The sequence below is a fragment of the Argiope bruennichi genome, chromosome 5, assembly GCF_947563725.1.
Source record: "Argiope bruennichi chromosome 5, qqArgBrue1.1, whole genome shotgun sequence".
NCBI lineage: Eukaryota > Metazoa > Arthropoda > Arachnida > Araneae > Araneidae > Argiope > Argiope bruennichi.
Window position 1 is genome coordinate 64,312,558 of NC_079155.1, and position 121,896 is coordinate 64,434,453.

Below are 121,896 nucleotides of genomic sequence, written 5' to 3' on the forward strand. Positions count from 1 at the left end.
CGTTAAAGATCACTATTCCAAACAGAGACTTCCCTCAATTTATCTACTCATTACTGATTTCTTCTCGTCTGTGTGCCTCTGAATTTATAGCTATTGCAACAGGCCGATCTTATGTTCTAGAACAAACTTCGGAAAGGTCAAATATCTCAAATATTCTGAGCTTTTATTTTTGTCACCAAATTTATTGCCATAATCGGGAGTCATTGATTCGGCATCCATTCAGCAATCACTGCTATACCTGAAAAGCCATTTTTTTTATAAATATAATTACTGTGCTGGGAAGCGATATCGCAGATTCATACTAATATGTTGTAACTATTCATAACTTGTGCAACATTGTTCGTTTTGTATCTTAAAATTTTAAAATTTCTCATAAGTGTAAAACTTTTCCAATAAAAAATCAAATTATAATTTTAAGAGAATTTAACTACAACGCAAGATTAGTGAAACTGAAATCTGCCAAAATAAAGTGCAGAGTGAAATTTAACTGTGAAAACTATTACGTACAATAGAAAAAAAATATCGGCGACAAGTTAAGTAGCTTGCGGGTATCAATTAAATTAAAGTGCGCTTCAATTAAAGTGCACATAATAGAAGTCAAATTTCCGAAAATAGAGAGTATTTTTTTTTTAGCCCAATGCCAATATTCCAGTGAGAGTAGCTTTATTTATAGAAAAAGAAAAGAAATTACTATATAATTATTACTCTTAAATAAATTTACTTCAATAGCAGTAAATTTGTAATTATCAAAATTGCTTTTTCAAATTTTGATTATATGTCTTTTTAGTTAAATGTCGTTTTACCTCACTCCTTTGAATGTCATATGAATGGTGTTTAAATATATTTTGATATCTTGGAAGAAATAAATATATTCATTTAAACTTTTATACTTTTCAAATAAAATTAAAATGACAACCCTATAACTAATATTATCGATATACGAATTACAGTTATAATCAAATTTATTATTAGTATAATTTACATTGTAAATTTTTGTACGTGATAATTTCGGTGGAAATTAATAATGAGTATTATTTTTAAAAAACATTGTTTTATATTTTTTCTTGCTGGAATTTAATCCTCGAAAATATTACTAGGAATTGGAAAAATATGGAAAAATAAAACATACGCTTTTAAATAATCAGGGAAAAAAATTACTTGTAATAAAATTCAAATTCATAAAATTACTTTCTCAAACAGTCATAATTTTTTAAAATTGTTAAAAATATATCAAATTTATATTTTATTGGTCGGAGAAGAAAAAATGCCATTGTTTCAAAAGCAATAATTTTATGATCCGTGAGAAAATAACTGGTAAGATCGAAAATGAATTATTTGTGTTTCGTTTTCCGCACAGATCTACTTTGATCTATTTTCAGCATTTCTTTTGAAAAAAGTTGATGTTTTTTGGATTGGAAATTTTGATATATTTTTTATTACTGTCTATCAGTTATCCATTTTATTTATTTATTTTTGCTTATATTACAAATCTAAAAAAGAAGGGAAATAGTTATGTAATTTTATGAGAAGAAATAAATTATCCTTGCGTTGTTATTGAAATTTATCCTAAGCCGTCCGTCGGGTATACGGTGAAAATATTCCAGCAAACTCAGTAACAAATAGCGGCCCTTTAAACGAATACGTGAGAAATAAAACACATCTGAAATGTACACAGAAATAGAGCTTACTAAGCAGCAAATAGATTGTTAATTGTTAAGTGTGTGTGTGTGTGAAACATACGCAGAAATAGAGCTTACTATGGTAAGCAGTACACAAGCAGCAAATAGATTGTTAATTGTTATGTGTGTGTGTGTGTGTGTGAAACGTACGCAGAAATAGAGCTTACTATGGTAAGCAGTACACAAGCAGCAAATAGATTGTTAATTGTTAAGTGTGTATGTGCTTGTGCGTGTGTGTGTGTGTGTGTGTGTTTCAATTGCTTACGATATTGCTTGTTCCTGCCGTTTTACTCCCAAAATAAAGAAAATACCTCAGTTTCAGTTTTTCGCCATTTTGTTAGAAACAGAACTACAATATGAAATTTCAATAAACAGAACTGCAATAACTTCATCAACAGTTAATATCTAATTCTTTTTAAAACTAAAATAAACATGAATAAATCTTACACCTTTCATATTTAATAAATAATTTTCAGATATAATTGTGTGTCACGCCCAGAAGCTTAGCTGCATATTAGAAACTTTCAAACAGACACGATCTTATCTGCGAGTCCCACAGAATTTAATTTAAGCATTCAATGAAAAATACTCATTTGATTAAAATAAAACTATTCGTTTTCACAATTTCGAGTTTATTTACGCTTTGTTGAATACGAAAATTGAAAATTTCAGAAACATGTATAATCTTTGTTTTTTTTTTAAGCGGTGTCCGTCGTTTTTCATTTAATTGTCATTATTTGATGTTCAGTCACCAATAAAATTAATGGGATTAGATTTCTATGGAGTTTGATATTCAAAATGGAATTTATTCATTGACTTCACAAGGGTTTAAAAAATGTATTTTCTTTCAATAGAACATTTAATAAATTCAAAAAGACGGTTTCCTATGTTAAAAAAAGGTTTTAACTTTTAATCAGATATACTTTAACAATTAAGAACATAATAATGCATAATAATGCGTTATTTTATACTGAGATTATTTCCGGTACTGCAGTCATAAAGAAGCTGGAGTAGTCTCTCAGAAAGTTTCTCGCCTGCTCTTTAATAAAGGTTCTATCCCAGCAAAAAAAAAAGCATATGAATTTCGGAGTAAACCGTAAAGCCTGCGAGTGCTCATACTTTTATTTTATGAACCCGAAACTATGTTGTTGTTGTTGTTTCTTATGGCACTTGCCATGGGCAAACCCGCTGTTCGAAGACAGCCGATTTTAAGCCTGAGGGTGAGCGCCTCTTGTTTCAATAGTAGCGCCATCAAGGGCCAAGAGACCGACTTAGCTACATACACGTCACAACCCTTTTTACGGGGCGGGCTTCATTCACAGATCGTAATTTAGATCTGAATCAGAGAACGATCACCCCTTATCCAGAACCTCCAGTGGTATTACTCTCGACATAGAGGACTTTGTGACCACGACAGATTTAACGCGCGTCAGCCACTAAGCACGCGGGGAATATTCGGCCGGCGGGGTTCGAACTCGCAACCAAAGGGACGCGAATCCGACGCGTCCCTTTGGTTGCGAGTTGGAACCCGCCAACCAGGCTATCCCGGCCTCACCCGAAACTATATTTCATAGTATAGCATAATATGAGTTTAGATGCTTTTCTTGGATTGGATGAAGCCAAAGTTTTCACAAAACCTACCTTTCTTTGTAAAAAGATCATATACTAAATTTAATTATCTAAGTCATTGAGTTTTTGAAATAATCGCATTCATATGCATAAAATGTGCTGATCGGTAGATGGTCAAGGAGTTGAGGCATTAAATTTGTAATTTCATAAGGATCTGCACTTTAGGTGCTCAAACTTTTTTTACTAAATTTTATCAATCCAGGTCTGGATTTTGTCATTATTATGTTCACTTGCAATCGGAAGACAAACAAACAACCAAACTTCCTGTGAATGGATTGTGAATCATTGAAAATTCCAAAGAAATCTAAAAGTACTACATTTCAAATCACATACATCAAATTTCATCCATTTCATTGAAAACTTTTATGTATTGTCGTTTCCATTGACATACAGACAGATACAGTGAGACAAACCGAATTAATTAAAAAAATATGTTTTTCAAACTCAGAGAAGTTTGATATGTGGGGATTCGTTAAAATTTCGAGGTCGAATTTTTCAACGATTGCAGTTTCTTCTCTTTGTGCACTTCTTATATGATAAAGTGTACGAAAATGATCCACAAAACTTTCTTGTATAGTCATTCATAAATTTATTTATGTATAATTAACCGCATGTTACAGGCCAATAAAAGGTATGAACAATAGAAATAGTAATTGTGATCTTTGGCAATTAATTGCAGGGATAGGCTAATACACGAATACCAGAAACGCGAATAGGAAGCATTTTGGGAGATTTTTTACAGGCTGATTGAAACTAAAATTTAAAACTAAAACTGCAAGAGTAATCGCAAATTAGCATATCAAATTTTATATGTTTTAATTATTCATTTTTTTATTTTTTTTACATGCTATTAAAAGCACATATCGATAGACAGTTCTACCCTTCTGCGGATTTGTTCCGAATTTTATTGATATCTATACTATAAATTCAGAACAAGAGCATTAAATTTTATTCATCTCGTTCTCACAGTTTTGTAGCTGTCGTATTAATTTACATTAGTATAGACAGACTTTCTCTTGATGGATTTCGTATAGAATTCGAAAATGATCTACAAATTTAGTATAAGAACTTTTTACCAAATTCCATCCTTCTAGTTCAAAAAGGTTTTGAAAATGTCATTCTGACAGACATAATTCCAAAAATGCGCTTTTTTGTACTGAAAGAAGTCTGAAACGTGAAATTCGTCAAGATGTCATTTTTGAATCTTTTGACAATAGTTTTTCTTTGTATAACTGTAATACGTAAATAAAAAATTCGATCCTAAGATTTTTAATAAATCTAATATTATACTTTTTTGATTCTGAAGACATTCTGTCTGTCTGGATTGTGAGCATGAAAACTAAATTGAGCATTAATTAGTTTAGTTATATTAGCGTCCCATTTAAATCAGCCATTTTTTGATGACCCCATAATTTTGAACCGCATTCTGGAGGACGACACCCAAGTTGTTATCTCCTTCCCCAAGCTTCCGCACCATACCAACTAGAAAATGTTTGTTATTTGAAGGAACTCGAGGAAGGAATTTTTGAGGGCGTCCAACTGAAACTTTAATTGATAAAGGAAATTTCCAAGTCAGAAAAAACATTGAAAAGTTTTTTTTTTCAAAATTACGTTGAATCTATAGAGGTTTTGATGGAAGACATTGTATTTTTAATTGGTATTTGAATATTTTTTTCTGCTGCATTAAAAATTACTTCCGCCAATAATATTAAAAACAAATAGAATTGCGTATTGAGATATTTGGAAAAGAAATAAAACTTAATCTCGTTCACCTTATACTACAACCTCCTATAGATGCTTACTAATAACTGATTATAAAAGTTATATTTGAAATAAATGAATGGAGAACATCTGTCCTTAACACGCTACAAATCGATAAATTTATGCATTAAGGCCATTTTTTGCATAGGAAATTTTGCATTTTAAAGGAGAGGGGGAAGAATCGGTATATACTCATTTCAAAATAGCGAAATAATAAAAAAAATAGAGATTACATTGCCCCCAAAGTAAATCGAAGGAAAAAAATATTAAAACAGCAACACTGTTACAAAATCTACTGATGGGTGTTATATATCAGTTAAGATATACAAATTGGTTAATTCCCGGGGGGCACTTTGAAATGAGGATCAAGCAAAAAATGGTGCATGATTTTGATATGTTTACCTTAATTTCCATCAAATACCAACTGCCATCTAGTGTTGCTAAACTAAGTCCCTTATAGGACGAAAGCTACTTTTAAATATTTCCTCATTACATTTATATCAATGCCTATAATAATAAGCCTTTCGTATTAATAAACTTGACCTCAATTAAATTACCTTCCAATTTCGGCAATAATAACAGTTTCACTAAAATAAATACATTTCATTGTGAAGCTATTTAATGACTCTATTATGAAAACGTTTAAAAAACTATTATAAAACTAATTATCTGTTTCTGTTATTGAAAGCCATAAACAACCAACAAAAACACTTATTTTCAGAAACCCATAAAAAAAACTTGCATGTCTGCCGATTTCAAAATGGTCACAGCGGAAAAAATTGGTTCTTTTAGTAATGTTTAAACCGAAGAATGTGGATAATGGCGAAAGAAGAAGCCATTTTGGATCTAAGGTGAAATCGAGAGACTTAATTCCCTAAGTTTTATGGCTGCATGGAAACCATTACTAGAAAATGAGACAAACGACGTGAAAAAAGTTTTAGTACTTTCCATGAAATGGTTTCCCGAATTGACGCCTTCTACTGACTTTGTGTTGGAAGTGATTTTAACAGGAAAAGAGTAATACATTGTTAAAAGCACGTACTTTTTGATGCTTTGCAATCACGAAATAAAATTGAATGCTTCTTTACACAAATTCGTAAAGACATTTTGCTGAAATGAATTGCTTCCGAACCAGGATTTAATTTTATATTTATGTTTTTTATCCAGTTAGAAGCATGTTGTAATTCCCGAGTAGATATTTTGGCTATTCGCCTATGTTTCATCCTATTAAATTTTAAATAAAATTATATTTGAATAAAAAGATATAATATTCTAGATATTTGCTGTAATACATTATGAATGATATTATGGTTGGATAAAATTATTTAATTTTATTTCTCCCTAATAAGTTGTAAGTAATAAAAATGTATGAATTAAAATATTGATTTTTACTCTGTCTTAATTTTCACCCTAATAATCCATAACTAATTTATGTTTGGCTTAAGACTTTTACTTCTCCGAACTTTTAGCATCAAATTTTATAAATAACATTACGCTTGCATAAAAATATTTAACTTTACTCTTCTAAGTTTTCGAAATAATAAATTGTACATAATTATATGCCTGGATTAAAACATATACTTTCTCAAAATGAAGAATAGAAAGAGGTTTCACTTTACTATAGATATATTACTACATAACTATTCAGCAAAATCATTTCTGAAATTAGGACTTTCTACCTGTCTCTGAGCATATTAATTCAAAAATTCAGAATGTAATCTTTACATCCAAACTAATAATTTGTACTAAATTTGGATTAAATCCATAAAATAAAACTCGCTATATATGCAAGAAAGACTATAATACGAAAACGAAGCGAGCTAGAATAGTGAAATTCGGCCTATAGTTTTATAACAATAATTTTAGAAATGCGACAAATTTAATGTAACTTAAAAAACGAATTGCATTAAATTTTGCCTGAATTATGTTATAAACACTAAAATAAATGTGTCAGTTTAAAAGAAGGAATTTTTAAGGGAGAGAGGGAAGAATCGGTATCTACTCATCTCAAAATAGCGAGATAATAAATAAAAAAAGACATTACATTGCCTCCAAAGTAAATCGAAGAAAAAAATATTAAAATAGCAACACTGTTACAAAATCTACTGATGGATGGCATATATCAGTTAAGATATACAAATTAGTTAACCCCCGTGGGCACCTCGAAGTGAGGATGAGATGCTTCCGGTATGTTGGTTGGATCTCACCACCCTGGTGGGTACATTATTTTACCCCAATTAAATTATTCTATCACAAAGCAGTACCCACAAAAAAGGCAAGAAAGACAAGAAAAAAGTACGAAAAAAATATAAAGGGGCAAAAAAAAATTTAACCTTCGAAAAAGTCCTTTTCCACGCATCGTTATGCGAAAATGCACTAAGCCGAAATTTAGATAAGTGAGACTCTTTTAAGCGCTCGAATTTCTTTTCCAGAAAATGCAGTAGCAAGCATTAAAAAAAAAGATGAGAGAGGTCTGGTGGCCATCATCGATCAAGATGTCGAAAAATATACCGAAAATCTTCCCATAGGTAGCAACAGCTGCACTTGATACAAGCGTCAAAATTCGTCATGTAATGGTCCAAACGACATCGTATAAAGAATGCAGTCTGTCCTTCCGGATTCAATGCCAATAAAAACTTTGAGATCAAAGTAAACTTTTGAATTTTAACTTAAAAAAAGTGTTAATTTTTAATAAAATAATGTTTAAAGCTGGCATATTATCTACCATTTGTATTATACGTGACGTCAGAGTCATTATTTACCCTTCAAAGCATCATGTAGCTACATGCTACATGTTCTATTTAAAAATTTCACATGACTGTTCCAAAGGGTATCAATGGAGGTTTGGAATTCCTTTTTTAAATACATTTTGATAAAAATTTGTAGGAAAAATAGATAGATAATAATAGCGATACTAGAATCAGATTTAAACTGGGAACTTGGAAAAGTACCAGGACGACTGTTGTTTGAATAGTTCTATTATTATAAATACTTTTTTTGCTCCTCCAAAAAAAATATTGATAAAAATTGACTTTTATCTTTTTATTGCAGAATTGTATAATGTGATTTGTGTCTTGTAATATTGTTTAGATTATAATGTAATCATTTGGCCCATTCTAGTTTTTTTTTTAATTTGACGAAAAAAAATACTTCAATTTTTTAAAATAATTTTCTTGGATCATATGCAGTTATTCAAAGTTTTTTTTTTTTTTTTTTTTGTAAAAAGAATAAAAAGTTATGCACTGTAAGATTAAAAATTTTGTATGAAGCGCTGGCTGGATGGACTTAGAATTATCATATTTAACAGATAATTGCTTCTTGAATAGTTGATGCTCAATATCAAAAGATCTTTCAAAATTTTAATTGGATCTTTGACTTGCAATTTTAATACATTTTATCCTTTCCTCTCCTCAGTAACTTCTGAACATGTATGGTGGAAAACTCATTTTAGTTTAACATTTTTTTCCCTATTTGCCTTCTTAAAAATTTGGAACAATAGCGATGTCAATTTTATTTTAGTATAAATTGTAATATAAATAATCATTTTAATTTTGTTTATTTATTCAAGATTATTTATTTGTTAATTTTTAATTTTTAGTTTCAATATATTTTTCTACGCATTTTAAATATATTTTGCAGCAAACTTTTCATCATTTTAGTTTCTTATTTCTTATGCATAATCTTTGCAACGATATTAAATACATCTTAATGCACCCGTCATACGTTATCTTATCAGTAATTATGATCATAGTTTTTTTAATCCTATAAAGATAGACGGATTGATTCAAACACATTAATAGATTCTAATTTTTCGGTCTACAAGCTCGAATCTTCGTTATATTTTTTTTTTAAGTGGTAGAGCTTATAGATTTGCATATAGCAGGATGCTTCACAAAGAATAACTAATTTGTTGTTTGAATATCTCTTCAACAGGTAGAAATGGTGATATCAAAATGTGCACGAATGCGCAGAAAATAATCTTATTTACCGATTATGGGTATTTTTGAAGCAGGTTATTACTTCACCAAAATGGAGCGATATTTGATTGAAGATCGTGTTTATAAGGTGAATATTTTATCTTTGTGACCAGAGGTTTACCGAAACATTCAAGAAATGATCTAGTGCCTTTAACTGCCCAAAGTCAAACATGCTAACACCATCACCTGTCAGGTTTAAACCAAGAGGTTCAATTGCTGATGACAAAATTACCATGAAGGCGAAACAATTCACAGCTCGAACACCCGAAAAAAGTCGAAGCTGTTGTTTAAATAATAAAGGAAAAAGAGATATGAACATCAATTTTTACACTTGATTAAACAATCTGACGTCAATTGAGCCACAGTATAAAAAATAGCCTACAAGGATCTTGATTTTTTTTTCCTTTGCAAAAATCACTTAGATTAAACTCTAGGCTCCGATGTTAAAAAAATAAAAATAGTGTTTGCCGAAATCATATGAACCATGATAGACATTGGTTTCAATTGTGGCAATATCGTTTCTAATGATGAGGCACACTTCTGACACTCATTGGACAAAATTATCGGGTTTGAGATAGCGAAAATCCAAAATTTCTAGGTGTAAAGCCTCCTTTTTATTCACAAAAGGTCACACTGTCTGGTAGGTTTTTTGTGCAGACGGCATTTTGGATACTTACATTTTGACCAGACACTGAATTATGGTTGATATATCGAATTCTAGACAACGAGGCTCATTCCTGGTGCCTACCACGAACACTGGGTCCATGATATATGGTTTAAACACGATTGATTCTACGTTCTATAAATGTGGTCTTAGACTTGCTCAAATGTCACTGTGACAATCGCATCATTGCAAGAGGCTTCCCGAATGCCTTTTGTGATGGACTTTTTGCCCCTCTCTGTACCCCTTGAATCACCACTAGACTTCGTTTTATGTGGTCTCTTTTCTGGAGATAAGGCCCTTTCAGATCAATAATAAGACAATTGAAAACAGCGATAACAAATATGATGTCTATTCCAACAGACCTACTCACGAAGGTTATCACGAATATTGATTTATAAGACTTCATTTTATTCGGAAGGAAATATTTTGAAAAACTAATCTTCTAATTTCCTTTATTCTCATATAAAAATGCTAAGAATTTTCTCCGTTCAAAAATTATTTAAAATTTTCTTTGTTTATATCCTGTGAAGAACTTAGTAAGTATTTATTTATATATATGTGTGTGTGTGTGTGTGTGTGTGTGTGTGTGTGTGTGTGTGTGTGTGTGTGTGTGTGTGTGTGTGTGTGTGTGTGTGTGTGTGTGTGTGTGTGTGTGTGTGTGTGTGTGTGTGTGTGTGTGTGTGTGTGTGTGTGTGTGTGTGTGTGTGTGTGTGTGTGTGTGTGTGTGTGTGTGTGTGTGTCGAGGAATTTTTTCATGTATGTAATAGCTTCAAAATCGTAAAGGACAAAAGCATAACATTTTTTCAAAGACTCAAAGAAGCCTCCCCTGGCGGATAATATATATTATATGCTTATGATGATAATTTATATATAATATGATGATAATATATATAATATAAATCTTAAATATATGTTAACATTTCAAATATATTATATTATTTCAAAAATAGATTTATTTTCAAGTTTTTAAAATTTTAAATTCTCTTTAATTTAAAAATTTTTAATTAACTATTCATATATGCTAAATCGTGAAGGATAAAAAGAAATATTTTCTTCAAATTATCATTTCATGAGCATCTTTTTAAACCCCCAAATAAAACCTCTTAGCAATAATTAAAAATATTTATAAATCACTTAATAGTTATTTATATTATTATTGATGTAAAAAAAAATTTAATTTTTTTAAAAATCAAACCCAAAAAAAGAAATCACTTAATAATAATAAGGAATACTTAGAAATTAATTAATAAACTTAGTCTCATGTATTAATGCAGGACAGCTAAAAATGTGCTTATGTATGAAATTATTACGCAAAAATGTATCTTCAGAATTCACATTAAAAAAAAACTGAAATTGTTTTAATAAAAATTTCTTCAAGGGTTTAGCACTTTATTTCTTAAATATATGGATGCTATTATGAACTTTCACCTACATAGAATTTCGATGGAAAATTAAGAATTTTCGTTTCAAAAATCATGTCATGAAATTTTTTCAAGAAAATAAAGAGAATCTTTTAATAATGATCGAATTGAGACCTGCTGACTTAAGTGAGCCATTTCAGGGTACCCGCACTCCATTTATAATGCTTCTTCCTTCGTCAACTGACTCTCTTTAGGGACATTTCCATCAGGCAGAAGATTCATATTGTCTGGATTCCAAGCTTCCCTGGCAATAAACGAATGGCATGACTAATAAAGAGTTTCTTTACTCAAATCTCAAAGGAAACTCTTTTCTGGTAATGACTGTCCTAAGTTGTTACAATGTTGCTTTATGCAATAAAGTGACTTCCTTACTGCATTTAACTACTGTATACAGAAGTTACAAAATTATAGACAAATTCTTAAGTTTCTTTTTCCGTTTTTTATGCTCGATAGTTTTTTCACTAACAATTTCGTTTCGGTCTGTCTTTATATGCATTTCTAATTTATTTAATATTTCATTGAGTTATGAAATCGTTTGGTGTTAAATATTAAATATTTTTTTTCTGGATGAAACTATTAAACATAAACTTGTTAAGTTCATTTGTTCGTTCATTTAAACGAGTTCGTTTTTAATTGTAAACCAATTTCCAATATTATTTTTAGCTTCATAAACTGCTTCAAAAGTAAGAACATTTTTGTTTCAAATTCTTTCACTTAAATTAAGTATTTTGGTGTTAGATATACCTTCTAAAACGTAAAAATATCACACAAAAAATCCTTTCATGTTTTGAGTAACTTTATAGAGGCAGAAAATAAATTTCTTTTAAAGCTCACTTTTCTCTCATTTTTTTTGGAAACAATCATATTTATTTCTTTTTAAAAACGCTTGATATCTTCAATGTTAAATTTTAATAAATAATTATAGTCAATATGGAAAAAAAAGGAATTTTGAAATTATAATCTAATAGGGAAAAAAATCAAAATCATTTATTGTAGATTATTTTATGAAGATCGAATTAGCTTACATTTAACAAAATTATTAGAATTATTAGTGACATTTCTCTGTTCTTTAATGTATAATAAAATAATCTGTATAATAATAAAATCTGTATAGTAAAAATATGCAAAATAATTATCTTCTAAAAATCAAATAAGAACATAACAAGCAGATCATATAGGGATCTCAGGCTCTCATCTTTTCTGCATTCCTTTTTCTACTACAATCAATGTGATTGATTAATCGATTATTATTAAAATAACTGGCAAAATTGATGAATCAATATATCACATTAGCGGTTATTATTAATTCAAAAGGTAGTTCTTCTTAAGTATAACTGATTAATAACATTGACAATATCATATACATAAAAATCTTTCGCTAGTTATTGCATCAGATCATTGCATTAATTCAGAGCATACTAGTAATGAATTGATTTGAATATTAGAATTAAAGAACCCAAAAATTGAATATGACAATAATGGGACTAATACATAATTGAACATTAGTTAGATTAATTTTTAAAAAAACTATCTCTTTAGACTATAATAAACAATTAAATGTAAAAGATAATTATAAATACATATATACCTACGTAAAAAAATAATGAATTCAACGCAATCTGATATACTCGTAATTCTTTTGACAAGTAAAACTCGCGTATTAACATAAAAATCATACAATTGAACTCGTATCATGAATGTTACCATAGGTATGTCACCATATCAGCAAATTTGACTGTCGTGGCTAGTATCGATATAAGAAAATAATTTGATGCATCTAATGCAATATAGGACAGGTTTTTATACATTATTTTCTGTGCAGAAACGCATAAAATGGCCAATAACACAATTATAAATGTTTGATAGAAATAAATAATCAGTTTTATAGAAGAGAAAAACAGAAAATTCATAGGGAAAAAAAAGAACAATTGAATGCAGAACTGATGTTGTTCTTTTCCAATGACTGATAGAGAAAGATAAAATGGGGCATCAGATCTCTCAAGTAATAAATTTCTCTAGAAGAAAGAGTTTGCCTATTGGTCAACACTTTTTCTCTGGTTTATACATCAAAAGAACGAATACAACGCAACCTTCGCTTAATTACTGCAAAGAACAAAATACATTCCTCTTACTGATAGGAAAAGAATGGATCTTTTTCTTAAGATAGACTTCTTGGGGAAAAAAACTATCTGTTAATGACAGTAACTAAATGATATCTCACAGTATCGGAACAATAGTCCAGAGTCTGTCATATTCTTTGCAAGAACACGCAAAAAAATTATTTATCCCCTTAAGTTTTTATCTTGGCAGTGAGTTTTTTTTGAGAAGCTTTACGTTATTCTTGGCATTCGTTCACGAGGCATTACATTATTCTTGTTATGATACATTATACCAGAGAATAATGCTAAATTTAACATATTACAGATAAAAATTACAGATTTTTTTTATAAGTGATGCATTATACTATCAAGAAATATTTTAATGGTAATATATCAAATTCATATATTACCGGTAAAGTATGAAATCCGGCATAGCATTGTATATAATGCCTAAAACTAACTGGCATTACTAAAACTAGCTTGCATGGAAGTATTTTATTTCACACATTTCCTAGGCATTCTATAGAACGCCTAATGAGAAACCGGCAAAGTATGAAATACATCTCAGATTCAAGGTCATTCTTGCAACATATTGGCAGTTGTAATGAATGGGACAGAGAATGGTTTCTACCGTCTTGGAACTTCTGAAGGAATTTTAAAACAAGTATATTCTGGCTCACAATTCACTTTATGCCCAAAGAACTTGCTTAGAATTGAAGATATTCCTGCCCATGAAATTCCTTTCTGGTCAATTGCAATTACTCAATCCATTGGAAGCGACCAAAGATTCGTCAAGTGTATGTGTCAAACAAGTGCCAAAATGTGAAATGTCTTTGCTTTAAAAATGTAATTCAAAATGTCCTTCAAGCCTACCATGTTACAACAAGTAGGTTAATTTTAATTTCTTATTTTTATATGAAAATTTTATTCTCGTTAATAAGAAAAGCATAAATTTTGTACAACTTTCATTTTTCTTTACATATTTTGAATAAATTTTTAATGGCGGTCACATTATTTTTTTTGAGGAATGCGAGTCACTTATATCAAGAACTTTTATGATACTTTGCCTAAAAATTATTCTATAGAGTACTTTGGTATTATATACAATGCCTAGGGAAAGTATTTAATAATTCTCATATTTCATATTTTTCTTAGTAACATCCGACGTTATATACGATGTCAAGGTTTTCTATAGAATGCCGGCGTTTCATACTTTGTCGGTAAAATATAGACATATATTTAAAATATTATGATAATTCATTGATAATAGAGACCATGAATTTGTAATTTGCGTATCACTCCATGTTTTACATAATCAGTTCTTTATTTAAATAGAATAATACTGAACTTATCACCAAAAGCAACTTTCTTTCTACACTGGAAATTTAAAGAAAAATCAAGATCAGTTTGTCACCTATTAATTTAAAAGCAAAAAGTTGTATTATTTTGAAATTCAAATTAATCTATAATATATCAAAAATTAGAATTATTTTATGATTTTAAAATATTTTATTTAAAGGAATGGAGGGAACAAATTTGGAAAAAAAATGTCTATTGTCAAAATTTTTAAATTATATACCTATATGTGACATGTTATTGAATAAAATGAACAATTATTGAGTTCATCCCTTTGAAACCATTTTTTTAATCTTAAAATGATTTCTTTTATTCAGATTTACTGTCCTAAAATGCCCCATGCATTTTAATTGCTGAAGAATTTGCATTTGTAATGAGCATTTATTATCACTAAATCAATCTGCATTTCCATTTTAGGTTTCAAGCTCGTTTATTAGAGAGTTAAAAATCAGTTTTAGTTTAAAATAAACTAAAATACTGATAAAAATTCAGACTGTATACATAAAAGTATTTTATGACCATAAACATTTATACATAATAGTACAAAAATACACTTAGAATTGTTCAAAATAAACATTTAAAAGATAATGAAAAATTAAATTAAAAAAACTACAGCAGAAAGAATATTTTAAAAAATAACTAAGTATTTTTTAAATTTTTTGAATAATATCCATGTAGTTAAAATAATCGATAAAACCAAATAAACAGCCTTCCAACTCCAATCACTGTACCTCTTTTACCTATATTTATTTCATTTGAAAACTTATTACCTCTAGATGTTTCATCAATGTTATTTTAAACTCACCATCTCCTGCTTTCGAGAAAAATCTCAAAAAATACTATTTCTGGAAATAGTTAAAAAAAATAGAAATAAAAATACTATTTCTATTTTTTACGTTCTATTTAGGAACTATCTAAACTAACATGTCTAAATTATTCTTACTAATTTGGCATCTTCGGCGATCAATAGCATTAATAATATAGTAATGTCGGCGAATTTTGATGAAGTGTGACTTCTCAAAATAAAGAAAGTATTATTTTAAATTATGATTGTATAATAATGGTAGAGCATTCTGATTAGTTAGTTGCTCTTGAAAAATGGCGAAATCAATTGTCGAATTCGGTCCAATTGTTGTGTGTGGGAGTTTTATTATATTTTGTTCTGTAGGTTTTATTTTGCAATGTCTTTCAAAAAATGTATGTATAATGAACAAATGACCCTTGATGATATTTGAGGAGTCATGACTTCTCTTACGAAATTGAAATTGACAAATTCCGTAAATTTGATATCTCATTTAGCGATTGCGACTGACAAACTAGATCAATGATCTTCTAAATTGGGAATGAGCTGTGAACGAATGCTTTTGAAATTTCTCTAGGAAATGGACGGTAGTTGAAAGAAGGGCCTTATTGTTTTTATATGAAATTCGTTTGATTATTAGTAAAAAAATAAGTTAATATTAAATAACAATTGACAAAATTAGTACAATGTTTATGGCTGAAAAATATTTTTTATTTTTTTATTTTGCCGATTATTTAAAAAAGATAGGTGATAGGAGGATAGCTAATCGCCAAAGTCTAATTCTAAAGTTTTTAACAGCAACTTCTTTCTATCCTTTCCGATATTAAAACAGTATCTCCCGCTTTCATGTATCATTGCAATGGACCAGGGGTACCTACAAAGGCGGCTTCAGATTTATATTGTATTTACAAGATCATTCTGTTCGTTTATATTAAAAGAAGTTCAAACCTCTGGACAGAAACGTTGAAGCATAATAATAAGATTCATTCATCTTTAGCAATTTTTTTAAAATTTACTCATAATTATAGCAGCGATGATATGCACATAAAGAAATGTATTTTAATAACGTTGCAGTAAGTTTATGCATAGCGCAGTTACTTTACAATAGAAATGATATTTATAAAAAATACTTTAAATTATTTTTAAAAATTCAATGCTAATTACTTTATTAGATAAAAATTGCACACTAAATTGGAATTGCCTGAAAATCTTTTTTATGTATTTAAAAGATTTTTGAAAACGTTTTTCTGCTATAATACTTTGCGGTGTCATTGAGGAAAAAGGTTAAATTTCCCATCATTTTTATTATTTAAAATTTTGAAAAAAAAAAAAAACATTTTTGGTGATCTCCTACAATCCCCGTAGAAAATTTTGCATGGTTTTAATAATCTAATCTATAAGCAACCAACGAATGTTATCATATTAATATCAATAATCAGAAAAAATTATTTGAGCATTGGAAACTGTATTCCAAGAATATGGTACCATTTTTCTAACATTGGGAGATAAAATATTTCCAAATATTCAAGCAGCCCTTACAACTTTGAGTTTTATGATATACCCTAGATAACTATAGTTACCAGGAACTTATAGCATAAAAAGGATCACGAAAGTGCACTGTTTCCATAGCAGCCATATAACATTACTACTTTTAAATCCCTTGTGATATTTTTTGACATTCAGATCCTGTATTTTATGCCCATTCCTGCCTTAGCGCATTGCAGCATATTGGTCGGAGCTTACATATTGCTTCAATATGTAGCATTATTTTATATTTTATCCACAAACATTCTAGAAATGGAAGTTTGTGGATAAGAAGAGTATTCAAAGAATAAAGTTATAACACTCTGCTTCATTATAATTTAACAGAGGATCTACGGCAATCTTCAACATTACATTATTACTTAATACGAACACGTACCAGTTACTTCTTTGACGCCATGTCGTTTACTGTTTATATAAATAGAATTTTCTGTTTAAATTTGTTCATTTCATCCCTCGGATGAAATATTTCTATGAGATTTACATTTAATTCTGAAAAACAATGAGAAGAAAATTGTGTTTTTTATACTAAAATTGAATAAACACATTCAGATCTTTAGCAGTGTGTATTCTTTTCGTAATATATGTGCAACATTCATTGAAAAATAAGTTGTATACTATATTGCATAAATGAATACATTGATCTCCCATATAATAATTTAAATCTTTATTCTAATTAGTTTTCAAGTTCTACAATATTTAATACTTATTCAACGATTGCAGAATTGCATCGTCTTCATTCATATGCTTGAAAATGTTCAATTCATTTATATGCTTCAAAATTCATATGCTTATAAGATCTTCAGTGATCGATTTTATAAGCTTCATATATAAACTTGCAAATAACATTGCATTTGACTTTGCATTTTGAAATTTAAGCATTCAATTAATTATTTAAATTGTTATATATAACGATAATAAGTATAAAAAAAGCCCAAAAAGTTCTACATTACATACAGATTTTGTTATTTTAAAAAAAGCAATTGTGACGTAAATTAAATCTTAGTTTTTTCTATTCATATTTTTTTTTAATTTTCATAGTTTTTTTATCAACTGCATTAATGTAAAATAGCATAAATTTATAAATGAGTGAACAGTTAAAATTTTGTGTTATTCAAGGTCTTGGCCTCGGAGCCGAAGGGTTCCAGTTTTGAGTCCCGATTACACTGAAGAGCTGTTGTGTAATAGGATTTGGTGCACGTTAAATCCATTGGGGCATCCACCCCCACTGGTGTGATTCCAAAGTTAGAAGAGGGAAAAGCAGTTCAGGTGTCGTCCTCGTCATTTGACCGTGGTTCAAAATTACAGGATTCTTCCGAAAATAGCCCTAGGGCTGCTTTATATACCGGGACGTTAATATAACTAAACTAAAAAAAATTTTATTCTTTTCGCGATCTTTTAAGTAAGATTTTTAAGAAGATGATAAAATATGTAACGTTGGAAAAATCTCGAACGCCCATATATGTTTGTCGGCAAAACGTATCTATGCATTTTTATCAATTAAAAAAAATCTTTTATGCATTTGTTGTTAGAAATATCTCCCCCAATAAAGAATCAAGCTATATATAGTTGGTTATTTTTACCTCTTGTGTGACAGTGGCTTTGAAAAGACAAGCAGATTTGAAAATGTTAACCCGAATATGAAAGAAGTTGGATAAAACAAAGCGAAGTAACCCACTTATAGTCTCCATTATTACAGAATTCCATCTACTTGACTATACACTGCGTTAATAGATATGATTATGCACTGCTGGGAATCTCTCGCCTAACAACAGAAAACTGATACCAAATCATTTTGCAGGATTATGCTCTAACGTTTTTTGATTATGTTGTTGCTGTTGCTTATCCCCCTTGAATTGAACACCAATTTGAAACAAAGTCCAAGAGATCGAAATCGCTTGACAAGAAAAATTTTTTGATTATTCCTATTTGATGCAAATGAGCGATTCTATCAAAAGGATTTTGATTATTCCTTTTTGTAGAAAATGATCGGGAAAACACTATGTATTCTACGATGTATCCGCTAAAACTTTTACTGCTTTATTTATGTTTATATGCTGATCAAGAATCTTTTTCCCTAAGACATAGCAAAACACCGTCTCATATCATCATCGTATCCGTAACCTGGTCACTGAACGGTTTGAGGGGAATGTTACTAAGAATTTTATTAAACGCCAGTATATTTACAGAAAATAAAACAAAATTAAGTATATACAGAATTTGTAAACATATAAACAATGATAATAATATGAAACCTTTTACTATGATTTTCTATTTTGAAATAGGATAGAAAAATTATCTGGAGTAATAATAGGCTGAAAGATATTATGGATTAAAAAAAAACACATGAGTTTTGGGATTATAGCACTTGTTATCATAACATGTAGAAATCTTTATTCGACAAATAATCTTCCATGAATCTGCTTTCACGTTTTTGTTATCCTGTATGATCTGATGTTTTCCAGTGGAACATTTTTTCTGTGCAAAAAACATTCGAAATATACATCCAACGAAAATATTTTATAAAAAAATTCTTCTTTTACAGGATTGCGCAAAAATCTTTGTTTAGGACTCTTAATTCCTATTTCGCAGATAAATCAAGATGCTAATAGTTTGTATGTTCATTTCCCTCATTAGAAAAAAGAATTCATGAATTGTAGTAAAGTAATATTATTTATCTTTTTAATTCCAGACCTTTATCTTTTGTTGAGTATAATATCTCACGTTTTCTCATACAAATGCCAGATTTCATTATTGTGGATAAGAATTGACCACACATCTAGGAAAAACCCTGCGTCTACGAGTTTTATTTCAAATTGATTTTCAGCCAAATGGATGATTCTACTGGAAGGATAAGGAACTTCCTGTACGGTGATTAGTTCTCGTCATCTTGTTCGTATAGTAATAATGTGGAGGTGAATCTCCTCTGTCGATGAAGGAACAAGCATCCTACGGGAAAGGCTGTACCGTAGCCGTTGATAACCACTAAGACTCAGCAATAGATCTGATCCGATCAATCAAGTTAACTATATACTTACGGGTGAGTAGAGATGGCTCAATAACGTTTACCTAATGGATGTAATTTACAGAGCGTACCTTCTGAAACAGATCCACAACCCCAATGTCAAGATTCATGTTCATTTACCAGCTTTGAACATGAATCTGAAGAAATAAATATTATTTCTTTAATGGAATATATTAGGAATATATATATATTTTCTAACTGGACTTCGGGAATAAAATACAGCATATGACTCGACTTTGAGTCTAAAATACAGCAGATAGTGTACAAATGAGAAAAAATAACAAATTGGGTAATTAATATGACTATTCTAAATTACAGTAAAAGCAACTTTAGTTTTCATAAATGAAGGTAAAATCACAAAATAAAATGAGTTTATTAGTAAGGTGCATATTAAAGCAGAAATATGTAAAATGGTGTCCCTACAATTAGAATGCTTCATCTTCGAATAGTATAAAATACAAAATCATTTTGTAACTGAGCACATTTTACGAATTCCTGTAGCTTTCTTGTATATAACGATATGTAGAAGAATTTTGAACAGAAACACAATGAAAGAATAGTTTATTTGTAATTATGTAGTCAACTTAATATGAAATTTTACAACATTTAAAAATCTGCTGGGCAAAGAATCATTCAACGTCAGCACGTCCCGAGGCCCGAATTTCCATATTACGACAATCCAACTACCTCTGTACGAATCAAATGTAAAAACAATGAAAGAATAGAAAAATACTTTTCTCCAGGACATTTTCCACAAAAAAACATCTGCATACTTTATCTTCAGTAAAGCCATTATAAAGCCATCAATTCTCCATCTTTCGCAAGAAATGTAGCAACAAGCAAAATGAAAGGGAATACTTCAAAGAACTTCTAAAAACTATGACAAAGTAAAAGATCTTGATTTACTTTCTTCACATTCTTCTTATCCAACCAACCCATCTTCTCTAATTCAAGTTACTATAAAAGAAGATACTTGGATGAATTTTTACTTAAAGTGGCGCGTTCCTAACTTTTGACTTAGGAGTCATGCGATTTCCTGTTTTGAATAGTTTGTAAATTGCTCTCGTATTTGGATATTCTAAACTACAAGAACTATATAATTTTTGTTTCCTGAATAGTCAATCGGTGATAATTAACATTATATTTTCAAGAACGGAAAACTGGATTTTTTTTATTTTATACAGGGCACTGCAACTTTTCTCAATCAAAAGGTACTTGATATGATATACAACAGTAATTTAACAATCAAACATTAAGATAATTAATAAAATTAATAGCATTTACAGTAACTGAGTAGCCGACTTCCTGCATAGGGGTAACGCGTCTTTTCTGTTATCGTGTTCGGGCATGGTTGTTCTTCATCAGTGTTCTATCTGGGAGGTGTGTGAATGTGTCCCCCCCCCCCTGTAAAAAGGGATTGTGCAAGCGAATGTGACGCATGAGTAGCTAAGACATACTCTTGGTCCAAGATGGCGCTACTGTAAACAAGCGAACTCGCTCGGCTTAAAATCGCTGACTTCGTCAGCGGCTTGTCTATGACAAAGTGAAATAAGAAACAACAGCATTATCTGAGTTTATCAGTTATTAAATTGTAAACATTAACGCTTTCAAATTTTTCAATACTATATATTTAATACTATTTATGAGTATTTATTTCTTCTTAACTAAAAAGAGTCCTCTCCGTAGTGTATAGGGATTGCAATACCGGACCAAAATTTCAATACCGGTATTCGGTATTTTTAAAATCTTAATACCGATATTAGAAATTTTAGAAAAAGAAAGAAAACACAGATGTTTCTTTGTTTTATTTGCCAGTTTTGTTAGAGAGTGTAAATATCACAAAAAATAATTTGTAACTTATAAATTATAACAGTATATAATCACAAAAAAGTAAAGGAACATCTTATTTATTTAAATCACAAAAAAGTGTAAATATCACTATTCAGTCTGTGGTACTATTACAAATTTTTGAAATGTGATCTTAAAAAACATAATGCATAAATTGTATTGTCATTAAGCCTGAAAAGTAATTTTGTGTAAAAATTACCAGCTGTCGAAAACGCTCTTTCGGCATCTACGCTAGCTGGTGGTACTGTTAGCAATGCGCGATATATTTTTCCAAGTATTTACCTCTAAATCCCTCATCTTCAAATAAATCGATTTTTCGTCGGATGATTTTGGATATAGCTGATTTCTGTATTGTATTTTGGTTCGTTGAAATTTTTTTTTATTTATCGCTAATTCTCATTTTTGTTCAAGAGACAATTCCTTTTCACTATCGACAGTAGTGACATTATAATCTTCGATAATTGAACCGAATTCTTATGAATGTGGATAGGTTTGTGGGTAAAAAATTTTAAGAAAATTTACTCTAAACTTAATCAGATTTGAATTGGTTCTTTTCTTTTCTTCTTCATTTTTTTTCAGTTTCATTTTTTAAATCATTTTAATTATGTAAATATCATAAAACATTTTCTATTTCGGTGTGCCTTTCTTCTGTGCTATTTTTCAATGTAATATATAATTCTTCAGATAGTGATGTGTGCTGTTCTTTCAGTGACTCCAACATGAAATTTATTGTTGCATTAGCTGTTAATAAATTAAAATCTCTCAGACATAATGCCTCAATAGTCAGTTTTATTGGAAGTAGAGCTGATACAGTTCTGGATATTAAGTCGCATTCACTATCTGAAAAATTAATTTGCAGGTTTAAGTCGATTATTGCTTTTTGGATTGGATTTCTTAGTTTCAAAAATCGTTCCATCATTAGGAGTAAACTGTTCCAACGTGTTTTAGAATCTAATATTACCATATATTCTGTTTTATTTTCAATTAGTATATATTTTAGTAATATATCCTTTTTTATAGGGGAACGTTGAAATATCTTAACAATTTTTCGAACTTTATAAATTATAGGAAGCAATTCTTGATAGGTTAATATTTCATCCTCATTAGCAATATCTTCTTCAACAATTACATTGTTATTATCTTCATTGTCAATATCACTCTTACTCTTACTCTCTTCAATGTCGGAATCCGAAGTTTCTATATCCACAGTATTTGGATTCTTCTGTTTTTTATTTTTTTGGTATAATACATCTATTACTCATAACTGAATTCCATGTGCATAGCACAACTGCTGATTTGCAACAATCAACTTTCCTACTTTTTTCATAATTGTTGCAACATCAGTCATTAAGGATACAATATTTTCTTTCAGGAATAATCCATGTTTCGCTAATTTAGATTTAAGCAATTAATTAAGCCATTAATTAGCTAATTAATTTCGCCCGGTAGGGAGACATAAAAACAAAAACGTATACTATTTTGCTATGTTCGCGATCCCTGAACATATAGTGGAGACAATATTAAAAATTTCTAGTAAATACCGAAAAACCGGTATTTAATCTTGTGAATACCGGTATTACAAAATTGTACAAATGGCTCAAAATACCGGTATTCGGTATCCCGGTATACCTGTATTGCAATCCCTAGTAGTGTAGTTACATAAATTCGCAGTTTAGACTCTTATGAAGTGTCCAAATCATGATCCTCATCTACAGTTTTTATGGAAGAGTTGAGTCTAAAAACAACTATCTGTTAGGTTTTTGTTTTTTTTAGTTATTATCTTTACATGCAAAAGCTTAGACAAACGGAAAGACGTACTTTGAAGGATTCAATCCAAAATTTATAATGGATCTATAATCTACGCTAAATTCCTTCTGTCTATCGCACAGTATTTCTAATCTGACTTTTTCATATGAATATGGAACGAACTGAAAGACAGACTTTTAAAAATATTTGAAACAATATGTAATTTTGCCTGTGTAATGTGCAATATGAAAAATTGCACATTTAATTTTGATGTCTAGATCGGGCTTTTGTTGTTGTTGTCGTTGTTTTTGTTGTTATTGTTGTCGTTGTTTTTGTTGTTGTTGTCGTTGTTTATTTGATATACTGCAACTAACAAATTCACAAGATTTCTATATCTCAGATATGCTTATCATAAGAATATCCATCATAATCCCTATGTGGAATTTTTTGGTATTTTAGTGCTTTTTTTTATGTAATCGCATATGAAAGAGTAAGAAAGTGTGTTTTAGGACGGTACAAAATATTTGAAAAATATGTATTACAATAATTTACTTGTTATGATATATATTGTGACTCATAATATCGTGTTGTATATTCTTTTGTACATCTTTCATATGTGGCTTTGTTCAACAAATTTCAAGTTTTAGTAAATGACGAAATGTTTCAATTTTTTCACATATGAAAAAGACGATCGATTTTCTATAAACAAACAATTTAAATTAATTGCTTAGAAAACATACAGGGAAATGAATCTCTAGAACTATCATAATAAATATAAGCTAAAGCTTTGATTTTTCTGCTGTTTATTTTCATTGAATGATAACTAAAGGTTCAATTGATTGGAAAACATTTATGAAAGTTTAGTTTTCCTGTAAATAAATTAGTTATCCCATGTTTATTCAGGCTGGTCATTTATCTACTGAGTAATTCGTATCAAATACGAATTTATTCCTCTGGGAAACGAGATGAAGAGAAGATGTAAGATCGATTTTAAATTATCGATTTCAGAATGAAACATTTGGCATTTCACGTCAGTTTATTCATTGCTAATGGCATTATGTAAATAGGGTATCATTGGGAAATGATATTTCTCATCTAAAATAAAATATTTCATCAGATATTCAGGCACTCAGATAAGAATTTTTATTTTTAAGAATATATTCTTTTGTTTCCAACAAAATTCTTATTTTTTGATGAGCATTCTTAAAAATTTGGGAGTTTTATTTGAAAAGCGTTATCAATATATTGAATACAGAAATTTATTTATTTATTTCCATCCAGTATTTTTGAATCCAATATCGAATTTTAATTTATTTTTCGTCTAATCATTTCTACTTATACAAAGTAGAAGAAAATTATCTTCCCTATTAATAACTAACTTAGTATGATCAGTTTGCTCTACACCTTGTTAAATAGATTAGATTTCTACTCAAATTACAATTAGTTTCTTCTAAATTCTATTAAAGGTCTTGTTTCACGAGATGTCCTCTCTAAACATGGTCCAATATCTCATTTCTGAATTATAAATAGGTTCTTGTTGCCTCGGATAAACACTCTTGTTGACATAAAACATTATATTATATTATATATGAATCAACTAGCTTTTACCCGCGACTTCGTACGCGTGGAAATAGATTGGAATTTATAACACCAATGGCTTTATCTTTTGTTACTCCTGCGCATACGTGAATTTCCAACTCCAATTGGAGCAACACAAATGTATGAATTTTCTACGCCAGTTGGGGTAACGCAATATAGATTATAAATTTTTAATTTCCTTTATTCTGTTTTATTTTAATTCAAAAGTACTTCAGAATGAACCCGAAAGATCGATTAATTAACAATGTTTAATTTTAAATGTATCAAACACTAAGAAAATAAACAGAATCGTTTGAAATAATAGTCAAAATCATGTTAAGCCTAATCTCATTGGCGTGGGGGGGAAAAAACCAGGAAGCTTTACTCATTTGGCGATTTTTGGCGGGAAAGTTAGTTTTTAATTAATAAACAATTAACCACTCAATTAAAAGGAATAAATAGTAGCCTATGTCCTATTCCAGACTATTATTTATCTCTCAGCTAAATTTCATCCAATTCTATTCAGCCGTTCTGGCGTGATTGACTAACAAACATCCATCCATCCATCCAAACTTTCACATTTATAATAGTAGTATAGATAAATGTAAGTTATAAAAAATTACGATACATAAATTTTCATAAATTTCCCTCGGTTCTGTTAATCATATTTAATAAAATACTTTTGGCATATTATTGAATTATATATGAATTGCACGATTGCCTTACAAGGAAGATTTTTTTTTAATTCTTTTATCTCAATTTGGTGTATCTTGCAATAAACTAGCTGACAATGTAGATACCTGTTTAAAGTCTCCTATTCCTCTCATGGACATAAAAACATTTTCATTCAATGTAATAACTTAGAGTGACTTTAAACATGGAAAAGACTCCTTTGAATTAAACATTAAATTGATTGGTGATATAGTTTGCCAAACAGAAAACTCGATCACAGTTACAGTTAAGAAGAAGTAACTCATAAACATTTGTTCCCTATATTTCATCATCAGTTCTCTATATTCTTATAGATACCCGTATTTCAATCCATCGTTTTCTTCTACTAGCATTCTAAAAAACATCCATCATCATATTCTCATTATCAAGTATTTTTACTTTTTCCTACAGAAAAAATATAATAATCGTCAAAAAATTCGAACTCGAGATTCTGACGAATCTCCACTTTATAGATCTTCTTGAGTTCAAAAAACACATTTTTGGTAAATGCTCATCTCTTTGTCTGTGATAAAGATAACTCTAAGACGCTTTGAGCTAGACGATTGAAATTTGGTACGTGGCCTTTAAACAAAATTCGCAGATTTCTATCAAATTCTGAGAAAAATCTGTTCAGATCAAGTTCGTCTGTCCAGCTGTTTGAATAGAGGTGAACACGATAACTGCACACCGAAGAGAGCTAGATAGATGACATTCGGTGCACAGATTTGATTTAACATCTAGACACCTGTCAAATTTTGAATCAAATCCAATTATGGGTTGATTGTCTGTCGGTTTATACTTTTAGAAACATGAAAATGGGATAATTCAAAAGCGCAATGACTTAAATATATTAAATTTGGTATCAGATTTCATGACCATTAGTGCAGATTTGTGTCAAATCTTTGTTTCAATACTTTTAATATAATGCCAGGGATTTATTCACAAAAATATCGCCAAGGATGACAAAACAGATTCAGTAAAAGTGCTTAATTCGTACCAAAAATTAATATTACGTAATTATTGTACTTCAATGCCATATAAGGCATTCACTGGAATGAAAAATTTACTAGAGAGTATGCGAGAAAGTTTTGGGAAGACCACTTCCACTATAACATATCTATTTTTACTATACGACCTGAATATTTTTAACGTTTTATAATGTATTTAAAGAGTATAGATTTATTAGTATAAACAAACCGACAAGCCATGGCATACTCCATTAGTTTTAAACAATATACCTTACATACATTTAGCTCGCCAAAATCCAAATTGATTTGTGCCAGTTATCTCCATTAAACACTAAACATACCAAACTTAATATATACCTATTTCTACCAAAGCCGGTCGAATGAACCGACTTTATGTTTCCTGATCCCGACTTTATGTATGAAATATGAATGTTAAAAAAGAAATAAACAAATCAATTTCATTATAATTAAACAAAACTGTATTTTGTCAGTTTTTATGTATTACAACTACAAAGAATAAGAATTTTTAATTCATTGCTTATCGTATTCTTACATATACAGGGTATTTTATTGTATATTTTCCACAAATATATTTTTCATATTTAAAACAAATTTTGATGGTTTTATTTTCGTTACAATATCTTATTTGACATGCCTTTCGTTGATAAAAATGTATAATAGATTTAGGCATCCATCGTTTTGTATTTGTTCTTTCTTTTGGTTGTTCAAGGGCTTCTTGAAAATCGGCGGCAAGATCTACTGCTAACTGAAGTAAAAAATCTTTTTCGTCTGTTGTATGCTTGTACAAAATTCAGCCATTTACACCAGCTAACTCAATGTGCAACTAAGTGGATACAATACATTGAATATGCATTACATCATAATTTCTCATCCGATAACCTTATAAAGCAATAAATTGTTCTCCCGGTCAAATGACCGGTTGTGGTAGATAAAGGTATACCGCAAGTATTACTCAAAATAAACAAAATAGAAATAAAATATAATAGAATATTAACTTTATATAATTCTTAGAAAAAAATCATGAAATCAAATATGCAAAAGCGATAAGATAATATTCACATTTTGGATACAAATTTTCATAATCGGGCAGTTGACCGGTTATGGTATGTTTTAGTGTTAAATAAAATCAAATCTTGATACATTTAAAACAGCAACCATTCACTCCTATCCGTGAAGAAAACCAAAGAAACTGGTTTGAAACATCATTTACATATTTTGCAAACCTAAGTTTTCACAAGTGAGAAAAGATACAATTTGTGAAGAAAACTTAACTGAGAATAGATCCCTAAAGGGAGGGAAAACTTTTATTTACACACCGAGTGACATTCCTGCAATCCCGAAAACCCAATTCTTTAAAAAAAATTCTTTCCGGTTATCGAGAACATCTGCGACAGGAAAAGATAATTTTCTTTTTAGATTCTTGAACTTTGCGTAAAATTGCGAAGAGAAGAGAATCTCAAAAAATATAATAAAGTGTTTTTTTTTCATTCAAATAACTGTCGTAAATTTTGAGTGTTAGCTGCTTTTCCATTTCGAGTTGGAAAATGAAAAAGAGCTTTATTAAGAAGAAACAAATTTATGCGTATTTTACATTCCCTGGAAGAAAAAAGCGTTAGTATCAATTACGATCTTTTTTTTTTCTGTCCTCACTTAGAAATTTCGAATCTAAATTAAGTCACAGACACGATTTGAAAATAAAGAAAGAATGAATATTTATTTTCTTTAAGCATGAAAAAATCTTCACTTAAATTTTGCTTTTAGTTATGAAAGCAATAAAATTAAGGCATGAATGGAAAATTAAGCAATTCAGCAGTTAATCTTTGTGAAAAAAAATTTTTAAAAAATTATTTGGGTTTTTTTTTAATGGAAATAAATCTTAAAATCGTTTTTAAATATTTTGTCTTAAACTGAAAATATGTTCTCTACTCTATCTTTTTTCTCTCTCGTATACGTAGTATAAAGAAACTATAGTAATGGTCGAAAAATTCGGTCCCCATTTTAAACCACCCTGAGTTCAAAAACAAATTTTTGGAAAATGTCTGTCTCTTTGTCTGTGATCAAAAATAACTCAAAAACGATTTGAGTTAGAGATTGAAATTTGGTATTTGGTCTTCACATCAAATTAGACCACCCTGAGTTCAAAAACACATTTTTGGAAAATGTCTGTCTCTTTGTGACAAAGATAACTCGAAAAAGATTTGAGTTAGAGGTTGAAATTTGGAATTTGGTCTTCACATTAAATTTGCAGATTTTGATCAAATCTGGAGTAAAATCTATTTAGAGGAAGCTCATCTGTCTAGCTATTCGAATATAAATTAACGCAATAATTATAAAATGAAAAGAACTAGATAAATAAAATTCTGTATACAGGTTTGACATCTATAATGTAGATACTTGTCAAATTGTGAGTCAAATCCAACTACGGATAGACTATCTGTCTGTCTGTATTTTCAAAAACATGTAAACGCGATAATTCAAAAACACAATGACTTAAATATATTAAATTCGATATGGGATTTTGTGACTAGAAGTGCAGTTTTGTGTCAAATTTCTATTTCATTCGGTTGAGAAAAACGGGTCTGAAGCACAGATTCGTCTTTTGGATGCTATTCACGCGTGCCACAGATTAATCGCCAAATAACTCGCCAAGGACAGCACAATAGTTTTAGTATAAATGCTAAATTCACTCAAAAAAATAATATTTATAACTTATGAACGGCATTCTCTGCAATGACAAGTTTATTAGAGAGTATGCGAGAAAGTTTGAGGTAAACCATTCCCGCTAGTTTATCTTTAGTTTCAACGTAATGCGAATGGAATCCAATTTCCATTAAGGAATAATACTTTCTTAAGTTTATATTTGAAATATTTATCTAAATTACAATATTTGTGATCACGCACCATAAAGATCACAAAAGAAAAATCATACATTTCCCTTCTATGTCTTTAGTGTTCCCGTGTCCGAATACCCAGAATACGTAGACCGACATACAACTAACTTTTTGGTTCATACAAACTTTGGTGTATTTCATATAAACTTTTAGATTTACAATTCTAGTTTTAAATTGTAATATAAATTGAAACAAATACAAATTCCAAGATTCATCTATCTAGCACAATGATTACTAGCAATGCTCCAGAAAACTAATGTTCATATATACACGAGCGAATAAACCGGCATAATTTCAGTATGGAGACTTGTGGACTATTTGATAGGGGTCTAGATTTGTTGTTTAAAGATCTCAAACCAAATTTCATTTAATTAGTTAATTTCAGTTTTGAGTAGTCATATTCTCAGAGAAATAGATATAAATACAATCATTTTACGAGTTCATGAAGGGGACTTTTATAATGAATTAAATGTAAGTTTTCTTATTTTAATTATTTCTATTCCTTATTTATTTTGTATGTGTAGTATACAAAGAGGAAGTACTATTATTGTCAAAATTTAGAAGAAACTTTCACGAATATTTACATTTCAGATTTCTTTTAGTCGGAAAATGCATTTTTTTTTTTTTTTTTTTTTTTTTTTTTGCTATTTTGTCAGTCTGTTTGCGAACACGTTACCTCAAAAACTATTTGAGCTAGAAAGATGAAATTTGGTATACGGTCTTTACATAAAATTTGTAGATTTTTATCAAATTCTAAATGAAATCTATTCAGAGGAAGTCTGTCTCTCCTTCCGTACGAATACAAACTAGTAAGATTACTAAAAAAACGAAAGAGTAGATAAATCAAATTTGGTAGACAGATTTAGAATCTAAAATCTAGATTGGAGTAAGATTTAAAATAAAATCTCACAAGGTAATGGCCGTCTTTCGGTCTTTACTTCACAGTTATGTAAAAGGGATAAGTCAGAGACACAATGACTTAATTTTATGAAATTTGGAACGAAATTTCATCAGTATAATTTTAACTCTGTATTAAAATTTGGTTGCAAGTGATCTTAAAAATATTCGTCCAAAATATATTTGGTTTTCTAGTAATTGTATATTAGTCGTATCCCAAGGGGAATATCTCCAAATAAAATCTCCAAAGTACGCCCGCTAATTGACTTCGTAACTATTGTTCACAAGTATTATTCAAATAATAATACACAAGTACATTTATTAGTGAGAAAATTTCAGGGAAACCATCCAAGCTGATTAGTCTTTATTTACAATTTAGCATTATAAACATTAAGGGTTCTTAAAATAAATTGTTTCTCAAATTCATAACCATGCGGCTCACTCTTTCGAAATCAAAATTAATATAATTATTCGAAAAGGATTTTAAATCTATTAACAGAAAATTAAGTTCCGAAGACATTGAAGTAGTGCATTGCCAATACACAAGCGTACAAAATTTAAAAAATCTTAAATGCCGAGAAGAAAGTGAAAAATCGAATCCCAAATTCCATAATTATAAACATGAAACTAGTCAAGTTAAATACATGTATATAGAAATTATGTCTTCGAACTCGAGAATATTTCTTCTTTTTTCGAGAATATCAAATATTATTTTAATTCAGTATTTTTTTATTTTTGAACAGATTTCTTTTAAAATGGGTTGAATTTGATTTCTACTATCTTTCTTTGAGAAGTTATATTCATTTTTATATTTGCATAATATATGTTTAAATATTTCCTTAAATTTGAAGTTTTTGTCAGATTTTTGTTCAAAAAAACCACATAAATTAAAATCTAACACATTTTTTTATTCAAATTTGATAATGATGAAGATTTTTTTTAATTCCTGAACAACAGAGTAAGCAACCTTTCATTTAAAAAGAAGTTACATTTGCTTTTAATGTTTCAGAAGTAGAAAAAATTAAAAATTCATGTTATTTAACAATCGAACTCTAGTATTTAAAGATGGCATAAAAATGCAGCTTAATGGTTTGCTCTGGGATTATGTTTTTAGTTAAGTTTAATTAACGCTCCGTTTTAAAGCAACACTAGGGCTATTTTCGGACGAACCTCGTAATTTTGAACCGCGATCAGATAACAAGGACTCCAAGCTTCCACGCCACACTAGCAGTTAGACGTTTGGCCCAGACGGATTTAGCGTGCACCAAACCCGCTTACAGAACGATTCTTCGGTGGAATCAGGTCACAAACTTGAATCCCTCCAGATCTGATGCTGAGTCCTTAACACCAGGGACACCGCGGCCTCCTTCTGGGACTAGGTAATATGTCTCTTATCTCCAACAGTTTGAACAAGTCTTATTGTTTCAGAAAGTTCTTTAATATTTTTTTTTTTTTTTTTTTTTTTGCTTTATAAAAAAAAAAAAAACTTTTTAGTTTTAAAAAATCCAATTTTTGAAAAAAAATTTGGATTTTTATTGACAAATTTTATTTTATTTTTATTTTTTCAATTTATTATTTTACGTAAATATTCAAAAATTTGACTATTTTATATGTATTTCAAAACTTACTTAATTTAAACATATTATGATTTGCTTAAAAGCTGAATATACGCACTATCTTGATTTAAAACATAAAAATCGATATCATTCAAATATCATCAGCCTTAAAAATTAAACAATTTCAATAGGAAAAGGAAGATGTAAAATATCACCTGTCACTCCTGAAAAAGTAATGAATAAAACGTCCAACATGTCTTCACTGTGTTTGTTATATTACATTTCAAGGCACTGGCAACCTTAATTAAGAACGCTTTGCTTACAAAAACAAATTTAACATGGTGGAGTTCATTTATCTTCAGCTAATGGTACACAACTATTTTTTTGACATTTCACTAACAGAAGAACTTACACCAAGCAGCTAAAAGCGATAATGAATAAGAATGTCTGCAAATTTCTATTTTATTGCTCGCTAACTTTTTTATGGACAGTCACTTAGAGGAAAAAAAAGAGAAAACTCACAAACACATTTTGTAATTTAATTATATATTCATTTAGAACAAATAATTCAAAGCAATTTTTTCTCAAATTTAGTCTTAACTTATTCTTCAACTCTACAGTCTTAAAATGGAATTTTCATTAGTTTTAATTTTTAAAATTTATCTTGGCTGTGTTAGGATGGTTGATAAGAATACTGAATTATTTGTGTGGTTAAAAAGCATTTCTAAATGCCCAATTTCATTTATTATAACTGAAAATTATCACTTACAAAATTTATTAAACTTCACAAAAATTTAAAATGTTTTTAAAGGCAATTCTTTCGTTTAATACTTTTATATTATGTTAAAGCTGAAACTAAAACTTTCTACAAACATATCCCTACACAACCTGTTTTAGAACTATTTTGCTATGGATTTATCTTTAAAATAACTTCCAAAACTTAGTGCATATAGCAAATTACTTAAAATCCCACGTATATATCAAGACCTAATATCAAACGGATTATTTGTGGAATCAGTAAACGAACCCGTTAAATTCTGATCGCAACATTCTGCTGCCAAACTATCAAACATATATTTCATGTCTCTTAAATAAATTCTATTTAAGGTCTCGTAATGGTTAGTGAAATAGCTTCCTTTAGAAAAAGAAGCGGAATCTTAAAAAAAAATAATGAACAAGTCATTAACTAAAAAAATTTTCCCCTAAACTTTACTTTACAGAATGAACAATTCATGAGAACAACAACATCTTTATCTTTCTTGGAACAGTTGCGTTGAAAAAAATCGTTTTCGAAACTTATCTTTTAAACGAACTTGAAAGATTGATAAGATTCTATAACGATCCTAAAGAAAGAGTAAAAGTGAAAACAAGTACATTTTCAAAAGCTTAGCTCTTTTTCTTAAAAATGGTCACAATAAATTGATTTCGAGGGAAATATTTTCTTCGCCTTTAGAAAAATGCTGTTTGTTCAGGAACATATAGTCAGAAGGATCGCTCACACTTGCGATAACACAAATTACTTTTGTCAGTTTATAGCCAAAAGATCAAGTATTTTTAAAAATAGCCGAAACGCAAGCAATTCTCCTTTAAAAGAGAATTTTTATTTTATCCAATATAGTTGGTTTTATTTACGGTCGGAAAACAGTGAGTTAGAAAGCTGTCATCAAATTCGAAAACTGCGAAAGAGACGAGAAAAGGGTTGGCCAATAATACGGACTAGACAAATAAAATAGAAAATTCTTCGATTTCAATTCACAGTTTGATCTTAGTTTTGTTTCTCTAATCTCCTATCAAAATATTAGATAAAAAAGCTCAACAAATAAATTTTTCTTTACGAGTTTTCAAATGTTACTTTTATACAATATTTCAAACCTATTTTAATTCTGTTTTTTAACCTGTTATTTATCTGCATAAAAGTGATTATTTTAGCACCAAATTGTACTTTTCAGAAGCATACAAGACTTATTAGTGATGGAAAGCAGAATTTCTAAATTTATTTCTTTGAAATTATGTGCATAAATCTTTTATTGCTCTGAAATTTTAGAGATGAGAAATAATATTCTTTTAATTTATCTTGCTATAATATCTTTATTCAATGCTTATACATATAAATACAATATTATACATATAAATACAATATTATACATTCATAAATGGACTAATGGTCACCACTTCATGTGAATAGTTCCAATTCAATCATTCCTGTCTCAAATTTTTCACAACGTGTAGTTATTTTCTATTGTAAACTGACTTACACACATTTTAGAAAAAAGAATTATATGCTTGTCCATAATCATAAAAGTTATCCATTCATTTTATTTCAACTTACTAAAATAAGGAATTTTAAAACAAATTTTTAAATGGCCATCATTCTATGATGGCAAAAAACTTCCATGCCTATAATTGTTCTTATAATTAAAAAAAATCATTTGCATCTTTAGGAAAAAGAGTTGTTGTTCTACAGTTTGCCTCATTTTAGTAACTTGCTGGGTTGCGAATTTTAATGTATGATTATATTATTTGTTTGCTTTTATGATGCATTTATTCGCTTTACAAAAGCAGTCTTCATGCAATGTCAAACGTCTAATAAAATGCAGTATTTCAAGTTATAATGTGATTATTATGAAACGTTTTACATATTTCGTTCATTTACTATACAAATTGATAACATTAAAGCAATCAATTTCTGAATTGTATATCGTTAGATCATGTTTATAAGAAAAACAAACGCACTTTAATTTGAAAATATGGTTTCTCTCAAGCTCTTTTTTTATTTCAATGATTTTTTTTTCTTCCTTTCTATTCAATACATTAGGATCAAACGAGAGCCATCATGAAAAGATATAGAACTGATTCATTTTGTTCATGGATACTCTGTGTGATTGACATAACTTCATTTCATCGGAAATATATCATTTAGGTTTTAAATTATTGTTCAGACACAAATAAGGGAACACATATTTTGACAAATGTATTGGCATTTCGAGAAAAAGGTTTTTATAGCTTATAATTAATTAGATCTCCATCATTTATGCTTATTCGTGTTACTTAAGTTCGTGCTTATAAGTCCTTTTGACGCTTTTTAATAATTCGAATGTTCAACCGTATGATTGTATAAATTTAGATTGACTATTAAATACAACTAGTTGTTAAATAAACCATACAAGCTGTTATACAGATTAATAATAAACCATATAAATTAATAGTTAATTATATTAACGTCCCTCGTAATTTTGAATTGCAGCCAGATGACGAGGGCGACACCTTAACTGGCTGGAGAATTTCAAATTTTAATAGAGACGTTGCTATTATTCTTATTGACAAATATTTCCTTCATTCTAGAATCTTTCATTTTGCCATCAAAGGCTTAGTTCATCATCAAATGCTCCCCAAGTTTATCACCAAAGCCCAGAATCATTGATATGGCATCCATTCGACATCCATTAAAATATTTTTAAAGCACCTTTATTTACTATAATAGCGTAGAAAAGAAATATTACAGATTCGTAACACTATATAGAGATTAATTTCCCAGAGACGGGTTAGCATCCATTCGTTTAACTCAGAAATGTATTAATAGTACGATTTTGGACCTTATTCAGTGTTTCTGTCACTGGTATCATGTACAGAGTGTTTTAATATAATCCAAAAAGAAAACAAACCCAAACTGTGTTTCCTTCCTGGTTAGTACTAGAGGATGCAATTCACATTTTTAAAATTATATCATTTCATAATATTGCAATTAACTTGTATAATATCTAACTGAAGGTCAATGAAATAAATTATTTATATGAATTATATAAGCGATTACTTACATATGCAATAATTGTATTTTTTTCAATAATTATACAGGATTATTTAATGTCTGGCCAATGTTTTTAAATATAAATAGCAAATAAATTTAAAGCCCTAAAGTGTTTTTATAAAAGAAAATCATACATCTAAGTTGCCAACTGAATGTCAGGAAAAGTAATCAAAAGTAATCCTAAATATATCTTCTTTTTTTTTCAAGCAATCTTTTATTCATTTCCAATAATCTAAATCCAGAAATAGCATCATAGAAATTTAGCATGCATGAATATCTTTTTATATTTTGGATATATTATGGATTACAGCAATATCTTCTTACAAATTACGCCTTTTCAATTTAGATTTTGTTTGTCCCAAATGAGTAAAATAAATTAACTCAGGGAGCGGGAATAAATAAAATATTCTCATCATTCGGTATCTTTTGAATTAAGGGCCTTAGGAGCATTTCAACAAAGTCGTCAGCAGCGAATTCTCCGATTTGATCTCAAACTCTAACGAAAGTGGGAGTAAAATCAAAGTCTTTCTTCTCTGAAATTAGAAAGAAGACAACATTATTTACTATTGTAAGACAGGAAATTAATCCGCTTTCTGATTAGGTTTTCCAGACAAAAAGCATCCCTTTCTTTTTGTTACTACCTCTCAAATTAGTTCCTTTAGACTTGAGTATCCTTTCTAATTCTTTAAGTAGGTGAGCACTGCTGTCATCTGCTTAAGGAAATAATGCGAAGACAATTTGCTACCAGTAAAGACCCATCAAGTATAAAATTGTTTTGCATGCGTTTTAATGCGTCTTTTTGTTTTAAGCATTTGATTTTAAACTAAATAACAGACAATAAAATGGAATTTAAAATGTTTTAGAACATACGTGGATAATAGAATCATTTTAGGTAGTTAAAAATTTGGCAATGGGCATCCAATGGATGCGATATCCACAAGACTTTTAAGATTCACTTATAGAAGTCCTATTATCAAAGTGTACCGATCAGAATGTAGCTGCATTAGTATCAACAGCTACATTACATATGCAACAGTCTAAACTATTTAAATTGCATTATATGTAGCATAGTACTGCATGTCATGGCTATTTTGTCATGGTACATGCAAAATGGAATTAATGAGCTTTCTCTATTTGCTTTGTACGTGCGTGCGCATGTGTTTGGGAGTGTGTGTTAGCATTTTACATGTCAAACAATTTAAATTACAGTTGACGATTCTGGAAAAAAGATGCTTTGGAAAATAGAAATGTGAATCTCGTAGTATATTCCCAAAAAAAAATATATATTCTTAATTTAAAAAATCAGACTTTTTTTTTTTTTTTTTTGCTTAAAAAATGATTTTTCCCATCATTTTGAAATTCTAAAAATCGTTTTCTATCGATTTTTTTTTTAAGCTGACCGTTTATTTTTTGTAGAACGTTGATAATTACTAACCCCAGTTGTCTGGATAATTAATTCTCAAGAAACAGTCAATTTATCGTATAATGATGGGCAGGGCAACATATTTAAAGAAGAAGAATTTGGAAATCATCAGAAAGAACAAATCAGCTGCATTGAACAAAACAAGAATTTTCATTCTGAATATAGAAAGTTATCCAAAAATTCATACCTCTACGGCACACAATGCTTGGGGAAAATGCAAAAAGCAAAAACAAGATAAAGCCTTCAATGCAAGAAAAATAAATTTAAATACAAGCATGAAAAATGGTACACAGATGCGCAACTAAGTCAATCCCTAAATAATTTGGATTTTATATACTAATTCCTTTAGTCCCACGGGAAGGGGTTGGGCTCCTCGTAATTGAGGATGAGAAACGTCCGGTATAGTGGTTGGTTCTCTCCACCCTGGTGGATATACACGAAAGGGTGGGGGAGTGGCTCCTTCCATCGATGAGGGGACGTACTTCCCAAGGAAAGGGTTGTACATTGACAGGTGACGGTCCTTAAGACTCAACCACAATTCTCGGTAGTATTGCTGTTGCGGGATTCAGATTTTCCGCGTGCCTTCCAGAGGGGCGGATTAGCAAGTTTAAGGCTTATTTCCTTATCTCTGATATAAACTACACAAATATTAAACAGTTCCTTAGCTTATAAAGAAGGAAAGAAATCATTTGATTAACTATTTGATAGAACAATAAAAAAAGGTTTAATCTTCAATTCAACAATGAAATTTGTTGTCGAAATTTGAAGGTATTTGCAAAGAAAATAATTTTAAAAGAAATGCCATTTTTTTTAAATCAGAAAACATTTACCAGACAAATAAATTGATACAATTACTAATACAATCTTTTAAATTTTAAAACAGCGCAAACATCAGTTTTGTGCTATGATATTTTCGCAGAAAAAAATTATTTGTCGCAGAAAAAAAACCAAAGATGCATTTGGTTTTTAACTCATTGAAATTCTGATTAAAATTTTTTTAAATTTAATCTTTAAGTGCATTATTTCTTCTACACTGTGTATTTCTGCCTAACCTGATAACTTAGATCAAAGTCTTTGCTTGTAGAAAGTAAACGCACGCATTCGACTTTATTATTAACAAAGATAAAAATTTAGAAGGAGAAATGTATTCGCCAAAAAAGTTATCAATACATCTTTTCTGCAAAAGTCAGCAAGGTTATGACAGTCGTGTCATATGTCACCGGCAAAAGTTATTTCATCAATCGTTTCTAGAATCATTGAAAATACTTTCATTTCAGCTTAAAATGCTTTTGTGTGTTTATATATTTTTCAATTTTGATATATAGATCATCCGAAATTTGTTCGTCTTCATTTTTTTTATTTTCAACCATGTGTGTTATTTTTAAGTGTTTTTACTTTTTTTCCTCATTCATTAAGCAAATCTATTTGTTTTAACAAATTTCAGGCATTTGTTGATGTTTATATTCATTTACAGCCTTTAAATAAATTTAATAAAGGCAGCTAGAGACAATATAAATGTGTAAGTTTTCCTCTCATAGCAATGAATTCAATTTACATGATATTATAGTAACCAGACAAAAACAGATGTGGTTATCACCATTTAATTGCACATTGTAATGCAAATTTCCGTGTGTCGATGCCAAAATCTGAATAGTAAAGTTCTCAAGAGTTTCAAAATTAAATTTCAGTGGTTTATTTTTTGTGTACCATATAGACCAGATTTATCTTCATTTCCATCTAATTCAAGATTTTTCTCGAATATTAATGAAATAATTTGCCGTCTCAAAGTCAAGTTACATCCAGCAAGAATGAAAAATATTTAGTCACAATCTTGATTTAATTCAAGGATAAGGGAAGCTCTAGTAATTCTTGTTCGTTACAGCTGTCCTGATGGTTAAAGTAATGACATAGATCGATTTACTTCTACTCCAGTGATGGGAAATACCTTCTAAGGAAGAGGCATGCGCCATGGTCAGTGACGGCTATTAGAATCCAATTATACCTATCACCCCAGTGCTGTTGTAAAGACCCGGATGCTTAACCCGGATTTAACCCGGTTTAACCCGGATGCTTCAACAGGATGGGGATAGCTTCATTGTGGTGAAGTTATAAATTCCATCGGAAATTCTCTACTTCTATTTAGACGTTCCGTACTAAGAATGGAATAACTAATGTACTACGATGAGTACAAATAACTGAGCATAATGTATGTTTTTATTGGAAGAATAATGAATAACGATTAAAATTCCCCACAAGAATTATTTTTTTTAATTTAAAAATAATTTTAAAAAATTTATATATCTCTATTTACAAAAAAAGTGCGTGATATGGATAAAAAAATACACAAAGACTAAAATCAGTGAAATAAAATTATTTGAAGGAAAGATCTATCATGTGATCTAAACTAATTCCAGTTCTTAAATAATCTATAATACAAAATATTTACTTTTATAATATGCTCATAGTATTTAAATTTTCATTAAAGAAAAAACTGATATAGATAACAAATGCTGAAGTAGCTAAGAAATTATATCGATAACTAATGCTCTTTCGATGACTGCTTTTTCTATTTGACTCCTTTTTTGAAAGACCATGTCTCAAAGTGCATTAAAAACCATTAAGAAATTTTTATTGGGAAGAATACTATTGCGTAAATGGTGCTGATTTTTAAATCAGTCATGAATGAAAAACGAGCAAACATTGTTAAGGTGAAAAAATTTCAAATGCTAATTATATTCAAAGGATGTTTTCCATCTATTTCTTTCTGAAGACGTAGTTTCCTTTTAACTAAATTGCAGTATTTTATATTTTAAAACAATACATCGAAAATTGTTGCTTTTCATGCGAAATAAAAAGCATTTTCTTTAAATCCATTGAAAACAACAAAATATTCATTTAACTTGTTTGTTTTGTTACATTAGTGGCCTATTTAGAAGTATTGCAATTAACTGCAGTTTTCGAATCTTACAACCTGAAATATATTCTGAAAACATCACTTTATACAGTTCTCTGTATTCTCATATAAATAATGCAGTACTCTAATATAATAATCTTTTTAGCACTCTAATAAAACGAGAAACGAGTCGTAAAACTGACATATTTTCATGGTGTAACTCGTAAACTATTCATTTCAGTATCCTGATCACGTGGAAGGATGTGCGCATTTCCGAAATTTACGTTATTATTAAATGTAAACATGTCCTCCTTTCCTCTCATCCCTATTTTTCCGAATTAAATTCATCCAAACACATGCATGAAAGCGTGGGAAGTTTTTGAATCCGTTGACAAATAATATCATCTATATGCAAAGCCAAAATTTTGCTTTTGGGTCACAATAGTCTCCTAAAATGAAAGGATATCAACCATTTCCAAAGTATATATATTCTAAATCATGAACTATGACCGTATATTATTATAAAATTTGTTTTCCCGAATTCATCTCAAATTATTTTTTGCAGATAATGAATATTTTAAACTTTAGCATGCACCCATACTTCTTTAAAAATTCTACAAGATAAACACTCAAAGCGCATTAAAAAGTGTTATAATCTTTTTTTTTTTACACTTTTTCACCACTCGTAATTTAATTCGCCATCTGGGTGTAATTAATCGGTTTTATTCTAGATTTTATCAACAAATTTAAGCAATTTTATAAGTTTATGTTCATTTTTGTCACGAAATTCAATTTAGATATTAGAAAACCACTTTCCATATACTCTTGAATAATTCATTCGGATATGGAAATCTTACTACCAGCACTGCTTCATTAGAAGTCTAAATTGTAATTTATTATAATAGAATTAAAGATACTCGGTAAATTAGAAACATTTCCTTGTCAATAAATTATATTTAGCTAAGTAACTATCTGCAATCAACAAAAGGTAAAATTAATGCAGTAATTGGTTACCCTTTTCAAAATTAGAGACAAAATATCAATAAATGAGTTATTAAATAAATTAAAAGTATTAATTATAAGTTCTTATCACACTAGAGTTATTAATTATTTCTTGTTATAAATGATCAGTACAGATTTTCAATATTTGAAAACAAACGTTTTCACCATCAAACTATATTTAAAATGGACCGTCAATTATTGCTTTAGTGACTACACTGCACCGACTCCGTAATTAAATTTCTACCTAAATTAGGGAGCAATGTTTATCACTGTCATCCGTATTAGACTTCATTACTTTGTAAAATTTATTGTGTAATATTAACAACTCAAAACGGGAAATAACGAAAAGCAATTTATTCTAAAGAAGGCTATATAATAGCTATACGTCAAAGAACCTAACAATAAAGAAACTAGCATTATGGGCTGGTATAAATCGTTCTGCAAGGCCATTTATAATTAAGGTCCAGAAAATAATATTTTCGTGGGAAAGAATGTGAAATAAATGACAATATATAGTAAACGCGTATACTTTCACCCTTAATAACAACAAAAACATATTTTAAACTTCCTACGAAATAAAATTCATTTCAAACGTCTATTACTTTGCGTCTTCAAAAATGCTCATATTATAAGAATTATTATGTTTTACGAGAGAATAAAACGCTATTTTGGAAACAAAGGCCGAAATATGAGACAGAAATTCTTTTATTTAAGTTTATTTTTGCTTGCCTAGTTTTCAGTCTTAAATATCTATAGCTGATACGTATTTTCCTGAATTACTTTCTTTAAAAAAGGAACATTTGTATGCATATACATTAAATAGTTCTTCAAATTAAATAATATAATTTTTAGGCATAGTAAAAGTTTATGCACAAGATTTGTAATAATTTAGTCAGACAACTAAATTGAGAATCGGTTAAACAATACAACAGCAATTTATTGGTGAAAAGAGTGAAAACTATTATCCTTATGCTAACAAATCTAACACTTCTTAGTTTAAATGAACAAAGCATTGAAATTTATCAGGAACAAAGTCAGTAAGCTTCAGATACATGTGTAGCAAAGTTGTTCACCATACTGTTCGTTTGTCCACAACCGAAAATAATTTCAAATTTATTCTTTCCAAGATTAAGAGAAAAGGTTATTTCGACTTATTCTATATTGATACGCATTCTGTGTTTGAAGAAACTACTTATAGGTTCTAATATAAAAAGGTTCACGTTGCAAGAATTAGGAGTTATGACTCCGATACCAATTTCGTCTTTAAATCAAAAATGTAAAAAAATATCAAATCAAATAAAAAAGCTTTTCTCGATCAAAACGAGTAATTAAAGTGTTGTTATGTTAATTAAATTTTTATGTAATAACAATAATGCACTTAAAAGCCAATTCATATTGCTTACAAAATAATATCAACCCTTATCGTGGCAAGATTGCTTTTTTGAAGAAAAGCAAAAACAAAAAAAAATGTATATAAGTAGCTTATTTTATATTTTTTATATTTTTATATTTTTTATATTATATATATTTTATATATATTTTTATTTTATAGTGGTAGTATATTTTTATAAATTTTTATTTATGGTATGCTATACAAAATGAACATAAGGGTTAAATACATAATAACAAATTGATATTCTTGAGATTGCAAACATACAAAATATTAAATTTTCTAATAACTAATTATTTTAACTGCTTTTTCTTCTAATAATTTAGAATTCATACACCGATAGAATATCCTACTATCTTTAAAACGACAAAAATGGCGAATATTAATTCCTCATCAGTTGAAATTAAGTCTTCCATATTTCATGAATGATACCTGAAATAAAAGAGAAACCAAATTTTTGATGAATATTACAGATATTTTCAAAGTAAAATAAAATTCCTTTTTAAAAAAGTATGTCATTTTAAACATATAGGAAATAACAAAAAAAAACTTTTGACATTCAAATATATCTCCTTCATTTTTGAATTGCTAAAATTTGAAAATTCTTGACATTAACTGTTAAATATATTTACTGTAATATCTAAATTAAACTCTTGCGCGTATTCAGATTTTAAGTAAAATGTATTTCAATTAAATCAAAAAACCTCCCACTACTCATAGAACATTTACTAAAAAAATTTCTAATAACGTAAACACAAGGAATTTTATTTTCCCCGTCTAGTCATTGTAAAGAATAAATCTTGATCTTTAGAACATTTTATTTCGACAAATAAAGTCAATGGCTTAGATTTTTTTATTTTGTAGAAGAAATTTAATTAGGTGCACCTTGAAAGCACGAGTTAGAATTTAAAACAAGGCTTTGCTTTTCTTATTTCATTGTGATAGAATTATTTAATTTTCAATAGAATAATTTCTTCCTACTTTATTATTTCACTTCTGTTTAACACTCATTAATAAGAACTTCCACTGATTAATCAGAAGTTATGTATGATTATTTAAATTTGAAAATAAATTTTAAACAGCATTACAGAAAATTTATTATGCTAATTTGCTTCTCGATTTTAGGATAACATATTAGGCAAAATTAATCTTTAGAAGGCAGGTGTAAATTTTTTATATAGTCTTTCTTTATGACAAATCATATCTCACATACATACACTTTAACTTTCTTTATAAATCAGATAAATAAGAAATCCCATATTTATGAAATAGTAATTTCTTCCTTATAAGTCATATAAAAATATGAAACAAAATTTATGCAAACTTTAAGACTTTCCTTGCATGAAAATGTTTATATGTTAAATTAGATTCATTTTTAGCATTCTAAAATTGCATACTTCGATTTTTTTTTCAACGTTACTCTGCGCATGGCTTTTACTAAAAGATTGATTAAGCTTACGACAGAATAAAATTTCTTCCTTTTTTTTAGTCTTTACAGCACACATTTTGAATGTAACTTCACTGCATGTTTCTTAGAGAAAAAGCTTATGCGTCAATGAATTCGTCAACATCAAAGAACTGAATGTACACAAGAGATGAAACATTGTGATAAATCTTTCCCTCAATTTCAATTCCTAGCCAAAAGGAGCTTTCTAAGCTTTGACATCAAATGATTTATTGTATTTTAAATTATAGATAAAATGCAAAATCATATTTTTCCGGTTTCTACCCATCCGCCTTTATTTAAATATAAGATGTTATCTTCTTTTTTTTTTTTTTTTTTTTTTCTTTTTTTTTTTCAAAATGTTGTTCTATTTTTTTTTATATAAAACTGATCATTAACGTTAATCATTATAAAGTTAGTTATTTTAATTATCTTATGTTTTGCTGCATCAATATCTTAAAAAAGAAATCTTAATTCAAATCTTCTTAAAAAGTTTGTAAGGCTGCTTTTAAAAGCATTTAAAAATTTTCATAGCAATATTTCTCTCAAATTCTATTTAATTCCATAAGTTTTTAAGGAATTTTATGAGTGGAAATATATTTATATTATATTTATATATAATGTGTTTTTCCAATATCGTATAATAAGAAATGGTACCACATTATGAAGAAATATAGTTTTATATTATATAATATTTTAAAGAATATAATATTACGAATAATGTTCAGTTTAATATAATATTTTATTCTATACACAATGTTGTAACATTGGATACAAATCTTACATTTATTATAAAATTTTAATTTTAATTTTAAGAGTAATTTGTATTCCTAAGGCCCTAAAAGCTTAAATTGATCCGAATTTAGAAAAATAATACCTAAAAATAACAGATGATGTTCAGAAAATATTTTTTTTTGGTATTATTTATTGATTATCATTAGTTCTGGCTTCAACGTCGACGAAATTTTGCAATGGTGTAATCTTTATTTTTTGGAGAAAAATTCTAAGAAAATTTTATATTATATTTGCATTATAAGAAATATGTCAAAATATTTTCTCGTTCAAAAATATTAGAATTTTGGATAATTCAGAACAAAAAAGGAAATGAAAGAGGGGGGGCGGCAATTAAACTTTCAAGAAAGCATTTACTATTAAAAAAAACAGTTTAAAGAATTTTTCACAAATGTTTTATAATCTAAGTAAATTTTAAAAATCAATTTAAATTACAAGAAAGAATTGTTTTAGATAAAGTATTTTATTTTTAAATAAATTATTAAAGTAAAGTAAATTAATAATAAAATAGAAGTAAAAGTAATTAATGATAAAGTAAATTATTTTTCCTCAATATTTTTCCTTTTAAGATATTTGTTCATATAGAAATAATATAAATATTGAATTCTTTAAAAACATAACACAAATTTTTCAAGCATTTATAAACAAAATATTTTGCATAAAGTAGTTTGGTTTTATTTATACATATAATATTTTATAAAATATTAAAGATAGATCAATTAATAGTTAGAGATAGAATCCTAAATCGGTGTGGGTGTCCAATAAAATGTTCCAAAATTTTTATTTGTTTTTGGTTAATTGATTAACTATTTTAAAAATTTTAAATTAATTTTAAATTAAAACTTCCTTAGCGATCAACTATTAATCATCGACATCCCACTTTTACTCCATTTCATCTACAGTTAATTATATATGATTCTCGGATTGTATAATTAAAAAACATCATTTCATTTATGCATAATACGTTGCCAAGAAGAACTTATCACATCTTGAGTGAAGGAACAATCAAATCAAAATAGAAATACTTTCTTAATTTATCATTAAACATATCATCGCATAAAAGAATTATTATTGAATTTATTTATATTTCATGAAATTAATCCTTAATTTACTCTGCAAATGCACATTCTAATTTTATCGGCTCGAGAAAGAATTTACGAGGGCTATAAATTTTACGATATTGTTTATGAGACGCTTTAATCGTAGAGAATATTACAAAAAGTATCATAAATCGAAAAGCGTATATGTTTAATATACCATAATGCGCAAAACTTTTCTTTTAAGAAAATGCAACACATTGTTGGATTAATTGAAAATTATTTTAATGCTGAAATTCATAACCATAAAAGTAAAATGCAAAAGGATAGTATTTTATGGCTTAAAGATCTTTCAATCAATGTTTTTTTTTAATTAAAAACCTTCAGCAAGATTACAAATTTTTTCGCTGCAATTCATTTATTTACTTAGCAGTAACAGACATTATTTAATTATCATCAATTTCTGTATTGTACGAGTCTAATTCAGCAATAATTAGTTCCCTGCGTATTTATATTCATCTTAATTAGTATAGACAAAAACTAAAATCGTATTGTACTGAACCATTTGACTAATTTTTTGGAAGTAGTTTCGTTATTTCAAGTAATATAATTTGATTCAATTACGAAAAATTAAAATTTTAAATCTGATTTATTAATTTCCTCATTATTTCAAGATTTTTCTTCTGTTATGGCAAATGTTTTATCTTTTCACATTCGCAGATGCTTCCCCTCATGCGTGTTATAGTTCATTCAGAATGTTATATACATCCCCATGAAATATTCAACAATTTTCTCATATAATATCGGCTTCTTTCTATATCCTAAAAGGGATATATAAAAGTCGAAATTTTTTTACTAAATATAATTTTGATTCAATCCAATTGTACTTTATATAAAGAATTTGCTATTTTTAAATCTTTTTTTTTGCTAGATATATTTTATTAGAATGGATCTCTAGAAATTTCCTTAAAAAATGTATTATTAAATTCTCATTTTCTTCGTATTATATTTTTTCCAAATTTCTGAAAAGAAACGTCATTTTTTTTACCACAAAATTGTCCTATGTTTTTTTTAACATCAATTTTTTTAAAAAGACCTTTTTTTTGCGACTGTCAACTCATGCCTAGGATTGACTTAGAAAAGTTTCACCTCAATTCTCTTTTTAGAAGGACAGCACAAAATTGGATTTTGAAAGATTGCCAGCAAAAAAAAATCTAAATTTTCTTCCATAGTACATTGAGTTTTCAAAAAGAAAAGTAAAACCTTTTTTTTTCTTGGGGGGGGGCGAAATATGGCTAAAGTCGAGAAAACCATAAAAAAAACTGAGGTCGAGAGTTTCTGTTATATGTTAAAGCGCGCTCGAAAAGATTGGATGGCTGCAACTCAACATAACTGTCAAAAATGAAATTCCAATTTACATTCTGTCAATTCACTGAAATGATATTTCAAAACAATACCAGGTGTGATGGACGATTCATAGCGTGAATTCAACAAACTGAAATCTTTTTCAGCAATGTACGAATTTTTCTGACATCAGAAAGCATCCCTATGCATTGTAAATATTTCAAATGCCATATTGTAACTTAGTTTCATTTGAAAATGTTATATTTCCTTTTACACTTCTGTATCTCAAATAAATTTCCAATGGAAATATTTATCTTTTATTTTGTCAAGCTGTCCAAATAGAGATTTTACTTCCTTTTTTAAAGTTCTAAATTTATTTGAATACGCCATTGAACATATCAGATGTGTTCAAATTAAATATGTATGTAAGGGAAATAAAGCCTTCGAACTAACAATACTTCAATAATTTCTTCAGAAAAACAATTAGCGCAGTCTAATAATGCAATTTTGCTTTATATTGAAAAATGAGGTTTAAATTTTATATTAAAGAATCTTTAAAAATTGAAAACATTTTATACTAATGAAATCCGCACAGCACACGCCATGATATTATAAATGGAAATAAAATCAAATGCACATTGGCATAATTTAAAGCTGAAAACGAATCAAAGAAAATAATATTGATTTTAAGCGTTTAATTGCCTGATGAATTATAGTCAATAAAAATCGAAACAAATAACTGGAAAAGAAGATGTAGAGAAAAAAAGAAAGAGGAGAAACAATACAGTGAAATTTGAGAGTTTGTTACAGACGATTTTTCTAGAATTTAAATTATATAAAGAATAATTTTGATAATTCTAATTTTCTAATTTGGCACATTGCCATATCAATGAAGAAGTAAAATTTCTCGAGGACATCTACCACAAATCAGCAAAGAAAATCTTTCAATTATTTGGGAAAATTATTAACTAAAAATAAATTGTAGTTTACAATTACAGTGAAATGTTCGAATAATCACCAAAAGAAATCCGGGAATGACAACGAATTAATATAACAAATACAAGAATTTTAGTAATGTATATTTAACACAATAGAAAAAAAAATAGAGATTGAATTAAAAAATTTATCTTGGCGAGTCCCTTTTTTTTTGGGGGGGGGGGGCATTTACTTTTAGTTAAGTTTCATAGCTTTGGAAATAAAAAGTTTTTTTTTTCTTTTTCAGATACGTAGTTAAATTTTCTGTCAATATTATTTTAGGATATTATGCTTATCGATTTTTATATTAAAACTTTGTTTGTTGAGTTTAATTTCAATTAAATACTGAATATTGGATATTATATACTGGATCAATTATATACTGGATATTCATCATTTTCTTAACAAAGTATATTTGGCATCAAATTGATACACACACTAAAGCCAAATTACTTTAATAGCATTAAGCCTGTATACATGAACCTTCCTGAAGTGCACACGTCCTATAAAATAAGTGCCATTAAAAACTTAAATGTCAGGGTAATTTATTTCCAAATGTATGTTTCTTGTTTTGCGACAATGTGATATATATATATATATATATATATATATATATATATATATATATATATATATATATATATATATATATATATATATATATATATATATATATATATATATATATATATATATATACATGTATATGTATTCTTTAATTTATTGTTTTGTATTTTTCCTTTCTGTTAAAATGTTATATTTCTTGGGCCTAATTTCAGGGGATTTTCGGGTCACGTAGAATCATTATTAGACTGTCTAGTCTGCATTCCTTCACAGAAAAATCCCTTTTTTTGAATCCCTGCCTGAGGGTGACCCTTGAAAAAAAGTCTTCAAGCCGGATTCTTATATATATATATATATATATATATATATATATATATATATATATATATATATATATATATATATATATATATATATATATATATATATATTGTCTAAAAATTTATGCTATTTTAGCATAATATTTAGCAAGTTACGGTGAATAAATTATCAAAATTTTGTTTCGTTTCTAATTAATTATGATTTCAAAAAGTATCACTTTGGATATACTATTTAAACCTTTTAAAGTATATCTGCCTCAATTAACAGTGCTATGCCTTATTATTTATCATGCATAATCTTTTAAATAAAATACCAACATACACAAATACTTTCTTTTATAAACATAGAGTAATGATCTCCAAATGTACAATAAATTGCAACCGAAATTATCCATTAGGTAGGATAAAATATATCTGACAAGCTAGATGAGGAAAAACGATGCTTTATTCTGCAAGAAAATGCGAAACGGGTAGCAAAAACGCAGCCAGTGCATACACATTCAACTGCACGTATCAACTGCACAACATATTCATACAGGAAATCACTAATTTGGAGAACAATAACATTTTTTAAAGTATACATTTAGAGTCAGCACCATGAACACAATTCCATAAAGAGAATTTATTAAATCGCTCCATACAGTGGCGTTTACATTCTTTTTTCTTACAAGACATGGAATTTTTCATGAGAATTTAAGTATCTCGATTTTTAATAGAGATGAAGGCATAATTCTTGTATTTTCTAGAATATTCGTTTTTTTTCGTCAAATGGTCGCTGAGATCAGAATCATTAACCTGTCATTTATTCAATACACTATTATTAATTACAATTATTAAAAATATTTTTAAATTTCTCATCCTTACAATGAGATTAACTGTGCTGAAAACAATATTACAAATCCGTCATCGTCATCCATTTAGAAGTTTAGCTGTCAGACCAGGAAACGACATTTTGCACGGCAGTAAAAACTTTTTCTGGTAATATGAGGCGAGCAATAGAAGCATTGCTTAGTAAATAAAAAATGCAATTTAAAAAATCCGATTTCCTGATAAAATAATCCCTATCAAAAATCTGCATTAACAATTTTTTCGGGCAAAATTTTTGTTCGGTCACCATTTGCTAAGTAATTATTGATTTGTAAAATAGTAAAGAACTAATAATATATCCAATACTTTCGAATTTCTATGGTTCATTGATATTTTCTTAAATTGTTTCAAAAACTAAAAAATCTTTGTAAGTCATCGTTTTATAAAATATATCAAATATGCTCTTAGAAATAAAACAAACCTATTCTTTTGAACTGTAGAATTAGTCAAATTTTCCTTTTTATTATTATTATTAATTTATGAAGCATCAAATAGAAGTTTTGTTTTGCATTGTTGATTACTAACAAAAGCATATTATACTTTCCATATAAATATGCCATTCTAAAATTGCTTGAAATTTTTAGCTGGCCAATTTCAGATTAATTCTTAAACTTTAATCCCAGATATATTATACAATAATTTAAAATAATTTCTTATTATTTTATTCAGTCATTCAAATTTAAGGCACCTAATTTAGAGAAGACAAAAAAAAGTGTACATAAACTCGTAGAAAGGCGCAAAGCTGATTCCACTCCAATCTTTTCACCTGATTAGCTGTTAATTCAAGCTATAAAATTTGCATCAAGAGTAAAAAAAAACTAAATCTAAAAATTCATAAAAATCTTTCAAAAACGGATATTTTCAACGCTGAGTAAATATTTTTTTAATAGATAGTTAGTTAAAGAAGATATAATCTAAAGTGTATGCAAAAAAAAATTTTTATCTGTTTTAAAGGGAATGCTAGACTTAGTAAATTTAACATACCAAAAAATAGAAAATTATGTCTTCTCTACTCATTTACTATTTTATTAACAGATAAATAATTATATTGTGAAAAGAATTTTAGTGCAGCACTAATTTGCTCTAATTACTTGATTTTAAATTTAATTAGCCATCTTTGGCGACCAACTGGTTTGTCGAATTCGTTATTAATGGTTGCTGAAAACTTCAATTAAATATTGAAAATAACTATGTCTTAAAGGCTTCCTTCACACACAAAAAATTTCAACTCCAAATGTTGAGAAGCATATGACACATACTATTTTAGAAACCTCACTTTGTGCTATGCATGTCCCTAATTTTCAGTCTATAACTACAGTATGAAAGAGAAGTGACATTTAAAAACAGTCTCACTTAAGAAATTTTTCCCTGTTGTTTGATTCTGGAGTTAAACCTTAATTATAAATGCAACAAAATTTCAAACATTCTAATTAAAGCCTACTGAAACTTACTCAATTTAGTAAAATAAGCTGAGTGTCCATATTTGTTCATTAACAATTTAAAAAAGACCAGAATGGAGTATTCATAAGAACAAAGAAAAATAGTTTGAATTTTCATTTGAGCAATGAAATATATAGTTTTAAAATATGATCAATTTCTTTAAATAAATTGATCAAAAATATAAAAAAATAAAAAACTATAATGCATTAAAACTGGTATCATTGAAAATATATTATTTTGCATTTTAAGGTGAAAAAAATCTTTTTTGTTCTGCAAAAGTTATCGTGGAAAAATGCCAAAATTCCGCTTAATATTTAATTAAATGAAATTTAAAAAACACCAAGATACACATTGCTTCCCTCCAAATTATGCATGTACCAAATTTGGTGCACGTGTCCTTATTTAATACACGTGTTTGGAATTTAAATTATGCCAGACTTTATGTACATATTTCCTGCCTACTGGTGGCAACACGATTTAGAAAACAATTTTTCTTGACATATAAATTTTCTTTCTCCGTTTAAAGTAAACAGTTACTTTTTGAGTAATCTTATTCCGAATAAGTAAATATTGCAAAAATAAGCACTGATATGATAAGTAAAATACATCTTTAAACATCCTTGAAACGAATGTATGCCTTAGAGAATTTCTGACGCCATACTACTTTCAACATATCTAAAAAAAAAAAATCTTTTTTCATGATCGTCAATCAAATTTTTAGTCAAATTTTGAACAAAAAAAAATATCTCAGAAGACAAATAGCAGTCAGAAGAAATCGACAGCTGCTTTATGAACTGATAAATTATGACCCTGAAAATTGATATGCTTGTTTACAAGGAAGTTATAAAATAAACGCTTCATGTACTGGTATATCAGAGTATTTTAAGAAAGGAACTTCTCAAATTAAATGAAGTGTCAAAACAGCAACGCATTTCTCTTCTCGGTTTTGTTCTCTTCAAAAAACACGGAGTAGTATCTACACCAAGAGTGAAGAATTCTAGAACTGAATGTTTCATAAAATAGAATTTATTGTTAATCATCCAGATCATAGCTAATATTTGGGTTTTTTGTTTTTGTTTGTTTGTTTGTTTGTTTTTTGCTTGTTTGTTTTTGTACATGTAGTGCTTTTGAATGCAAACATTTTGTTCCACTTCAACTGAAAAGTTTAATATTTTTCTATTTTTTAAATGCATTATTCAAATATATATATATATATATATATATATACATGTATATGTATTCTTTAATTTATTGTTTTGTATTTTTCCTTTCTGTTAAAATGTTATATTTCTTGGGCCTAATTTCAGGGGATTTTCGGGTCACGTAGAATCATTATTAGACTGTCTAGTCTGCATTCCTTCACAGAAAAATCCCTTTTTTTGAATCCCTGCCTGAGGGTGACCCTTGAAAAAAAGTCTTCAAGCCGGATTCTTATATATATATATATATATATATATATATTGTCTAAAAATTTATGCTATTTTAGCATAATATTTAGCAAGTTACGGTGAATAAATTATCAAAATTTTGTTTCGTTTCTAATTAATTATGATTTCAAAAAGTATCACTTTAAGATATACTATTTAAACCTTTTAAAGTATATCTGCCTCAATTAACAGTGCTATGCCTTATTATTTATCATGCATAATCTTTTAAATAAAATACCGACATACACAAATACTTTCTTTTATAAACATAGAGTAAAGATCTCCAAATGTACAATAAATTGCAACCGAAATTATCCATTAGGTAGGATAAAATATATCTGACAAGCTAGATGAGGAAAAACGATGCTTTATTCTGCAAGAAAATGCGAAACGGGTAGCAAAAACGCAGCCAGTGCATACACATTCAACTGCACGTATCAACTGCACAACATATTCATACAGGAAATCACTAATTTGGAGAACAATAACATTTTTTAAAGTATACATTTAGAGTCAGCACCATGAACACAATTCCATAAAGAGAATTTATTAAATCGCTCCATACAGTGGCGTTTACATTCTTTTTTCTTACAAGACATGGAATTTTTCATGAGAATTTAAGTATCTCGATTTTTAATAGAGATGAAGGCATAATTCTTGTATTTTCTAGAATATTCGTTTTTTTTCGTCAAATGGTCGCTGAGATCAGAATCATTAACCTGTCATTTATTCAATACACTATTATTAATTACAATTATTAAAAATATTTTTAAATTTCTCATCCTTACAATGAGATTAACTGTGCTGAAAACAATATTACAAATCCGTCATCGTCATCCATTTAGAAGTTTAGCTGTCAGACCAGGAAACGACATTTTGCACGGCAGTAAAAACTTTTTCTGGTAATATGAGGCGAGCAATAGAAGCATTGCTTAGTAAATAAAAAATGCAATTTAAAAAATCCGATTTCCTGATAAAATAATCCCTTTCAAAAATCTGCATTAACAATTTTTTCGGGCAAAATTTTTGTTCGGTCACCATTTGCTAAGTAATTATTGATTTGTAAAATAGTAAAGAACTAATAATATATCCAATACTTTCGAATTTCTATGGTTCATTGATATTTTCTTAAATTGTTTCAAAAACTAAAAAATCTTTGTAAGTCATCGTTTTATAAATTATATCAAATGTGCTCTTAGAAATAAAACAAACCTATTCTTTTGAACTGTAGAATTAGTCAAATTTTCCTTTTTATTATTATTTTTTAATTTATGAAGCATCAAATAGAAGTTTTGTTTTGCATTGTTGATTACTAAAAAAAGCATATTATACTTTCTATATAAATATGCCATTCTAAAATGGCTTGAAATTTTTAGCTGGCCAATTTCAGATTAATTCTTAAACTTTAATCCCAGATATATTATACAATAATTTAAAATAATTTCTTATTATTTTATTCAGTCATTCAAATTTAAGGCACCTAATTTAGAGAAGACAAAAAAAAGTGTACATAAACTCGTAGAAAGGCGCAAAGCTGATTCCACTCCAATCTTTTCACCTGATTAGCTGTTAAATCAAGCTATAAAATTTGCATCAAGAGTAAAAAAAAACTAAATCTAAAAATTCATAAAAATCTTTCAAAAACGGATATTTTCAACGCTGAGTAAATATTTTTTTAATAGATAGTTAGTTAAAGAAGATATAATCTAAAGTGTATGCAAAAAAATTTTTTTATCTGTTTTAAAGGGAATGCTAGACTTAGTAAATTTAACATACCAAAAAATAGAAAATTATGTCTTCTCTACTCATTTACTATTTTATTAACAGATAAATAATTATATTGTGAAAAGAATTTTAGTGCAGCACTAATTTGCTCTAATTACTTGATTTTAAATTTAATTAGCCATCTTTGGCGACCAACTGGTTTGTCGAATTCGTTATTAATGGTTGCTGAAAACTTCAATTAAATATTGAAAATAACTATGTCTTAAAGGCTTCCTTCACACACAAAAAATTTCAACTCCAAATGTTGAGAAGCATATGACACATACTATTTTAGAAACCTCACTTTGTGCTATGCATGTCCCTAATTTTCAGTCTATAACTACAGTATGAAAGAGAAGTGACATTTAAAAACAGTCTCACTTAAGAAATTTTTCCCTGTTGTTTGATTCTGGAGTTAAACCTTAATTATAAATGCAACAAAATTTCAAACATTCTAATTAAAGCCTACTGAAACTTACTTAATTTAGTAAAATAAGCTGAGTGTCCATATTTGTTCATTAACAATTTAAAAAAGACCAGAATGGAGTATTCATAAGAACAAAGAAAAATAGTTTGAATTTTCATTTGAGCAATGAAATATATAGTTTTAAAATATGATCAATTTCTTTAAATAAATTGATCAAAAATATAAAAAAATAAAAAAACTATAATGCATTAAAACTGGTATCATTGAAAATATATTATTTTTCATTTTAAGGTGAAAAAATCATTTTTGTTCTGCAAAAGTTATCGTGGAAAAATGCCAAAATTCCGCTTAATATTTAATTAAATGAAATTTAAAAAACACCAAGATACACATTGCTTCCCTCCAAATTATGCATGTACCAAATTTGGTGCACGTGTCCTTATTTAATACACGTGTTTGGAATTTAAATTATGCCAGACTTTATGTACATATTTCCTGCCTACTGGTGGCAACACGATTTAGAAAACAATTTTTCTTGACATATAAATTTTCTTTCTCCCTTTAAAGTAAACAGTTACTTTTTGAGTAATCTTATTCCGAATAAGTAAATATTGCAAAAATAAGCACTGATATGATAAGTAAAATACATCTTTAAACATCCTTGAAACGAATGTATGCCTTAGAGAATTTCTGACGCCATACTACTTTCAACATATCTAAAAAAAAAAATCTTTTTTCATGATCGTCAATCAAATTTTTAGTCAAATTTTGAACAAAAAAAATATCTCAGAAGACAAATAGCAGTCAGAAGAAATCGACAGCTGCTTTATGAACTGATAAATTATGACCCTGAAAATTGATATGCTTGTTTACAAGGAAGTTATAAAATAAACGCTTCATGTACTGGTATATCAGAGTATTTTAAGAAAGGAACTTCTCAAATTAAATGAAGTGTCAAAACAGCAACGCATTTCTCTTCTCGGTTTTGTTCTCTTCAAAAAACACGGAGTAGTATCTACACCAAGAGTGAAGAATTCTAGAACTGAATGTTTCATAAAATAGAATTTATTGTTAATCATCCAGATCATAGCTAATATTTGGGTTTTTTGTTTTTGTTTGTTTGTTTGTTTGTTTTTTGCTTGTTTGTTTTTGTACATGTAGTGCTTTTGAATGCAAACATTTTGTTCCACTTCAACTGAAAAGTTTAATATTTTTATATTTTTTAAATGCATTATCAAATAATCTTGGAAAAAAATCGCCACGCAATTAAAAATATAAGGCAAAAAAATTCTTTGAATTTTGATTTTCTTAAAATGTATAGAATGACAACTAAAACTACAAGGCAACAAAATTCTTTTAATTTCTATTTCCTTAAAATGTAAAGAATAACAATTAAAACAATAAGACAACAACATTCTTTGAATTTTGATTTTCTTAAAATGTAAAGAACAATAATTGAAATTATAAGGCAATAAAATTCTTTGAATTTTGAGTTTCTTAAAATGTAAAGAACAACAATTAAAACTAATAAGGCAACAAAATTCTTTGAATTTTAAGTTTCTTAAAAAGTATAGAACAATTGTTCGTATGTTCATGTAATCTTATCTTTAAATAAAAGAATGGTTCATACACAGGCATGGTGAAACTACAACATTTCACTCATTTTCAATGAATAAATATAATCACAAATTTATTTTTCACAAAATATCTAAATTCATCAACAATCTAACAGTATACCTTTTCGACTTTTCAGTGTTTAAGAAAGACGCAGGAAAAACGGTAAGCCACTGATATAAATCTTTCAAATAATGCCGATTTCTACCTTTGCGCAGTTAGTAGCAAAAGACTGCTCCATAGTTTAAAGTTTAGTTTAGTTATATTAACATCCCGTTTTAAAGCAACACTAGGACTATTTTCAAACGGACCTCGTAATTTTGAACCGCTGTCAGATGACGAAGATGACACCTGAGCTGGCACCCCTCTCTCCACACCACGCCACACCAGCGGGAGGACGTTTGGCCCAGACGGTTTTAGCGTGTACCAGATCCGCTTACACGACGGTTCTTGGTTGGAATAGGGTCACGAGCCTGAATTCCTCCGGTTCCGAGGCCGAGACCTTACCACCAGACCACCGCGGTTCCCACAGTTTAAAGAAAAAATTAAGATGGGAAAATATGGCACCTTCTCTTCAAAAATTATAGGCACGAGTTCTGAAATGTTAAGTAAAAGAAAAAAAAAATATGAGAGTTTCAAACTTAAATGTAAATAAAAAATAGTGATGAATAAATAGTTAATAACAAAAATATTACACCTCTAAATTTATTGCAAAAACTATGAAAAAAAGTTTTCTTACACATGTATTTAATTTATTTTCACAATTCCATGGTTTTTTAATAGTTCAGTTGCAGTTGAATAAATCTTCATTAACGAGAGTGTGGAAGAAAGAATAATAATCGAAAGCCTTTATTTGGATTTTAATTTTAATTAAATTAATTGGAAATTAATAATTACTTTGTTGCAGTTTCTTTGTTAAAATTCATCCACATCATGTCAGAAATCGTATTACTTTTTTATTAACTAATAATCAAAATGTCCAAAATTAACAAAAAAGGCAAAAATTTAATTTATGTCAAAAGACATCAGCGCTCAATGAAAGACAGGTTGCAACATCCCTTCTACTACAATGTGCAAGCTTCAGCAAAAAAAAAAAAAGAAAAGAAAGAAAGAAAGATAGAAATTTCTATGACTCAAGAATTTAATATTTATTTTCACAAAACTGGTATCGATGGAAATAGTTCAGGAAGACTTGTTTATTTAGATCATATGCTGATTAACAGAATTAATTAATTCATTAATTAGTATTATACATTTTCCATTCAGAATTAGATTTTTTAATAATTCGATGCAGTATGACTCTTTTTTATAAAAATATCAATTTTCGTTCGAAAATTTGTAGTTCTCGTGCTACAATTAATTTTATTCGCTTAAAACTCCGCATAAAAAAAGCATTATTTTTATTTCGTTGAATTTTGAAAAATTAACCAAATTTTATTCATTTCGTTCTTTAATATGGTTACAGAACTTCTTCTACTGAGTCGGTAAAGTCAAAGGGTTCGCTTGTGGGGGGAGGGGGTGTATGGTGTAACACAATCAATAGGCATAGGTAACAAACGAAGAATTTTATTAACACGAAGACACGAAATTGTTAACCTGTTTTAGATGGTTCAAAGGCTGGTCTATGCAATAAAATTTTTTTTTGAAAAATGTCACTTTTAGCGAAAATCGACCTTTTCAACGTGTTCGGATACCTTAATAAAGAAACTTTAGATTTTCTATATTGCACTATGTTATATAATACAATATAATATCACTTAAGAATAGATAACACTGTGTAATATATAATACTGTATTGCTCAATATCTTGTAAAAATATTGTACATTTACAATTTTTTTTTTCAATACTAGGGAAAATAACAATATTTTTGCAAATTTTTATAATATTGTATGAAGTTATTACCCTCAAGTATACTCGGTAGAGGGGTAATAAGGCATATTCTCGAAAATTTTATTGAATTTCATAATGTTCTTTTTATGTTCTTTGATAGATATGTTCTTTTTGATAGATACTTAACTGGAATATATTATATTTCAAAAGTTGAAATAGTAAATATGATTATGCCTAAAAGTAGTATTAATTTTCCAGTTTGGGAGGAACATTAGCAAAAATCCAGATGATACTTATATATTGCGTGTATTTTATCACGTGAAACTAAAATATTTATTTTTTCAACTAACCAAATATTATCATTTGTAATCTGTTTCAAGGGGAAATGTTTGTTATTTGCTGTTGTTAATAGGTTTTCTAAATATCTAAATAAAATACGTTTAATTTAAGACTTCCTCGTCTTTTATGAATTCTAATGAAACACTCAAATGCCTACATCCGTGTATTTGTGTTTAGAGTATTATGCTTCTCCTTTTTTATTATTTTTTTTATTTCTTATTTTATTTATTTATTTATTTATTGCTGTATTTTTATTGGGTTTTAGACAGACTCATTTAAGTTAGTAATAGAATGAAGCACATCTAAATTTCTTCATCACACTACATCAACAATAAAATACTTGATCTTTAAAAAATTTGACTTAAGCTGAACATGAGGTTTTCGAATTTTCGATCCCAACCCAAAACCGAAACCTTGCAGCCAACTCCTATCGGTTTTAAAAGTCAGAAAGAAGTGAAATTAATTTTAATTGATGAAAATTATTCATAATGATAAAATATATTTAGTTCATAAAGCTTGTATTTAATTGTTTAATACTTAGTTCGAATTTAAACTAATGTTATTATAAACACATATCAAAATTTAAAATCATTAAACTGCGTCAAGATCAAATCTATCCCTTCAAGATCTAATAAATAATAAAAGAATATCTCTGAGAGGACTCATGTGAAACAGAACATGAAATTGTGTTTTCTAAAATTTTATTATCTTATATTTATCATGGATTTAAAATCAGGATCTCATTTTAATATATATTTAATTTGTTCCAGTGCGCCACAAATTAAACGAGTTTATGTTATGATTTTGTAAACGGAATTAAATATTGGCATCAGATAATTTTGTTGTGTTCCGTCTGTTTGTTATGGTTGCGGATTCGTAATACATGTTGAAAATTCCTTAAAAATTCTATTTATCTTTTGTCATATTATCCTAAAGAAATGGGCATTAATGTTTTCTTTTTTTAAATTATAATCAGTTATCTATTCATTGATGTGTGAAATATTCCGTAACTTCCGGTTTCAATATCTTTGACATTTCGAAACTGATTTTTGAAGGTCTGATTTTTTGGATTTCATATTTCAGGTGAGTTTCATTTATGTGATTTTTAAATGTTTAAATGCTTATATTCTATACTATAAACTTTTAAAACTGTGATTCAATCTTAAATTATTTAGTTTATTTCGATTTTACCGAAATGTTCCACACAATATTCAGTTTTCAGTATTTATCCTTAACCATGTAATCTGTTGTTAGATTCGAGTGCTTTTCATTGCGTCATTAATGCAAATAAATTGTTTTGTAATGTAAAATATGTTTTCAATGTTCGATAAACCGTAAAGATAAGAAAATACATTTTTTATTTTTATTATTCTGAGGTGATCTAAAGGGAGTGATAAATTTATTTGTGCATTATTTCTTGGTATGATAACTAGAAACGTAATATAATATTGAGAGAAATTTTATGCATGATGTACCTAGAATTTCCTATATTGGCCTTGATGATGTTTTCATAGTAGTATAAATCTAGCATTTGCTTGTTTTTTTTAAACAAAAAAAGTAATAAAACTCATTTTAATCTTAGTAACGAGAAAATTTTTTATTTCATTAAATTTTAAGTACGTTTTATTTACTAGCATTTAAAAAAAGTAATTTTCCTATATTTTGCTTTTTTTATAATTTAATAGATTTTATACATTTAAAAAAAAGTAATTCTTTCTTATAGTTTGTTGAATATTTGCAGAATTAAAACTTGTGTTAAAATGAAAACTAAGACTGTAAGAATGTTATTTTATTATATGTGTTTATTTTATTTGAATTTTTTTTTTAATTTCAACATGGTTAACTTGCAGTGTAATATATAGTTTAATAAGAATTTTATCATCATACCTTTTTCAAGGAAAATTAATAAGCATTCCTTTAACTAGACAAAAGGCTGAAAGGAATAAACTAATTATTATTACTTATAGCTAGCATGCATTACTAAATGCAAAATACTGCATTCAAAATGAGATTACTAAATATCAATTTGTTATAATATTACTATATGTTCAAGCAATAAAAACTAAGAAAACTTTTTATTTCATTACTATTGCATAAGATTTGATTAGAAAATCAATTTAAAATTTTTATTTTTAATTTTGTTCTTCTCTTTTTAACATATTTTATTTAAATATCATCTATTTTCATTAGATTATGGGTCAAGTTTAAAAAATTATGGCAGAAGATGCTGAACAGAGTTCTTCTTCATTATCAACCAGTGAAGAATTTGAAATCGTTGGTAGTTCTGAAACTGCACTTAATAAATCAGAAGAAAAGTTGAATAAAAAAAGTTCAGATGAAAAAAATAAAACTGCCGAAGATGTATCTACTGTGGTAATATTTTATATTTTATTTATTAAAACATAATTGTGTGATATTTTTTTTAAAAAAAATTCAACATATTAATTTCCATTGTTAAATTGTCCTTTAATTTATTGATGAGTAAATTTTTTTTTTCATAAGTTTCAAACATAAATATTTTTAGTAACTATATTTATTGTTTTACAAAATTTTATATAGTTTACTGTCCCATTTAAAATAAAAGCTTTTCACTAGTTTTAATTTTTTTTTAACTTTATGAATTTTTCATTTAATATTCTCATCTTTAATTGCTATGCAATCTCTTAGATTTATTTCATAGTGATTATACTATATACTTAAGTAATGTGTTGATTACCATCTTTCAAATATAAATGACTGAAAAGGGAATAGTGCAAAATAATGTGGATGTATATGTGATTGTATACAACACTGAATTTTAAATGAATTACTTTTAATAAATGTATATTATGAGAAAAAAAATTGTTTTTCTTAGCTTTTGAAAAATCATTAAAATATACAGATTTTTAATTCTCCTTTGAGATTTTGAAAGACTTCTAATGTTTTCTGAAATATATATTGCCCAATTTATATAATTCTTCAAAGTCTTTATTTTGTTTTTATAATGAACTTTCATAAATGAAATTTTAGATATCTAAAAATTTTTAATAATATACAATTATTATTAATACCTTTTATATTTGAAATATCAAATTAGTATTACAATTCTATCATATATCAAATATAGGGGGAAAAAATTTCCCTTAAAAAATTAAACAATAAATATTATTTGGAATTTTTTTATATAATGCTTAAGATTTTAATGCTTGTATATTGCATTTTTAATTAATCAAATCAAGCAATCATTAAGTTAACGTTCTGAATTTAGCAATCATAAAAGTTAATGTTCTGAATTGGGGACACTTGTACTGAGCATAGTGCCTTTCTTTTTAAAATTGTAATCAGATAAATGAAGAAATGTCCAAGTATTGGATATATTCTTAAGTTTTCAAAGACTATTTAGACTGTATCTGACAATTTATTATGTTCCCAGTTAATAAAGTGAATGTATTTATTGGTATTTAGGCTTCCAACACTAATATTCCTGTTACTACTGCTGGACAAAAAGCACCTGTAAAAAATATTCGTTCAGAGAAACAATTGAAAGGGGAACTAGTCATGGATCATCCATTAGCTTTGCCCATTCCAACTGCACCAGCCCAATCTAATACAACTTCTGGTTCACAAGAACAAAATGATGCAACTAAATCTCCTGAGTCTAATACTACTGGTGGAAAGATTGGTGTAACTCCTTCTATGAGTTCTTTAGAAGAAAGTAAGTTTAGAAGAAAAAGTTATATTTTGTATTTGTTATTCTGCTTTAAAAATTTCTTCTTGTTTTGATCTTTCTTTGATTTAATGTGAACTGTTAATTTTATGTATGATAATATTATTTTAACTCTCTAATGTATTTTTGTTTTAAACTGTATTAATCTGATCAGCACTTATACATTAATATCTATAAAGCTTTTGAGAGTTTTTTTATTATTATGTTTGAATGAGTCTCATAGGCAATATAGTTTTGAAATGAACTTAAGGGGATTTTTTTATTGCTGTCAAATAAAGTATAAAAAAAATAATTGAATTACTTAATTTTACATAATATTATCGTTTTTCCTAAATATTTTATGCCTTCTTATGCTCTGAAAATTTAAAATAGTTTATTTATTATGAGCTATTTTCTTTCAATAATTATTAGCATAATTTTTCCTTTTAACTTTCTTTTTTTCTGTTCACCATGCTATTATTTTGTATTCTGCTGTTTCTTTTTTTTGGGGGGGGGGAATAGCTACCCAATAGGGAATCCTGTACCTCCACCCTTTCTACTGACTGAAGTAAAAAATACAAGTTCTTACAAATGAAAAATATAGATATAAAAGAATTTTAAAAATATATTATTGCCTTTAAAATGAAAGCCAATATAATAGTCACTTAATTTTCCATCTGATAAACATTCTATTTCTATTATTATTAAAATATTCATTTGAGCGTGGAAATTACAAAACCATTCAAAATTCTAAATAAATTAGAAGTACATTTGAGAAATATTTACATACCAACAAACTATTTCAATAAATAATTATATTAAAATGACCTAAAGGTTTTTATTTAATTTTTAAGCTATCAAACATTTATCAATGTCTTTAGTTTGATATATAAATTAACTGAGAGTCTAAAGTCATTTTGTGTTAAGCACTTACCAATTATACAGCAATCTAACTTGCATGGCATGAAATTAATTTATGACTACTTTGGGTTGTGCTCTTTTAGTTTGGAGTATGCTTCTTTTATAAAAATAATTTTCTTATATTATTAATTTTTTTAGGGCTTCAAAATTAGAAATATCTTTGTTAAACACTTCCGACTGATAACAAAAAAAAGGTTATATATACTTTACACAAGACATAAATAATCTGTATAGTTTATATTTGATATAAGAATCTACCTGTAAATCACAAGTATTTGCATTTAAAAAGTAGTTACTAAACGAGGTTAAATGTATTTTTACTTTCTATCTAAATTTCGATCTTCATGAATTTTTTCTTTAATATTTTATTCTTCTCTTGAACTTTCTTTTTTATATTTTGATCTATTTTTTATTCTTAGTAGTATACTTTCACATTATGTTTTAGCAAACAACTCTAATATAACTCATGCTATGTTGCTTAATTTACTTTTATTTGATGTGATTTTTAAAATGTTACTAAATTTTGAATAATTTAAATCTTTTTTTTCCCATTCTCTGATAGTTAGTCTTTCTCAGTCTTCATCTTTGCAATTTGCTGAAACAGATTGCTCACTTTTCCCTCATATAACCTATCTTGGATGTGCTGTTATTAATGCACCAAGAAGTGAAATAGAAATTCAAAGAAATATGAGCATTCTTAATCAACAAGCTTCAGACCAGGCCATAGAAATAACACTTTCTGTTCCTAGTCACTCTGAAGGTTCTGTAATGTAAGTATATATTTTTTTAAAAAAGTATATGCTTTTAAACAATTAAACTTTTTTTTTTTAATTATCATGTGTCATATTTAAGAATTTATATATATTAGGTATTTTATTTCTATTATGATTTTAGACATTGAAATTTATTATATTATATAGGTATTTTTAAAAATGTATACACTGTGCTCTTTTTTAATAACTTATACTTTTTAGATATATCAATATACAAATGTATAAGAAATCAAATTTTAGCTTTTCAAGTGTGCATGCTTTTTCAAAAATTAATTTTTAAGTTTTGTCGAATTATTTTGTAAAAACATTCATAATTCTCTTTTCTTTTTTTCCATAGCTTGCTGGACTCTGATGGTTCCAATGAAATAGCCAGCTTTCTTATCCACTGCATTTTATTTTGTGCTCGTGGAAGACCTGAAACTCCTGAAAGAGAATGTTTTGCATTTGCTTGTAGTCATGGGGAGACTGCAGAAACTTCAATATTTCACTGTCACATTTTTAAATGTGATAGTCCAGAAACTGTAATTATCAAACTTTGAATTACTCTAAAATATTTTGTACTTTACGTAAATTCTATGAATTAAAATACAATATATGTTATTATTATAGAAATTAACTTGATTAATATAAATCAATCTTAACCTCTTATATGTTGTAGCTTTGTCTCATATTATATTGAATAACCTTACTTTAAATAATAAGAAAAATAAAACATTCATAAATGTTGTAATTCATTACAAATATTTATTATAATCTATATGAATATCTTTCAAATGCATTTAAATTTATTTATTTAGAATTTATTAGTTTAAGAAAGTTATTTAAAATAATGTGAAACTTGTGAAAAGTAGATCTTATGTTTATGATATAGTGTTATATATTTTGTATATCTTCTTATAAGAGCTGAACTTATGGAAATAAAATATTGTAAAAATAACCAATCACTTTGTAGATCTAAGAATCATTTTACAGTTTCCATTAGTGCTATTTATAAATGATAAACTTCTGTAAAGTGTACGAATATAAATAAAAATTATTTTATTATTTAATTGTATTATATAAACTAACTTTTTTATTTTTTGACTTTCTTTATTGCAGGTGGTAAAACTCTTACAATGCTTTGCTGCTGCATTTCATCGCATCCCCAAATTTTCACAGGGTCGTGCAAGTTCCATATCTTCTGAAAAAAATATACCTGTTGGTTACTCTGTCAAAAACACTCAACAAGTTTTTGTATTTGAAACTATTTTGGATATTAAAGAAGAAGATCTCAAAGTAAGTAAATATATTTAAAACTCATTCATTTTTCTGTAAAAGTGAGAACTCTTACAGACAAATTATACTTGACATGAATTTTTAATTCATTACACCTAATTTGTTTTACATTAAGATTTGTATTAAATTTTGAATTTATTTGTGTGTGTTTTTCAGGGGAATTTTGTATCTTGTCCTAGAGAAAAAGATTTCTTCAAATTTAGATGCAATCTGGAAAAAATGTTGACTGTTACTATTAGTCAAATATCAAATAATAAGGAACTCAAATTATTAAAGTAAGTTCCTTTTCTTTTTTTTTCTTTTTTTTCTTTTTTTTTTACATTTAGTATAATACTAGTTTATATGTGAGACAATTTACTACTATAATTTCTGAAAATATGAATTATTGCTGAAACCAATTCAGTTCACTTTTCTTTTCTATTAATCCCCCATTTTTCAAGTTGACTCAATATTTGAAATGCAATTGTGCCTTTTAATTGATTCTTTAAACATTTCCCCCTCTAGTTGCAAAATAATTATCAGTAAAATTAGCTTTAAAAACTGATTTAAATGTTTTAAGATCTAACATTTTCTATTTCACATGATTAAAAAAAATTTAAAATAAAATGCTTAAATTTATACAGGCATGTGTATTCTGTTGCTAAAATCTAATTAGTAATCTAAAATTACTAATCTGTGCAATTTTTATACTGATTTAAGAATGTCTTGTTTCATATGGTATTTATTTAATAACTAGCTTTTACCTGCAACTTCGTTCACGTGGAAATAGATTGGAATTTATAGCAACAATGGCTTTATCTTTTGTTACTCCTGCGCATGTGTGTTTTTCAACGCTAATTGGGGCAACACAAATGTATGAATTTTCTACGCCAGTTGGGGTAACGCAGTATAGATTATAAATTTTTAATTTCCTTTATTCTGTTTTATTTTAATTCAAAAATACTTCAGAATGAATCCGAAAGATCGATTAATTAATGTTTAATTTTATATGTATTGAACACTAAGAAAATAAGCAGAATCGTTTGAAATAATAGTCAAAATCATGTTAAGCCTAATCTCATTGGCGTGGGAGGGGGGGAAAACCTGGAAGCTTTACTCATTTGGCAGATTTTTGGCAGTAAAGTTAGTTTTTAATTAATAAACAATTAACCACTCAATTAAACAGAACAAATATTAGCCTATGTCCTATTCCAGACTAATATCTATCTCTCAGCTAAATTTCATCCAATTCTGTTCACCCACTCTGGCGTAATTGACTAACAAACATCCATCCAAACTTTCACATTTATAATAATAGTATAGATTGTAGCTTATATGCAATTAATACATTCTAAAACTTGTCACCAATTCTATATTTACCTTTAATGTGTTGTGTGGATAAAAAAAAATTAGCTAATTGTGGAAAAGAATAGTTTATTTTATCTTCACCTTCCATTCTGCACAATAAAAGTAATAAGCACAGTTGTTATGTTTTTTTAATTGCTTTTTCTTTATATCTAGTGAGGGGTTAAGAATGTCGTTAATGAAGTTTAAAAACAAAATAAAATCTAGAAATTTTATTCAAAATATATACTTTTTAAACTCTGAAAATTAAATGAGCTCCAAAAAACCCTTTAAAATAATTTTTTTTTTTTCATTCTTACCAGTTTTTTTATTAGCATCTCTGTAGTTCTAACAGTGGAAAGGTATTCTGCCTTCATCAGTAGCATATATTGCAACCTTTTATATAAATTTGGAGGTTGAATATTTGGAGATAATAAATGCTATTAATAATTAATATTAGATTAAAACAAATAATTGCTAATCATATGCTCTCAACCTTTTCTCAGTTGAGTACATCTTGTTTATAAAGTAGCTTTTTTTAATATTGGTAATTTTTGTTTTTATTTCTATTTTAATTAATTAATCCTTACTGGTAAGAAGATAATTAATACTGTATTTAAAATTAAATTATTTAAATAATTTTACAATATTTATAGCAAAGAAATATGCATAATTTAATGCTGAACTTTAATAAGGATAATAAAATTTTTAACATGTGTTACATTTTGTAAATAATTTACTTTATAAAACAAAATTGAGTTTTAAACAGAATAAATTATTCTGTCAACAACAAAAAATCAGTGTTTGCTTTGATATATCATTACTTGACATTAGATTAAAAGTCTTGAATTGTTTGGTTTTACTTCAGTCTGAAATTGTTTTAATTTTTAAATTGTATCTGATGTGGAAATTGAAGAAGACTTTTGAATTTCATGAAAATTCAAATATAATAAAAAATTTTATAAAGATTTATATATAATACAATAACATTTGAAAGCCTGGATTGGTAGGGCATTGGATTCACGTCCCTTGGGTTGTGAGTTCAAACCCCACCGGCTGAAGACTCCCCATGTATGTGGTGACTGTGCACATATAAGTTTGTCGTGGCCCCAAAGTCCTCCATGTCGAGACAATACCACTGCGGGTACTTGTTCAGAGGTGATTGTTCTCTGATTGAGATCTAAATTATGATCTGCAGATGAGTGGATAAAATGCATGAATGAAGTCCACCCCATAAAAAGGGTTGTGAAATATGAGTAACTAAATTGTACTCTTGGCCCTAGATGGCACTACTGAAACAAGAAAACTCTCTCAGCTTAAAATCGCTGACTTCATCAGCGGGCTTGTGTGCAGCACAAGATGCTTCTATGCAAACTTGTTTTCGTTTCTGTTGAATATCTACTTATACATACAAAAATCATGAGATGTTCCTTTTAAAAATTTTGAGAGTTTTACAAAAATTTAGCATTTATTGTTTCCCTATTTTTTGCTTAGTTCTTAACTTTCTAATCTAATATATATATATATATATATATATATATATATATATATATATATATATATGTGATATTTTTTATATTATCTTTTGTATCCTTCTTACCTATTTGTTTGTCTGTTTTCTCCACTCATCATTAAATGGATGAGGAACTGCTGAAAATGTTCATAGATCAATCAATTCAAAAAACAGCAAATGACTTCTTTTTTTTTTTTTTTCTTTTTTTTTTGAATTGCAAAAATGTGTTGGTTTATTCTTTATTAAAGATTATTGAAGTACTTTAAGGGTCGAGGTGGGTTTTGGGATTTCTAATAACTGATTATTCAGCTGGTAAAGACAATTACTTTATTTTATTGAACTAAAATTCCTGAATTGTATTTTATTTTTCAAAAACCTTCAGAAATACCAACTGGAAAAGAAAAAGTATGGTAAAGATAAACTGCGTGTGAATAATACATTCTTGCAAGTTTTCTAAATTTTCTGTGTTTTACCATGTGTATTTCCTTTTCTAGTTGTTTTGGATTATTAATCAGTCCAGGTAGAAACTTGGCCCATTCAGAAATGCAAGCTTTGGAAGGGGTAAGTTTCACCTTATAATTTTTAGCAGTGAATGTAATCTTTTTAATTTATTTTAACTATTTTTATTATATTATATTTGTAATTCCTTCACATAATCTTAGTTGATTTGAATTTTAAATATATAATTTATAAAATTCATTTTTGTTATATTTTTCTAAATCATTTTACCAATTTAGTCTTTCTTTATTTTATATATATTCTTTTGAATGTAATAAAATTAAGTATGAAATTACACTGAAATTTTTTTCTGGATTTATGTACTTTATAATGGAGGTTGGTTCTTTTTATGGTTTTTTTAGGTATTAACGAATATGGTATTAAATGGAGATAAAACAGTTTATCATATTTCTGCTAACTGGAATCCAGCTGATCCAGTATTTGAAGTGCTGAATACTCCTACAACAAGAGGTAATATTAATTTCATCCATAATATTGATCCATAAATTACCCTCTATACTTTATTTTACTTTCTGTACTAATTGCCTTTGGCAACCAAATGATTTACCAAACATATTACTTATATTTAATTTCACTTAGATTGCTTATACATCCAGAATTATATCAAACTATCAGATATTAATAGTATGTTATTTTAATTGTCTTACATGTGATCTATTTAATTTATGCAGATTTTTCTAATGAACACCAATCCCATAACATTATAATGTTCTTAAGATTTTAATTATGTGATTCCTCTATCACCTAAATTTCATGGTATTATAACTGTACTTTTTTTTATTCATCTTGTAGACTACATATATGTTAAACAAAATAATTATTTAGATTTCTTTCACAAAATGGCAAATATTGTTGCGAAATATACTTAAAAATATATTTACAAATTTAATTAAATCTAGATTAAAGACTTTTATAGAAACTAAATTGGCATAATTTTAAAAAATTATAATTATTATATAATAAAATAATAATATTCTTATTATTATTATAGTTTTAAATGGTGAAAAATTATTTTTATGCAGGAATGATTTTGGAAGTTACTACAAAAAAAACTCATGAAATCTAGCTCATTTCTAATTAATTAAAATTTCAAAAAAAAAATTGCTCCAAGGGAACCATTTTTATCTTTCGAAGTACATGTGGACCAAATTTGGTAGCTCTAAGACAAACAGTCTGACTTGTAAAGTGCCAACAAGCTTATGCATTCGTCTTTATTTAAGTAGAAATTAATGTAAATTTTTCATTTACTTTTCTAATATTTTTTTTATTGAAATGTGAAATTTTTTGAATACAATAATTTATTTAAATTCTTTCTTTTTTTACACCAGAGTAAGTAGAGAAGTCCTTTTTAACATTAGTTAATCTATTGCAATATCACAATTCATTTTATTATATCTTTACTGGATATTACATATTAATTTTTATGATATGCAAGCTACCATTTGAAATTACCTGGTTCCCAGAAACAGAGTTCCCACAGTTTTTGAAAACTTCCAGAATTTTATTTTGCTGTACTTTTGGCCCTTGAATATATATATATATATATATATATATATATATATATATATATATTAGTTTTGTGAAAAATAAGTAAAGTTTGCAACCATTTTTTTTTTTTTTCCAACTTGAAGAGTGAAATAAAATGCCAAACCCTATTTTAAAACTGTTGATAAACGATTTCAGATGGCATTATGATAGTCAATTTTAGAATAAAAGCTGAAAATTAAATTTGAAATTAACATTTTGTTATTTGCCTGGACACCTTTTCCAATGGCCGTTACACTCGGGAATGCTTTTAATTTGCATTTTTCAAAAAATCAGTCATTACTAAATAAGACTTTTTTTCACTTTTTAAAATTTTATTTCATCACTTTTTTTTTTCTGAAAATTGTTATTCCATCTAAAATTGTAAGATAAAGTTTTTTTTTTTTTGTATAAGACTTTTGTTGTTGTTGTCCTCCTCAAAGTAATTCTGCTAAAAAAAAAGCAATTATTGTCATTTTTCAAAAAATTATCCAGATTAATATTTAATAATCTAATAGTTTTATTTAACATTTCCATATGTTTAACAAATTTTAATTTGGAAAAAAAAACAGATTTACAAAATTTTCACTTAGATGGAAAAAAAAAATTAATATTTTCCCTTTTTTAAATTTATTCCTGATATAATTAAACTATTTTTGGTATCTCATTATATAGTCCTTTTTTATGTCTCTCACATTTAAATTTAAATTTATCCTCTCAGATTAAAAACTTTTTATTTAAAAGTGAAAAAAACAGTGTTCCGAATTTCTCAACCCACTTCCACCAATAACATATTCCGATGCAAACTTAAGAGGCCTATTTTCAAAGCCAATTCAACAATTTGAAATGGTAAAATGGCTGTTATATATTTTTTCCACATTTTGACATTTTTATAACAGTTTATCTAGTCTTTTGTTTTTGCCTTTAGAATTCTACTAAAAGAAAAGGAGTGTTGATATGGGAGAATTGTTAATCTCCAATCTTTTCTCTGTATTGTTGAAGGAAAGGGAAAAGGGGTTCAGCAAGATGAATTACCACCTAAGGAAAGAATTTTCACTAGACCCAGCAACAGGAGATAATATTATTATGCCTTAGATGCTGAGATGAAATTATCATTAAAGTGTAGGAAGAATTATTATTCGTATAATCTTGTAAGAATGCATTTATATTTGGCATTGTTCCATAGATTCATGGTGTTCTGTTTAAGAGTGACAGATCTTAATGTATAAAACCTAATACTTGATAAACATTTAGAAATTATATGGCTTCAACTTTAAAGGGCTCTTCCACACTCAAAGATATTTTATAAAACTTCTGTGTTCTGAGGAAAAATTGGAATTGAGAAGTTATCGCTTTTATTAGCAAAAAATCTCAGATTAGTTATAAAAAAATATTCAAAAAATCGCACATTTCTTCCAACCACAACAAACAGGGGATGGCAAGTTCAAACCCGCTATAATGATTGTGACATTTGATTTTCTTTTTCTTTGTCAGCTACATTTCTTAATACGGCCAGTCCATCAGTAAATTAGAAAGTTTTAAATTATTGAATGATGAAAATTGCAAAAAGAAATTTTTATTATGTTAATAAATGTGTGTGCAGCTATAGCCTGTATGGAATTTTGAACCTCCTTTTATTTGATGTGTGTTTTTTATTTGTGAGAAGAGAGATTATAGTTCAAATTTTAAGAAAATGGGAGACTTACTAAGAATTTTTGAAGGGCCAGATGTTGACTGAATGCAGTTACTGTTAAACAAATTCAATTGAAAGGAGGAATAATTTGGTACTATATGTCAATAAAAGGGCAGTTTATAACACCAAATGTAAATGGAATGAAGATCTTGTATATTAAACAGATACTTTTCTTCTCATTGGCCAAAATTATTTAACCATTTTTATTTTTTTTTTTCATTCTTTTATATAGATTGCCCTCTTTTAATGTTTTTAGTAGAAAATATGGAAAAGATGGTGGTTTCTAGCTGTTTAAAAAATTTCAGTGTCATGAAAATTGATGTTCTTAAGAGCCTAAAACATTTAAATAATGTTTCTTATGATAAAAACTTATATATTGATATCAGAAAAGTCAATACTTAATTCTTAATGACAAAATTCTAAAAAGTTGTTTTGATTTTTTTTTTTTTTTTTTGAAAAACAGCCTAACAGAATTGAACATGAATGTTGACTTATTATGTGCCTTTTTTGTTAAGTTGTGCTAATTCCCATCTCAACTAAATACTTACCTTAAATTTGAGTGTTCAGTTCTGAAGAGCATAGCCAAATAACTATACTATAACTATAACTTACTATAACAAAATAAAAGCCATTCTTTCTGTTCTTGTGAATTGCAAGAATCTGCAAGAAGAAAAATGTGATATTTTATTAAAAGTGGATAATTTTTTTTAATGATGTGTCTTGCAATTCAGTAGAATTTAAAATGGAAATATCCAAGAATCACATTTACAAGTTTTCAGTAAAATATTGAAAAAAAATCAAAATTTTTATCAGAAATTGTGTGAAGTAATTAAGATTCTGATGATATCATACCATGACCGGACTATTAATGAAAAAGAATTTTTCATAAAATATTGAGGTAGAAATTTTTTTAAAAAATCGCAAAAGTACTTGTATTTGATAAAGATTACAATCGCAAAATTGTGAAAAGAATAAGAAATGGAAACACATTGCTGATAAACTAAATGATTTAAAATCAAAACGAACAGAAATTGAAGGAATTTTTAATCTGCAGAAATTTGCAAACAAACTAATTGAAAAGACCAAAGATAATGAAGATTTTCAGTGCATATAGAATCAAATAGTGTTAGTAATTGGAACTTTAACAGTATAATTTAAAATATTTAAATGACATTCTATTTCACTTCATTTATTTAAATAAATTTTTGAATAAAGGTTTTATCTAATTTGTATCTGTCTTTTGTGTTTTCTTTTTCATTTCACCAAGTACTGGTCCAAAATAAAGATATTTTTATGGAATTACACATTTTTTTCAATGAATTTTGTTTTAACTAAATAGCGAATATGTTTGTGAGGTCAGCACCCTTTAGTAATTTGCATGAAATTAGCCTCTAAAAGTTTCTGTTAGCAAATTAGTAGTAACAGTATTTATGTTGAGATTTTGAAACCCACTTTGAGCAGCAAGCATTAGCTTGTTAACTAAAGATGAATATAACAAATCTCCTTAGTGCTCATCCTTTGATCATTTAAAGGTATTAAGCATCATCATCAAACATTAAAAGGAGAAAGTAATCATTATTTGAAAATTAATTGTAAAATTATTTCGTTTAAATTTATTGTTTGTATTTTTATATTGATAATTTATAACTTTGTGATTTTTGATTTTCTTTCCCCCTCTATCAGTAAGAGTGAGAACCCTGAGAGAATATTGGTTGTGTTCATTTCAATCGAATTTCTTATGCTTAGCTGATGATTCTCGTAGTAAATTTATTTTTAAGCATTGAATTCTGATGGATATTAAACTGCTTTTTTTAATAATTTGTACCCATCTTCTTTTTGTGCACATGAATCTTCTTTATGAGTTAAATCCTATGACACTGCAATGTTATTGAAAAAAAAGTAACTATTCAGATAATCTATCTTCTAATTGCACATTTTTTTCACAATTCTGTAACTTTACTTTTAATTCTTTTTATAAATTGTGCAGATAATAAAGAGGATCTTTATTCTTTAGCAAGATTAAATATATGATGAAAATGGCTTAAATTTCTTTGCAACAATAAAACTATTGTTTAAAGTTATGTAAATTATTTTTTACAAACTTTAAAATTCTAAATAAAATTGATAAAATTTAAAGGTCAATCTTTTAAATTTAAAACGCTGAAAAAATTATTTTTGTGTAATAATATTTTTGAAAGGTTTTATGGAAAAATGCCAAAATAGTTGCAATTTTTTTTATTAATTTGTTAATTAAATAAAGTTTAATTAAAATTTCAAAATAAGTACACTCTGAAAATCATATTTCTACTCTTCAAAATATAATTGTGCCAAATGCAAGAGTTCTCAATCGAAGGATCTGATTTATAGAGCACAGAGTCTTTGTAAAGATGCTTTAGTAAAGATGATGTAAAACATGTATATCTGGTACCATTCTTTTGAAAAAAAAAAAAAATTTTAATAAGAAATAGTGAAATAGATTCTCTTATTATTTTTCAGACAACCAAGTCTATTTGAGTGTTGCTGTGGATTTAGTATTTGCTGGAATTGATGAACCTACCCGATTTGTGATGGAAACAAAAGCTAAAATCTTCAATACAAATGAAAGATTTTGGTATTTTTCGAAAAAGGCCTATCATGATCAGTTTTACTTACGATTAAAAGAGGTATAGCCTTTATTCTATGTATTTTTAATTTACTATATTTATGTAAAATATATATCTTTTTTTATTTTTAAAGTTTTACTGTGCAATACATCATGTGATATATATATTGTTGTTAAAACATTAAAAGTAATTTTTCAGGCCAGTAACCTAATTAAAATTTAAAATATCAATATTTTCCAGAAAGTATTTAATTTTTCCATCGAAACATTATCAGTGCCTTTTAGAATTGCATCAATGAATTTTTTTATGGGTAACAACAGCTATAATTTATTGAAGATGTTGCTTAAATCTTAGTATTTCAGTTGCTTTACATGGTTTTACAAAAAAAGAAAAATCTCTCATTCATTGAAATGTATTTTGATTATTTTAGAATAATTTTTACTTTAAATACTTAAGAAATACCCACTCCTACATTTTTCAAGAGATCAAAGGAATAATTTTGTAATCTGTTGGAATGTATAGATTCTAGGAAACCACTTATATTAATTGGTACTTAATCTGAGCGATTCAAAATAAGGATATTCTGAAATAAAGATACTCAATAATAGAAATATTAATGACAAGAATGTAAAAGAAAAATTGTACTGTAATCATAATAACTAATCATAGAAATTATATTTTAGAGTTATATAATTAAATTTATATTTAAAAGCTATATATTTTAGTTCCAGTAGGGTTGGAAGCAACATATTGTTACAATAAACAACAGGTTTAGATATATAATGCTTTAATATTATTTCAGGGATATTCATATGACAGTTTTAGCTAAAAACAATTATATTGGTAAGACTTATATTAAGACTTACCAAAAGACTTCTAACAAATATTCTTTTATTATGGTCTGTATGATTAAGCTTTAATCTTCAGAAATATATTAAGCTATATAGTATTAAAATTGTGTAGTTTTAAGAAAAATTTAGTGAAAAAAAAAGTAAGTTTATTTTGCAAAGTATTAAAGCATTTGTTTTCCCATTTTGAATTTATCTGATAAATCTAATTATCTTTTTAAAAATATCTGGAAGAATAGAAAGATAAAGTTTCTTTCTCTTTCTTTTAATAGTTAGAGAATGATGCAGGTGATAGAAACACTCTTTATGAAGTGGTTAGCTTAGAAAATTCTGCACGCAAAAAATTTCCATCAGCTTTATATGGTCAAGGAAGTGACCATTCTTTAGCATCTCATGACCAAGACACTGAATCAGGTGATTTAATTAATCTTTATTGGTGTATTATGTCTTAGAGATTTCTTTGATAAGAATTGATTTCACTTCAATGTTTTTAGTTAGTGATTACAGTAGAACCTCAATTTTTTTTTCGATTTATGAGATCTGCTAGAAGAGATGTACAAAACTGAAAATTGAAAAATAGAGTATAAATTTTTATTAATGTTTTAAAATAAATGAAAGTTTAAAAAATTTATGAAGTCTATTATTTTTATTTCTTTTTATTGCATAATGCATCTTGATGAGTAATATAACTCAGTTTAATGGTGTGAGACTCAAAATTGGGATTCCACTGTACTTAATATATCTTTTTCAAAAGGAAAAAAAAAAAGAATTGTTAACATTCATGTAAATACTTTTTAAATGTTAACAAAAATTATTCTATTTGCTAGTTTTTTTTATTTATTAATATTTTAGATAATGATGAACCATTGCCAAGTGGAACTGGGGAAGTCAGTAAAGAATGCTCTTCATTTGAATTGGAAGGATGGGCTGAAGTTTTGCAAAAATGGAGATTAAATCTTAAACAAAGGCCAAAACAATTAGCTCCCTTAGTTAGAAGAGGTATTCCTGAAGCTCTTCGAGGTGAAGTTTGGCAATTACTTGCTGGCTGCATAGATGACCGGCAAATAGTTGACACATACAAAAATTTAATTTCTAAAGTAAGAAAATCTAATGAATACTTTTTGTTTGGTATTGATTTTTTTTAATCACCAGAAAAAAGTTATATATGGGTTTTATTTTTAAAGGAATCTTCTTGTGGTAGTGTTATTCAAAGAGACATTAACCGAACTTTTCCAGCCCATGATTACTTTAAAACAATTGGAGGAATTGGTCAAGAATCGTTGTACAAAATATGCAAGGTATTATTCTATTATTGTTTTATGATATTTGTTTAATTATTTTTCATTATTATTCCTGTTTTTTTTTATAAATTGAATTACTTTTATTCAACAAAAAATTGCTGAAAATATTTATTTAAAATTAATATATATTTGAGCACTTGAAAAGAAAAAGAAAGTGACTTAGATGGAATTTTTGCTCTGCTGTCAGCCTTTTTCTATATATCCAATGAAAATTAAGTCAACATATGACTTTTCTAATATTTTTTTAATTAAATTTTTTCTTATATCAAATGGCAAAATATGCTGAAAAACTTTAAAAAATTTCTTATGTAAAATATAATTAGTCAATATCTGTTATACACTGATTTTAATAATCTGTGAGGCATACTGAAGTATTAAAATTATTTTTAAATCTTCTGCTAATGATTTGGCTGGATATGAAATATAGATTTATTTTTAAGAAAGGAAAGAGAGATTTGTTAATAACTGAGATATTCGAAAATTTATTTTAGTTAAATTGCATTATGAATTGATTTAGTTATATTATTGTTTTTAAATTAGGCTTTGTAAATGTTATGCCATTATGAGAGAGAGAGACTAAAAGTACAGATTTTCTTCCTTTCTTTTTAAAAAAAATATTTATGGTGAAAAAGTAAGATCTTTTTATCTTGTAGAATTGTACCTAATGATACTTGTACATATACTTACTTAAAATTGAAACATAATGTTTTTCTTGTTAATAACAAGCATGATCTTGTTCAGTTTAACATTTTAATGTGTTGTGCATCACTAATTATTAGAAACATAGTCAGATAACCAAATATTTGTATGATAAAATTAGAAAGCATCCATCTATATACATTTGTTTATTGAAATTGCCATAACTGCCTTATGATTGGCATTTCTACCAAAAATAATCTACATTAAGTAAATCAAAATTATGTTTTCATGTTTTTGCTAATCAGTAATCTCAGCTCGATTCTATATAAATTGAAAGTATTTCTTTATCTTAGAATCTAAGAATTATATTTTAATGCTGTAATAATGTTTACAAAAAGATTATACGATTCTTAAATATGAAAAATCCGAAAATATTATCAGCACTCTTTTAATATTTGTATAATATGTATTCTTTGGAGTAAGCATAGTTTTAGCTTTAGATTTTCCATTTTACATATAGCAAAAATTAATTGTAAGGAAAAATATTATTTCACTTATAATAAGCATTATTTTCATGTGAGAATTTTTAGTAATGTATAAAATAAATTTTCATTTAGAATTTCATAGTGATATATTAGATTTTGGTGCACAAAAATTTAATGTTTGCTTATTAAAAATCTTTTTTAAAAAACATCCTTGTTACTTGCTTTGAGAATGTATTAAGAGGTGCAAAATTAAATATTTATGTTTATACATTCAAGCGTGGATAATTTTAACACAATAATTAATTAATCAAAATTAAATGCTCATATATCTATTTTTACTCATTTACATTAAAGTAATTTAGGAAATAGAACAAATTTCTTTTATGTATTTTAATAAACTTTAGAAAGAATGATTGCTTTTATGCTTTCAATAGTAGTCATTATATTTATGAGTCAGTGTTAATTAAAAAAAACTGTATAAATATAAGCTATATTAAAGACTGAAACAAAAAATTTGCTATTTCTAACTTTCTCTTTTTTATTATACATTTAGATTAATATTCTGCAAAATGTCATGCTAAGATAAATTCAGTGCTTTATTTTTCTTCATTATGAAGTTTCTTGTAATCATTTTAGGCTTATTCAGTCTATGATCCAGAAATTGGTTATTGTCAAGGACAGTCATTTCTTGCTGCTGCCCTGCTGTTACATGTAAGTGCTTTTATCTTTCTTCAATGTTTTTTTTTTTTTTTTTTTTTTTTTAATAATCAAAGAATTTTCTTTTATATTTTTTACAGTTTTAAATGCATTCAAGATTTCTTTTTTGGCAAGTGATTATAATTCATTTTTGTAATGCATAATTTTTATTTGTTTTTATTTACATTTTTAACATTTTCATATGTAGATTTTTGTATTTCTTTTATAATTGAACCTCTAAAATCGATTAATCACTTGAGTTTTCTAAATGAATAATTTTAAATGTTTGTTGCCATGTTATAAAAAATTATTTCTGAAATCTTGAACTTTTTGTATTTCCATTCAGTTTTAATTTAATGCCTTTCTCCAGTACTGTCAAATGGATTCTTTCTCAAAGGAATGTTGTTTATATTGTATTTCTCTAAAATGTAAGTAAACATTTTTTTTCTGTAGATACCTGAGGAGCAAGCATTTAGCATACTTGTAAAAATCATGTTTGAATATGGTTTAAGAAATCTTTTCAAAAATGGATTTGAAGAATTGCATTTACATCTCTATCAGTTAGAAAAACTCATTGAGGTAAATATAATAATAAAATATTCTATGAAATTTTAAAAAATTACTCTGCCTTATATATGTGTACATAGATAAAATACAGTTTTTTTACTTTGCAGAAACCAGTATTTATCTTTTTTTTTTTTTTTTTTGTCTTTAGGAACAAATTCCTGAATTGCAAGCTCATTTTACAGATTTGGGTATTGAAATGCACATGTTTGCATCTCAGTGGTTCCTTACCCTTTTTACATCAAAATTTCCTCTGATTGTTGTATTTTATATTTTGGACATTTTCTTATTAGATGTAAGTGATTACTTATTTTTGAATTTATATATCTATTAATGCATTTAAGTTTTGCTTCAGTAATAGTTTTTTTTTTCATTTGCAGGGTATTGACACTCTATTCCAGGTAGCTTTAGCTTTGTTAATGGTGAGTTTCATAATTTCCATTGTAAATATAGCATTTACTTAATTCTTTTAATATTTTTTGACAATGAAATAAATAATTAGCTAATGAATTTATTTTACTGACTACTTTCTGTAAAAATATTTAAATATTATTCTTGTGTATTTTATTGCTTTGCTTCTTTATACGATTCATTTATTCACATGTATCTATATAAGTTCTAAAAACAAATATTCTTTTGAGAGTAATGGATTAATTTGCTTATGGCTTTCATCATTATCAATGAAACTTTGGACAGGTGTTGTCATTGGAATATGTTTTAAGAAATTATTTACAACGTGTAATTATTTTAAATTTTTCAGACTTTTCCTTGATTATTAAATTTTTGTCTTTTGGTATTACTGATACTTGTCATTAACCATTAATGGAGAAAGAAGTATACTGTAAAGATCTTAAATCAGATATAAAAGTTCTTAAAGCTTTAATAAAAAAAATGTCTAAACAGACAGATTTTGCTAAGATAATTGATGAAAACCTGCACTGTTTCATTAATTCATGGCTGTTAAAAATGTTATATAATGAGACATAAATAATTGTTATAAATAAAATTTACAATAAATTTTTAATTGTAAAATGCATATATTTTATAAAATTTATTCTTATTTAATTTATATATATAATGGTTGCATTATTATATTTCTTTCAGTTGTCAAGAAAAGACTTACTAGCTTTGGATTTTGAAGGCATTTTGAAGTATTTTAGAGTTACTCTTCCCAAAAAATACAGAAGTGAAAATAATGCAAGAGAATTACTTTCTGCTGCAATAAATATAAAAGTTAGTTAGTTTTCTTTTCTAACACTTATTATTCAAAGATTTATTTTTTATATTATGTTTTAAATTTTTGGAAAAAATATTTTTTTTATTAATATAATTTTTGAACAAAGATTGAATTCCCCTTTCAGTTACTGGAAATTGTTATATGTGGTTTGACAAAGTAATATAGAAACTCTTAAAATATTATTTTAGCATATCAGCATCATAGGTTTTTATTATCATTTAGGATGATTAAGTATTATAAAAAAACTGGTATAGAAATGTGTTACTGTAATTCTGGTACTTCATTTCATATTAATTTCTAATTATCTATGTTTTTATCTATTTTGTTAAATAGTGTTTTATATATTTAGTCTACTTATCTTTAAAAATGTATTAACTTTCTTCAGAGTTCTTTGCAGTACTTGAAAATGAATTTCTGCCGTTTTATTTTTTTTCTTTTAGAGCATATGGAATGATTAATTGCTTCAGTTCCTTTTACAATTTATAGCATATTTTTAAAACATTTTTATTAAATATTCTTTAAATTTTCTTGGGTGTCAAGAGCAGCAGTTTCATAATTCAATATAATTACTGTTTTTCTGTGTTCAATAAATTCTTTATGTACCAATCAGAAATTAATTCTTATTGTTGTTGGTCTAAAGCTTATATAATATATTTAAAGCTTAACATATAATACACCCATTTTCTATTTCTTCTTGAGTCTAAAATTTCTCTGTGAAATGCTATAGGTTGAAAAATACTGAGATATAGGTTAATACTTTGTTTCCAAATTTCTTTCCGAATGAGGAACTAAATTATATCTTTTTTTCTTTTCCTTTTTTATTTCCCATCTTTCTCACTTTCTGTTGAAAATGCTGGTCAATGTGAATGATTTTATTCTTCAATGTACTAATAAAAATTTTATGTTTAAATATTTTTGTAAATAAATAGTAAGCTAAATATAATTACCATTCTTCTCATTCTTCCCATTACTTAATACTATAAATATTATTAAACATCAGCCTTATTTTTAAATGGTTTGTTTCAGTTGTTTATCTGTGTGTAAAAAGATCTTCTCGTTCTTATTTTATAATCCTAGATTTTTAGTTTAAATATTTTTCCATTTAGTTGTTTTCACATCGTACAAATAAGAATATGAAAATAGACAATAAAGGCTTTCAAAACTTCATTCTTCTTTTAAATTTTGACATTTTAAATTAATTGCACATTTGCTTTTATGTTGAAAGACCACAGTCATGATTTTTTTTTTTTTTCATTCTATTGAAAAACAGAAAGTTTCAATTATATTTTTTAAAGCTTTCTGTGCTTTATGAAAATGATATATTTAGATTAAATAACCACTTTACTGTCAGAATAATTTTATTTTAATTATTCTTGCTATTGCACATAATAATGCTGAAAATAGTAATAAATGTCATTTTGATTGTAGGTTAAAAAACTGAAGAAGTATGCCAAAGATTATTCTTCTTTGAAAGAGCAACGAAAGTTCCAAGAGGATCCTGTCTCTAAACTTCAAGTATATATATAATCTCTAAATTTTTTTCTTTTTCTGAAGTTATAATTTTATCACCTATTTCATATGCATTAAAATTCATTTTTTTTTTTTTTCACTATTTATCAGAAAGAAAACAGTCGGTTCCAGCTAAGTAATCTGAGATTAGAGCATGAAAATGATGATTTGGCAAATGAGCTTATTAATGTTAAAACACAGCTTGGAAATGAATTAAAATCAGTAAGTATATGAAAGTACTTTTTTATTTTCATTTTTAATTTGCTCTTATTTCAACAGATTAAATCTGTCAAAATCATGGATTTGTATTTTTTACATAGATATTAACTTTAATTAGTTTTCACCTTCTTTATATTTTATTTGAAAATAGTGATTTTTTTAGAAGTAATAATTAATTTATTTTTTATTTTATTTCTTTTGTGTTTATTTTTCTAGTCTCATCATTAATTAAATGCTTTTCCTGAACGGTTCTCCAAATTTGATTTTTTTTTCTTTGAAAATGAATATTTTTATTATTATCCTCTTTCTAAAATGTATTATTTCCCAGGCCTTAGAAAAAGTGGAATCATATTGTAAGGAAATGAGTACAACAAAAAAGTCTTTGACAGAATTAGAAGATGAAAAGAAAAGACTGGAAATTGAAGTAAACCAAGTATGCTTCCTAAGAGCAGTTTGCTTTTATTTTTCTATTTTGCTTCTTAAAAAATTTTCATATCTACAAAATTTTGCATGAGCAAGTAGGTGAATTAAAATTAATTTATTAAGTGTTCATCATTTTTTTTTATATATTTTAGTTGTTTAAACACCTTTTGTGCATTGTATATTATTATTATCATATTTTTTTAAAAGAAAAATGGTATTCAAAACCAGTTTTCATAAAGTATAACTATTAAGTTATTTTGCAGACTTCATCAATTAGCTTTTTATTTAATTTATTTTCATTCTGTATGATTTGCTGTTTTATATCTATAATTTAAAATTTCTATTTTCTTATTTAATGTGTTTGAGGAATTGATGTGTTTATTGTATGGTTCAATAATTATCTGTGTTTTCTTAAGAAATGGTTTTATTTTAAATATGTTTATTTAACTTCTAAATTTATTTGAAGCATTTTCAATTTAAATTAAAATTTGAAACTTTCTGTATTATTTTTTAGTTGTCCTTTTATTGCCAGTATTCTATCAAATTTTAAAATGAATGAAATAAAAAAAGCAGTTATTCAAGCAAACTATTTTTTTATCTCAAAAAATAATTACTTTCAATTTTGTTATGTGCAGTTATCAAAATAATAATTAAACAACAGGAACAATGCTTACATTGTAAATATAAATTTTAAAGCAAAAAATGAAAAAAAAAATGTTTTTTATGTATATTAGGCATTTAGAATTCATTGTTGTTTTATGTATGCTTAAAAACTGTTTTTTATAAAATAAATTCACTTATTTTTATTTATATTTATTTATAGATTATATAATGCTGTTGTCTTAGAATTATTGCCTATATTGTTTGGAAATTTCTAGTAAAGTATGAAGGAAATTCATAATTTAAATATTAAAAAAAATTCTAATTCATAATTGTATCTGTTGAACAATATCATTTAATAAAGTCCTTAAGTTTTTTTTTAATTATTGCTTTTCTATGATTATAAATTTGTTATTGCCTCAGAGCTTTTTTTTCCATTAATCATGTAAATCCATTACTTTAATTAAAATAATAATTATATATTAAAAGATCATTACTTTAATTAAAATAATAATTATATATTAAAAGATCATGCTGTTTATTTTTTTCTTATTTATAGTTAAAAGAGTTGTGTAGAAGAGAACTGCAGCAAGCAGAAAGTGAAATTTCTCGAAATAACAATATCATATCTGAATATAAACAGGTAAAAATATTCAAATATACTTTTTTTAATTTCAGATAATAGTTAAGTGTGTATAAACATTTTTTACAAAATTATTTTTAAATCAACCTGAAGACTAGCTCCTGAAATCTTTTTTATTAGCTAATGACTTTTTTTAACTAGAAAATATAATTCTAATTAATATATTTTATTATGCTTTCTTCCTAATATTACTTATGTAATTTTTTAATTACTGGAATAATTTTTCAAAAATCAAACCTTCAACTTAAGTAGCATTAACAGTTTATATCATCAGCATTATTGAATAAATTGTGTAATTTATGCACTTTTTTTCTCAATCTTTATCTTTTCATCACTAATAATATGTAATAGACCAAAAAATATGTATTAAAGTAAAAGGTTACAATTTAATAAATTATTTCATAAATTTTCACCCATAAAGCTTTGATTTTTTTATTGTAAAAATAATAACATTTTCTATATATTTCCTTATTCTGAATAAGAAATCAAATTAGACATTCAACTGATTTTTATAATATATATTGAAAAATACTTTGAAAAAAAAAAAGAACATTTTTCCCTGCAAATTTTCTTGGTTCATGTAATTGCCTGGAAACTGATTTCAAACTTGTATAAGGTCAATTAAAAACTAATTTAGGACATTTACATAATAAATTATATAAATCTATGTAAATGCTTTAATTTACAAGTCAGTATATAAATAAAAATAAATACTGCCATTCTGTTAAAAACCTGTCACTGATCCCACATAAAAGATTAGTTTATCTCATAGTTAACAACTAAGTATTTTTAACTTTGTGGGTTCCAAAATGTAATTTCATACTTTATAATGTCTTTAAAATTGATAGCCATTATCTTTTTTTTTAGTATATATTACTGAAACAAATAATTTTTTTTATAGCCTAACTTATTTCATATTGAAAAAATTGTTTTTAATCTTACATTTCAAAGCTTATGATTAGTATCGCTTAATATGGCATTGTTAACTTTAATATATGATAAATGAAAATATTGTTGATTATTTTAATAATGTATGAGAATTTTAGAATGCTTTAAAATATAGATTAGTATAATTCCTTTTTAAATTATTGAAAATTTTCTTGAAAACTTTTTTAAATAAGTGTTGAAAAATAAAATAACACAATTGTATAAATGAGGAATCAACTATGTGCTAGCTAAAACTGAAAAGTAAATTAATGGTGTCTAAACAGATTAAAGAATTTTATAGAACATAAATTATTCTGGATATAAAATTGGAAAAATTATTTTTGATTAAAATTTTGTCAATAAAGTGTTTCTACCATGTTTTTGAAATCATTTTGTTATTTTTTTAGATATGCAGTCAGCTTAACTGTAGATTAGAAAAGGAGCAAAAGGTGTTTCAGGATTTTGTGAATTCAGTTAAGGTTAGTTGTTAGTATAAATACTTTATAAAATTAGCTAGAAATAATATTGGAACATCTTCTTTCTCATTTTTCTCCTTATTTTTTGCTAATTATTATTCATCTATCTATTTTCATTAATTTCTTGACATTTCAAGTTGACTTTTTCATATTTTAATAGATTTCTTTACTGTATGATTTTACTATGCAGCTTAACTATTATGTATAACATGAAAGATTTATTGTTCTATGCTTGCTTAATTTTATTTAATCATGAGCTTCATTAATAAAATGACTTTATAGATATTTCACTTTATAATTAGAAATGATTTATAATGAGGTAAAAACAATGCATCATTTACTAGAAATTATTCTATTGCAGCCCATTTGTTTCAGTAAATTTTCATGGTGAGCAAATCATAAAGTCCCATTGCTGAAAAATGCTTAATTAATTAAAGATTATAATATAACAGTTTTTTGCATTGTGGTTTGTGAAGTATATGTACTATAATTGAGGATATCTTTGTAAACATAATTATACGTATACATATTAGTAGTATACGATTTGAGGAACATGGTTTAATATACACAGTTCAATTTATTATCCTTATATGTAATATTTTATTTATAACTTATCAATCAGTCTATTATTAAACATGTCCAAAAAATTTACTACTTTTATAACAGCTTTAAAATGTTTTATAAAAAGATATTTGCTGAAACAGGAGTGAATTAATTAAAAATAAAAACTTGCATTCTTATTTCTTAGAACAGAAAATGATACATAATTTGTTAACTAATCATTGTTTTTTAAAATTAGTAAAATCTCATTTTTAAAAATCTATCTTTTATTAGGAATGTTATAATTATGATTCAAATAAATTCTTTTCAAAAAGTAGTGGTGGATTTCAGATTATCTAGAGCCTGAAGGCAAGCTGATGGTAGGGAGTTTTAAGCCTATTTAAAGAAGAGATAAATTTGAAAAAAAAAATTAAATTTTATGAATTATAAAATATTAGGACTGAAATTTGTGTTAACATCAAATTATTAAATAAATTAATGTATAATTAATTTATTATTTATAATATATTTCAATACCAATTATTCATTTAATGAGCTATGATATATTCCAATTGGCAAGTCCTGTGAAGTAAAAAAAATTTTCAGTCTTGTATATATTTGAAATTTATTACATCCTTACAATAAATAAATGCTATTTGTAGATAAGGAAAATGCTTAACTGGTAATTAGGATTAATTTTACTAAATTTTATTACTTCCATCGTTTTTCCTATGATATAAATATGAAAGATATATAAAAACTTACATAAACTTAACTAAATTACAAAAATAAAATAAAATAAATAAATCACAAGCACATTAATTACATAAAGAATTATTGAAACCAGTTATTAAAGGGAGAGTAATTTGCACTGTATGCAGCTGCAAAGTGCTTAAATTCATCATTGCCAAATAGTGTATATCTAAATAGAGGAAAATTATTATTTATTTAAAAGAGAGGGGCAAATTTATAAATGTCTGAAAAGTTAATGAATTATTTACAATTCTACTTTGGTTAAAATAATGTTATGACCAAATCTTACTTCTTGTTTGTGGAAACAAAAGATAAATAGCTTTAAACTGAAAAAAATATGTATCAAGAATAAAAATGCAACTGTTGCATTAATTTAGAAATAATTTATTCTGTATATATCTCTGTGTTTCTAAAATCTGATTGATTTTTCAGGAAGAAGTTGATGGCTGTGAAAGATGCTCTCAGAAGTTATTTTCTTCCAACAATGCTATTATCAAAACAAATAGCAATTTGACAAATGGCTCAAATGTTGATGTTGTAGATAATGACAGACAAGTACGTGAGTTGGAACTTGAATTAGCACAGACCAAACTGGCTTTAGTGGAAGCAGAATGTAAAAACCAGGTATGCATAAGATATGAACTAAGTTTTTCATTGAATTTATTTCAAATACTTTCTTACTAAGAGAAAGTTATGTGAAATTATTATGTTTATCTAACTACTTATCTGAAGCAAATGCAAAAGAAAAAAAAAATGCACTTTTCTATTTATAACAAGATATAAAGTTTATTAATCCCAAGCAATTTCTTAATGTCTGTCAATTAAATAATAAAATTTTAAAACAATGAAAATCAAGTATTGATAATTATATGAAAGTGCATTAAAATTTAATATTTCGATTAGTGATATCAAGTTAAAAATGCAATTAATGATTAACAAATATTGAATATAAAATATTAATCTATAGATTACAAGCTAGAATAAAATAAAACGCTTTTGATAATAGGGATTACAATAAAGAAACAGAAAAGCACCCTACCACTTTTTCTTAGCAGTTAGATTTGTTATTTTTCTTAATTGAAGAATTCATTTGCAAATTATTTATTATAAATATAAGGACTGAATAGGGAGTAAAATTATCATCATAAGAAATTTTAATTAAGATAAATTAGAGTAAAGGAGACAAGGTAAAATCCTAATTTATCATTGATATAACATATAAAAGTCAAATAATGTTAAGAACATGATAATTTATTAAATAAATTTTAATATTTTGTTTCATTGAAAAAATGTGCATGTATTATGGTACATTTTAAATAGGAATGTACATGCATATGCTTATCAACACTTTTCAACAAAATTATCAGATATGAACAACACATATAGTAAAATAATAATAAAGAGAGAAATAAATTTGAAATAATTAAATAAAATTTCTCTAATCAGAAATAACTTCTGAATATATATATATATATATATATATATATATTTTAAATATTTTATGATTTAAATTTTCCAATCATGTAAAATTATTGATTAGATATTAGGCATGTAAACACTCTTTAGATTCATTCTGAAGCATCAGTATCTATGAAAATCAGAGAACAAATTTAATATTTAATTATCAATTCATTAATGACTAGTTAATATATTAATTGTATTACAGTTTGTAAAAATTAAGAAGGCATATCTGTTGGATAAAAAAAAATTAAAAATATGAAGTTGTAAAATTATTTTTAATAATATTTTAAAATTCTAGGACCTCATTCATCAACTTAACAATGCAGTTGCTGAAATTCAAGCTTCAAAAAATACTTGGTTACATAAAACATGGTCTTCCTTAAAAGATGTAACCAAGAAAGAAGGTTCTTCTGCAGCTGAGACTAAAGATTCTACCTGATTTTTCAAATTGTCATATATTATTAGTCATTCCACTCATTCCCTTTTGTTATTTGCATTTATTTATGAAACACTATATTGCTTACATTCCAGATACCAAGCTTATATGATGACAGTGCCATCTGTTAAGATTTTTGTATAAAATTGTGCACTTTAGAGTATTATTAAAGCTTATAGTTCTTATTATTTTAAAGCTGGAATATATGTATGTAAACAAAAGATTTTATTATCAACATATTACCCAGCAAATTAAAATTTGAATAAAAAGAACTTCTGCACTCTTTTGAACCAAGAAAGTATTTATGTTCAATGTGTGCAGTAATAGTGCCATTTTGTATATAATATTGTATATAATTTTATATTTAGTAACACATTGACATTATTTTATAAAAATGCAAAATATTTTTGGTTTATTAAAATTTATTTTATTTGTATGCATGTAGTTATTCAGGTTTGCATTGAGTAGTTACATAGCAAGCATCCAGAATGCTAAGTTAATATGTATTCATTTAAGGAAATTGTACGTTTATATATCTAAATAAAACAGCTGATTAGGGAAAAAAATTTACTGATACACTTAGCTTGAAAAAAAAAGAAAAACTCTTTTTTGCTGTTTAATATAATCTTTTAATGGTATGTAACTTAGAAATATTTTCTATGCTTTATAAATAGTTTGAAAGAATTTTTCATCAATTTTTTGAATTCTCACATCTTTATAATTTAGTTTTATTGAGTAGACATGAGGGAACAATTTGTTTTCTAGTCTTTATGAATATGTTGCCAATAAAAATGAAATGTATGCTGCCTAAAAACTTGAAGACAAATCAGATATAGAGATTTTTTAATTATGTTATTTACAATAATGTGATATATTGTTAAAGTTATTATGGTATAACATGCCTATTATCTATGTGAAGCGATACAATATTTTAATGTGTATAAAAATTGTTCCATGACATGTCTTTCGAAATATTCGAATATTAATATAATCCATATTCTTATTACTCATATTTGTTTCTGTATTTTATTTTGAAATATATATTTATACTCTTTGTAATGTTTATTTTCTAGTCACAGGCATATAAAAAAAATTCAAAACCATATGTTTGTCTTATTTTAATCATTTGAAACACAATAAATTTGAAGTTATGAGAGAAAAGGATTTATTCAAATGGTCTATATATGGCTAGGAAAGAAGAATACTTATCAACTAATATTAATTTTTCTTTAACTGGTGGATTTCTGATTATTTTGGTATGATTTTAAAAATATCAATTAGTAAAAACTTCTATAAGTCTAAAGAATTAATATTACTCATATTATAGCAGGGTGCATAACAACACGGAAAGTGCTTATTTTCTTAAGTGCAAAGGAAACTTTTTTTGTTTCCCGAGATGTTGTATTTGATAAATTGTAAACATTGATTGTCATTGACTATTTTCATAACTGCATATTAAATTGTGCACTTTGTAAACATTTTGAAGGATAAGGATGCAGCATTACTTAAAACTATGTTGTTATTACAAATAAAAGTCATTTTAACAAATACTTAAGCTATAAACTGCATTTTATTATTGCATGTTCAAAAAAGCAATGAAACATATTTTTTTGCAAAGCAGATTTTATTAATAAAATTCAATTTGTAAGTACATAAACTAAAATGAAAATATCACCATTAATAGTCAATAAGCCACTTAATATATATACACTGAATAACCAAAAATCATAGAATAACTCTCTTATACCATGTAAGGGTATCATGAACTTAGTGAAGCATTAAATTATTAGTCTGCCAGTATAGTAAGTAAATATACTTGCTCATGCTGTTTCAATAGCAGCCTATAAAATACGAGAATATAATAAGTGATGAATCTTGTGTACATAAATAGCTCTTTCAATCATATATATGCCAGACATGTTTTATGGAACTGGTATGTGACTCTCTTGGTTACCAACTCATGAGTTAAATTTATTCATTATGTTAAATAAATTAGTTCCAAATAATATAAAATCAAAAACATGGGAAATTATTCCGAGAGATTCCATTACCATTCAAGTAGGAAAATCCATTAAACTGTTACAAATGTTCTCCGAGTAACTTTTTTTCCCTCAATGATTAGCTCATTGTAACCAGAAAACCCAACTGAAGTACAAAAAATAATTTTCACAACCTTAAAAGCCTATCACGTTATCACAATGCTTTGATGATAAAGTGGATCCATTATCTAATGAAGCTTGTGCCACACAGAAACTCAATCATCAAAAACAGTCAGCAAGATGTGTTGGAAGAAACACTAATATGTAGAAATGAAGCAAATAACAAATGAAAACAGTATTGGGCAATATTCAGACAATAGATGCTCTCAATCAGTTTCAGAACTATTCAAATTTGACCTTCATGGGAATGCATATTTCATAGCATACTTGTAAATTTACACAATATTATCTCATGATTTTTGGCACTTCAGTATATATCATGAATAGTAATTTTCAGTATATTTAGCCATTGTAAATGTCAACATTATAGTCATGTACATCATCATAATACACATAAATAGTATAATGGAACCTCCTATTTGTTTTGACACATCATAAGGAATATAAATTATCAAATGACAATTGAGCATTTCTATGAAATCATTAATCAGTACCATTGTATTAGCCTATAAAAGCTTTTCTCAATTCTTGTATCTGCTCACTGATCATTATTAACAGATATTTTAATGTATTTTTACTTTCTTGCATGCTAAATATCAAGAACATAATGAGGCGTTTAGAACCCTTGAGAAAAATGCCAAAGTTGCATTATCTCTCTCTCATCACACACACATTATATTTGTCTTAAATTTTCATTCTCTCTATGATCTACCCCTAGAAATCTATCTTCCTAAAAAAATGTCCCATAGATTGGCACATTCTATAATTTTCTAAGTAGATTTAATAAAAAATGGTATATTCTTTAAGAAATTTACCTCACTGAATTATATTGATAAAAAAAATGCTGCTGCAAACAACAAATTAAATACACTATTGCTGTGTACAAATTGTACATGTTTTCTTTTAAAAAATTTATTGGTCTATAATTTCTAATTGGCCACAGAAAATTTATTCTTGAATTATTTTTTTCTTTATTCAACTAATTATATCAATTTAACCAGTAAACTTTATCACTGGCCATTTTTTTGCATCAACCTAGACTTGTGGTGACAGCCAATCCTGCCTTTATATGGCTCTTCCAAATAAACAGGGAAAGTATAATTAGTGCTAAAATATCCTATCTCACATTTGATGTTTAGACCACCCAGAATCAAAAAAAGGATCAAATTTTGATCTATATCTGTTAATATATAAGTGATTGTGCACGATAAATAATAAATAAATGCTCTAAGTAATAAAATGCAATGCTATAAATAATAAATAAATGCAATAAACTATTAAGATGAAATTTTCCATACATTTTTACACTAAATTTGAAAATCTATATTTTTGAAAAAAAAAATGTATATTTGTATCACATTTCAAGTTAAATTCTTCAGTAAAAAGATTATTTCTCTGTTGGTATATATGTCATTACAATATGTATGCCACACAATGGAACAAGCAGTAAACTAATAGGTTAAAGATAGCCTGGCCTTTAAATTGCAAATCTGTATTAATTTTAAAACTCAATTTGGCAACAAAAAAAAGGCATTTCTTACAAAATTCAAAATTATTTTTTCTTTATATTAAATCGTTAAGACATGTACAAGTATATAATATCAAAGAAAAATTCCAAATTTTTTCTTTGATATTATATCTTTTCTCATTGTGAATGCAAAGCTTAATTAAATTGTAGTGCATTGCTCTATAGATGCTGTTTTATAGTGAATCTTATTTTTGTGTTATATAAACGGTTTTAAAGTATTTACAGTGTATTATGAATTGGAAAGAGCTTGCTACTACCATGATTGAAATAAACAATGAATGACTGAATTAAAAAAATTAACCTTTGAAATATATTATTTAAAATGATAAATGGATATGAGTATGAACAATTACTCAAAGATTATTAGTTCATTCTTTTGTTTCTTTGAATATTTCAAACATTTTAATTTGAATAAAAAGTAATCTTAAAAAATAATAACAAAGAAAAAAATATAAATGTAAAATTATAAAATAAAAATATTGATTATAATATAAAAATATTGATTATAATAATAATATACATAATTAAAATAAACAATATAATGCTGGGATTGAAATAAAATGAGATGCATCAATTGAAAAATAATTGGTTCCACCATACATAATAAAAAGAAAATACATAATACTTTCAAGAATACTAAAAATATTATATATTCCAAAAAAGACGTTTTTGATTCATGCTGAATTCTCATTTGAAATGACAATACAATCATAAAGAAAGAAATTGATTGTATATCAATTAAATAATTTGATTTATACTCTTTACTTCTCATATAACTTTATTTTCACATATATTTCTATGCTTACCTTAGAAAGCTATAACTTAAAAGCAATTTTAAAAAATAAAATTATTTAATAACAATCATATAATTAACAAAATTATTTTGCAATAATCCTTATTAACTCTTTCTATTAACAATGATTTTCTTTTTCTTAGTCTAAATTTTTGTTAGTCGAGCTATGTTTGTGGATATAAAAAAGAGTTATTAAGTATACAAACTATCATTCAAAAAAAACTTCTACAGATATTTGAGCATGAGCTGTTTAGTTCATTTACAGTCCTACAATTAACTATCTTAAAAATTAAAATACATCTCCTGTAATTTTTTTTGGTGGGGGGGGGGGGATTATAACAATGATTAATTAACAAATAATTAATATTTAGCAAATATTTTTATTTTGCATTATCCTTCAGATTTTATTATTTTTGATGAGTACATTAAAATGAAAAATAATTTATATATATATATATATACATATATAGAGAGACCATTCATAACTTACATTTTAATATGAAAAGTTTAATCATCCATTGAGTTTGAAGATAATTTATTAAATTAGAATTTTAATTTCTAGTTAATATTTGTATTTCTCTGTAAAAATATATTTAAAGTCTAATAGCTTCCGATCACAACCCAAATACCTCAGAAATACAGGGTAATTACAAAATGAAAATCGAATTTTGAAATGATATAACTTTAAAAATATAAACTTCCAAATTCCATTCAATGACAAAAAAAAATAAAGATACCAAATGATTTATCTCTAATCTTATACTTTGTCATATCAGCAACCAAATGGAGTTCCAACTTATCTTCACATAAATCAGTAAAAAGAAAGAAGATTTATTTTCAGTTTCTCATATATTAAATAGTAACTAATGGAAAATAGTTAGTTTATGTTTTAAAATATGTGAAATTTCCACTGCTTGCTTCAATGCATTAAGGGTCCACAAAAAAAAAAAGAAACAGATAAGGAAAAATGAAAGGCCACCCGAGCATTGTGGGTTATTTTTTGATCATGTCAAGACATTTTTTGATGTAAAAGACAGTCTTTCATTGGATGCAACCATTTTGCACTTAGTTTGCAGAAATCAACATATAATACTAGTCATGAAATGAATATCTTACAATGAACTATTCTGGGAAATTATATATTGGTGATTAAATGTTTGAAATTATACTGTATACAATTTTAATTTTGAAAAAAAAAGAAAAAAAATCTTTCTGTATTTTAGGAGGTAATTTCACAGACACATTACTCTTTCATATATAATGAATTAAATCCTTCAATTATTTTGTAATTACCTTGAAAACCTAAGGAATAAGCTACACAAAAAAAGTTCAGAAATAATTTAACTTCAAAAATTAACTTTCCCTTTGATACACAATATTTTAATGGACATGAATCAGTATTTTTTTTTCACTATAATTTAAAATCTAGGTTATTACAATCAACAAAAATATCACTTCAATCTATCTCCTTCTAATGATCAGACGGTGGGGTCAAATGACTCAAGTGCTAAACTTGATTAAAGCACAGGCACTTCATATAACGAAGTAGAAAGATTGAAATTATCACAGGTATTCAAATGAAAAATTCTATAAGTGTACTACCTATTCTTCCCCTTTTTTTTTTTTAAATTTCTCATCCAAAAATGTAAAATAAGGACTGAAGTTAAAAACTTCGATCTCAAGATTTAATCATAATTTTATATTTCAGACTTCCCAGAAAACACCATTACTGGATTACGTATGTATAATAAGTAAGCATAACTCACAAATGCAACTGCTATAAGGATGAAATTTGACATTTGACCCTTATATCAAAATCACAGAAATATTATCAAATGGAATCAAATGCATCAAAGAAAAAAATCTTAAATACAATTTTGTTATAAAACTGCTCAAAAGGAGATGTATCTACTGAGTATTTCTGGTATGAGCATCAGTTAATATGAGCATTGGCATTCATACCATATAAAAATATATCTGTCATTGCTACATTTATTTACATTCAGTTTGCCCCTCTACACATATGGTCAATATAAGATTGGTATAAGATATTGGGGGGGGGGGGATAAGGAATGGATACCTTAGCAATTAAAATCTATAAATGTTTTATCAATGGGAAAGCTCTAACAAAAAAAAAAAACTTCCAAAGATGCATTAGCTGTTAGGCAGTAGTTAAAAAAACATAGGATTTGAATAAAATTACATGAAAAACCATGTAATCTCTTTAATTTTTATGTGTATACTTCAGGATTATTCTTTTTATTTAATTGTTTATTTTTAGATAAGTTACAAGTTCTAAAGTTATCACTAACATCAAAATTATGAAAAGAGAAACAACGAAACAAAATCAGTGAAAAGGCACATTTCAGATTCTTTTAGAGGATTTTTACTGATGCCATATGGGAATATTTGATTGCATCACACACAGATTATTTCGGGCAATGAATTATAAATATTTTAGAGTGCGAGAGAGGAAGTGTGTGTGGTAAGTTAAAAAATCATGTTGAAAACAGTTTTGATTTCTTTTATCAGCTTTTAATCTAATATAAATTTAAGTAATATTGGTTTGGAAAAATATAATTGAAACAAACTCAACAAATCTATTTGGCAACTAAAAATATAAGGAATTAGTAAAACATCAAAACTCTTCTTTAAAAGGAATAGGTTAAAATTAGTTTAATAGTAAAAAGATTGTAATAGTAAAATTTAGAGTAAAAAGAGTGTAATAATGTAAAACCAGTTTACTTTTCCAATAATATTTCAGCAATAATAAAAAGTATATAATTTCATGTATTAATTGCATGCAAAAGGCTAATAATATCAAGTTTCATCAACAATTTTTTAAAAAACTAGCCTTATATTGTTCATTTCCAACAATTAACATAATATATATTTACTTCCTACTTTTACAAATAATGATATATATTAAGTAGATAAAATTTGCTTTTTTAAAATTCATTAAAGATTTATGTAATATAATTGTAATTTTAAGAAATAATTAAATTTTTTATTTAAAAAATTGAATTTCATTGACTTTTCTTTAAATTTAAAATATATTAAAAGCATAAATTCATTTTAAATAAAAACTATGATAAAACAATCAGCTAAGAAAAAAGATCATATCATCAATATTTACACTGCAAGCACAAAATTACTTGTGATAGACCATAGCACTTCCCACAACCGGCAAATGAGCATTGAATTATTGTAACTTGCGTTAATCACATCAAAATATCTTCAAGGACTGATGGAAGTAAGAAAGCAATAGTAACAGCAGTGCTGATGTAGGAGAGAGAATAAACTTTACACCCTGAAAGGATTTAATACTGAATCAGTATGAGAAATGAAAAAAAAAATATTTTAATTGATAATAAATGAGCAGTTTTAAAAATATAAAATGTCAGTTTGAAATTTGTATCTTATAAATGAAAATAAAAGAAGATTATTTACTTTTGCATTAGCTCGATACTAGTATAAGTTTTGATATGAAATGCCATTTGATTGCAAATGAGACAACTGCCAAATAAAAGCAAGTGCACCTTCAATAAGCTTATGCTATGAAATTGATAAAAATTTCACAACTTAAGGCTGCAGTACTTGGCATGCATTTTTCTTGCTGCTGAACCAATGAAAAAATACAGAAAGCTTTCATAATATTCATATATCATTCATTTCATTTCCGGTTTAAAATCCAAATTTCCAATTTCAAAGAAATCCAAACAAAGTCATCTGTATAAAAATATTTTATTTATAATTCTTTACAAGGTATATAAAATTGGAATGAAATTATTTTATAGAGTTTTAAATTAACAATTATATAAACTAAATGTGCAAAACTTTATTTTATCACAAGTACTGCAGTACTAAATCAAAAAAAAAGAAAAAAAAACTTATGGCAAATAAATAATCAATAGTCATTTTAAGAAAAATGGAAAAATATAATTAGTACAAAATTGATACTTTTCCGTTATATGCACACTACATATGCCTTTTTTAGTCTTGGTAGGTTTTCTTGGAATTTTCATCTCCAGTTTGACATGATATCTTTCTTGACAAAAGTGTATTGCATCAGCAATAATATTTTTGTTACATTCCAATAATTTCTATGTCTACTAAATTGAAGCTATTAGATTCTCACCCTCTTTGGTAACGGCTGTTGTTTTTCTTAAAAATTCTACTTGATGTCCTTTTTAAATATTATAGATTAGAATACTTTGCTACATGTTAATTATACTACTGCATTTATTATATTACTATTACTTCATGTTATTAGGATAGCATGCAGTTTATCCTAATTTATTTCTTTAGTTTAAAAGTATTAAAAGATACCAGTTTTTCCTGTTTAAAAACATATACTCCATGTTTGCAGTATCTCAATTAGCATTGCACAGAATCATTATTTTAACTTAAAAGAAAAAATTTATAGTTTCACTAGAAATGATAGCAGAAACTAATAGCTTCACTAGCACATTAAAAGAAACGATTCTACATGGATTCCAAGCCAAAGGGCACAAATATGATGACGAAAATGCATAGAAAAATACCACATAATTTAATAAATATTTGTATCATAATTCATAACAAAATAAAATTTAAGCAAGTAATAAATCAAAAGTGACCTTATTTTAGACATATTCAGCAACACTAATTTTTAAACATAAAATTTTCAAAAATTTCACATATTTTTAAGACTGAATAGTATATTATCTAAACTAATTTATTACATTGCAATTCCTTTAAAATTATTATTCAGTTTTAAAATATTTCCTTTTTTTTTCTGCCATTCTCTGCAGTGTTTTTCTGAAAAGTCCACATAGTAAATTTGTAATGTCTAATTTAAGTTAAGCATATATGTTAAGAAACGTTTTCAAAATATAAGTATGCACCAAAATGAATTTGGAAAAAAAATTATCTTCAACATTTTGAATTAATCTAAAACATCAGGAACATAATATAATTTTTTAATAACTAAGTTCAATTGTTAATTTTTCATTCTGAAGCACTTTTTATGTCACTTTTAGTTTAAATTAAATGCAGTTTTGTTATATCAACATATCGTTTAGAAACAATATGAGGGTTGATTTGGGGCAAGAATTTTTTGAGGCAAAATAGCAACAACATTTATAAGCAAACTCTCTCCTTATTCCTTAGAAAATTCTGAGTAAGATATAAATATGTTAAATTATTAAAATCAAAATATCAAAAACATTTTAAAATAAAGAACTAATTTCATTCAAATTAATTCGAATAGTTAATTAAGTTAAGGAAATTAACTCAAACACAAAAAATAAATAAATACAATATAATTGATTGAAAATTCCATTTAAAATTGGAAGATAACATATTTTGCCACAAATTATAAAAGTAAATAATTTTTTGTTCACTGTAAAATTTTAAACTTTATTCAATAAGAAGAGGAACAATTCTATAAGTACTTCCCAATTTTCTGTATAAATCTAAAATTGAGATATATTAAATTATCTATCAAAATATTATTAATAAAGAACAATGTTTTTATAAAGTGTTGAAGCAAAATTTCAATTTGATCGTGTGTGTGTTTTTTTTTAAATATACCCTTTAAGTCAGTTTTCAGACATATAGCAAAATCAACATTTTTTCAGATATATTATCAGATTTCAAAAACCAAATATGAGCAGAGAGCAAAAAATTATTATGCCCTTGGGGTTCTTTACTCAATCATTACATCATGGCCTATAGCACATATTATTTAACAACACACATCATCTAACCAAAAACAACAAAATATAATATAAAACAAGAATGAGTTTAAAAATTGTACCCATAAAACTTAAGATTATATACAACCAAGAGAAGTAATAAGAAAACATTACATAATAATATTATATCTTTTGCTTAGCTGTCAGTACAAAAATGCAATAATTTTTTTAACAATCAATAAGCAGCATTCCAAAATTTAAATTAATTCACATACACTAACACTTTAATTCTCTCCACTGTTTTTAAATTTTACTTCAACTAACCTAAATTAAATGAATTTTTAGGAAATTTGCCAAATGCATTCATAAATATTTGAAAATGGTAGTTATATTTGAAAATTTAAAAACCATATGTTTATTACTTCATACAGTGCAATATTTAAAAAGGGAATTGAAATTGCATATTATTTCCTGCTGAATATAATAAAGTAAGTACAAACTTACTAAAATAATTTGGAATTTAATGATTAGATAAACAAAGCATGCAATTTTTAAGAAATTTAATCGCTTAATATATTAAAAAAATATTTATTTTATTTTTATTATCTTATTTATTAAATTTTTATTATCTCATTCACACCAATCTCATCACAAAATGAAGAAATGAAAGCATTCATATGATCCCAGGAAATAATAATTTTAAAGCCTTCTGAAAATTCCTAATTAGAAGAAAATTATCATTATTTATAAAATATAATTTTCTTAAAACTAATGCAATTGAGTATTTTTTAAGTTATACTTATTGTCTTGATTATCAAAATAACAGGAGTAACTGATAAAAATGAAAGCAGTATCTTAAAGTTTCCATCCTTAAAGTTTTTGTACAAATGTTACAACAAAAGATATATACTATAAGGCAGTAAACATATTTTTTTAGAAGTAGCAGTACCAATTACAATTAATTTCTTATGAATTAAAATTTCAGCATTAAGTAGTTGCATTTTTTTCAAAAACAATCGTTTATTTTAAATAAGCAACATGAAACAAAAATAATTAGAACAGGTGGGAGAAAAAATCAGTCAAATTTAAATTGTCAAATCATTTCTGCAGTTTTAGGAAATAAAATCAATTTAAACAATTTTCTTAATGGATAATTAAAAAAAATTTTAGCATTCATTTTTATTTAAAATGAATTTAAATTAAAAAATAAAATCATTTTTGGCATACTTCCTTGTAGGATGCCAGGTCATTTAACTAAATAACTATTTTAAAAGAAGTAGGCAAGAAATTTTGTTCCGATTTCACAAAAGCTTGCACTTATTCATCTGCAGAAAGATTTTAAGTCACAATACCATGTGCAATATAAGAGCACTATTTAATTGAAACAAATGATGATCATAAAGGTGATCTTTTTGACAGAGAGCACTAATCATTTAGCTCTACAAGAGCATATCTTCAAAGTGTAATCATATTTTTTTGAAAAAACACTAATATTCAAACAGCTTTTCAGCATTTTTAAATTAGATTCCACAAAAAATTAAAACCTTTTACATAAAATAAATTAAAATATTTCCATTCAAATATTTTCATAAAAATTATTATAAATTCAAAGATTTACTGATTTTTAAAATTATAACTGGATATGCAATTTTTATGAAAAAACTTTGTAAAGTCAGTGAAGATGAATATGCTGAAAAACATCAGCATGGTATAGACTTAATAGGAAAATAATATTGAAATAACAAACAGAATCATAAAAAAACAACATGAAACTGGTTTAATCTCTCTCTCTATCTCTATCTCTTAACCATTTTTGGGTAGACTCAAAAACTATAAAAATTCTATAGATAATTTATTCAGCAGCTCTTAACAAAATAAAAGATAAACAAAATTAAAAATTTAAGCAGACTTGACAAAATAAGACAGTAACAAAACAAATAACTAATTCTTAAATATTATTAAATAAAATAAATAAATTTGTACATACAACACAAGAAGTATTTTCCACAATATTTCTAATTCAAATATTAACTCTTTTCCTCAACTGAATATGTACAATCACAGAATTGCTGAAGAAACATATTCATTCAGTATTGAGAGGGGAGAAAAAAACGCACATATAAAAATAAATCTCTCGCTTCTTTCCAAATATTTTAAGTCTAGTCTTGTGCTTAACCAATATAAAACTTTATATAATTGGCACACAATTATATCAACAGTCTTTGGTTGTTCTAAAATCTAAATTAAAGAATATTATGGATATAGTGTTAGATATTTTCCAAATTGAACTTTTCTCCTTCGCCGTCTTTGACGAAAAAGAAGAAATATAATAATAATCAAGAGAGCTGAAACTAAATAAAGTGAAACACATAAACTTATATCAGTACTGGTAAACCACTGAAAGTTCCACTTTTCAGATAATGAAGTATTTTTAAAAGTATTTACCATAGCAGAATTGTTTTCCTGTTCACCTTGATCAACAACAAGGGAATCAGAAGCTTTACGATGGTCAGCACTTAAAATATTTTGTTCATCATAAAATTTGTGCAGGAACTGTAATACAACTGCTTTATCCCATACAATTTCTCCGTTAAGAGTATCTCTGATTCGACATTTGGAACAGATTTGTGGTGAAGGAAATTGAATTTTTGGATGTTTAGGATCTTCAGTAACATCTCCAGAAAGTCTATGATTAGCTTTATTATGAGCTTCCCACAGCCAAAGCACAGCATCTTGAGAATTTTTTACTTCATCTTCAATATTTGTGGCCATTTTTTGGAAATTTTTAGAGCATTCTTCACAAGTAAAGAAATATTTTATGTAATCTCTGATTACAAAAAGCACATCTTTTCCTTTTGGACCTAAAAAAAAAATTAGAAATTAAAATATTAGAACAATTTTTCATATTTTTAAATATAAATATTCCAATAAACTTTCAATTAATTAAAACTAAATATATTATTTAACATGTTCTGATAACAATAGTAACTTTTAGAACAACAGCAACTTATAAAAATTCAATAGATTGAATGCTAACAGCAACTTATAAAAATTGCATTTAAATTGAATTTAAATGCAAATTCTAATTTTTTCAGATTTGTACTTATACTAATATTCAAAGCAATCAATTTTAGGGAGGAAAAAAAGGAAGGGATGTTCTTTATACATAAAAAGAATAGGTCTAATAAATGTTCCTAAAATGAATGTATCTATATAACCATAACTATTTAAGTAAAGGGAACAAAAAAAAAAAAAAAAAAAAAAAAAAAACAGAATGGAATTTGATGCAACAGCAATGGTAAGCATGTATTTAAAATATAGGAACTAAACAAAATAAAAATTTGTAAGAACTGTCATATTTGCCTTACAAATTATTTCCAAAAGTTATGATACTCAATATGAACTTTCTGCAATTAAGTCATGTGAAGTTGTACCTTTCAAACAAACATTTTCCACAACATAATATAAGACATTACATATTAAATCTGTTATTTTAAACATATTTACATTGGTTTACTTTTTATTCTAATATTACTAGCATGTACACATGATATTTTTACTATATGATCCCACGTAGGTCCGGGTTTGTTTGTTTGTTTTCATGGGCCTGACTTTTATAGTTTACATGAAATGTTTCTAAACATTCCACATAATCTGACTGCTACACATAAAAAAAATTATTAAAAATAGCATTATGCAAAGGGCAACTCATTTAACCATTATATTCCAAATTCATAAAAGAATATATATTTCTGCTGTATTATATTTTATTTACAAACTTGGAATAACTATATTAGAAACTCATTATGTAGCAAACAAAATTATGCATTATTATAGTCTTATTTGTAATACATACAGGAGTTGCTTAAAATAATAAAATACAAAATGTATGCAAAGATTTTTTTTTCTGTTGCTTTTAATTCAATAACATTTGACCAAAATAATGATTTATGTTCACTCAATATCTATGTAAATTACAAATTCTGTATCATATGTATAAGATTTGACCAAAATAATGATTCATGTTCACTCAATATCTATATAAATTACAAATTCTGTATCATATGTATGGCATATCTTCAAAATAGGTGCCTTCTACATCAAAATCCCAAAAAACTCAAAAGAACAACGAATTTTAATACAAAATACATACTCAGCAACAATTCCTTAAAGCAGTTACAGATTATACAAAAGCTTTTCATCATTTTCAAAAGGAAGAAGATAGACACAAGAAAAAATAGAATTTTACAAGAGAAGAATTTGTGGTTTGTCTATTTAGGCCTATTTCCCATAAGATGGCATGAATTGTGTTGAAAGAATGGAATAAGTGATCTCTTGAAGAATAAATATTGAAACCAAAATTGCAACATTATTTCAATTAAATGTATATGATTTGAAGGTTTCCGAGTAACAAATTGGCAAATTTTCCATCCTGTAAATCCTTTTTCAAATGAACAATATATAAAGTAAAAAAAATGTGTACCTTCTTGGATCTTGTCACTCCTTTTGTCTGCCTGCACAGTTAGAGTGTGAAAAAGCGTCCATAATGAGCAAGGATATCCACGATATTTAGGTTTACTTCCTTTACATCCAACCCAATCACGCATAGGAGGTATGTATTCAGCATCATTCTGAAGATTAAAAAAAAATAATAATAATAAATAAGTAAGTAAATAAAAATATAATAGAACCTTCTATAAAATTTCCAAATATTTCATTTATGCAAAAAAAAAAGGAAATAATTGTTAAGAATTGTTTAATAAAATATTTTATATTTATTATTAAATATATGATGATTATAAAATTAAAAAGCATAATTTCATTTTCACTTATTTCATGAAATGATTTAAGTTATTTTATAATAAGATTAATATAATATTAAAAAATCCAAGTACATATTAATTTTTGCTTTTAAGTTTTAGATTTTTAATTTCATTTCTAATAACAGAATTTCAAAGTTTCCTGCAATATAAGCTAAAAGTGAAGGGGAAAAAAAGCTTTCATAAATCTGAATTTAAATATCTAAAAAATCAATTTTTATTATGTTTAAATAATTGTTTTTCTGTATAGTTATTATTCTCATAGTTTTAGTTTTTCCTTCAAAACATCTTCTCAATTTTCCATGGATACATTTGGTGCATTATATATAGTGGTGCAATAATGCAATATAGTAGTGCATTTACTTTCCTGATATTATCATAAATTAACATTTTGATTCTTTCTGTAAAATTATCTGATTCTCATTATCAAAATTCCAAATAATATCTTTACATGTTATAGAAAGTTATAAGTCTGTCATAAGTATTCTCAGTAAGCTGTGAAGAAGAGACACATGGTTCATCATATATATAATAAAAGACCCTTTAATGATACAAATTTAAGAATCACCGCTTTCCCATTATTTTACATCATATACGCATGTGATGAAAACATTATATTGCTTTATATGGTTTCACTAAATATATACTTAAACACAGTTGTGTTTTACAACAGTATGAGGACATGAAAACACATAAACAATGCAGTTCCAGTTAAAGTTTATAAAGAAATGTTTCATTATTCTATCCCCTTAGATTTCTAGACAATATGATATAAGCAGAGTAATAAGTACTGATTATTCTTTGGAGATGAAGAATATATAAATTCTTTGTTGCTATTTAGAAGTGAAGATATTTGAAATATAGTTTGTTAGTTTTTTTTTTTTATTCCAATTCAAATGTAAGCATTCTATCCTTTTTCAAAAACTATAGACATTGTAATGAAGCATACTGAAATTTAAAATAAAAGAGCCGAGTTAAATACATGTTCTCTTTTAGACTAGTATTGTACTTTCCAGCAAGTTTTTAATAAGCAGTTTGCTATAAGTATTATTCATTTCCTTCCAAAGTATATTTTAAGATTTTTTTTAAATCATTTCTCTTCACTTTCAAGTTTTATTTTGCTTATTTTCAGAAACATCGTCATGTAACAAAGAAATTGGAGAAAGTGTGTGCAAAAATTTTGCAAATTGAAGTAACACAATGGCTAAATACATTTTATAGCACAAAAACTAGATATGACCACATTACAATACAAGAATTAGGATAAATAAGCATTCAGAAATGTACAGACATATGATCAAAAATTTCATAAGGTAAATCAAAATTATGTTTAATAATTGAAACAGAACTGAGTAAAACTTTGTACTTTAAACTTACTTTATTTAGAATGTTTTAATATAATTTCATTTAAATAATCTATTATCTTGAACCTTAGAATGCAGTGTATTTGATGCTGTGATTATTATTTTAACAAATGTAACAAATTTAACTGAATAATGAATTTAATTTTATGAGTGTGAATAATAATTAAAAATAATTGAAATGATCATTAGCATTAACGAACTAATAAGTAAGAATAATTTAACTTATCATGAAATGAGCTTTTTACTTTTTCATAAATAAGGAGTAAAAAGAAAAAATCATATAATTGCCACAAAAAAAATCAACCTCGATATTTTGATAAGCATCCATAAAAATCTTTATGTTTTAGATCTCTCACAGCCCACCACTTCCAAAAAAAATGCAATTTCGAACTATATTATCTCTCTATTTGTTAGTTGGACTATGAATACTATAATTCAAAAATACAAAGAATGGAATTCATGAAATTTGGTATGTGGTCTTTACCCAAAACTGCAGATTTTTTTTTTATTTTAAATGAAATCTATCAACCAGAAATCAGTATACTTTTTGCATATGACTACAATAATTCAGTAAGACAATGAATTAAATATGTAATCAAACATACGATTTCATGATGAAAATTGTAATTCTGTATCAAATTTTGGATCAAGTTTTTTAGGTAGTGATCATCTGTTTATTCTTGTATATGTGCACCTAATAAATACAATATGCAATGGCACAGATCAAGAAAATAGTTGGTACATTATAATGTAAAAACATCCTCCAGATTTTTGGACTAAGTCGATTAAACAGATGACATCTAAAATAAAAACTTTTTTCTTCAGTATATTATATAGACTAAAATTCACATATTTTATTACAATAACACATGATTCACATGCAAGTTTTAATATTTTCTCTGCGATTTGCCTAAAAGGTGCAAAGTGAAATGCACAAAACATAGCATACTGCATTATCATGAGAATCCAAATAATCCAATGGAGAATGCTCCCATTGTTTAGAATAACATAACTGTTTACGTAAAAATATTCAAGAAAAGGGAATAAAAATAGTAGAAATAGTTATAGTTAATAGTTAAAACCATTATTTGCACACATAGATGAAATAACTAAACTAAAAATAATCAAAACAAGCTTTATTTCAGAGCAAACCAGGTGCCTAAAATGATTAATGCAACAGCAAATTTTGAAAATGAAAAATTATATAAATGCAAAAGCATTTGTATTTGTTGAGTCAATTCTCGGAACTTAAAAAATGTCTTTGATCAGAATTAAGATTGAAAACAAATTACGAAATTTAAAATATAAAGTTATTGTTTGTAAAATCCTATCTCTTTTTTTTTTTTATCTCTTTCAATTTTGAATACCTTTTTACTACTCCCAAACGGTAATTGGAAGTGATTTCATTTTATGTACCATTTTTTTTAATTTAAAATTTTGTTTCAAATCAATTAAACATATTCCTTTCACTGAAAAAAAAAAGGATTTTTCTTTTTTTTATCAAAACAACAAACCTGTATATCTTGCAATGCTTGAGCAAATTCTTCACCAGATATAGCAGCAGTTTTATTAGCAGCCCAATCATGTAAATTTGATAAATAGCCCATTATCGGCTTAGTTCCAGGAAAATACTAAAAAAGAGATTTTAATTATTCACACAAATTTTTAATTATTGAAATAACCTTTTTAAAATAATTTTCATATACAAGTTTCGTTAAACAATTTATAGAAGTTGGAAAGAAACTTTTGAATTATTTTTTTGAAGGATTATTATATAAAGAAATCAGAATACCTACATTTTTCAAAATAGACAGATATGATTTCAAAGCAAAAAGCTTTTCTCCTTCAATCATTTTAGCAACTGCGATTTCTTTGTTTAAAGAATTATAAACAGCATTTTCTAGGTCAATCCTATAAACTGCTTCTGCCATTGTTCTAAATAGAAATATTATTCAGCATTAATGAGAATAATAATTATAAATATAAAAAACAATTATAAAAAGGCATTTTTCTTAGATAATTAGAATTTATTAAGACATCTATAAATTATTTTTGTATTAATTGTATTCAAAACATCTAAAAACGTCAAAAAATTTTATACTTGTTCAGAGATAAAGTATTATTTTCATAAAATATTCCAAGCAATATGCAAGTAAACATCAAAAATTAATCACACATTAAACAATTATATTCATAATAAAATATATTATGCACACAAATAAGAAAATACAAAGCCATTTTCTAATAGTGGGATACTGCAAACTTCAGACAGAAAGGTGAGATCAGTATAAAAGAGCATAATTAATCAATAAGAATCGACTAAATCAAGCAAACTAGATTCTACAACTATAAAATATTTTTTGAAATAAAAACTATGAGGCCTATATATTTTGGCAAATGAGCAAATTGAATATTAATTGCAAATTAAAGTAGATATATTTGTTGACTGCAGGTCACTAGAAAAGATTGTGTCAGTTGAAGGTTCTGTTAATTATAAAAAGTGCATAAATATAATTCCCAATACTTTAAAAACATCAAACTTACAAAATTTTTGCATAAGACATAACCAGTTAAAAAAAAATAATGAATATGGATTATTCAGAAGGTCATGAAGAGTATTGCATAAAAATAAATGTGATGCAGCATTTAACATCTAGCAAAACAAGCTTATTTTTTTCACAGAAACTTTTTATGCAATGAAACAGTTTAGAAATAAAACAAGAAGTAAGTCCTAAATGAACTTCATAGTTTATAATAAAGTAAAATGCCACAAAAATGTTTTTGACATACTTTAAAAATTGTGGTTATTACATTAAAATCAATGAAATTTTTGTAAAATAATTTTTTTTTCTGTGGTTTAATGAGATATTTGTGAGTTTTGCTGGCAAACAAAAAAAAAATGCTTTCGGTAACTGAATAATATAGGAATACTTCATGTGGATGAAAAAGTATAAGTACAAATAAATAAAATTATCATATTCAAGTATGTGTGTTAATTTAATGAAAAGTAGGCATTTCAATTAGCTTTATAATATTGCATACTCATCACAAATGAAATTTAACATAAAAAATGGTATTTTTTCTGTCAATTATTTAATTTTTATTTCATCGCAGTGAAAGATTTTCATTCTAATCCTATAAAAATAGCAGAAATAAGCAAATAAATTTCTGTAATGCTTTCTTCCATGTTTTATTGAATATCTTTACAGTAATATTACTAAACATCAATAAAAAATTGGTAAATTATGCACAATTGAGTGAAGACAAATTTATAATGCATTCAACTTTTTAATAATAATAAAATAATTAAATTTAACTTACCCACTGTCTTTTGGTTTCCCTTCAGAGTGAGCATCTTCAATTTTTGTTTTACTTCTTTCTACACCAACAAGGTTATGATAAATTTGATCTCGGATATAAGTATCATTCATATCTTGTGAAAATCTAAAAATAAATAAGAAAATTATTTTTTCATCTCATTATTCAGAATTATATTTTATAATATTTAAGAAAATTATAATATTAGAACTCGAATGCAAATACTTTTAGTTACATAATTTTCAATCATTTGTACCCTTTTGATAAATGACAAAAAATTTATCATTATATAAATATTGAAATATAATATTTTGATTTATATAAAAGATACTTTGAACATCATTTTGATTTTAGTATGACACTTAGTAACACTCACATCCATTATATTTAGAAATGATATCACATTTCAATTATATTTTGAATCGCGGTAATACTGAATTCTTTTTATTGAATTATACGTTATTTAATACACTATATAAATATTTTTAACATATGTAACTAGAAACAAAAAGGTAAATTAATCAACATATGTATCTAATATTATTACAATAGGAAAATAAAATTTTGACAAAATGGTGAATGTAGGTAGGGAAAAAAAAAAACAGAAAAAAAAAGTTTAATGAGATTTATGCTTGAAAAAGCAATCATTTTCAGTTCTCTAATTTCTAATCAACATACATACAAAAAAAATTTGAATTCAAAGGGTTTGCAACAAAATTTTACATTCAGTTCTCCAATTTCATTTCCAGTTCTCTAATTTCTAATCAACATACATACAAAAAATTTGAATACAAAAGGTTTGGGACAAAGTTTTTTTCTCCATTCACAAAATTGTTAAGTCTTTGAATTTAGCTAAATTATCTGCAAGAGCTTTCCTCTCTTGGAAATCATGGAAAGTCCCCTTTGAGAACATACCAGTTTGGAAAATCCAATTCAATAATGCATAGAATCTATGTAGGATGCTTCACATATTTGTAAACATCTTGCTCTCCTACTATAAAGATCATGGCTGAGTATTGAAAAAAAATTCAATTGATATAAATAGAACTGCAAAAAAAAAATTTGATGAAAAAAAAATTGGAAACTGAAAATAAATGTAGAATAATTTAGTATTCCTGGACTTTAAAAAAAAGTCAGGAAACAACAATTTTACAAACATCTATAACAAAAAGTAACTTTAAAAAAATTCAAGCGCCTTTTTTTTTCCCTGCTTATATTTCTTCACTGATTTTTTTTTTTCTCTTTTCAAGCTTGGGCAACTGATGCAGCAAATAAATTTATTTTTCCTTGCATTTATTAATTAACATTGCTCAGTATTATTATTACTGCTTCAATTCATATTCAAGATAATTATTAATTTATACTAAATATAAGAAAAAAAAGTTTACTGGCCAAAACAATCAATAAATAGACTGTTTTATTTATTTATTTACTTTTGGGGTGGAAGGGTAAGAGTTCTAATGAATAAAATATCTTTGTGGTTTTTGTTGACTTAGCAAGTTTGGAGTAATAATGCACTATCTAAAGCTTTTCCTATGAATTATGAGTGTCAGTTTAATCTTCTTGCCTTGGAATAGACATTCAAATGTGCAAATTCACTATCCTTTTAAAATGGTAATGGTAAAATCAAGACAGTAATTTTCTTTCATATATAAAACATTCCTGATTGAAAAGATTTTTAAAAAAATTTTAATCATATAAAATTTTATCTATTATACTAAATATTTATATGTTTGTTTAAAAAGATATGCTTATTACCCAAAAATGTATTTAATCTCTAAAAATTCAGCTATTATAATGTACTTACTTGAAAATTGTCACATGATGAGAATCTGGATTTAATCTCATCAAAACTGGCAGTGTTTCATTGGATACTTCTATTTTTAAATTTTTAATGATATCTTCATCCCTAGTCAAAACTCTTCTGACAAGGAGATTGGTTTGAAATGATAAATCCAGAATAACCTAAGATATAAAGATATATCATTAAAATCATTATGAAATAAAGATACATCATGATAATCTTATTTCATAAATGACAAAATAAACTCGCCTTCAAACAAAGATTACTTAACAGGCATTCAAATCTTCTCTTCTTACAGTTTTGATTTTAAAATGTGATAAATATAACTTGTGATTTCAAATACAAAAAAAAAAGTGCTAGAGTTCTGTTGAGAAAAAATTTCAGTTCATTTTGGGTTTTAATTAATAAATATGCTCATATTTCAATAGCAACAATTTAAAGTCAACGTTTTCTAAAGATCAAGCATTAATTAAAAGCAAATCAAGTTGAAAAAAATTCAAAAGCTATTGAATTATGATTTTTTTGAAAAAGTTTCATCATCTCAGCATAGAACTATTAGAATACAATGAGTAACTAAAATATTAATCATCTTCTAATAATATGAAGCTTGAACTCTAAACTTTCATCACAAACAACATTTCTTTGATTATGAATATAGTAAGAAGTCAATTCAGAGATTGACTTTTACTATATTCATGTCTGCCTATTCCTGAAGATCTGAAAATTCGTTTTACTTACAACCACAAATATTCAATGGTACTAAGATAGCAGAATTGTACTACCCATGGAAGCAATGGAGTTCAGAGTTATATTATATTGTATGCACTAATCTGAGGTCAATCCATACATGAAAATAAGATGCATTATCTTGAGTAATATTTAAAACATAACTAAACGAAGATGTAAATAAAGTTACAGAAATAAATAGCAGTGTTTTAAATTTGTCCCTAAACACATCAAGAACTCCATCACATCTCATATTTCTTAGATTATAATTTGAGTTTTAAATTTAAAGAAAAAAAATCCATCAAATTAAATCACTTATATTTACAATATAAAATCAATATGCATAATATATTATCAACTTTAGCTTCCTTTAAATCAGCAGATATAAAATCTGCAGAATTTCTTTAAAAGTTGTAAAATTAAAAAGGAATTTTACAGCAATTAACTATATTCATTAAAAACATAATTATTTGCTTTTTAAAATGGCTTGTAAATCATTCTTGTACAATAGTTATTTCAGAAGTAATTGGGAAAAACTGAACAAAAAAAAACAATATTGACTTAATTTATGCTTAATAACACAAGAAATAATTAATTTTTGAAGCTAACTCAATAATGGACCTCAAATAGCATGTGATGATTTCATATCACTACTGTTCTTCATTCACAAGGAGTTCCATTACAGACAGACAATATGTTTCTGGCCTTATATTACACATAGCAGAAGGATTATTATAAATAGGGGGGGGGGGCATGCTCATGTGTCTTTATTACAATTTACTGCACTGCTTATCCTTCTTCATTCATTACTGAAAGAATTTCAAAATCTTAAGGTTTATTTTTTATTATTATTATATACCAAAAACTGCACTCAAGTCTTAGATACCGATTTTATTTATTTCTCTTCTTTTAATAGCTTTATTAGTAAAGAAGGTAGCAGAATTACATAATTATTCAGCCCAATAATTGTAAAGCCTCAGATGCTTGTAAGGAAATGATTAAATACTCTTAAGTCTAATAGAAATACTTACTTTACGTCCAACGTAATTGTATGGATATTCAGCAAAAGCCATTATGGATTGTTTTCCTTCATTCAATTCATCAAATATTTCATGACTGTATTTTCTATAAGAAAAATTTCTGTGAATATTTTTATGAATTTTAAACTAGCAATCACAACAAATATCAAAATATACTAATAAATATACTGAATTCTCAAAAATACAGATTAATTTACAAAGTTAAAATAAAATCTAAGATAATAATAAATATTTGAAGATATTTTGCCTTTCATGATCAAATAAATGCAAAAATAAAGATTTTCATCCCTTTCTCTAAAAAAAAAAAAAAAGAACAGAAGAATAGCTATATAAAATTGCTATGCTTCTTGATCCTGACATCTCAGCTTAAAACAGAGCGACAAATAGAAATTGAAAAAAAATAAGCAATTAAAATACAAAAATTAAAATAAGTTAACTTATTTTCACACTCAATTTATTATTATTATAGATAATTATATGAATCATGATATGTATAAATAAAATACAGAAATATATATACTTTAAAAAATATTATATTATTTGATTCCACAAAAACTGTTTTGTTCATGAATTTTAAATATAATTAGCAGCTTCATATTTTTTTCTACTTATTAAACATAACCCTTCATATATAATCACAAAAATAATACATTAATAAATATCAAAGACATATCTTTAAAAAAATACTAACTCAAGTGGTTGTATATTGGGCCATTCTTTTGGCACCCCTCTATTCCAGTTTGTTTCCAAGAAATCTATTATTCGGTTTTCGACACTTATAATGTCTCTTTTACCTTCAAGCATTTCTCCACTATCATTTGCAGTAGTGTGGTGCCAAAATAACTATAAATAATATAAAATATATATATAAAGAGAGAATAAATGAATACAAGAATTGAAGTTAGCAAGAATAAATTTCAGGTTTGTGTGCCAACTTGAATTGTCCTAAATAAATAGATTTTGAAATTTGGTAATCATACTGTCCATACTAATTTGATTTTTAAAAATTTTTTGATGTAACATATTATGATCTTTCCAATAAAGTGACGACCATTTGAGCTATCAATGTAAAGCTGGTCTCTGCAAGCTACGAATCTTTTGACAACATCACATAGGCTTCTTTAATGCAAAACTAATGTGTTTTAGGATTTTATTAAAGAAAAGGTGTGCAATAGTAAATAACATATTAGTTAGCAGAAACGAAAATAATTATAATAATTAGTGAAAACTAGTATGAAGTAGGAAAGTTAAACCTTTTATAAAATAAATTTATAAAAAGTTTAAATTTTTATTTTATTTATAATAAATATAAAATAAAATAGTGAAATAAAAGATCAGAAATGAAAAACTTTGCTTCTTTCATACACAGATCCTGCTAGATTGAAATTGTTATAGATCTTTATTTGTTGTCCATGTTATATTAAAATGCCACAAATGTCTTCCCCATAAGTAATATCAAATTGGCACATAAAAAAATAAAAAAGAATAAGCTTGTAAACTGCATAATCCAAAAATCAAGCTAAATATTATACAATAACACTATACAAAGCAAAAAAAAAAAAAAAAAAAAATCAGAAAAAAAATTATTTTATTTATTAAAAATTATAGAAGCAAAATAAATTTCAAATGTTTGTCTAAAAAATTTTATAGCATATAATCATAGTAAGGTTTAACAATATAAGTAGTATACAAATGTAAGAAAAAGACAGAAATTGTTTAATCTTCAATCTGTATCACTTTTGATAATGAATGTCAGAAGCATCTGATAAAAAAATAAAATTAATGTAAGATGTTATACAATAAAAAGCTCTGTAAGTTTATATTAAAAATTCATAATATGACAAAAACACATATTATAAAAATATAAGGTTTTAGAATTATTCATTAAATTATAAGACTTTTGATAAGATGTCATTAATTAAGCATAAAATAAAGTGAATAAAATGCTAATAAATAAAAAGAAAAAAAGGGGGTAAACTGGTCATAAAAAGTTATATAAAGCTGAAATTTTATTTGCCTCTTACTCACTCTGAGTTTACCGTAATACAAGAGAAGCTAAAAAATGTTAGATAATAAATATAAAAATAATAGTAAAAATGTCAAGCCATAAATGTCAAATTCACATTTTGTGCCTTAGCTTACGAAAGCTTTCTTTGAACAAGAAAATTATGAAACAAACAAAGTTTTTTTTATTATTATTATTATTTATTTACACTTAAAAGATTGCTTAATTTTTTTGAAGTCATATTAATGATAACACTTAAAACTGAAATATGAAACATGCAGTTATTGATATGAATATTAAAATTATATTGCAAATTTGGCAAGTAAAATTGTGTCAATGTCTTGCAAAATAGTGTATGTAATTGTACTATTCTGCAAACATGCCATAAAAATGGATGAGAATTTGTTTGCAACAGAAATATGACAAAAAACATAAATTGGTTGAAAAATAATATGTAAATGCTTAAGAATCAAGAAACTGTTGTTTGTTATTAACATTCAGCAATTAGTAAACACAAAGCCAGTAATTTTAATTCAAATATGACTACATAAATATGTTTATCAGATAGATATAAAATATTTATTAAACACATGTACTGATATTAGTGTTTAATAAATTAAAATGTTTTTGGAAAATTATAAGGCATTAAAAACTAAAAATAGAAAAAAAGGTCAATTTGTCATAATGATAATTCAATAAAAACCATTTATTTATTTTAAGACACCATAACACATAACAACAATTTAAACTTATTATAATTCTGCATATTCATTACTTAAAGAGAATGCAAATGACCAAGCCCTAAGACACAAAAATTTACCTTTATGGTTGGAAAACTATCAACTTCATAATAGCGGCAAAGATTTATATTCTGAGCATCATTACAGTTGACAACAGCAACATCAATAACTTTCTTCCATGCTAGAAAAAAATACAAAAATAAATGTTCCAGATGATACGACAAATTTTAGAAATATTAACAAATAAATGAAAGAATTCACTAAATTTAAACCCAAACTAAAATAATGATTAACTGAAGAAAAACTAATTGCAACACATAGTCAAGACTAGTTTTAGCTTATCCTATATTAATTTATAAAGAATATCAGTAAGATAAAACAAATGATAATGATGTGAGGTATGGTTTAAAGAAGTGCCTGTTTTAATGATAAGCCTTTTGAACAGATATATTACTGTAATAGATATTTTCTCAGCATAATACATGAATTAAATCTGAATGAGAACAGCTGCTAGAATAAGAAGAATCTGGAGTCTGCTCTTAGTATTGGGACTAATTTTCCCTTTCTAGTTCTGTGACACTGCCATGTTTCAATAAAGATGAAATGACACTGAGATGAATTAAACTTCAGCTTTATATTACATCAAAAACAACAATTATTGCAGTTTTACAATAAAGTTTTATATTTCCTCATTTAAAATACACAATTATATCACCTAGCTTTGCAGCTTTCTTTAAAAAGATAATCTAATATCGTTCAAATAAAAGTATTGAAAAAACACAAACAAATTAAAAGGAAAACAGTATAATTTTAATTCCCTTTAAATCAAGTTGATATTACTGCATTTTGCATATTTTTACTTTAAGCTTGAAAAAATTATTATTAAAGCTCAGATTTATCAGGCAAGAAGAAAAAAGAAAAGAATTAAAATTGTAAAATTTTATTACATAATATAAAAATATGTAAGCATAGTTGGCAAATAAATTAATACAAATTCTATAATTTAAAAAATATTACGATAATATTTTGTCAATTAGTTAGTCCAGATTCTATCTTTTTCATTATGTTTACTTAGTTATATATTTTTAAACACCAAGTGTCTAGATATGTATGTTCTGATAGTACAACTATAGATTGCTAAATCTAGAGCTACCAGGTTTGACGCAAATATCTATCTAGAAGATTCTAGTGCAATTCAAGGTAATTAAGTCAAAATAATAATGAATTTTTTCTACAAAATATTGAATTTTGGCAAATTTTAAAGATGTTTCATCTTTCCCAAAACATTTTTTTTAGAGTATTTTAACTAAACCAATTTTCTTTCGGAATTTTAAATTTATCAATTAGTAAATATCACATAGAAATTAAATGCATTTAATGATCTGAACAAATTAGCAAAAGGACATTGGTAATAAAAACTCAATACAAAATAAAAGAAATCAAATACTGAACCTCTTTAAAAATTCATATATGAATTAAATGCCTTTTTTTCCATCTGTTTCTGATCAACTTATAATTTTTCAATATGTCATCAGTAAAATGATAAATCGGTGAGAATTTCTACATTTTTTAATTTTATTTTTATTTATTTTTTAATTTTATTTTTTACAACTGTGGAAACTAATTTCATCATTCAAATATTCAATTCAACAATTATGGAAACAACCATAGCAAATAAGGCACATTTATATTTGAAAATTCATTTTAAAATAACAAAGGCCATGCATATTTTATGAACTTTTTTCCTGCCTTCTTAAAAATTAACAAGTACTTTAGATATTAAAAGAGATATTTGAACCCACGAATAAGTCTGCCAATTAAATTTAGATATTAAAAAGTAATTAAATCAATCTAATTAATAAATGATTTTCCGTTAAGATTAAAAATATTAATCTCTTCACCTTCAAATTTATTTAACCTCTTAATTAGATGACACATTCCATTTGGGACATTTATTATTATTCCAATCCCATTAATAACATACAGAGCACTTAAGATAATGAAGCTTTACCAAGTGATTCCTGCATTTTAAATTACACAATACTTTCAATTTTAGATTTATATACTAAAAATTCAAAAATTGAATGCATGTACCAGTCATGACATTATAGTGCAGGAAGATAAAAACTGATAAAACAATTCACAGAAAAGAAAGCTTTTTCCTATTCTACACAATTTGAAGTTACAGGAGAAAATATTTTGCTAAAGGCTTGCACTTATAAATTACAGTCAGGTGATAAAGATATTTCCAGAATCAGTACCCCCTCTTTAAACTGCATCATACTAAATAAGACACCTTAGCCTCTAACAATCATAATTTGTACTTTGTTCATATATTTCATGGATCTTTGTTGGAATCAGGTTTCAAACCAGGAATTTTAAAAGTCCTGAAGCTTAGTCTAACACCAGGTTATTACAGTCTACAGCAAAATTTATGCTTTTAATAAAAAATGCTGTATTGAAAGTAAAAAATGAGACTCAAATATAAAGTAAAAAGGTTATTAATGTCAATTTATTACAATATTTTAAATTTTTCAAATGAGTTATAGAAGTACTTCAAATAATGACAGATGAAACCAAAGAAAAAATGTAGAAAGTCTCAGAAGAAGCGAGGTTGTTTTATAATATATATATATATATATATATTAATATAGGTATTATCAAAAAAAATACATTAACACAGATTTGTGCAATGTCACAATTATCAAAATTATTTCATTAGTTTCTAATAAACTTAATATTAAACTTTAGAAGCATTAACTTACAGCAAATTTCCATCTGCAAAAATTGCAATTCATTTTCTTTTCTTTTAGAATGTAGCTTAAATCCAATCACAGTATTTTTAACCTTATTCTTACCTTGAAAATATTTTATATGCATGCAAGATTAATCTCTTGTACTTAATAAACCCTCTAAATACGAATCTAGACTTATGCAAGATTCATTGCTCAACTCAATACGCTGTGGAAATAAGTTGATCATTTTTAATAAATATAATTATGTTTTAACAGTTTTTTTATCTTAGAATGGAGGTGATTATACATTTAGATTTTTCCAGAAAAAATGTCTGGCAAAGAGTTATAAAATATCCAATAGCTTAAAAAAATCTGTTAGTGATATAAATTTATTAGCCCGCATAAATTCAAAATATAACAGTACAGTAGCAAAACCATACATCTGACAGTTACGTAAGAAAAAAAATGTTAATGATCGAATTGAATGATAACGATGAGAATTAATAAATCTTACTTCTAATTTCTCTTGCAAATTGTTTCCAGGTTGGAGCATATCTTATGCAATGCCCACACCAGTTATTATAAAATTCGACAATCCAAGCATTATTTTTTCCGAAAATCACACCGTTGAAATTTGATGAATCTAACTCCCAAAGAGGATCATCATCTGAGTACAGTGAAGATTGGCGTGATTTATAAGCAAGAGATATCGAAAATAGAAGGATGAATTGAGAAGCGTTGAAAATCAAATACTTGAAATTCATCGTTCCCGAATGCTACCGCTCCATATGCTGTGATCTCTACAATTGAAAACTACGGAAGCAGACAGCTTGAAAAACTCATTCAATTTTCGTCAACCAAAACGTTGCCAAATCAATAAATCAAAAATCTTTGTTGCGCAAAAGAATGAAGAAGAGAGCATTGCGCCAATAGCCGTCTTGACAGCATAACGAAAAGAATGAATTTCGTAATGCACGAATGAATAATTTAATTTCTAGATCCACTGAACATTTAATTGTGGCGTAACTAGAATGGGGTAGGTAAGGTATATGCCCTGGGCGCAGTAATTAGAGGGGAGGTAAAACTGAGGAATAGATTTGTTGCATTTAGGAAAGAAGTACTTTTTCCTCTTTTACTATTACTCTTTCCAATCTTAAAATTTAAAGTGATTCCTGTAAAATGACGGAAGACATGAAGAATACAATCTTTTTTAGAGCTTGAGAACGAAGCCAGGATTTTTAATAGAGATTTAATACCCTAAATTCCGTCTCTGAAAAACTGAGGTACTTTTCAAAAATTTTGGCCTGAATAAGATGTGAGGAATGTGGTCTTTTTTAGAAAAACGACCTTAATACTTTACCATCCTAAAAGTTCCATCGTATTTCTTATGATATATATAGTGATAAAGTGTCATGGTCTCTATAATCGTAAAAATTGATCAAGTTCATAAGAAATTAAAAATAAAGAACAATTCTTATTTTCAAACAGCATGGAGAAAAGTTTTTGTTTTTATTCATTTAATATTATTATCATTATTTACTTCTTTGGTAAAATTTAAAGAATATAAGGATAGTAATAATTTTTATTGTTATTATCCTTATATGCTTTTTTAAACTTTAAATACATTGTGTACATTTATTTTAAGATGCTGAAATGCGTGTTTATTTTTCATTTTTCAAATGCCTAAAAATTTCACATGCATAACTGTTCAGAATTTTTATATAAGACCCTTATTATTATTTAAGTTAGAATGAATCAGATTTTCTAAAGAAAGGTGTATCAAAACTTTCGAAATGAAAAATGTGTGTGTGTGTGTGTGTGTGTGTGTGTGTGTGTGTGTGTGTGTGTGTGTGTGTGTGTGTGTGTGTGTGTGTGTGTGTGTGCGTGTGCGTGTGCGTGTGTGTGTGCGTGTGCGTGTGTGTGTGTGTGTGTACAGTGAGAGAGAGAGTTTCCAACTCGTCGATCAATATGTCCCACACATGCTCTACTGGATTCAAGTCTGGTGAGAATGCTGGCCAGCCCATACGGGTGATATCCTCCGATCGAAGGCATTCGTTTACGATGTTTGCACGGTGAGGATGGGTGTTGTCATCCATAAACAATTCTGTGCCGATGGCGCCCCGAAACAAACGTACATGTTGTTCCAGAATGACGTCCCGATAGGTTTAGCCTATCATAGATCCAATTTGAGCATGTAAGTCAGTTCTGTAACCCAGAATAATTCCTCCCCAAACGGGCAATCCTGCACCACCATAACGGTGTCGTTCAATGATGTTCTCTTGGTGGTAACGGGTACCTGGCTCTCTCCATGTGAAAGTCCGGTGGGAATCAGACTGCAAGCTAAACCTGACCTCGTCGAAAAACATCACACATGCCCGCTGTTGCGGTGTCCACAATTCATGCTCTCTACTCCAGGCTAACAGCAGGCGACAGTGAGTTGCAGTAAGTGGAACACATATGACAGGCCTACGAGCATATAAACCAATTTGCCCTAAACGTCTGTACACGGTCTGCCTTGAAAATGTCGTACCAGTCGCTGAAGCGAGCTGACAAGACAAGTCTGATGCTGTGCTCCGTCTATTTCTTTAGGCAATAGCTGTCAAATACCGGTCCTCATTCGGCGTTGTAATTCGGGGGCGACCTGTGTTGTAACGTCTATTCACATTACCATCATCTTGGAATCATTACCAAAGCCTGAAGATGACACTCTGGGCGATTCCAAGTTCCTCGGATACTTCCAGCTGGGTACGCTCACATTCGAGACGGCCGATAATTCTATCATGTAAAAAATCAACCAAATGCGTCCTTTGTGTCATAATTATGCGGTTATTGCACTGAAAGGCTTATAAAGCGCTTGCGAACAATTTTACTTCTTTGCTTGTATTCCTTATACATCACTCTCTTACACTCTCGTCATTGTGACGTACTGTCGGTGTCATCTGGTGATTTCCTGCAATTTGCATATGATTTTTGAAGATGTGTGTAGTCATTTTAACGGGTGATATATGTATTTTCGAGTTCGATTTCCGCTTGACTCCGAATTATCCTTAATTTATGGACATGAGTGTACTTTAAAGTAATGTAACATTAAGAAATTAATGCTAATAAATCTTATATGTCCAAAAATGAGCTATATATATTAGTATTTAAGTTTGATTACAGTTTTAATTTTAATGCTCCCAAGCATAAAACTTCAGATAAAGGAGAAATTATGTAAATTTTAGCTTTTTAAAAGTCAGGGGGGACTCTGTTTTTATATTTGCCCTGGGTGTCATTTTATGCAGGCTCATCTTGGCTTTTAATTCTTGTGTTTAAGGCAACAGCATAGAAAAATAGCATCGCAGTTTTCCATACTATTTTCTTGACTAAATGTCTATTATGGCTATGTCATAATAGACATGGAGATGAATAAATTAATCCATTAACTGCCTTTGTTACTGTCAGTTTGTTCATCTGAAATATAAACTTTTCTGGCTGAAGTTGTAACTACTAAAATTTCAATTTTGTTTTTTGATAAGATTGAAAAATTTGAAGTTCTAAGAAATTAAAATTTATTCGCGAATAAATTACCTTTTTCTCTGTTTTTGTAAAATAAGATATATTTCTCTCCAAATGGCCAAATTTATTATAAAAAGTTAACAGATAAATAGCTTTTTAAAAATTATATTATTATCTGGCATAGTACGTAAAAAACAGTAAGAAGATATTTGAAAAATGAAATAAAAAAACTTGAATAAGAATTGAATTTCTAAAATTAAAGAATAATAATATCTTTTCGAAAAAAAAAGAAGTAGAATTTTGCAAATAATAAATTTTGTGAATATTAAAATTTTCTTTTCATTTTTTTTCTTAGTCAAACTGTCGAAGTGAAACCCGGATTAAAATAATTGCAAAATGAAAATAAGATTAAAAATCTTTAATTAAAAAAATGAAACAAAAACCAATGTCCTTTATCACCTTATAAAGAACATCAATTTACAACTGGTCTAAAAAATATACAACATACAAGATTTATTAAATGAAAAATATTTAAATCATTTCATTCTTTGTATCGAGTTGAGAAGCATATTTTAAAAGTGTATAATATCAAAGCGCTATTAAATGAAGTTATACTTCGGACCAAATTTGTTGTCCATGATTTTTACTAAAAAGTAATGTGTTTAAAAAAATTTGATGAAACAATTAAATTTATTTAATTTACAGTGCAACAATAGAAAATATATTTGCAAATCATCAACAAATTATAAAAGCAAAAAATTGCACCTCTCTTAATTTGGTATCATGAAAAAAATAATATTTTTAAAAGGTAGATTTGACTATGAATATAGTTACAAATCTGTAATAAGCTAACTTGCGCAATTATTTTCTCGGCAAGGAAGATAATTTTATAGGTGCAAGGGACAATTTTACTAACAGAGGCTATGTCAATAATCTCCAGCCATGAAGGAAACAGATCAGCTCCAGATAGTTCCACTGAACTCGAGTGTTAATTTTCGTTGTAAAATATTCGGTACCCGGTCAGGAGAGCTATAAAAAGCTGAAAGCAATTTATAGTAAGTTCATGAATCTAGAAATATTGATACTTTAGTTGAGCTCAATCGAGCAGTTCGGTGAATTCTCTCTGAGCGCACTGTGCTATTGCGGTTCTTTAACAGAGATTTGCTGCTGATGTATTGTTGATTTCTGCATGATTCGTCTGTGTTTTATCATCAGTGTTTCATGCAGAATAAA

The 121,896-nt window shown here is 26.6% G+C and overlaps 2 protein-coding genes across 4 annotated transcripts; one reads left to right on the forward strand and one right to left on the reverse strand.

The window, feature by feature from the left end:
• Positions 1 to 59,726: 59,726 nt before the first annotated feature.
• Positions 59,727 to 89,515, forward strand: LOC129968880 (rab GTPase-activating protein 1-like). Of its 2 annotated transcripts, none has more exons than XM_056083195.1 (25): positions 59,727 to 59,952; positions 61,060 to 61,242; positions 62,314 to 62,563; positions 64,038 to 64,245; positions 64,586 to 64,769; positions 65,347 to 65,523; positions 65,680 to 65,798; positions 68,854 to 68,920; positions 69,220 to 69,328; positions 74,592 to 74,758; positions 75,819 to 75,960; positions 76,399 to 76,643; positions 76,731 to 76,844; positions 78,608 to 78,682; positions 79,121 to 79,246; positions 79,383 to 79,526; positions 79,612 to 79,653; positions 80,336 to 80,464; positions 81,897 to 81,983; positions 82,089 to 82,199; positions 82,525 to 82,620; positions 83,779 to 83,862; positions 85,197 to 85,268; positions 86,991 to 87,182; positions 88,318 to 89,515. In XM_056083195.1, exons 2-25 carry the CDS (start codon positions 61,084 to 61,086, stop codon positions 88,456 to 88,458), a joined length of 3,240 nt encoding a protein of 1,079 aa, XP_055939170.1. In that variant the 5' UTR covers positions 59,727 to 59,952; positions 61,060 to 61,083; the 3' UTR covers positions 88,459 to 89,515. The 2 variants fall into 2 exon arrangements, with proteins under 2 accessions (XP_055939170.1, XP_055939169.1); XM_056083194.1 differs by having other exon boundaries at positions 82,525 to 82,629; positions 88,318 to 89,514.
• A 3,449-nt stretch (positions 89,516 to 92,964) lies between these two features.
• LOC129968603 (sulfhydryl oxidase 1-like) lies at positions 92,965 to 118,008 on the reverse strand. 2 transcript variants are annotated; one of them, XM_056082666.1, is made up of 11 exons: positions 117,680 to 118,008; positions 114,511 to 114,611; positions 112,377 to 112,528; positions 111,677 to 111,770; positions 109,923 to 110,080; positions 108,119 to 108,241; positions 106,594 to 106,732; positions 106,312 to 106,428; positions 103,097 to 103,244; positions 101,059 to 101,474; positions 92,965 to 96,245 (listed from the first exon to the last, which is right to left on the reverse strand). In XM_056082666.1, the coding sequence occupies exons 1-11, from the start codon at positions 117,927 to 117,929 to the stop codon at positions 96,162 to 96,164; spliced, it is 1,782 nt and encodes a 593-aa protein (XP_055938641.1). In that variant the 5' UTR covers positions 117,930 to 118,008; the 3' UTR covers positions 92,965 to 96,161. The 2 variants fall into 2 exon arrangements, with proteins under 2 accessions (XP_055938641.1, XP_055938640.1); XM_056082665.1 differs by lacking the exon at positions 92,965 to 96,245 and having other exon boundaries at positions 99,190 to 101,474.
• Positions 118,009 to 121,896: the final 3,888 nt, after the last annotated feature.

What these genes read in the sequence shown, in the direction of transcription:
- LOC129968603 (XM_056082665.1), bottom strand. Translation starts at nt 117,929, where the DNA reads ATGAATTTCAAGTATTTGATTTTCAACGCTTCTCAATTCATCCTTCTA. An exon ending in CCCAATATACAACCACTTGA is followed by an intron (nt 111,771 to 112,376) that starts GTTAGTATTTTT and finishes TTTTTCTTATAG; the next exon opens with AAAATACAGTCATGAAATAT. An exon ending in CATCATGTGACAATTTTCAA is followed by an intron (nt 108,242 to 109,922) that starts GTAAGTACATTA and finishes ATTTATTTTTAG; the next exon opens with ATTTTCACAAGATATGAATG.
- LOC129968880 (XM_056083194.1), top strand. Translation starts at nt 61,084, where the DNA reads ATGGCAGAAGATGCTGAACAGAGTTCTTCTTCATTATCAACCAGTGAA. An exon ending in TATGAGTTCTTTAGAAGAAA is followed by an intron (nt 62,564 to 64,037) that starts GTAAGTTTAGAA and finishes ATTCTCTGATAG; the next exon opens with TTAGTCTTTCTCAGTCTTCA. An exon ending in TGGACATTTTCTTATTAGAT is followed by an intron (nt 79,527 to 79,611) that starts GTAAGTGATTAC and finishes TTTCATTTGCAG; the next exon opens with GGTATTGACACTCTATTCCA.